This window comes from Schistocerca nitens, chromosome 6, assembly GCF_023898315.1.
Source record: "Schistocerca nitens isolate TAMUIC-IGC-003100 chromosome 6, iqSchNite1.1, whole genome shotgun sequence".
Taxonomy (NCBI): domain Eukaryota; kingdom Metazoa; phylum Arthropoda; class Insecta; order Orthoptera; family Acrididae; genus Schistocerca; species Schistocerca nitens.
In genome coordinates this window covers 42920883-43065061 of record NC_064619.1, presented here as the reverse complement: position 1 = coordinate 43065061, position 144179 = coordinate 42920883, and the positions used below count along the sequence as shown (strand labels likewise).

The following is a 144179-nucleotide window of genomic DNA, read 5'->3' as shown; positions in this document are numbered from 1 at the left end:
TACTTTCAGAAACGACTTCCTGACATTTAAATCTATACTCAATGTTAACAAATTTTTCTTATTCAGAAACGCTTTCCTTGCCATTGCCAGTCTACATTTTATATCCTTTCTACTTCGACCATCATCAGTTATTTTGCTCCCCAAATAGCAAAACTCCTTTACTACTTTAAGTGTCTCATTTCCTAATCTAATTCCCTCAGCATCACCTGACTTAATTCGACTACATTCCATTATCCTTGTTTTGCTTTTGTTGATGTTCATCTTATACCCTCCTTTCAAGACACTGTACATTCCGCTCAAGTGCTCTCCCAAGTCCTTTGCTGTCTCTGACAGAATTACAATGTCATCAGCGAACTTCAAAGTTTTTATTTCTTCTCCATGGATTTTAATACCTACTCCAAACTTTTCTTTTGCTTCTTTTATTGCTTGTTCAATATACAGATTGATAGGCTACAACCCTGTCTCACTCCCTTCCCAACCACTGCTTCCCTTTCATACCCCTCGACTCTTATAACTACCATCTGCTTTCTCTACAAATTGTAAATAGCCTTTTGCTCCCTGTATTTTACCCCTGCCACCTTCAGAATTTGAAAGAGAGTATTCCAATCAACATTGTCAAAAGCTTTCTCTAAGTCTACAAATGCTAGAAACGTAGGTTTGCCTTTCCTTCATCTTTCTTCTAAGATAAGTCGTGGGGTCAGTATTGCCTCACATGTTCCAACATTTCTACGGAATCCAAACTGATCTTCCCCGAGGTTGGTGTCTATCAGTTTTTCCATTCGTCTGTAAAGAATTCGTGTTAGTATTTTGAAGCTGTGACTTATTAAACTGATAGTTCAGTAATTTTCACATCTGTCAACACCTGCTTTCTTTGGGATTGGAATTATTATATTCTTCTTGAAGTCAGTGGGTATTTCGCCTGTCTCATACATCTTGCTCACCAGATGGTAGAGTTTTGTCAGGACTGGCTCTCCCAAGGCTGTCAGTAGTTCTAATGGAATGTTGTCTGCTCCGGGGGCCTTGTTTCGACTCAGGTCTTTCAGTGCTCTACCAGACTCTTCACGCAGTATCATATCTCCCATTTCATCTTCATCTACATCCTCTTCCAATTCCATAATATTCTCCTCAAGTACATCGCCCTTGTATAGACCCTCTATATACTCCTTCCACCTTTCTGCTTTCCCTTCTTTGCTTAGAACTGGGTTTCCATCTGAGCTCTTGATATTCATGCAAGTGGTTCTCCTCTCTCCAAAGGTCTCTTTAATTTTCCTGTAGGCAGTATCTATCTTACCACTAGTGAGATAAGCCTCTACATACTTACATTTGTCCTCTAGCCATCCCTGCTTAGCCATTTTGCACTTCCTATCAATCTCATTTTTGAGACGTTTGTATTCCTTTTTGCCTGCTTCATTTACTGCATTTTTATATTTTCTGCCTTCATCAATTAAATTCAATATTTCTTCTGTTACCCAAGGGTTTCTACTAGCCCTCGTCTTTTTACCTATTTGATCCTCTGCTGCCTTCACTATTTCATCCCTCAAAGCTACCCATTATTCTTCTACTGTATTTCTTTCCCCCATTCCTGTCAATTGTTCCCTTATGCTCCCCCTGAAACTCTGTACAACCTCTGGTTCTTTCAGTTTATCCAGGTCCCATCTCCTTAAATTCCCACCTTTTTGCAGTTTCTTCAGTTTTAATCTACAGTTCATAACCAATAGATTGTGGTCAGAGTCCACATCTGCCCCTGGAAATGTCTTGCAATGTAAAACCTGGTTCCTAAATCTCTGTCTTACCATTATATAATTTATCTGATACCTTTTAGTATCTCCAGGGTTCTTCCATGTATACAACCTTCTTTTATGATTCTTGAACCAAGTGTTAGCTATGATTAAGTTATGCTCCGCGCAAAATTCTACCAGGCGGGTTCCTCCTTCATTTCTTAGCCCCAATCCATATTCACCCACTATGTTTCCTTCTCTCCCTTTTCCTACTCTCGAATTCCAGTCACCTATAGCTATTAAATTTTCGTCTCCCTTCACTACCTGAATAATTTCTTTTATCTCATCATACATTTCTTCAATTTCTTCGTCATCTGCAGAGCTAGTTGGCATATAAACTTATACTACTGTAGTTGGCGTGGGCTTCATGTCTATCTTGGCCACAATAATGCGTTCACTATGCTGTTTGTAGTAGCTTACCCGTACTCCTATTTTTTTATTCATTATTAAACCTACTCCAGCATTACCCCTATTTGATTTTGTATATTTAACCCTGTATTCACCTGACCAAAAGTCTTGTTCCTCCTGCCACCGAACTTCACTAATTCCCACTATATCTACCTTTAACCTATCCATTTCCCTTTTTAAATTTTCTAACCTACCTGCCCGATTAAGGGATCTGACATTTCACGCTCCGATCCGTAGAACGCCAGTTTTCTTTCTCCTGATAACGACGTCCTCCTGAGTAGTACCCGCCCGGAGATCCGAATGGGGGACTATTTTACCTCCGGAATATTTTACCCAAGAGGACGCCATCATCATTTAATCATACAGTAAAGCTGCGTGCCCTCGGGAAAAATTACGGCTGTTGTTTCCCCTTGCTTTCAGCCGTTTGCAGTACCAGAACAGCAAGGCCATTTTGGTTAACGTTACATGGCCAGATCAGTCAATCATCTAGACTGTTGCCCCTGCAACTACTGGAAAGGCTGCTGCTCCTCTTCAGGAACCACACGTTTGTCTGGCCTCTCAACAGATACCCCTCCGTTGTGGTTGCACCTACGGTACGGCTATCTGTATCGTTGAGGCACGCAAGCCTCCCCGCCAACGGCAAGGTCCATGGTTCATGAGGGGGAACGTGTTAATAAAAATGCAAAATAAGTACCGTTTTGTTATTTTCGTAATATATGTCTATCAGTTTCTATCAAATACGTGATACACACCACACAACATTTTAAACTTTAATTATTACTATTGAACTGGAAGCATCTGAATTTGTAAGGCATATTTGTGAGTCTAAATTTTCACTGATGGGATTTGTGGAATTACAGCATAAGTTAAATGTTTAAACTACATGGAAAAGGGGGAGTAAGAATTAATTATTGTGTGTGTTTTTTTTTCATTCCGAAAAAAAGTTATATACTCCGGTGAGACACACTCAGCAAAATATGAGTCAGCTTGGTGTGAAAGTGAGAACACCACTGACAGTCAGCACGAGTGCAAACTACAAGAAAGTGACATAAAATTGGAACAAAACCAATACGATTTAAATGTGAGGTGGCATCTGCATTATTATAAAAATATATAATTATTATTTGCTTTAGCTTTATAACGATACTGTTATAGATTTTCTGGAGTCTCTTGGTGTCAGAAGAGAGACATCTGTCAGCATGTGGACTCTGAAATGATTTTTTTGAGAAAAATTAAATGTTGTAAACAGAGTAAGATATTGTAATTTGTTACATACTTTAATACGGTACGTACTGGCCAAAGCACTTTTATTTTTTGTTATTCAGATTGCAGCCTGTTGTAACTTTAGTTATACCTTTGGAGGAAACAATTTCCAGTGTTTGGTGTTGCTGTAAATAATTAATTCTTTAATCAGACAACCTCACTGTACAAACATGAGTCTGAATACAACTTTATTTCCAGGGAGCATTGTAGTTCAATCCCTTATCCTCTGGTGAGAAAACATAAAAATAAATAAAAACAGTTTCAAGAGATTTCCAACACATATGTGACTTAAATTGTGGCTATGATGATACACCTATAGTAATTCTGGGCACTCTGCATGTAGTGTGGGAGATGCAAAAAGTTTACAGCATGGTTCATTGGGCTAACTTCTTGGTGGTGGATGCATATTTTTTTTCTGTAATTTGCAGCTTGTTAGACTCTAAAGCAGCAATAGTAACATTAATATGAAATAAAAACAAAAATGTATTTCTCTTGAAACACGGATAGCAAACACACTGATCATAACATTACTAACAGCAGACTCACTTCAGTTTTCAGATATGGTTTTTTCTGCCTGGTATCCTCTCAACCAAAGTTTTGCAAATATTTTACTGCTTAACGTGCTTTGTTCACTTCACAGATGATGATTCACTATTCTCTGATCACGCTATCTATTTCTTTAATATTATTTTCCAACAGCTGCTGTTTCCTGTCTTTGGTCTCTCTGCCTCCCGAGTTCCTCTCTGTTCTCAATCTTGCTCACACACCTCATCTGCCCTATTCTTTCTACTACCCCCCCCCCCCCCTCCCTCCACCCTGAAGATATGGCCAAAGTTACTGAGTGTTTGAGGTCTAATGTTCTTCTCCACTCTCACTCCTCTTGTCAAGTGGCCAAACACTTTTATGGAAAATAACAGTTCATTCTTTGCGACGGCAAAGAATGCTACGGTTGCAAATGCCAATGTGTGAAATCAGTCTGGTATAGGGCTCTCAGAAACTGAGGTGATGCAAAAAGAATTTTCTGTAGGGTATACTCTACATCTGATAATGGAAATAGTCCTCTGTACGCAGTCTAGTGCTAAACTCCTTACTAATTTTAGGTTTGTATTAAACTATGAAACGAGAGACAGATGACCTGGGTTGTTTGGGCATGATGAAACCTGTCTTGTGAGCCTGTTGTATATAGGCTTTCTCTTTGAGCATGGAACAGTGTTACTTTACTTACAGGATTTTGTTGGCTTCCACCTGGTTTGTATGTCTTAACAGACCTGGCACACAAGTGTTGAATGATGCTCATTAACTGTCCAGGTTTCTCATCCATTCATTCGCTCATCATGTTCTGTAAATCTCATAATGAAGGAGAGCTATCAGGGAAATTAACAGACAGAGGCAGCCACTGTAAAGTATATTATCGACAAATTATGACTATTGCTAACATACTCACAGTGATAAGCATGAGACTCACTCGGGGACTACGTATGTATTAAAAGAAAAGTAGCAACTTTTTCTATTTTTCTTTTCTTTTCTTTTCTTTTCTTTTAACACTCCTCTATCTCTTACACTACTGAGCTGCTGTTTTTATCTATTACTTCATATTGAGCATTTGTGTAGCTTTACATGGAACACTTATCAGCTGTTTAAATACTGAGCAAGCAAAAAAATGGTTCAAATGGCTCTGAGCACTATGGGACTCAACTTCTGAGATCATAAGTCCCCTAGAACTGAGAACTACTTAAACCTAACTAACCTAAGGACACCACACACATCCATGCCCGAGGCAGGATTCGAACCTGCGACCGTAGCGGTCGCGCGGTTCCAGACTGTAGCGCCTAGAACCGCTCGGTCACCGCGGCCGGCCAGCAAGCAAAAGATTGTTTAATATAACATTTGTGTTTAGTTAAATTTACATTCTTGAGTCCAAATAAACTCATAAATTGTGAGAGTAGTAGCTGATCAGGTATTTTTTTTTGCTGCTTGATGGGTGATGACTACCTATTAGACACATAGTCTATATGGAATGTATTTATAGTTCTAGCATTGTGGTAAATTTCACAGCTCATCCTGAATTTGCTATTAGTAGCCACAAATACAATTAGGGATTAAATGTGTTGACATGCAGTTGTAAGAATCCTCTAAGTCTTTATAGCTACAATATGTTCCTGTATCCAAAAAATGTTGGCAGTTGTTTCTGTATAGTTGTAAGGTAAATTACATACATTGTATTAGAGATCAAAATCATGTTTCCATTGACAGTAATTAACTTGAACAATAATTTATTTAACATGTTGACTGCCACAAGGCCATCAACAGCCACAACAGAGCCTCATGCTTAATGCCATGGCCTGGCCCGGCCTGGTGGTGAAACACCCATTACTAGGTTTGTGGCAGTCAGTGCACTAACTAAAGAGCTTTCGGCTCAACTATCTCAGATTCCGCCAAGAGGTCAGCCCAATTGCTATAAACTTTTTGTAAGTCTCCAAAAGTCCCACTTGGATATAATACAAACTGCTGTCCAAAAGGTGAGATTGCAAAATTATTTAAAACTGCATATTAATCTTCCTCAAAGAAGTAAAACATCAGATCCACCTGTAACTCTTGTCAAATCATACCCTCCAAGTGTAAAACTAAACTAACCTCTGCAGACTCATGAGTGAACTTAAATATACTGAGGCTGTCGCGACTGAGCTTCACTGCTCATACTGTCGAACAAAGTTAAATAGGAAAAGACTAATTACTATGCCTTAAATGTTACAATAAGTCTAAATATGCCATTGTCTCCTCTCGTCCTTGTCCCCCTCATCCTAAGGCTGAATGAATAAACGCTCTCATCCTTACACACTCTCAAACTTCCATTTGTTTCTAATAATGCAGGAGTGATCACTGTGAGAATCAAGCTACTGTAACACTAATAGTTCAGATGTTAAAAGGATGAAATAAATACACAGAATAGGGTAATTATAAATGGAAGTGGAACTATTTTATTAAACAGATAATAAAACAATAACAAAATAGGAGCAATTATCAGACATGTCATTTCCAAAGAGGTTAGAAAAGAGAGAGATGGCATTATCTATGCCGCAAACAGGCAATGGCTGAAGCCAGGGTGTAGGACAGTCTGCCATCTTGTGTGACCAAAACAAGGGGTTTCCCCTTAAAATCTTGGATAAAAGTTGCCATCTCTATGTAAAGTAACAGAATTTACAGACCCATCTGAGTATGTGCTTCGATACTTCTTAATTTCCTGGAGGAATCTCATAACCAGACAGCTGAGAACTTAATCTGATATGAAATTTCATTTTTTAAGCATTGACTACATCATGGCAAAACAGTTGATTGCTTTGATTCAAGTAGAGCTATTAGTTGTAATAGTTAAAAGTACAAATGGCACAAGGTCCTGTCAGTCATTTCACTGTCAAAATGTGCAATTTGCAGAATGTAAGCACTGCAATGATGGTTTTTAGTCAGAGGAAGATGACAATATTGTATGAAAATTATTTACTGAGCTTAGAGACATTACTGGATAGCAAATTATTGTGCTTATGTGCAATTAAGTATTACCACTAAAATTAATAGCTTACACTTAATATTGGGTAAAGTCTACATTGTCTCTCTTACAAAATTTTTCACTAAGAATGTTTAGGTCATTCTACTTGCTATCAGTTTATCAGTTTCATTTAACAATTTTGTACAACTGGAAATATATATTTCATTCCTGATTTTTGCTTACCATTACAATCACTTGTATTCATATATATGTTATGATGTCTGTAAACAGGAATTTTGACAACAAATGAGTGATACACTTCAATGATCATTTGGTAGGCAACAAAACAATACTCCAGCATTTTGTGAAATTAATTCTATATTTTATATCTAAAAACAAAGATGATGAGACTTACCAAACAAAAGCGCTGGCAGGTCGATAGACACACAAACATACACACAAAATTCAAGCTTTCGCAACAAACGGTTGCTTCATCAGGAAAGAGGGAAGGAGAGGGAAAGACGAAAGGATGTGGGTTTTAAGGGAGAGGGTAAGGAGTCATTCCAATCCCGGGAGCAGAAAGACTTACCTTAGGGGTAAAAAAGGACAGGTATACACTCGCACACACACACACACACACACACACACACACACACACACACACACACACACACACACACATATCCATCCGCAGAGACACAGACACAAGAAAGACATTTGTAAAGGCTGCTTGTATCTGTGTAAGTGCGGATGGATGTGTGTGTGTGTGTGTGTGTGTGTGTGTGTGTGTGTGTGTGTGTGTGTGTGTGCGAGTGTATACCTGTCCTTTTTTCCCCCTAAGGTAAGTCTTTCCGCTCCCAGGATTGGAATGACTCCTTACCCTCTTCCTTAAAACCTACATCCTTTCGTCTTTCCCTCTCCTTCCCTCTTTCCTGATGAAGCAACCGTTTGTTGCGAAAGCTTGAATTTTGTGTGTATGTTTGTGTTTGTTTGTGTGTCTATCGACCTGCCAGCGCTTTTGTTTGGTAAGTCTCATCATCTTTGTTTTTAGATATATTTTTCCCACATGGAATGTTTCCCTCTATTATATTCATATCATTAATTCTATATTTTCATTTTCACAAGCAAAACAAACTTGCAACTAATTAACGTGTGCACTTTATCACAAATCCTTCGAGGATTGGAAATATATATTTCATTCCTGATTTTTGCTTACCGTTACAATCACTTGTATTCATATATATGTTATGATGTCTGTAAACAGGAGTTTTGACAACAAATGAGTGATACACTTCAATGATCATTTGGTATGCAACAAAACAATACTCCAGTGTTTTGTGAAATTAATTCTATATTTCATTTTCACAAACAAAACAAACTTGCAACTAATTAACATGTGCACTTTATCATAAATCCTTTAAGGATTGGAAATATATATTTCATTCCTGATTTTTGCTTACCATTACAATCACTTGTATTCATATATATGTTATGATGTCTGTAAACAGGAACTTTGACAGCAAATGAGTGACACACTTCCATGATCATTTTATATGCAACAAAACAATACTCCAGTGTTTTGAGAAATTAATTCTATATTTCATTTTCACAAACAAAACTAACTTGCAACTAATTAAACTGAGCAGTTTATCACAAATCTAGTTCACTGTTCTTCAAGGATAATTAGTACTTTATTTGCATTCACTTTTGTTACTGTGAGAAAAAGATTTTCAGCAATCTTTTTGCATGAACCATACTAGACTGTAATACGAAGTGATTATCAAGCGTTTCATTTGAGCACTCAAAGTCAGAAACAAAGTCTTGTTTAAGCAAGTTGTGACCAGACAAAACTTCTGTCATCTGGCCATAAATGTGGGTTATTTGATTGCTCTGGGAGGAGGCTCATCAAATCAGAACATGTGAAATAATAGTTCAACTTTATTACATAAATGAATAAAAGATTTACTTAACTTTGCCACAGGATTGCCTGATAATTTACAACTGACACTGATTATGAAAGAATCACTTGATGCAAAGATTAACAAACTTTCCTCTTGCAGTAAGCAATGCAACATTAACTGTCAGTGTCCTACTGCTGTAGCTGAGGTCTCAAACTGGGTTGGAGCTCTTGCATTCTCAACATTATGCTGACCTCAGCATGAGGGTGCTGATATTCTAAGAGGGAGGGCATGTCTTCTGGAGTATCTTCCATTGGTTGTTGCAGACTGCAGCCAGCCCTCAGTAACATCTGTGGTATTGATGTGTTACTGACTTCAGTGGGGCACCGTGATCTCTGGACAATATCACAAAGCGCTTATAATTTCACTAACCATTAACTCAATGGAATTCCATGAACATACATTTTGCATCACATGTGGGATCAGATGCTACCATGTATTATTCCATGATGTGGTATGCAAGTAACAAATACAATCCTCACATAATCAGGTACTCTTATACAATTAAAGTTAAGCAATGATGCAAAGGACCTCACAGCTGAGTCACATTTTGTACAAACAACAGAACATGTTGTCTTGCAAACTGGCGTGACAATTTTTCATTTGCACTGGACACACCATTAAGCACCGACGTACACTTCCTCTATGTAGTTCCTCTTCTGCAAGGGCTTTATTGAATGATTCAAATGACTATTTCACAGGTAGCAGAAGGAACAGGCCTAGAACTAAGTTTGACAGTTTTGTGGTGAATGTCAAAAATAAGTTTGACCTGTTGCTTCAGTTAGAAACTGATGAGCCTCAAGCAGAGGTAGGTGTAGACAGGACACAACAAACTTTCAATAGGAAATTGAAAAAGAATGTAGGAAAGTCATCGAAAAGGAAGAAAGTTTTGTTGTTAGGCAGTTCTCATGCCAGAGGTGTAGGCCAACTTCTGCAGGAGGAATCAGGACCAGAATACCAGTGCTAGTCTGGATCAGGTGACAGAGGATTTAGGTTCACTCTGTAAAGGATTTACCAGGGAAGACACCGTGGTTATTGTGGGAGGGCCAGGGAACAGCATCGACAGAGATCCTGGGTACAGTATAGTGTGTGCCTTGTAAAGATTGCATCGGCATCGAGACACACCAGTGTTGAATTTGTATCTGTCCTGAGACGCCATGACCGGCCTCATTTGAACTCTTCTGTTGGGAGAGTTAATTTGGAGTTGGAACGGCTGCTTGGGTCGGGTGCGGGGGCTCATATTGGTGTGGTTCCTGTTGATTCTCTCAGTAGGTGGGACTATACCAGGCATGGCCTACATCTCAACAAGAAAGGGAAGGGGAAACTGGCTGGGGTAATAGCAGGAAATTTAAGGGGGGGAGGCACTGCCATGAATGGTAAAATACCAGTGGTTACAGGTGTTGGAGCAGCACCTTTTTTTAGGATAGGTAAGACAGAAAGATGTCAAGTTCGACGAGAGGTCAGGATTGAAACAAATCTTCAGTTTAGGAAAGAAATTAAACAGCACAATTCTAGCACATTTGATCACCAATCACAGCTGTCAATTATAAATTTTCACCAATCACCAGAAATTTTATCTCCACCAAGTTGTATCTCAGTCCTAGGTAATTGCATTGATGAATTAAAGTCACCCAACCCAGTTGACATAATCTGCCTCTCTGAGCACCATGTGACCACTGGTATAGGAACTAGGCCTAAGCTCAATGAGAAACTCAGACAGGAGAATACTGCAAATGTTAGAATAAGGAAAGGTTCTCATAAAAGTATAATTAAAAATAATGTAAGTATATTTCATCAAAATATTGGGAGTTTAAAGAATAAAATAGATGAGCTTCTGGTTTGTTTAGAAGATTTAGAAGCTGAGGATGAAATAGATATACTATGCCTGTCTGAGCATCACATTGTTACTGATATGGAAAACGTAAATGTAAGTGGATATAAGCTCTCTGCACATGTAATGAGAGAAAATATGGAGAAAGGAGGAGTTGCCATATATGTCAAAAGTTATCATTGTGCAAAAAGTATAGAAACATAAAAGTTTTGTGTAGAGAAACATATAGAAGCATGTGCCTGTGAGCTTAAATTAAAGAAAGGCACATTTATAATTGTAACTGTATATAGGTCCCCATCAGGAAATTTCCATCTATTTCTGAAAAGTTTGGACTCCTTGTTGTGCTATCTGTCAGACAGGGGGAAGCATATTATTATTTGTGGGGACTTCAATGTATATTCTCTGAAAGAGGGTAATAGGAAAAATGACCTTGAAGTATTACTCGGTTCTTTCAATTTGACACCCGTTAAGTTTAACCAGATAAATGCTCAGCCTGTTGATAATGGTCTTTCTGATCATGGTGCACAGCTAGTTACAATATATGACATAGCTCCATTCAGCAATACTAAACAGTCCTCCAAAGTAGTACGTTCAGTCAACGATTTAACAATTGCAAATTAAAGGGAAAGCCTACAGCAGTTAGACTGGGATGAGGTGTACCGTGAACCTGATGCCAATTTAAAATATAATTTATTTCATGACATTTTTGTAAATGCATTTGAAAACTGCTTCCCCAAGAAAATAGTTAAATATACTCGTAAGAAACCTTGTAACAAACCATGGCTTACTAAGGATATAAAAATATCTTGTAACCGGAAAAGGGAAATGTATCTGACAGCAAGAAAGAGTAGTGACCCAGAAACTATCAAACATTATAAAAAATACTGTGTTATATTAAGAAAAGTTATTAAAAAATCCAGGAGTTTGTGTATCATGTCTGAAATCAGCAACTCTGATAATAAAATTAAAACAATTTGGAATATTATTAAAATAGAAACAGGTCAAACAAGAGCACAGGAAGACAGTGTTACCATCAAATTGAATGAAAACTTTACGAACAAAGAGTCAGACGTTGAAAATATTTTTAATAATCATTTTCTAAATGTTGTGGATGTAGTAGGATCTAGGTGTTCATTAGAAGATGCTAGGCTGTTAATGGAAGAGGCCATACCTATGCAATTTGATACAATTGAAATCTCACCCACTTCTCCCTCTGAAATTAGGAAAAATAATAAACTTGCTTAAAAGCAAAAACTCACATGGAATTGATGGCATTTCCAGCAAAATACTAAAAGCTTGTTCTCAACAGATAAGTAAGATTCTCAGCCACCTGTGTAATAGCTCTCTGGAACAGGGCATTTTCCCTGATAGACTGAAATATGCTATTGTTATACCTTTGCATAAAAAGGGGGATAGATCTGATGTCAACAATTACCGTCCAATCTCCCTTCTAACAGCTTTATCCAAAATTTTTGAGAAAGTAATGTATTCAAGAGTAGCTTCACATATCTGTAAAAATGAAGTACTAACAAAATGTCAGTTTAGTTTCCAGAAAGGTTTTTCAACAGAAAATGCCATATATGCTTTCACCAATCAAATTTTGAATGATCTGAATAACCGAACACCACCCATTGGGATTTTTTGTGATCTCTCAAAGGCTTTTGATTGTGTAAATCATGAAATTATGCTAGACAAGCTCAAGTATTGTGGCATGAGTGGGATAGTGCACAAATGGTTTAATTCGTACCTAACTGGAAGAGTGCAGAAAGTTGAAATATGTAGTTCTCATAACATGCAAAGATCAGCACATTCCTCAAACTGGGGAACTATCAAGAATGGGGTTCCACAAGGGTCAGTCTTGGGCCCTTTGTTGTTCTTAATATATACACTCCTGGAAATTGAAATAAGAACACCGTGAATTCATTGTCCCAGGAAGGGGAAACTTTATTGACACATTCCTGGGGTCAGATACATCACATGATCACACTGACAGAACCACAGGCACATAGACACAGGCAACAGAGCATGCACAATGTCGGCACTAGTACAGTGTATATCCACCTTTCGCAGCAATGCAGGCTGCTATTCTCCCATGGAGACGATTGTAGAGATGCTGGATGTAGTCCTGTGGAACGGCTTGCCATGCCATTTCCACCTGGCGCCTCAGTTGGACCAACGTTCGTGCTGGACGTGCAGACCGCGTGAGACGACGCTTCATCCAGTCCCAAACATGCTCAATGGGGGACAGATCCAGAGATCTTGCTGGCCAGGGTAGTTGACTTACACCTTCTAGAGCACGTTGGGTGGCACGGGATACATGCGGACGTGCATTGTCCTGTTGGAACAGCAAGTTCCCTTGCCGGTCTAGGAATGGTAGAACGATGGGTTCGATGACGGTTTGGATGTACCGTGCACTATTCAGTGTCCCCTCGACGATCACCAGTGGTGTACGGCCAGTGTAGGAAATCGCTCCCCACACCATGATGCCGGGTGTTGGCCCTGTGTGCCTCGGTCGTATGCAGTCCTGATTGTGGCGCTCACCTGCACGGCGCCAAACACGCATACGACCATCATTGGCACCAAGGCAGAAGCGACTCTCATCGCTGAAGACGACACGTCTCCATTCGTCCCTCCATTCACGCCTGTTGCGACACCACTGGAGGCGGGCTGCACGATGTTGGGGCGTGAGCGGAAGACGGCCTAACGGTGTGCGGGAGTGTAGCCCAGCTTCATGGAGATGGCTGCGAATGGTCCTCGCCGATACCCCAGGAGCAACAGTGTCCCTAATTTGCTGGGAAGTGGCAGTGCCGTCCCCTACGGCACTGCGTAGGATCCTACGGTCTTGGCGTGCATCCGTGCGTCGCTGCGGTCCGGTCCCAGGTCGACGGGCACGTGCACCTTCCGCCGACCACTGGCGACAACATCGATGTACTGTGGAGACCTCACGCCCCACGTGTTGAGCAATTCGGCGGTACGTCCACCCGGCCTCCCGCATGCCCACTATATGCCCTCGCTCAAAGTCCGTCAACTGCACATACGGTTCACGTCCACGCTGTCGCGGCATGCTACCAGTGTTAAAGACTGCGATGGAGCTCCGTATGCCACGGCAAACTGGCTGACACTGACGGCGGCGGTGCACAAATGCTGCGCAGCTAGCGCCATTCGACGGCCAACACCGCGGTTCCTGGTGTGTCCGCTGTGCCGTGCGTGTGATCATTGCTTGTACAGCCCTCTCGCAGTGTCCGGAGCAAGTATGGTGGGTCTGACACACCGGTGTCAATGTGTTCTTTTTTCCATTTCCAGGAGTGTATTAATGACTTGTCATTCTATATTCATGAAGAGGCAAAGTTAGTTCTCTTTGCTGATGATACAAGTATAGTAATCACACCTGACAAACAAGAATTAACTGATGAAATTGTCAATATTGTCTTTCAGAAAATTACTAAGTGGTTCCTTGTAAATGGACTCTCACCGAATTTTGATAAGACACAGTACATACCCGCCCCATGAACCATGGACCTTGCCGTTGGTGGGGAGGCTTGCGTGCCTCAGCGATACAGATAGCCGTACCGTAGGTACAACCACAACGGAGGGGTATCTTTTGAGAGGCCAGACAAACGTGTGGTTCCTGAAGAGGGGCAGCAGCCTTTTCAGTAGTTGCAAGGGCAACAGTCTGGATGATTGACTGATCTGGCCTTGTAACAATAACCAAAACGGCCTTGCTGCACTGGTACTGCGAACGGCTGAAAGCAAGGGGAAACTACGGCCGTCATTTTTCCCGAGGGCATGCAGCTTTACTGTATGATTAAATGATGATGGCGTCCTCTTGAGTAAAATATTCCAGAGGTAAAATAGTCCCCCATTCGGATCTCCGGGCGGGGACTACTCAAGGGGATGTCGTTATCAGGAGAAAGAAAACTGGCGTTCTACGGATCGGAGCGTGGAATGTCAGGTCCCTTAATTGGGCAGGTAGGTTAGAAAATTTGAAAAGGGAAATGGATAGGTTAAAGTTAGATATAGTGGGAATTAGTGAAGTTCGGTGGCGGGAGGAACAAGACTTCTGGTCAGGTGAATACAGGGTTATAAACACAAAGTCAAATAGGGGTAATGCAGGAGTAGGTTTAATAATGAATAGGAAAATAGGAACGCGGGTAAGCTACTACAAACAGCTTAGTGAACGCATTATTGTGGCCAAGATAGATACGAAGCCCACACCTACGACAGTAGTACAAGTTTATATGCCAACTAGCTCTGCAGATGACGAAGAAATTGAAGAAATGTATGATGAAATAAAAGAAATTATTCAGATAGTGAAGGGAGATGAAAATTTAATAGTCATGGGTGACTGGAATTCGAGTGTAGGAAAAGGGAGAGAAGGAAACGTAGTAGGTGAATATGGGTTGGGGCTAAGAAATGAAAGAGGAAGCCGCCTGGTAGAATTTTGCACAGAGTACAACTTAATCATAGCTAACACTTGGTTTAAGAATCATGATAGAAGGTTGTATACCTGGAAGAACCCTGGAGATACTAAAAGGTATCAGATAGATTATATAATAGTAAGACAGAGATTTAGTAACCAGGTTTTAAATTGTAAGACATTTCCAGGGGCAGATGTGGACTCTGACCACAATCTATTGGTTATGAACTGCAGATTAAAACTGAAGAAACTGCAGAAAGGTGGGAGTTTAAGGAGATGGGACCTGGATAAACTGAAAGAACCAGAGGTTGTACAGAGTTTCAGGGAGAGCATAAGGGAACAATTGACAGGAATGGGGGAAAGAAATACAGTAGAAGAAGAATGGGTAGCTTTGAGGGATGAAGTAGGGAAGGTAGCAGAGGATCAAGTAGGTAAAAAGACGAGGTCTAGTAGAAATCCTTGGGTAACAGAAGAAATATTGAATTTAATTGATGAAAGGAGAAAATATAAAAATGCAGTAAATGAAGCAGGCAAAAAGGAATACAAACGTCTCAAAAATGAGATCGACAGGAAGTGCAAAATGGCTAAGCAGGGATGGCTAGAGGACAAATGTAAGGATGTAGAGGCTTATCTCACTAGGGGTAAGATAGATACTGCCTACAGGAAAATTAAAGAGACATTTGGAGATAAGAGAACCACTTTTATGAACATCAAGAGCTCAGATGGAAACCCAGTTCTAAGCAAAGAAGGGAAAGCAGAAAGGTGGAAGGAGTATATAGAGGGTCTATACAAGGGTGATGTACTTGAGGACAATATTATGGAAATGGAAGAGGATGGAGATGAAGATGAAATGGGAGATACGATACTGCGTGAAGAGTTTGACAGAACACTGAAAGACCTGAGTCGAAACAAGGCCCCCGGAGTAGACAACATTCCATTGGAAGTACTGACGGCCTTGGGAGAGCCAGTCCTGACAAAACTCTACCATCTGGTGAGCAAGATGTATGAAACAGGCGAAATACCCTCAGACTTCAAGAAGAATATAATAATTCCAATCCCAAAGAAAGCAGGTGTTGACAGATGTGAAAATTACCGAACAATCAGTTTAATAAGCCACAGCTGCAAAATACTAACACGAAATCTTTACAGACGAATGGAAAAACTAGTAGAAGCGGACCTCGGGGAAGATCAGTTTGGATTCCATAGAAATACTGGAACATGTGAGGCAATACTGACCTTACGACTTATCTTAGAAGAAAGATTAAGGAAAGGCAAACCTACGTTTCTAGCATTTGTAGACTTAGAGAAAGCTTTTGACAATGTTGACTGGAACACTCTCTTTCAAATTCTAAAGGTGGCAGGGGTAAAATACAGGGAGTGAAAGGCTATTTACAATTTGTACAGAAACCAGATGGCAGTTATAAGAGTCGAGGGACATGAAAGGGGAGCAGTGGTTGGGAAGGGAGTGAGACAGGGTTGTAGTCTCTCCCCGATGTTATTCAATCTGTATATTGAGCAAGCAGTAAAGGAAACAAAAGAAAAATTCGGAGTAGGTATTAAAATCCATGGAGAAGAAATAAAAACTTTGAGGTTCGCCGATGACATTGTAATTCTGTCAGAGACAGCAAAGGACTTGGAAGAGCAGTTGAACGGAATGGATGGTGTCTTGAAGGGAGGATATAAGATGAACATCAACAAAAGCAAAACGAGGATAATGGAATGTAGTCGAATTAAGTCGGGTGATGTTGAGGGTATTAGATTAGGAAATGAGACACTTAAAGTAGTAAAGGAGTTTTGCTATTTGGGGAGCAAAATAACTGATGATGGTCGAAGTAGAGAGGATATAAAATGTAGACTGGCAATGGCAAGGAAAGCGTTTCTGAAGAAGAGAAATTTGTTAACATCGAGTATAGATTTAAGTGTCAGGAAGTCATTTCTGAAAGTATTTGTATGGAGTGTAGCCATGTATGGAAGTGAAACATGGACGTAAATAGTTTGGACAAGAAGAGAATAGAAGCTTTCGAAATGTGGTGCTACAGAAGAATGCTGAAGATTACATGGGTAGATCACATAACTAATGAGGAGGTACTGAATAGGATTGGGGAGAAGAGGAGTTTGTGGCACAACTTGACCAGAAGAAGGGATCGGTTGGTAGGACATGTTCTGAGGCATCAAGGGATCACCAATTTAGTATTGGAGGGCAACGTGGAGGGTAAAAATCGTAGGGGGAGACCAAGAGATGAATAAACTATGCAGATTCAGAAGGATGTAGGTTGCAGTAGGTACTGGGAGATGAAGAAGCTTGCACAGGGTAGAGTAGCATGGAGAGCTGCATCAAACCAGTCTCAGGACTGAAGACCACAACAACAACAACAGTACATACAGTTCCGTACAGTGAATGGTATGATGTCATTAATAAATATAGACCTTAATCAGAAGCATATAGCCAAGGTAGAATATTCGAAATTTTTAGGCGTGTCCATTGATGAGAGATCAAATTGGAAGAAACACATTGATGATCTGCTGAAACGTTTGAGTTCAGCTACTTATGCAATAAGGGTCATTGAAAGTTTGGTGATAAACATCTTAGTAAATTAGCTTACTACGCCTATTTTCACTCATTGCTTTCATATCGCATCATATTTTGGGGTAATTCATCACTGAGGAATAAAGTATTTATTGCACAAAAGCGTGTAATCAGAATAATAGCTGGAGTCCACCCAAGATCATCCTGCAGACATTTATTTAAGGATCTAGGGATATTCACAGTGCTTCTCAGTATATATACTCTCTTATGAAATTTGTTATTAACAACCAAACCCAATTCAAAAGTAATAGCAGTGTGCATAACTACAATACTAGGAGAAAGGATGATCTTCACTATTCAAGATTAAATCTAACTTTGGCACAGAAAGGGGTGAAGAGACCTCCAAGAGTAGAAGCAGTATCAAGTGTAGCGGGCAAACGGAAAACTGTACCTCCATTACGTCTAAATGATTTTTTAGTAGAAGGCAGCAAGGGGAAGAAGCCCATAAGATAAATAGTGCCAGAGATTTAATAGCCTCTCAGCAAAATAGTGCATCTGTAAAGAAAGACAGGTTTGATTTTATAATCTGTTATTTTAACATTGAAGGAGTAAGGGATAAAGAATTTATTGTCAATGACTTTGGATTAGAAAATAAGTTTGATATCTTTTGTTTAAGTGAACACTGGGCTAGTGAGAGTGAACTTACATTTATTAAATTTGATAATTATAATCTAGCCAGTAGCTACTGCAGAAAATTGCATTTAAGAGGTGGTGTGGCAATATATGTTAACAAGTCACTTAGCGGTACATTCAATAGATTAGATCTAGATTTTCTGTGTGATGAACATAACTTTTAAGCTGCTGGTATAGTAATAGACAGTTTTAAGTTAGTTGTAATTTCCCTGTACAGATCACCTAAGGGTATAACCAATGTAGTTTTAGAAAAACTGGACCTGCTGTTACATGTACTTACAGATACTAGATGGATACATTATGGTATTGTGATAGGTGGAGATGTGAATGCTGAATTTGATGTCACAACATAAAAACGTACTGTCACTGAACTCCAAAACCTACTAAGACAGTGCAACTTACATTCAGTCAATAACAATCCTACAAGAGAACATGCATGTCTTGACAATATTTTTGTAAATTTTAAAACAACAGAAGAATCATGTTTTGTGACAGTATTTCCATATTCTGATCATGATTCAGTATCTTTAAATTATACAAGTAGGTTCCCTCTTGATAAGAGTAATGTAAATAAGCTTGTCCCAGAAGTTGTGGTCACTAGACCAGTCACAGTTGAGAAAATTGACAGGTTTCGTGCGTCCCTTTGTAACAGAGATTGGTTTGGTCTGTGTTATGATGAGACACATTATACTCTAAGCAATTATCTGCCAGCAAAGGTACTATTTGATAGGTTTCTCAAAGCATTTTTGGGACACTTTAATGACTGCATACCAATAAAGAAATGCAAAGTAACAGACAGAGTCCTAAAAGCAAAAGTTCCAAATAGACAAAATACATGGTATGCAAAACAGCTGTCTACTATGAAAAATCAAGTTATGTTGTTGTACAATATTTATAAAAATCTGAAAACCAACCATGCTAAATTAGCCTATGTTAGATCTAGGAATGAGTACAAAAAAGCAACTGTGGAAGCCAAACAAGCACACAATCTCAGAAGTATTGAGAAATCCACCAATAAGTGCAAAGCAGCATGGACTCTAATAAATAGTGTCGCCAAAGATAAAAGAAGTGACAAAATTAGTATCTCTCCCAAGGAATTTAATGACTTTTTTATTAAATCAGTTGAGGAAGTAGGAAGTGCTATAATTAAACCTGAAATCAGCTCATCACAATTACTGCCAAAAAATATTGCTAGGTCATCAACAAACACAAGTACCTTCAATTTTTCTGAGGTCTCACCTGGTTTTGTGTTAAGAATAGTGAAGCAGTTAAAATCATCAGACAGTGTAGACATATATGACCTGTCTTGTAACATGCTGAAGAAAGTAATAGACTGTATAGTGTACCCCCTAACATATTGTATAAACAAGTGTATACTGGAGGGTTTTTTCCCTGATGAGCTTAAACTGTCTAGGGTAGTTCCAGTACACAAAAAAGGAGATAAAAATTCTGTCTCAAGTTACAGGCCAATATCCATAGTCCCAGTTTTCTCAAAAGTTCTAGAATGCATAATTTACCAATAATTATCTGTTAACTTTGATAACATAGGATTAATAAGTGGATCACAGTATGGCTTTAGGAAAAACCTATCAACCATTGATGCCATAGACAATTTTGTTAAATACATCCATCACGTATTTGAAGATAAATGCTTTGCCCAAGTGACTTTTTGTGACCTAAGCAAAGCTTTTGACTGTGTAGAACATACACTACTACTCGAAAAAATGGACTTTTATGGTGTTAAAGGTAACAGCCCTAAGCTATTAACATCATATTTACAAAACCGTAAGCAAGCCGTCTGTGTTGGGAAAGAAATGTCCAGTATAGAACAAGTTAAGGTAGGTGTTCCGCAGGGATCCATGCTGGGCCCTTTCCTTTTCCTAATAATGATAAACGACCTGCCATCATTTATTAAATCCAGAACAGTACTCTATGCTGATGATACAACGTTTCTGAACAGAAGTAATGATCTTAATAGCCTTAAAACATGTGTTACAGAGACAATTGAGCAAGCTTCACTCTGGTTTAAAGCAAATGGGTTCTTGCTTAATGAAAGCAAAACCCAACATATGGTATTTAGTTTAAAAGTCAAGTTTCCATCAGATGATCCTAGTTGTGTTAAATTTTTGGGGGTATATTTGGATGATAAATTTTCTTGGAATCCACATATTAAGTATATTAGCGGAAAATTGTCTAGGGTAATCTATTTGTTAAGGTGATTAATGCACTGTGTACCTAAAAATTATGTTAGAGTATCTTACTACTCATTTTTCCAAAGCATCATATCCTATGGCATTATTTTATGGGGAAACTCCACTTGTGTGCATGATATACTATTGCTGCAAAAGAAAGCTGTTAGGATAATTACAGGCTCACCATACAAGGCTCATTGTAAACCTTTGATTACTCAACAAAAAATCATGACAGTAATAAACCTATATATTTATTATGTTTTAATCTACACAAAAAAGAACTTACCTAAAGTTAAACGCAGGGCAAATATACATCATTACAGCACTAGGACAAACAGCTCTATCTATACGCCCTACCACAGACTGTCAAAATCAGTTAACAGTTATGAACTTATGGGCCACAAATTATTTAACAAACTTCCACAAGCTATACAAAATTTACCAGAGCAACAATACAAACAAACACTTTATGACTGGTTAGTTGTAAACCCATTCTACAATATAAAGAATTTCATGACCTGTGATATTAAACTGTAAAGTTCTTAACAATTCTGTCCTTCTATAGCATGTACTGTACTGTATTGTATTATATGTATGACTTTGTCTATTGCTGTAATGGCTTAAAGACAATAAAATTATTATTATTATTATTATTATTATTATTACTAAAGTCTTTGGTCACTTACCAAATAGTATCAAAAGTCTGACAGATAACCAACAAGTATTTAAGAAGAAATTAAAAGAATTTCTGAATGACAACTCCTTCTACTCCATAGAGGAATTTTTAGATATAAATTAAGAAAAAAAAGAAAAAAACAAAAAATATTTAAAAAATAAAAAATTAAATAAAAAACACAAAAAATAAAAAAAAGTTGTTATATTAACTTAAGTACGTTGTTAAATTAACTTAATTATGTCATGTATTGGAAAATTTGACTCGTTCCACATCATTACGAAATATCGTATTCATGATCCAGGGAACTAGTATTAATCTAATCTAATCTAATCTGTTTGAGGCAACAGTCTGAGTGCCAAAGAAGCTTGATTTTCTTCCCATTTTGCATGTTTACTTCACAAACATAGTACAGCTTTCTCCTAATATGAACAACAGCTTCATAAGATAGTGCATCTGGATTGGGGGGGAAAACCTTTTGGGAACACTAGAAAATAAACAGGTGCATGAAAATAGCATTATATGTCAATGTTTTTGACACATATAAAACTATTATTACCTTCTGGAGCAGCAGTTTCCAAAATTAAAAAATAACTCCACCAAAATAACAATTAGCACAGAGCAGAATAATCATATCTGCTCAAAAAGTGATTAACATATTGAAAATTTTAAATTAATAATTTGTTGTCTGGTCAAAAAATTCACTCACTGGACTACCTCAAACATAAAAATTCAAGCAAAATACACAATGTTTAGAGAACTGCTGTGACATCAGCTGCCAACAGCAAATGAAAACAAATTTAACATCATGTTCCGTTAAGTATTAGATACCATACACATTACCATCATTTATGAAAAATCAAGTGCAACTTACTTTCTTAATATATGAAGAAACAATGAAAATATCCAAGACCTTTATGTGAACACATGACGTTAAGGTTTGCTCAAACTGAGCTTCATGGAAATGCTCTGAACATAGTATGCTGCATTAGAGTGGTATGCTATACTTTGTTTCATCGCAGTCCCTTCATCTACAATCTGTCTTTTGTGAACCTACATATTGAAAACATAAAATTCAGTCAGTGAACAATGAAATGAATATTCCATATTTGAACAAAAAGTAGTCCTTTAGCTACAGCATTTACCTCTAGAAAGTTAACAGTCAACTTTCCTCTACTGGTTGTGAACCTGTAGGTAACACGAGTAACATTTTAACACAAATTTAAGTCTGTATTTTGGTGAATAACACTACATTACACACACACTACTCACTATGATTTAGTCTCAAATGTATGGTGGAGAGCAATGAGTCACTGGCTTTATGTTTTTATAGCTGAATGGGATATTGCAGCAAATGTATGAGCTTCAAAAAATTTCTCTAATCACTCTTTCAATAAAATACAAATAATCTAAAACATTTACCTGAAAGAGAAATCTCAGTCCAACTAGGAGTAGATATGTGGGACATTACAAAACAATTATGTGACAAATCTCGTGTATTAGTTTTTAATCTAATGATCTTAGTGGGCTATTCAAAGCCACTTTTTTGAGTAGGTATTATTGCAAGCAGATGGTGTTGAGAATATTTTTAGGTGAGGATTTGGAAACTAGGGTTCCGAGGATTTGGAAACTAGGGTTCCCATGAGAAGCTAAGGAAATAAAGAGTTAGCCACACAGTAACCCCGTTACCTGGGCCAGCCTAACACAAAATTGTATGCAGCAGGTGCCTCATAGACCGCCCATTAACCATTGTTTTATGTTGGCAGCCATCCATCCAAGCGGCCTACAATACACATGAGCTTTATGTGGCTTTATAGACATTTATATCACACTCACAATCTGGATGATTAAATTGATACCGTCATTCCTGGTGACACAATGTTTAACCACCTTACCATTTGGTGGTCACTGAAATGAGTGTACCAACTTTCTTCAGAGAAGTAAAATAAGATTCACATGAATGTAAGACCTTCGGAGTAATATAACAGATGTGGAAAGAAAGTATCAGCAAACAAAAAGGTTGCAAGGAAATATATGATTCACATCAGCAAAACTGAGTAGTGAATGTCCTTTGACATACAATTTTACCCATTCAGACATTCAGAGTGTAATTCTTACTTACTGCTCTGAGGAAAGCACATCATCAGCAAGTATACGAGACAAACTATTGGTGACGTTACAAGCAACTGCTTTGACTGCCGCAGGACAGACTGAATCTGACAGTTTGGCTGTGGGCTGGTGTGAATGTTTGTTGGGGCAACCAGCTGTCAGACAACTATGACATGCCAGCTGAGAAGAAGTAAAGGCAGCTAGCAATCCGCGAGGCCCAGGACTCATCGGCATTTTTCCATGTAGGAGGAGAGGTATGCTCCGGTGACATCGTCGCGGGATGAGCTGTTATGGAGGGACCTGTGACTTGAAATGTTGTCACTAAAATGATTTTAATGAAAATACATTAAATCTTGAAACAAGCATACTAGAGAAAAACCAGTGACAGTCTTGGAACTGCGGCAGTGGGATGAGCTCACTGAACGTAAATCCAGGTCTGAAGCATTAATAGTTAAAGAGACATTATTACCATTATTGTTAATAGTAAATTATAACAGCTGAACCCATTACAAAAGTCACACTCCAGATGAAAGAGGATAAGGCCTGGAATATAATGGACAGATTATTTTCCTAATGAAATAACTATAAAAATATTATAAACAGTTTAGTTTATTTGTGTAAATAGTGCCGTAACTATAACTCCTCCACAGAGACACAAATGATCTTATCAGCATGAGTTTCCTTCCTTAATATTCCAATAACTTTCGATGTGTATTGAACTGTAGTTGTGATTTATAAGATAGGTCAAGTTAGTTTTTTGACTAGAGTGCCGAATGTTGTGATTTATGTGTTTGAAATTTATTTTAAATTGCTCAAATAATGTATGAATGAGTTGGTTACAAGATCGGAAAAATACTGGAAAGTTTTTCATATGGTTTATCATGAATAATTATATTAAATTATTATGAAAATTACAGTGATGGTCAGGATGAAAGTATCTGCACTGAACTGATGAGTGGTCATGTGACCGCACCTTTAAATATGCATGCAGGGGAGAGCTAATGGTCTTTTACCTGTCATCTTGCATCTGGAGTGTTGATGAGGCATTTCATCTGGAGCTGATATATATTCTGCAAATGCTATTTTTGTGTGTTGGGACTTGTACATTGTGATTTAGCGCATGGTGCCGGATATAATGCTACATCTACACAAAGTAATACTAAAATTTGCACTGTTTATAGACACAGTTCAGTTATTCAATGAGTTATTTGTTTGTAGGCAGCATTCACATATATTGCGCTTCTTTAAAAAAATAATTAAAAGAGATTTATATAAAACTTAAAATAAATCTGTTTTGAGCAATGTTATCATCCTTCAGGGTTTCAACCAACATACCCAGCCTTATTGATGTTAGCTAGCCACACTCAGTGTTAATGCCCATACATTGCCTACACCCTGGGGAACGAGTGAAAATGTCACATAGTTCTTTAGCAAAAGATTGACTGGTCATCAGCATCCTCAACAACAATATCATCAGCCATTACACATCCATTGCTGAACACAGCTGCCTCAAGAACTTTCCATGCACAATGGTCTTTAGCTACACACATCTGTAATGATCCTGCATGTTTTCTAATATCATACACCCACCTTCTACAGACATGTTGTCTATGACTCTTTCTCTCTTCAAATTTAGCAAAAAACTGTTCTGGTCTATCTACAAACTACTCTCGAGGCTGAATATCCTGTCCACCTCTATTTCATTTTCAGTGCAATCATAATTATATCTTCCACTTCAGTAATATGTTCTTTGATCCACTTGCTTGTTTTTCTGTACCTAGTGGTAATTCGAAACCTGCACGTCTCCAATGCTCACTGAGCAACCCTCAGCTTTTCACAGGTTTCTGCATTTTTATGTCATCACAATGAGTCAAGATAGTACATAAAATTGTTTCTATTCCCTCCTTTTCTGACACGCTGGAAGCTAAATTTTTAAAACTAATTATTGAAAGCATACCAGGCCAATTTAACTCTTACAATAACTTTTTTCCTCTGTCCATCCAGTAACTGTCTTCAAATGGCCTAAGTAAATAAACTCATAAACTAATTCTTTGGCTTCATTTTTCATTTGTACCATGTTCTACACTATATGAACCATGGACCTTGCCATGGTGAAATGGCTTGTGGCTCAAGACTACAGATAACCATACCGTAGAAACAATCGCATTGGTGAGGTAACTGTGGTGCAGGTTCATAAAGAGCGGCAGTAGCCTTTTCAGTAGTTGCAGGGTCAACACTCTGAGTGACTGACTGATTGTAACATTAGCCAACTGTGCTATGTACGCACTGTTGACACCTGAATGCAAGAGAACATAGAGCCGTTACATTTCCTGTTAGTATACAGCTCTATTGTGTGGCTTAATGATGACACTGTCTTGGGTAAAATATTCCGGAGATAAAATAGTCCCTCATTCGAATATCTGGTAGGGAGATGAGGGGAGACTAGCCATTAGGATGTGGTCATCAGGAAAGACAAAACTGGTGCTCTTCCAGTCAGAGTATGGCCTATTACATACTCAAATTGGCTAGGTAGGTTAGGCTGGTTTTACACTATCAAATTTCTTTGTCAAAGATTTGATCAAAGATGTGATCAAATATTCATCAAATATACTTGACAAAGATCTTTGACATGGTGCTAAAAAGGGGTATTACACTGTCATCATATTTTTCATCAAAGTTCAAGATGGCTGACAACAACAACTTGTTATTAACCGCAGTAGTTGCATGTAACACAATTGCACTGTGTGCACATGCGGAAGAGAAGCGGGGGAAAAACAGGAAACATACCTGGGTGAAGCTGTGGGTTTTACGATGACATGATAAAAGCATTCAACAAAACTTGTTAGGTGAGCTTATAGTGGAGGACGTCAAGTCGTACATCAATTACTTAAGAATGGATGAGCATACATTTCTGTATGTGCTCAGTGAAGTGTATCGTCATTCATAAACCACAATACTCACTTAAGAACTGCTATATCTGCAGAAGACAGACTCACTGTAACACTCCGATTCCTTGCTACAGGACAGAGATAGGTTAGGTTAGGTTAGGTCAGGTCTCCAATCTTCTTAATCTATTTTCGTATTCAGGGTGCCTCAGGTTGTAAAGTGCCTCATCAGCTTCATACATCTCTATTAATTTTGTAGTTGTTGGTACACACCAATTGTATTTACCGGCAATGTTTATAAAAACACTACAGATGACAGAGTGCTGCAGCAATGCTAGTGCTCCACGTGGTAACATGTCACATTGCAGTGAACAGAAGACAAGCGACTTCTTTGATCAAATCTACAGCGAGGCCCTAGATTTGATCAAATATTTGATGACATTTGACAAAGTTCCCTATTACACCACCAAATTTCTTTGACAAAGATATTGGACAGAGAAATTTGATAGTGTAATACCAGCCTTAGAGAATTTAAAATGGGAAACGGATAATTTTAAGTTAGGTGTAGTGGGAATTAGTGAAGTGTGACGGCAGGAAGAACAGGAAATTCGGCCAGTCAAGTACAGGTTATAAACACTAAAACAAATAAGGCAGATGTGTTGAGGAAGGGGAGGGAGAGGGGGAGGGGAGGGGGGGGGTGAATAAGAGAATATGTATTGGGGGCAAAAATGTGAAAGAGGAAACTGCCATGTAGAATTTTGCACAGGGCGCAATTTAATCATTCCTAACACTTGGTTTATGAAGCATGAAAGAATGTTGTGCACATGGGGAGACCCAAAGAAACTGCAAGATATGAGATAGATTTTTTAATGGTAAGGCAAAGATTTCCAGGGGAGATGTAGATCCTGACCCTAATTTACTGGTTATGGTTAGGAAATTGAGGAAATGGGACCTGGATAAACTGTAAGAATCAGATGTTGGGAGTTTCAAAGGGAGCATTAGGCAACAATTAACTAAAACTGTGGACAGGAATACAATTTAAGAAGAATGGTTAAGTATCAATTATGAAACAGTGAAGACATCAGAGGCAAAAATACGATGCCTAGCAGAAATCCTTTGATAACACAAGATATTGAATTTAATTGATGAAAGGAGGAAATAAAAAATACAAGTGTATCAGATAAAAGGTAAAACCAATATCTAAAAAATGAGATTGAACAAAAATGCAAAATGCCTAGAGGAGAAATGCAAAGCTGCAGAAGCATGCATGACTATGGGAAAAATAGACACCACCTACAGGAAATTAAAAAAAAAAAAAAAATCTTTTAAGACAAGAATATTTTAAGAATTTGGATGCCAAACTAGTACTAAGATAAGAAAAAAGGGTTGGAAGGAGTATACAGAAGGGCTTCACAAAGGAAAACACTGCAAAAATTTGACTGAACACTAAAAGACAGTCTGAAAGAAGGCCTCTAGAGTAGACAACAATACCTCAGAATAATTGAGATCTTTGGGAGAGCCTGTCATTACAAAACTTTTCCACTTTGTATGCAATTTATATGAGACTTCAAGAAGAATGTATTAATTTGAAGTTCCTAAGAAGGTAGGTGCTGACATTTGTGAATATTTCCGAACTCTTATAAAATAAGTCACGATTGAAAATTACCGCACAAACTGTTTGCAGAATAATGGAGAAACTGGTAGAAGCTGACCTCTGTTGTCAGCAGTTGGATTTTTGTCCCCTGAAAATAAGTATGGCTACCCATTCTGTCTCCTTGTAATTTCACAACTGTTTGACTCCATAATAAACTGGCGTGCAAAACTTAAGGATGAAAGTAACTTTCATATGATGTGTCACTGTCAAGTAACATAGCTTGATAAAACCTGGACCGTACATAGAAATAACTGCTAAAATATAGTACAGAAGCTAACTGAAGGAAATATGTAATAGAGACAAACATAAATGACACTTTTACTCAAAGACAGTAATTAGACTGAAGTCACTGAGGTTTATGTTGGTTCCCTGGATGTTACAAAAGGTGGGACATGGTTCTTAAAAGGGTGTGTGATCATGACAGACAGCAGTGCATGCTCTGCAATGTGCTCCCATGCTGGCAAGTTCTTGTGGTAGGGTGTTCCATTCCTCCACCATCATAGCTGACAACTTGTGGATAGTCATTGGTGCACGTGTGGGCTGCAATATGTCTCCCCGTTGCATCTCACACCTGCTTGATGAGATTTAAAACGGGGAATGGCTGGGACAGTCCCTTAGAGGAATACCCTTCTGTTCCAAGAACTCCTCCATCTGCACTGTTTGATGTGATCGAGCTTTGTTTATCCATAAAAATTGAGTGCACCCACGAATTGATGGACAGGGGTTAGTGCGTATAAGTGTTCAAAGATTTGGAGATCAGTACACCCATGCAACATTATACCTCACCACTCCATAACACCAGCTCTACCAAAAGTATTGTTTGACAGTGTTCCTGGGTGTATTAAATGTTCCCATTTCTCGCCATTTGATGGTACACCCAGAACTGCTACTCAGACTGAATGCTCTCTTCTGAGAAGAATATGCAACCCCACTTCTCACTAGTCCAGTTTCTATGCTCTTGACACCATCATAAATGGTGCCATAGATATTACAATGGAACACAACATACCGTTTGTCACGCAAAGAGACCACCCCATGCAGTCGCCATACCACTGTGGAGCATGAGATTGTGTGACTTGCTTTCCTGTGAAATACGGTTGCAAATGCACCTGCTGTTTGAGAGCGGTCCCTTCTTGCCTGTTGTACAATGCAGTGCTTATCTGCTGGAGCAGATGACCACGGTCGACTGCCTCCTCTCCTTCGCGCAGCAGTGCCTGTGGCTTGGAATGCTCCCCATGCACGTGACACAGTGCTGTGGGTAATATAAAAATCCTGGGCTACACTTGTCACACTTCATCCTAGTCAAGTTTACCAATGATTCTTTTCCATGTGAAGTCATCCAAATGTCGTCCCTGGACCATGTTGTAATGAAGAACACCACAGAGCATTGTGACTGCTTACTGGTTGGCACACATTATCTTTTTTCTATACCTTCAAGTGCTTCATGCTGCAGGTGCTACAGTCACACTGACCTTGCACAGGTGACGTCCAACTTTTATGTGGATGACTGGTAGATCTATGACAACACACTCCCAAACCTACATTTATTTCATCTTCATCTTCTCTTCAGGTATTAGGCAGGAATTGCCTGTTACTGTACCAATCTCTGTTGCAATCTCCCATGGCACTTATAATTTCTTGCCTTTAAGGGAAGTCTCTCACTCTCCATTCTTTGTAGATGTTCATTCCATTTTCTTCTGTAATCTTGAATTTTATCATTGAGGCTAAAGATTTGCAGTTCTTCTCTAATATCTCGATTTCTTAGCCTGTCTCCTCTTGTGCAACCTTTAACACCTCTAAGGAATTTCATTTCTTGTGCCTGAATCTGGCTTTCTTGCTTCTTGGTAATCACCCATGGCTCACTTCTATAGAGCAGTGTGGGAACTGCAACAGTTTTGTAAAATTTAATTTGAGTGTCTTTCCTGGTTTTGTTTTTTTAGGTTCCTGTTGATTGTTCCACATACCCAACTGATTTACTAAGCTTAATTTCAATATCTCTGCTGTAGCCATATGTTATTTCACATCCAAGATAACTGAGATGGTTTACTTGCTCTAAAATCTTCTAATCTATCACTATTTTGGTTCTTTCCTCATGAAGGCCATTGTCTTAGTTTTTTCTTTTGAAATTTCCATGTTAAATTTTGCACTTATTTGTTTTAGCAAGTAGATTCCTTTCTGAAGGTCATTTTCCTTATCTACTAGGATCACTGCATCATCAGCATATAGTAAATTATTGAAAAGAAAGTTCCTGTCTAGGCAGATGCCTCTCTGAAATTCTGATTTCCATATATGTATTATTTCATTAATGTAGATGATGAACAAAGTTGGAGAGCCGGCCACTATGGCTGAGCGGTTCTAGGCGCTTTAGTCCGGAACCGCGCTGCTGCTACGGTTGCAGGTTCGAATCCTGCCTCGGGCATGGATGTGTGTGGTGTCCTAAGGTTAGTTAGGTTTAAGTAGTTCTAAGTCTAGGAGACTGATGACCTCAGATGTTCAGTCCCATAGTGCTTAGAGCCATTTGCACGATTTTGAACAAAGTTGGAGAGATTCAGCAGCCTTGTCATGCCCCTTTGTTAGTTGGTACCTCATTAATTGTTTTACCATTGAGATCTAGAGTGATATTTGTGTCTTGATATAAACTTTTTATTGCATTTACTAGATGCTTTGGATATCCATGATTTGTCATTATTTCCCAAAGTTTCTGTCTATCAACATTGTCAAAAGCTTTTTTAAAGCCAATAAAAGCAATGTGTGTTTTTTTATTATACTCTCTCTGTTTTTCTATTATTTGTTGTAGAATAAAAACTGCATCTATTATGGAGCATGCTTTTCTAAAACCCATTTGTTCCTCATGCAGTACTGCTTCTGCTATGGTTTTAAGTCTTGTATTTAAAATCTTAGCATACACCTTGTACGTTGGGTCCAGTAAACGTATTCCTCTATAATTACTGCATAGGCTTTTATCTCCTTTTTAAAAATTGATATCACTCTAGCTGTTTTCCAGTCTTTGGGAATACTCTTCTTCTTCCAACATTCGTTGAAGAGATGTAGCAGTCGTTGGTGTAGCATCATTCCTCCACATTTTAATAATTCAGCATTAATGCCATCATTTCCTGTCGCTTTTCTGTTCTTAAGTGACATTAGTGTATATGTTAATTTGTCAGACTGTATTTCATCTAATCCTTTCTCGTCTAGTTGTTCAATTTCAGTTTATTGTGCTGTATGATCATACCATAATTCGCTGTAATGATTTATCCACTGTTCTTCTTCAATACTATTTATTTGTATCTTCTCTCTTTCTGTTGTACCATGTAATTAATATATTATGTCACATTACCTATCTCATCCTAAAGTCTTGCAGAATAGTTTATCATTAGTTGCTGTCTTTCATGTTATTCTTTGTTACAGAGTTGTGATATGTTACAGAGACAGAAACGAGATTTAGAAGAAATTTGTAGAAACTGTGAATAATTGGCACCCTGCTCTATAAGATGAAATGGAGGACAGGTCAGTTGTGGTGCATAATGTACTCACTATTTTTCTTGGTTCTTTTTAGAAAGAAGTTTGGGGCATGTGAATGCCCTTTCCCATACAGATTGTTTCTTTTTTGTGAAGATGATGTTAACAGCCTCCAAGATGAATCAGGAACTACTTCTCCACTCATTCTAGTACGAAATGCCTGAACAGTTGTGCAAAATAAAATAAAAAAAATCAGCAATGCTACTGCTCACAGTAACATTTTATTACCAAGAGTAGTAAATACCAAACATAATGTGAACTATGCAAAAAGGCAAAGCCAACTACCATTACACACAGAACACCATTACATCCGACCACTAAAACACTTACAGTCTAGGCTTAGGAGTTCTGTCAGTTCAGAAAATGATGGATGGAGACTCCAAAAATTAATGTGTACATTGTATATGTTATTTGTCGTCATTTTTGGCAGTGGTTTTACAGTTTTCTCAAACAAATTTTCCTTCTGATACAGTTAATAGAGGTATTAACACTGCAGTGCAACTACAGTTTGAGGAGCAAACTCATCAACTCAGACACTGTAGGTACCCAATTTTCTGTTTTGTTTATCAAATTTATAGCTCATAGGATCATCTGTAAAGTGATTAGGTATACTAGTTTCTAAATCGTAAATACAAAATTATTATTCATCTTGTGGAACTTTTATTGCTAATTACATGTAGCAAAGTTTTCAGATATAATGCATACAGAAAATTATACGACAACAGATCTTTGCTGCTGTGCTAAGTGAACAAACCAACAAATACTGACAGATAATTATAAATAATTATTTCTTGGAAAGTCAAGCAGGAAATTTATTCAACATCTTGATTTTCTATCAAGCAAATAGCAAGAAAAATCAAAATCATAATCACATCATAGATAACAACAGCACAACAAAAACTACAATGGATTTGTATCACAGAGTTCACAACACAAAAAGCTTATGGAATGTCACTTTAAGCACTAATTGGTTATCAGGCACAGTGTGTTACAGTCTTACCATTTCATTACAAAGCAGTTCTGATAATGCAGGTGATCTCTCCCCACCCACCCTAGAGACACATTGAGCACTATTGGAATATACAGGAAATCAACTCTAAATTTAAAGTTTCATCTGATAACAGTTACTCTTACCTTGTCACAAACAATGAAATACATGAGATCATTAAAATCAACACTAATAATTCAGAGCAGAAACAAAACACTAAGTAAAAATGATTTCAATTTTTGGGCATTAAATTCAAAATTAAACAGCGTTTCTGCTAGAAGCTATTATACAGGTACATCAGATCTGTAGCAAACGTAATCAGTTGAACAACTGTCAAAAATTACATATGCAGCAAAAAGAATAAAAATTAGCTTAACACATCTCTAGACAAAAATCAACTGAATTATGAAAGCACTGCAGTAGCCTCACCTCTTTAAGGACAATATAATAAATAGACTTCATTCTATTACCACTTTGGTTCATTTCATGTCTTGTTATATATTAGGATACTGACATGCCAATGAATTAAAAAAGAATAGAATTTTTTTCAAGAATAATAAGAAAACTGATATTATTAAAAATTCAACATTAAAATGAAGCCTGCAAGGAATTATGTTGGAAAAATGGTGGGGACTAAATGAACTATGTTGAAAAACTGGTGGCAACTAAATTTCATATTTCAGAATAAGGCATTCCAGTTTTTAATTTCTTTATTTGATTGTTTTAGGAAATTGTGTTTGTTTCACAATAACTAAGCATCTTTAGTCTGTATAATGGTAACTGCCCTGAACTGATTTTAAAGCTCCTGCCCCAATATTCATAAACCAGCTCTGTGCCTTGGAAACCATAGTGCTTATACCTTTCCATTTAGAATTTTTTGACTAATGGAAATGGCTTTGTTGCTTCCAATACATTTGGAAACCTTTTTAATTCTCAGTTTTTTATGTACTTATGTTCACTATGATGGAGTTAAGGAAGGAGAAAAAAAGAGGAAAAAAATCACACACACTCTTCCAGGTGACAAAACACACCATCACTGACTCACTTAAGTTTGACACTAAAAATCTTGAAAAACATTTCTTGACAAAGGAGCCTGTATACAGTCTTTGGAAGGAAATGTCATGCGCGCAATCTAAAAAATTATATTTGGAGCTTTATAATCACACTTTGTTTTGCTGTCAAATACAAATTAAGTATATGTACACGCAGTATATATTACTATTTTTCAATGTAAACACAGTTTAGCAGTACATAAAAACTGATGAATGTCACACTGACGAAAATAAAAATTCACGATTACTATTCACAGTCGTACATGGCACTTGCCCATTTCGATAGTTCACTTCTCGTCTATTTTACAAACAATATACAAATATTTACAGTTGCTCATATTTTACACACGACATTGCACTTCACTACGAATTGGGAGGGGGCGGTCTCCGATCGTAATCTCTCTCATAATCTCTTCGGTAATCCCTTTCCTTTCCCCCCCTCCAGTCGGGGGGAAAACCACAGCCAGGGCCAGCAACACCCATTGGTCCAAACCTTTCCCTGGCATAATGTGATGGAGGAATTTCACCGGGAGGATAGCCAGGGCCTCCAGAAAATGATGAAGGAGGGGGAATATAGTGATTTCCATAGTTTGATGGTCCTGCTGCATGGAATCTGTAATGCAGTTATTTACTTCAGTTACATTTGCAGAAAAACAGTCTTGGATTTTATATCAAGGAAAGCACAACATTTCAATTTACTTTATTGAACTAAAAGAAAACAAAGCAGGCACCTTCTTTTATCCATTCGATGATTTCGATCCCTTTCTCTGTGGTACGAGCCCCCAGATCCGGGTGGACGCTGGTAACTGTCATACCTATCACGCTTGTGTTCACCAAATCTATAACATTAGAATAAAATTAATTAATAACAATAATGGAAAAAGGAGTCGCAAAATATGTAGGAAATTTTCTTAAGCTAATGGCTGAGAAACTATTTCAACAAAGACACTTGTGTGTGTGTGTGTGTGTGTGTGTGTGTGTGTGTGTGTGTTTGTGTGTGTCAGAGAGAGAGAGAGAGAGAGAGAGAGATATATACTGATTTCGCAAACGAGGTACTGAGCAGTTGAGGAAGGGGTTGGCATTGCCATCCCCAAATTAAGGAAAAATGGTGGAGAGCATAGTGAGGGAGCTGGTGGTATTCTATAAGTTGACGAACATACTCCATTCATTTTGGTGAAAAAAGCACTGAGTATCAATGGAAAGTCCTGGCTGGAATATCAAGAATATTATGAAAAGAATAGACTGCTAGTCACCATAAAGCCTTCTTCTGGAAAGAGAAACGCAAACACATTCACACAAGCAAGCACACCTCATATATTCGCATTACTGCTATCTCTGGCCAGACTCTGGTACTCTGCCTCTAAAGCCTACTTGCATTCAGGCCTGGCTCTGGCCAGAATTAGCACTAATGTGTGTGTGTGTGTGTGTGTGTGTGTGTGTGTGTGTGTGCGCGCGTGCGCGGGCGTGCATGTGTGAAGTGTGAGGCTTTGGCCAAAGGCCTATATGTAACAGTCTTTTCATCGTGCCTGTCTGCAACTCAACTTGTCATCTTTAAGGTGAGTATCAATCTATCCCTTTCATGATATTGGTGAAGTAAGACACAAGGCATGGAAAAATTCTTGCAAGTTTCACACAGGCCTAAAGGACTGGACAGTGATATTTTCTCAGGAATGAAAAGGTACATAAATTACCTTTCTGCAATTCTTTTATTGACAGAACGGGAAATCAGCACTTTCTCACTCCCATGCCCATACATGAATGTTGTTGCTATAGGAGTTTTTTCAAAATGCCTCTCGTGTCAACCTGCACTGAATTTCATATTTGATTTGTACTGGGTGAAACTCCTTAATCATTATATAATACTGTTACTACTTAAATTGGCAACAGAATTCTGCATCTTCTGGGGTCAAGCAAAGAAACATTACGGCATATTTTGGCTGTACCGATTCCTTCCCTTACTCGCTTACACGTGCAGACAAATTCATTAAGCAAAGAGAGGACTAATACAGTTTTCAGATGTTGCTACAAGAAATGGATACTTACAGAAACTTTCAGCTGTATTGTATATATCAACAACATAGCTAAATTTGACAGTCTGCATTCACCCATAATTGACCTTAAGTAGGTTTCTATTAGCTTCAATGTGCTGAAACCTCATTCACTATGTGCTGTAGTCACTGGCATTGTCATAAATATCCTCAAAGCTATTTTGATGATCATCTCATAAACCATACCTTAAAAAAAAAACTTCAAACTATCCGAATGGGTAGCTGTGTCAAAGACCTTAATCAGCTCTTTCACCTGGATCTTGACAGCAGCTATTTCATTAACTATTAACATTAAGAAGATGTGTATGTATATGCATACGCTGACGACATAGCTGTAGGTTCAACAGATATACAGAAGCTGCAGAGAATCATTGAGAAAATAGACAGATGGTGCAGTGAACACAAACTACACATAAACATAACAAAGACAGAAATGGTAATTTTCAGAAAAGGAGGCAAAACACCCAAGAATGCGGAAATCAGTATCAGAGGACAAAAAATAAAAATCTCATCAGACTTTAAATACCTAGGAGTGACATTGCAACCAACAGCCAAATGCTTCACAAAACATACAACAGAACGTGCAGCCCAAGCAATAATAGCAATACAGGACATCAAAAACATCCGCCTACTCAGTCTAGAAACAGCCATGAAATTATTCAACACAAAAATCTTGCCAATCCTGGCCTATGGGATGGAGGTTATATGGGACCACCTGACAGAAAAAAATCTAGAAACACTAGAAAAGGTAAAATCGACCTATCTAAAAAGAGCACTAGGTCTCTCAAAGACAACAAGATCTAGACTAGTGTACCTGCTAACGAGAGAGACATTCCTAATTGAAGACATCAGACTTCGATATATGATGCCACACACCAGGGCTTCCAGAAAGCAACTGAAGATCATGGAGGACAAACGAGAAAAAATATGGCCAGAGTTTTATGGCACCAAAGCAATGACGAACTGCTCATGGACAGCACCAAACTTCGAACAGCGACATGTCGTAACTAGACTTCCTATTCACGGCTTTCATCATCTAATCTGCAAGAACAAAACTTATCATGACCCAACCGCAACATGTGTATGTGAACTGTGTAACGAAGCCTGTGAACGATATCACATAGAACTGTGCAGTAAAAGAGTGAAATCGATAAATGAATATGCAAAAATGTAAAATGTAAATGTAAAATATTAAGCAAAGTAACTGTATATGGCTATTTGGCTGCAATTTTATTAAATAATAAAAAAATTAACTAGCTACATGGTGCCAATACCTTTGCTACATTTGGCACCAAAATCAGCTGCATCTTTTTCAAGATAAGATACAGAGCTTCCATTTAGAGCACTTTCACACAAGGAAATTCTATTGAATAATACGTTTGTTCGCGTGACCATCTTTTGCAGCAGCTGTTAACATCTGCTATTATAGGTTATCTTTTTCAGTAGATTGCAGTCAGCTCAAGACAGATAACCTATAATAACAAATTCTACTGAATACTTTGAAACAGTGCATCACAAACAGTTTCTCAGGACAGATCAAGTGTTCCGTTTCTCCAACCACCCTCTCCACCTTTCTCAAAATGTTAACAGTAAAACCACACTGGATGGGTATACAATTACGTATTTCCACCCACCTTCTTGCCACAGATGTTTAAATTTTTTTGCCAAACCAGGTGGCAAATTCAATGCTATATCAGGGTAGCACTCCTTCTTTGCAGTGAATTATCAGCACAGTCCAGCTGCTTCATTTTTTGCTACAAACTCAGAAATTCATATGAGCAGATCCTCTGGATATTACACCAATGAAGTGCAATACTTATCATGTATCTCTCTAGCCCATTTGCATTTCCAATCTGTCATTTAGTGTTTGTTACAAAAGATAACTCTCACTCATAATCTGTGAATATATTGTTCTTGGTGAACCTCCTAAAAATATTATTACCTTCAGTGTGACTCTGCATGTAGTGTAGTTTTACAGGCAGGTTAAAGTGTAAAATGTAGAGTGCAGATTGCAACTGTGCATACATTCATGTGATAAGCCTTGTTTTAACATCTCATGATTACGGTTTGCATATGAGTTACCCATAACATCCAAAGCTTGAACTGACACTGTGTAATAATCTTTACAGCATAGCAACTTAACAGTGAAAATAATAAGTTTAAAATTTGAGAACACAGCCATGTCAATTGGCAAAGTAATACATGGTGTAGATATCTACCAATGAAAGCATTATATTCATATGTGCACATGCAGTCGTGCTCAATTTTTCCTGTGAGCTTATACTGTTCTGATACATTCTTTAGTACACCGAAACACAATACCAGTAACGGGATGTACTCTCTTGGGGTAACAGTAGCATGCACAGTGATTAATATTACTTGCCAAAGCAAACTTTAGATTGATCGGTTTTAAGCAACGTTGCCTGTAACTCCAAGAAACAGAAACAGAGATCCTAACACTCCAACTCGAGTATTCATACAAGTGAATGTGGGCAGGAAACTTGCACTGTATAGTTACCACTTCAAGAATAAATGAGACATGCTCAAACACGGCAGGTAGCCAGTTGTACATGGGCTGGTGTTGCACAAGCCGTGCTTTGTCTACCAAGGAATGGCCACTTGTTAAATTTATCGCAACACTGACCACTAGTGAAGCCACACACCTGAATGTGATGACAGTAAAGATTTGTGTCTCTTTATGATACTGACAATTTTGTGATAAAATAAAGCTTCTGTAAGAATTTTCCTCACTCTGAATTTCAACAGCTTCCATGCTTGAAACCATGATTGCACCTATGTTCTAAATAATACACCTGTGTGTGATATTTGTTTCTGCAACAAAGAGAAGTAAAACAACTTACTTGACTTCAAACTTTTGTATGCACTTTTCATCACCTTTTCCACTGGCATGTGTCCTTCCATCTACTTCTGATCTTCTGTAAATGCAATGGCATCAACAGCAAGTTGCTGCAACTGTATGTGAAGAATTTCCTGTTTGCATAGCGAGGTGACAATGCACACTGTTTTCTCAATAGGAACGTGGCTGCACCTAGTACAGTGACCAGGTCAGTTCCCACTATGGCCACGTCAACGTATCACTTGTCCACTAATACTAACGTCAATAAGATAGCAGTGTGAGAGACATGTTTCAGAACAGCTACTCCCTCTATCAATGTTCTGATGATGACATAACAATAACTTCGTCACAGGCAATGTTGGAAGAGGTATATAAGTGGAAACAGGATTACAGCTTGGCCAAATGAAGCGTGTGCTTGAGGGCAGAATTGTGCCATCTTGTACTGCAGCAAAAGAGAGAAAGAGCTGGTCGAGAACTCAGTGTAAACAGAAAATTAAACAATCAGAATGCTTCTCCTCTGCAGAGAAATAATACAAATTTGTAACAAACAAAGGCATCTTGGGATTACCGAAAACAATTTAATGATGAGGAAATGTCAGAGAATGTACACAGTAATATCAAAGTTAACATTTATGTCCTGTTGCTTCACAGTAATGTAACTAAAAGAAATCAAATATGATGCCCAAACTAGCTTTGCAAAGACATATCATGCTCAAAGTGCTTATTTGCTATGGCACTGCTAATAGAAAACACAGAGAATACAATTTACCAATGTACATTGCTTCTATTGAACATAAAAATAAACGAGAAAACAAATACTAGAATTCTAGATGACACCACACAAACCAAGATAAGCTGTGGTCTTAGACAAGGGTGTCCACTGTCATCAACACAATTTCATTTTTATGTTGATGTCATTAATGAATGGTAGAAGAAAATACCCATATATTTCAAAATGAATGACATCACTCTAAATAAAATGCTCTCTGCGATTGATCAAGTGATTTCAGCAGACTCAGAGGACGATCTCCAATGACGACAACATATACTTGTGAAACTAGCACAGGAATATAATTTGAATATCCCTACAATGAAGACTAAAGTGATGGTATTCCAAAGAAATGAGCTAATCTTGACCAATATAGTTATCACCAACAGAACATCTGAGTGGGCCAACAAGTTTTATATCTAACAATGAGTTGCGATGTTACCTGTTCGTCACATCACTACATCACTTCAAATAGCTACAAAAGTTTCAGATTTAGTGTAGAACAATAAAGTGGGACTTTCGGAATAGCACACAGGAGACACTTGCAATATTTTAAAAAGTAATGGCCTTGGCAAAACTGCTTTGTGGAAATGAATGCTGGATGGACTCTAATGCAACAAGAGACCAGAGCTACAGAAAGTGCAGAAATAAAATTCCTTAGAAGCATGATGGGCTGCACCTCTTTGGGTAAGAAATGAAGTGAAGACATTAGAAGAGAACTTAAGACATTTAACTTCAATGAGGGAATAATAAAATACAGAATGAAATGGAGGGAACATGTGGCAAGAATGTTTGGGGTGAGAATAGTACAGATGTTGCTCAACTACAAGCTGAAACATATAAGCAGCAATGTTGAATGGCCATAGAAGAGGTGGCTAGATCAATACTTCTGAGGGCAGAACAAAGCAATAATACTTTAATCCTTGATTATAAAGATGCTTCACACCTGTGGTGTTGCATGTACAGACTTTGAGTATGTTGTTACACAATTGAAAGAAACTTACAGAGTAGTGATGCTGAAATGTGAGTAAGTGTTTCATTCTTACTAGGGTAACAACAACATACCTAATGCATAAGTAAGGGCTACTTCCAGTGCTCTTACGACAATCGAACAATGCCAGGGCCTATTGCAGAGAATAGGTTTGGTTACTTGAGCATTCTACTTAGATGAACAGAATCAGCAAAATGACTAACAACTCCTTTAATATTATAAAACTGCCACAGGAGGTCCCTCTCCTCCCACCTACCTGCCCAACAGCAGACGTACCAACCAAAACTTGGGAGCAATGAAAGTACTCTCTGGAGGGGCATGTAAATTACTTATCCCCACCTTTTATGGCAGCTTCCTCCAATGTCACATTTCCCTCCAGTACTGAGTCAGCAGAAATTGGCAAAAGTCTGATGCCTTCAGTCAAAGAATATATTTGTTTCAGCATGCGCCAACCTTTGAATCTTACAAAACCCACCAGTTACGGACAATACCAGGATAAAGTAGCTGCAAGAACATTGTTGGATATGAGTGAGCTGTTCGGCGGCAGCTATGTGAACCAAACACAATGTTGCTAAATAAATAATGTTAGCAACAGATTGCTCTTGGATAGTAGTCATGTGTTTATGAGCACTAACTTTCAGAGTCTTTAAGCAGTTGAAGTCCCTTCAAATGCTCAATTACTTTATAAATGAGTCCATAAAATAGCTTCAGATATGTGATTACTTTATAAATGAGTTAATACGTTAGAGTTAGATATTTGATGTTAAGCATGTAAGCTAGAAAAAGTTCAGAAAATATCTGAAATTATGCTTAAAGTTTGTTGGAACTTGTTAAATGTTCTCATTATGGAGTACTAGATGAATAGAGAGCTGGTAACTTGAGCTTCATTTTAAGTAAAAGCAAGTTTTTCATGCATCTCAGTGTTTATGACATCATGTCTCCTGAACTTTGTCATACAATGTTATAACTTTGCAGGTATATTCGGTGGTATAAGTTGATCTGCAAAGTGTGTTGCAAATAGAGTTTGTAGTAAAGAAGCCTAATGCTGGAGTTTCACTGCAAGAACAGTGAAGATGTAGTAAGTGCTGAACTTTTGTCCTTACATCTTTAATGGGAGCAGTTGGGATGGGGAGGAGAGTTTAGGTTTGTCTGTGAGAAAAAATTTCATAAAGAATTGAAATTTTGTTTAAAGTTTAATATTTTGAACAAGGCTGTGCTTCAGTAACTGTCAGATATCAGTAAATGAATCCAAAGCAACCAACCAGTTGCAACAAAAGGTGGTTTTATTCAACCTTTTACCATGGTTTTGACGGATGTAAACCTGTCTTCTTCAGAAAAAACTTGTAACAAAATTTCACATTGGAAATCAAAATAATGAAGCGATCTGACATTTATCCAATGAAAATATGCTGTCAGTGCACATCATTATGGGCATTATAACATATGCTCGCCCCTACAATCTGGATTTGCAAGTAAAATTAGTTTAAATCCAGAAATAGAACCCATCAAATGGATTTTAACTACTTTTACTTCATCAGCCCTGATCATATCTTATGTTAAAAGTTTAACACAATAAGAGAAGTATTACATTTAGAAACTGTGTGTCTGTCTTGAAGCAGCATAACTGACAGTATAGAAATAAACAGACTTTATTCATCCAGTATTTAAGAATGAGAGTGCTTAGTGACTTCCAACAAACTTTACACATAATTTCAAACATTTACAAAACTTGCTGTAAAGAAGGTTAATCCAGTTGCAGACAGGCACAATTAAAAGACACGTACATATATTTTTTGGTCACACCTCACACACACACACACACACACACACACACACACACACACACACACACACACAACCGCCAATTCCACCATCTTGCACTGAGATGCAGGAACTGGCGATCGTGTGTACGTGAGGTGTGCTTGCTTGTGTGTACGAATGATGTGTGTCTCTCTTTTATTGATGAAGGCCATGGGCAAAAGCTTTATGTAAGTGTCTTTTAATTGTGCCTGTTTGCAACCTGACGTGTCTTCTTTACAGTAAGTAGCAATCTGTCTTTTCCTACATTGTTGATATTCCCATACAGTTTCCATTGTTTGATTTACAAAACTTATTCTCACTGACACCCACCAAGGTAATAGCCTGCAATAAAATGTTAAGCAAACACAGTGGAATGTGGGCCACTGACCACTAGTAAAGCAGCAGGGTACATTCGGTCATTATGAACAGAGCCTCACGTCATTGCCTCTTGCCCATCCCCATAACTATTGCAATTCTCCAGCTCTGAATTCAGTTGGTCATTAGGTTTGGTGGTGTTCGTACCAAAACACTTGATTCAATGATTATTATGGTGTAGTGACATCCATATATTAGATGTTCCAGCACGTCTCATGAATATGCTGCTTGTCGTTCCTGAGGTGGCAACAGCCAAATAACCATGACATGCCACTCGTATGACTCACATTACCCACCTGCCACATCACTGATGGTGAGGTTGAGAGTCCTCCAATAGCAGTACATCTTGCGGTGTTTATTGAACTAATTTCATTGGCACTGCTGGGTGAGAGGGCCATCCGAAGCCTCAGTATCTGATTGGTGCTTCAGGCATTTCTCTTTCGGTGCTGCAGGCACTTCCGGGTACCAGGACCTACCTGTCTGCTGAGGCCAGGGTCAGCTGACTACATGGCTTACAACGAGGAGGTACATCCCAGTGAGTCACAGCAGGTTACCATCATCTTCCAGAATGGAATCGAGGAACAATGACACAGTGTGGGGGAATAATATCACACTACAGCTTCATCTGCCAGACAGCAGCTTGCAAGACTTTGGCCAAACGGCTGGTTTAGAAGCCTTTGCTACCACAAAAGCCGAGCGAACAACAGAAGTTAGCGAAATTCCCCTGTGGCACTGACAGAAGGTGTCAGCTGGGGCTGATGTGATGACGTAGAACTGCAAATCTGAAAGACTAAATATTAACTTGCTTATCATGGTTTACTAGTGCCAAAAGACATTCAACAGGTTCCACAACACCATTCTGACTATGAGATGAATCCACTCGACACCCCTACACTTCTTTACTACAAACTCTATTCACAACATAGTTTTCAAACAATATCCACACATACTACTGAATGTACCTGCAAAATTATATTATTATACAACATGTAGTTCAGAGGTATTACATCATAAACATTGAGATGTGTGAAAAATTTCCTTTTGCTCAAATTAAATACCAGATCATATTCATCTAGTGTTTCATAATAAGAGCACTTTGCAACTTCCAACAAACTTTAACCACAATTTAAAACATTTTCTAAATTTTCTCTCACTTGCATGTCAAATATTTAAAACATTAAGTCATTTCTTAAGTAATCACATGTTTGAAGCTGTTTTATATGTGAAAGTTCGATTCTTTAAAAAATCAGGGGTTTACTGGTAATTGCTACTTGGAGGAAGATGCACATCAGAAATGACACCTTGACAATAGTGTGCATTGACAGTCACAGGAAGAGGAAATATGCTTCTTCTCATATGCAGAAGATAGTAAAATGAGGGATAGGAGCACTCACGCACCACTCTCTGCTAATTTTTAAACTGCTTTTCTTGTTGTTGTTTTCACAGTTCATTTTTGTGTCCATCACCACTCTATGCTTACACCTTTGACTAGGGTCTTATGTTGCTGCACTTTCAGTGTGGTCCTGCCTATAACGATTCTAAGAAAGAATGTGAATACTAATCACTATGTTCATACTTAGTGGTTAATTACAAAACAGTGTATCTGTATTTTCCTTTTTGCCTTTTCCCATCACTAAAAGAGATGTGTGGTAGCATTAGAAGAGATTTATTTCACAAAGCGAGAGCTGTACGTAAAAGACAGCCATGGTCAAAGACCCAGAACATGACAAAATATAGAAATTTCTCAGGGCATGTTCGACAACACAGTCAGAGATATGTAGGTTTGCCTTACCTAAGATTCAGTACATCACATTACATTAGTCTTATTCCAATGATCCTGTTGAAAGGGGTCTCTGGGATGTGGTGAATAGTCAAAGATATACATTTTATTCAAGTACAGTGAACAAAACGACTTAGTGTTACGAAATTTTACTGTATTAAAGTGATAATGGTACTAATAAAATGACCTAAAACATTAATTTCTTTGGAGATACTTTTGAATAGAGTAAGACATGCCCTACAAAAGGCCTTTAATTCAGTCTTAAAGTTCACTGCATTACCTTCAAGACATTTAATATGCTTTTGCAGTTTTTGAATACACGTGTTGTCATGTACCTGACTCATTTCTGAACTAATGTCAAGTCCATAAAGTCTTTGTAGAGGGTGTTTCAGTCCTCATGTTATACTATGGTTCACACTATTTTTGAAAGAAGGGAAATCCTTATGCTGATGTGGGACACCAATGAACATATATATTGTGAGACAGCTGTTAAAATACCATGATATAATTCTTATAATATGCTTTTGTATTATGAGAATACTATCCTCTTGAAGAGAATATGCCTCACAATATAGTTCTGTAACTCATTAGTGAATGGAAATATGCATAAGAAACTAGTTTCTTGCCGGCTGTGGTGGTCGAGCGGTTCTAGGCGCTTCGCGCGACTGCTACGGTCACAGGTTCGAATCCTGCCTCAGGCATGGATGTGTGTGATGTCCTCAGGTTAGTTAGGTTTAAGTAGTTCTAGGGGACTGATGACCTCAGATGTTAAGTCCCATAGTGCTCAGAGCCATTTGAACCAAACTAGTTTCTTCATTTTTAAAGCACTTATTGCAGTAATCATGGGTACTGCAAATGCAGCTGAACAAAATGTGCTTCAATAATTTTAGGGTGTGGGTTTTTCAATTAAAGTTGTATTCTGTTTGTAGTCCCAAAAACTTAACTCTTTCAACTTCCTAAATTTTGTTGTTTGTGAAGTTTTATGATAAGTACTGAACTGTATGTACTGAGCCTTGTCAAAATTTACAGATAATCCATTTGCCTCAAGCCAGCTGTTGATGTTTTGAATATTCTATTGGCTCCATTTTCAGCAAGAATACTTCCACTACTTTTTCTTCCTATACATGTATCATGTGCGTAATGAGCAAGAATTTTAATATTCGCAAAATGCAACTGGCAGATCATTTATATTTTTGTGAAATAACGGAGGACTCAAAAAATAGAACTGCAGTACACTACATCTAACTGCTTCAAATTCATACTGGAAAATAAAAGACATGGAATTAATACACTTCGCTTTCTGTCAGGCACATAAGATAAAGGAAAGATCAAACTAATGTATGTACCACTTCATAATATTTTAACAGCTTAAAAATAAAGGGAAGTTGTTCTCAGCATCGGGATTGGTTTGGACAGTACAGTGTTTGTCACTGCACACAATACTGCAGTTGGTAGGCCTTCAGCTTTCTTTCACCCGAGAAGTGGCTCATCTATCTAATCACAGGAGTAACCACTGTTTATGCTAATGTAACTTTACATAAGACTACTTTCTACAAAAATCTGTAAGGACACTGAATGTCCTCAAGATTACTGTTTTGGAATCAGCTACACAGAGAAATATCAAATTCATTTTCACTACACTTATTTTGTTATTTCTCACTTTTGCACTTTATTACGATTACTGGTTTTGGCTTTAGCCATCTTCATATAAGTTACAGCAAATTATTTTTCATTTATTTTTATTATGGTTATAGCTGTAAAACCTAAATAAATATTCAGGTCAATCTTTAATGTTAGCTCATGTGTTTTTTAAATGACTGTTTATTTTAAAAGAATATTATTCAGTACGTGAAACATTATGAAGCACACTATCTGTCTTGTCTACATATGATTACATAAAGGCACCAATACAGTCCGTCTGTAGCACTTTAAATTGTGATGTTTACTTACTGTAGAGAAAAATTTATGACAGACAGTGGCAAAAATTGCTACGTTTGTACGTAGTACCTACGTTACTCACAGAGGCTACACAAATGTGAACTGCAGATTACAATGTTGGTTGTGATGCAGTTGCAAATAGTTGTTGTTCTTTTACATTTGCCGTAACAGATCTGAAAATGGCTAATGCAGAAACTGGTAATCATAATGACGTCCATATGTGATCAATGATTGAAAAGAATTGCACTAAACATGGCCCCATAATCACTGGCTCACAATGTGACATTATGTTTGTCTTTGGGAAAAACCAAATTCAAGAACAGAGCTAGGATCTGCAGAAGTTCCTCTACAACTGCCCACCTGTCTCTTGGTTGCTGTGAGCCAGCCCAGCGGTCTCCGCTACCATCCATTGGTATGTGCCCCCTGCCATGGGGGCTGGATACTGGACGGCCATCTCCACCTCCAGCAAACTCATGCCTGCTACCGTAAGGAGCAGCTTGTCCACTGGTACTGTTGCTGACTGTACGTTGGGGCGACCGCCCATTGGGGTCTCTCTGACGTGCATATGGTGTTGAGCTAGAACCAGGGGGAAGGCTGCCCCCACTGTCTTTGCGCACGCGGGCTTCTTTATTCCGGTCTCTGTCGTGTTCACGCGACTGTGTCCTATTTCGATCGTCACGCTGTTCTCCACTTTTCTTACTCCGTTCCTTTTCCCGACCACGTTCTTCTTTGTCAAGACCACGTGCTGAGCTGCAATATTATTGAAGTCATATATAAAATCTGCTTAATCTTGACAATGTTTGACATTACAAAGGCAAAAAACACACTGTTACCTAGATTCACTAGGAGCATATGGTCTCTTAGCAGGACTACCAGAATGCATTCCATCTTTCTCTTGTTCTTTTTCATCATCCATTCGCCGCTTGTTGTTTCCACGGACTTGTGAGTTGTCTTTCTCTGGTGTAGTACGTGTCTTTGAGGAAAGAAAATAAGGATGTGTTTTAAATTATATGAAGTGTGAGGAAATGCATACAAAGAACAGGTTTATGCAGTGTATCAGTATCTCAAAATAATCCTATCAGTCATTGATGATATGTAAGCATAAAAATCTATTAGCAGACCCAGAAAATGATGTAAGTTCAAAATCAATTTCAAATAAAAATAATAAATAGATTGGTTACCTCTTCTTTTTCTCCTTTTTCAGTTTTAATTTTCTTGTCTGCCCCCTTCTTATCTTCACTCTTTTTAACTGCATGTTTATATAGCTTGAATAGTTTCTTTGCATCAAATTCAGTGAATTTTGAAACAAAGTACCACAAATTGCTAAACAGAAAAAAAGAAAAAATAATGATGAAGAGGCCTCATTTCACCTTTAGATACGATGGTCAAAACATAAATGGACTGTTTACCTTCTCCATTCCTTAATTTTATCTGGCTCTTTATACTCTGATAGGCAACGATTTATTTGATCACCTATTTGTAAAAGGCACTGTCTTGTATGATTCAACTGCTCTTGTTCTGGTAATGAAGTGTCAGGATTATCTAAAGCTTTGAGTGCTTTCTTTACAGGCCTCATTTTTTCCTTACACTAGAACAAAAAAGAATGCATTAAAATTGCGTGAACTCAAAGTGTCACTGTAAATATTAGCATGTTCATAATTAATTCACTATGAATATAATCAAAAAATTGAACTGTAAAACCTCATTAAATATTGCAGGGTCTAAATCGCCTATCACGTCCAGAGCTCTGGGCTCACTGTTTGCAGTAAAATGCATTGGACCAGTTTCCTTCTTGTTCTTCTTGACCTGCTTTTTCTCTCTCTTCTTTTTTACATCCTTTTTCTCCTCTTTTGGAGTTTCTTCTTTCTCTTTTTCTTCTTCCTCACTCCTTACTTCGTGGTTCTCCGATTTTGGTTTGACAACTTTATCTGGAGTTTTCTTCGAAACTTTCTTGGGAACGACAGAGAGATTATTTGCTGACAGGTTCGTATTTTCATCATTTGAGCTCGGGTCATCCTCAATTATTTCCTTTGTCAGAGCAGGTTTAGTTTCACGAGGTTTCTTCTGTCTTCTGGGTTTTGTCTGTAATTAGGATAAGAATATCACTGGCATTAAACCAAAAGAAATGCAAAAACCAAACAAATAAAATTACATTTTAAAAAGAGAGCAGAGTAAAACGTTAAAACCAAATAATTTCCTATGTGAAGTTACATGCTAACTACATACAAATTAGGAAGCTGCTCATCGAGGTAAAAAATCCTGGTCAAGGATTAAATCAAGTTAGGCTGCCCAGAAGCAAATCACACCATGCAGAAAACTGAAACTGTGGCAGCAGAAAGGAGGTACAATTCCCCCCAACAGGTACATTTTTGAGTTTTAAAGTATTAACCTTGTCCTCTTCATTTAAAAGACAGAAACACTTTCCTCCAAGTCAAAGGTCACTAAAGGAATGTAAAGTGAGATGGTTGGTTCAAATCTCTGAGAGGAAAGAAAATCCAAAAGTCAAGAGCTACCAATAAATTATAAAAATAAAATAAAATTATGAGACAGAATTCGTGAAGGCAAAATTCTTAATACTGCTGAAAAACACAAATTGAAATTACTTACCTTCAAGGGGGCAAAATTCTTAATGCTGCTGACAAACACAAATTGAAATACAATTACCCTAACTTTTGGAACTCAGTTCCTTTCTTGGGAAAGGTTAAAAAGGAAGGGCAGATCACTCAGACCCCAGGAAGTGAGTGACAAACTTGTAGTGAGGACAAAGAGAAACAAAGTTTTATCAGGTGATTTTTCTTTTTGATAAAATAATAACTGCAACAATTGAAACATTTAAAAGTCAAAGGCAAACCATAAACTGCCACTGCACACTGGATTATCAAAAGATCAATGACGTGCACTGTAGGCAGTTTTGGCTACAACTTTTCTATCAGCATGTATTGTTAAACATGGTAATAACCACTTCTTGTGATCAAAATATTTATTTTTATTTCAATTTTGATCATTTATCATTTTCAAGAACACATTTGCAAAAAATAAAAATTATCAAAATTTGAATAACAATAAAAAAATTGATAATCACAAGTTGTACTTAAGATGTTTAAAATTACTTGGAGGTTGCGGGCTTGTCCATTCTCAAGCTACTATGTTCATTATTGAAATATTTTACTCAAAAGTATATCGGTATTGCTTAGTTGGCACCTCTCTTTCAAATAGCAGAACCATGACTTTCAACTCTTCTTAAAATGAAATTTTCATAGAATTTACATGTATTCACTGCATGTACAACTACATGACTGCTCTACAATTCACAGTTAAGTGCCTGGTAGAGGGTTCATCAAACTACTACTGTTTCACTCTCAAACAGCACATGGGGGGGAAAATGAACACTTAAGTCTTTCCATACGAGCTTCAGTTTCTCTTATTTTGTTACATTTCTCTCTATGTACGTAGGCGTCAACTGAATATTTTTTGATTTCGGATGAGAAAGCTCCGTCAATTCTGTCTGCTAAAGATCCCATAACGCACAGCAATACTCTAGAAGCAAACAATGGACAAGTGTAGTGTAGGCAGTCTCTTTAGTGGATTTGTTGCATCTTCTAAGTGTTTTGCCAATAACACACAATCCGTGGTGCACCTTCCCCACAATGTTATCCACGTGATCATTCAAATTTAAGTTGTTCATAATTGTAATTTCTGGTTGAACTGAAAGCCTTAAGATTTGTGTGATTTATTGTGTGGCCAAAATGTAATCTATTTCTTTTAGTACTCATGTGGATGACCTCCTAAATAATTGCCACTTTTCACCCACCTAGCTCATTTTGCAAACTTATTTAGTAGATACTAAATCAAGGCATCACAGTGAACAGTTTATGAAGGCTGCTCAGATTATCTCTTAAATCATTTACATAAATTACGAACACAAGAGGGCCTATAACATTTCCCTGTAGAAAGCTAGAAACCACTTCTGATTTATTTGATGCCTTCCATCAATTGCTATGAACTGTGACTATTCTGAGACAAAATAATGAAACCAATCATACAACTGAGATAATACTCCATACCCACACAATATTATTAGAGACCGCTTATGAGGAACAGTATAAAAAACCTTCTGGGAGTCTAGAAATATGGAATCAACTTGAGATCCTCTGTCAATAGCACTAATTTCTTCATGAGCGATATTTTCTGAATCCATGCAGACTATGTGTCAATAAATTGTTTTCTGTGAGGTAATTCATAATGTTCAAACACAGCATATGTTCCAAAATCCTATTGTAAATCAATGTCAGTGGTATGGGTCAATAATTCAGCAGATTACTCATACTTTCTTTCTTGAGTATTGGCGTGACCTGTGAAACTCCCCAGTCATAAGATACAGATATTTCACTGAGCGAATCATTGCATATGACAACTAGGTTGGAACTATTATATCAGCATAAACTGAAAGAAACCTAACTGGTATGCAGTCTGGACTGGAAGACTTGTCTTTATTAAGTGATTTGAGTTGCTTCGATATACCGATGTTATCTACTTGTAAGTTTCTCATGTTGATTCAAATTCTGGAATATTTATTTCATCTGCTTTGGTGAATGAGTTTCAGAAAATCGTATTTAGTATCTCCGCTTTGGTGGTATTGTTATTACAGCCACACAGTGAAATATTGATTGTCTTGCTTCTGGTGTACCTTACATAGACCAGAATCTCTTTGGATTTTCTACCAGATTTCAAGAGTTTTGTTAAGGACGCTGTTAAAAGCGTCTTGCACTGAAGTCCATGCTGAATTTCGACCTTCTGTAAAACTTTGCCAATTTTGGGGATTCTGTGTTCTTTTAAATTTGGCATGCTTTTTTCATTGCTTCTGCAACAATGTTCTGACCTAGTTCATACACCATGAGGGGTCAATTCCATCTCTTATTAATTTATTTGGTATAAATTTCTCAAATGCTGTCGATACTATTTCTTTGAATTAAGCCACATCTGGTCTATGCTTACATAGTTAGTTCGGAAGAAATGCAGAGTGTTTCCCAGGAAGGCATCATGCAAATTTTTATTTGCTTTTTCAAATAGATATATTTTATGTTTATTTTTTATGGATTTGGATGCTAACAGTAGTCAGTTTTGCTACAATGACCTTGTGGTCACTAATACCTGTATCCATCATGATGCTCCCTGCTTGCTCAGGATTATTTTTTGCTAAGAGGAAGTATGTTGCCACAACCATTTACACTTCAAGTGGGCTCCTGAACTAAGTGCTCAAAACAATTTTTGGACAAAGCATCTAGTACAATTTTGGACAATGTTTTATGGCTACCACCAGCTTTCAACACATATATTTTTACCAACATATCAAGGGTAGACTCAAATCACTACCAACTATAATTGTACAAGTGAGGTACCTATTTGAGATGACACTCAAGTTTTCTTTGACAATGTAGGAAAAGATAGATTGCTACTCACTGTGAAGATAACATGCTAAGTTGCAGACAGACACAATTAAAATACACTTACACATAAGCTTTCGGCCACAGCCTTCATTGGAAAATGAGAAAAAAAAACACACACACACACACACACACACACACACACACACACCATTCATTCGGACAAGCAAGCACACCTCATATACACATGACCACCAACTCCCGCAGTTCAGGCCAGAATGCCAATGACAGTCATGTGTGCGTGCGGTGTGCTTGCTTGTGTGAATAAATGGTGTGTGTTTCTCTTTTTCCGGTGAAGGCTGTGCCTGAAAGCTAGTGTTTTATCTTTGCAGTTAGTAGCAATCTATCTTTTCCTATATTGTTGATATTCCTACCTGGAGTTCCCATTGTTCAAGTTTTCTTTGGGTTTTCGGTAACTGCATCATCTGAGTCAAAAAAGAACCAATTACTAATTTTTCTTGATTCAAAAAACTTTAATAATGGACTGATGGAGACTGAATTACTAATTTATTCCAGTTGTCAAGTATAACCTCTCCATACATATTTACAGGAATGACAACTAACAAAGAGGTTGAAGGCATGAGTGGACATGGAAAAACTGTCTGTTTTGGGGCAGCCAGTACCCAGTAGCTGGGCATGCTCAGCAAAACGACCTCACTGACTATTTAGATCCTCATACCAAATATAAGTTTCCCAGAACTCAGGCAATGGAACTTGCTCTCTATCATATCCCCGCAACCTGCGACTCTCCCGAACTTAAACCCCATTAACATTCTATTCACCCACTCCTTTCTTTTATCGTTACTACACGGGTTGCCCAGAAAGTAATGCACCGCTTTTTCAGCCGAAAACACTGATACGAAAGTGAAACGTTATGTATGTATTATTTGAAGTCTCCTGAGTGAGTGAGCCAAGTTTGCGTTCCAACAGATAACGTAGCTGCAGGACAGTTTCAAAATTGTGTTTGTAGGTGATGTGTGTTACAAGCAACGTGCTGTCACTGAATTTCTCACTGCAGAGAAAGAAACTGTGGGAAATATTCACAGACGCCTGTGCAAAGTCTATGGAGCATCTGCTGTCGACCGAAGAATATTGCTGGGCACAGAGGGTGAGGTCATCAGAAGGCAGTTCGGCGGAGCTTCATGATCAGAAGTGGTCGGAGAGACCATTCACGGTTGTCAGCAAGCTGATGTTGTCATTCATGAGGACAGATGCATTACGACTTAGCAGTTGGTGCTGCATCTGTCAATCAGCAAAGGAAGTGTGATATAATTATCCACACTCTTGGATATTCAAACATGTGTGCAAGATGGATCCTGCAGTGTCTAACAGTGGATCACAAATCGCACAGAAAAAACATTTGTCTTGATTTGTTGTGAAATTTTGAAGCTGAGGGGGAGGTCTTCTTGTCCGGATTGTGACAGGTGATGAAACTACGTTCACCATTTTCAGCCTAAAACAAAATGACAGTTGATGGAATGGCGCCATTTCCACACCCCACAGAAGAAAAAATTCGAAGGAACTGCTTCCACCAGTAAGTTCATGATCAATGATTCTCATTGATGTGATGCCAAGAGGTGGTACCATTAATTCAGAAGCATATGTCAACACATTAACAAAACTTAACGCATGCTTCTGGTGACTTCAGCGCCAGAGCAGCCCAGGAGATGTTTTGCTGCAACACGATAACACTCAGCCCCACACAAGTCTGAGGACTGCTGAACACATCGCAAAACAGTGTTGAACGGTGCTATGCCATCCACCCTACAGCCCTGACCTAGCCCCCTCGGTCTTCCTCTTGATTGGGCCATTGAAGGATGCTATTCATGGAAGACATTTTGAGGACAATGAAGAGGTGATTCACACAGTGAAGCACTGGCTCCACCACCAGTACAAGGATTGGTACTGACAGGGCATAGATGCCCTTGTTTTGCCCTGGAAAAAGGCCGCAGAATGGGATGGAGATTATGTGGAAAAATAGGATGTGTAAATAAAACACCATTCTTTCGTGTGTGTGATCTCATCATGTTCATTAAAGAATTGTCGAAGAAAAAAAAAAGTGGTGTATTACTTTCTAGGCAACCCAAGTATTATAGAATTTATTGATTTATTGTCTAGTCTTTACAACAGGTGGGTCCTTTCCAACCAGGTCCCGAGTGATTCACCATTCCTTTCCAACCTTTCCCAATCTACCAGTTTTCCTTCCTGAGGAAGGAACTAATAGTTACAAAAGTTTGGCTTAAAGTTTTCACTTTTAAATGTGCCCATTGGCAGCACTGTAACTGTCTCCTTCTGAAGATATGCACTGGCCAGCCATGTTGTCTCTCTGCTTTTTCTACACTTTATATTATCACAACTGCCACTTATGTTCTAGTAGTTTTGGTGAAATGATTACAACATTGACAGTCTAATGATTAAAGGCTTGAATGCCAAAATCCATTGCTGTGCTGTGTGAACATTACTATAAATGCTACACAGCTATAGCCAGTGAATTAACATCTTCTAACTCAAATTAATAGAAATATTAAATATGAAATTAGCAAGAAAATATTAGGAAGCAAACTACACAGAACTATTAGAATTCACAGCCTGTGAACCTTTTCCACACAATCCTGAGATATGGCAATATGATGTTTGTTACTTACAACACATGAATTATCCAGCTGCTTCTGCAAGATGCGAAGCAAGTAATCAGCTCTTTGCTGTAAATGTTTGGCTTGAGGCTTCTTGTCTTCATTTGCAAGGATTTTATCCCCAATGCCCAATGAAGGATCCATTTTTATTGCTTCCCATGATCCCATACCATACTGATAGACACCTTGCAACAATTTTGAATCATCCTCTATGTCCCAAGGTACGTCATAATTAGCTGGTTTCACTCTGTTGACAGAAAGTTTTGTTTGTTGGTGACAGATGAAGTAGGCTAATTAGGTTGCAGTGTGCACTGGACTAGCAGCACTCTAACCAACAAATAAGCACATTTATAAAACACTTCTCCTAGCAAGCCTTTCGGGTCTGTGAAGAAAGACAAGATTCATAATCTCTGAATCACTGCAGCCAAAAACTGGTACATTTATTTTCTGACACAACACAAAATAATCAGTTTCATGTAACACTAACCATCTACAAATCATGATCTAAAGATTGTCAATATCGGTTGAAACCAGTATCATTCTGATTTTTACTAAACAGAAAGATACTATGGTAATATATACTATCAAAGTTCTTAGAATAATCACTTCAGGACGGGTCAACTGTCATAGCTATCTGCACACACGTGATATGTGGGGTGATACTTCTTGAAATGATCATTCTAAGAATTTTGACAATATATATTATCACGCGTGTGTGTGTGTGTGTGTTTTTGATAGTAAACTTGTGATGCACAGCTATTCTGTTTTAACATCTATCGCTAATGTTTGATGAGCATCTGTGTAACATTCTTGAATTTACTGAATAAACCAATGACAAAATGTGGCACTCTACTTTGGATTTCTCAATCTTGGCTATCACTGGTCCAGTTTTATCATACACCACAAATCGTACAGTTGATACTGGAGAGGTCAAAGAAAAGCTACAATAATACATAGTATTAGTAAATAGTAGGCAAATTAAGATTAGGTACTTATTCTTATGATTTAATTCTTAAATAACTTTTTTGTTACACATTCAGAAATTATTTTACAGAACAGGAACTGCACTTTATTAGAAATGCCTTCAGCTTAATTTTAAATACTGGATAAGTAGCAAATTTATTTCCTCTAGTCTCTTAATGTGTAGTATTACACCAATGATAATTATGCACCTCTGACAGGCTTCTGTTCCGTGATATTTTTGGTGTATATTTGATTTCTCTCTGGTACAATAGTTGTGTACGTTTTCCTTCTGTAGTAGTTTGCCCATTTTCAAGAGAGAGTCTCTAGTGAACAAGATAGTTTCACACATGAATGAAAGTGGAACATTCAGAACACAAAGCTCAGTAAAATGAGATTTACAGGACTCTTTCCTTTTAAGGCCATAAATTATTCTTAGAGCTCTTTTTTGCATTCTAAGCCTTTGGCAGTGAGCTGAGTGTCTCCAAAAAATGATCTTATATCAAAGCAGCGAGTAGAACTGTGCATAGTATGTCTGCAGCGCTGCTGTTTTGCTTGTAGCTGACTTCAGTATTTTTAGATCATAGCACACAGACGAATGTTTCCTAGCTAAGTTATTTATATGTGTGTCCCACTTTAAATCTTGCTGAACCCACAGACCCAAAAATTTTGAGACACTGACATTTCATGAGGGATCATTTATTAATCTGCTTGAATAGACACTTGATCAGAGCAAGGAAATAAATGAAAGCTGATCAACACAGTTTTTTTTTCAGTATTTACAAGTGTGTATTTTGGTGAAACACTCAGAAAGTCTTTTCACAGAACTTTTTTGTGCTGTCAACTGTAAGGTTTCTGGGCAGGATCCAAAAAGCAAAATGCTGGCATCATCAACATATAGGATAGTTTTTTGGAGACTCATGTATTCAACATCGTCCACATAAATCAAGAAGAGTATTAGACCTAAGATTTAAGCCCTGCGGTATGCCTTATTTGATTGGTAACTCGCCAGAAAGGAAGGAGCTGTTTCTTGTTTTATTCTTAGTGTTGAATACATACTGATGTAATACCTTCTTCTCGTGGTCTTTTAGGTACAAACACAACCAGCTATGTGCTACACTTCTTACTCCTTGTCTTTGTAGCTTTTCCAGCAGAATGTGAAAAAGTCCAGGATGTTGCAGGCTTTTGACAGGTCTAGAAAAATACCTGCAGCTAATTTATGTCGATCAAGGGATTTTAAAGCACAGTCTAAGAATTCTAAAATTGCTGTCTATGTACATTTAAGCTTTCTAAAACCATGTTGTTGTTATGGTAAGAGGAGATAGCTGTGACACAGGTCGGTAGTTTGATATTTTCTCATAAGAATCTTTTTTAGCAATGGTGAAACATTTATTATTTTGAGACATCTGGAAAGACACCGGTTTCTAGAGGGAGGTTGAAAATTTTTACCACTGGTTTTATTATGTGGTAAGCACATGCTTTTAATATCAAATCAATTATTTCATCAAGGTCACTTGACATATTGCTTAATGATTTAATTTTACTTATAATTTCATCGGGATTTGTTTCATAAATATATGCAGAGGCATCCAAGCTCACTGATTAGCTGGAGGAACTTCGGACTGGTCCTTTACAGTTTGATGGAATGGGGTCTTCAGCTAGGGCAGTGACGTATTCATTGAATTTTGTCACAACTTATTTTGGGTGACTTTCAAGCACTCTATAGTGTTCTTACTTCTATTTGTTAAGAGTACCACAATGATGAGCAAAATTTGAGAATTTTTTACACGAGAGTATTGTGAGCCACCGTTTTTGTGAGTGAATTATATTTCTGTAGGAATCTCTCAATGAATCTCAGTTTGCCATTTGCTTTTTGTACAACTAGTGTTACGTGGTCAGACCCGCACCCAGTCAGGACTGGCTGAATTCCTGAAGATGCTCACCATTTAGAATGGTTTGAGGAAGATGTGTGCCTATTTTAAATGATAAGGATGCGGAAAACGTTAGCCTGTCTTTGCGTGGAAAAACAGAAAGAAAAAAAAATCCAACAGCTCACTGACCCATTTCTTGCCACTAGCAACATAATGTTATAACAGTTTGCATTGACTGAAAGTCATAGCTTCACAATAAATGACAAACAGGAGACTTCTTTATGCAAATTTGGATATAATATCCTTGTTCAGTTATGTGGAATTACCTGTATAACATTATAAACATTCTCAGAGTTCCACCTTTTGTAATACATTTTATGCTTCCAATATGTGATGATATAACATACCTTGCAGCCAATACCCATTTCTTCCTTTCCGAAGGATCTGCAGGCAACACTTCATCCAATGGTTCAAGCTCTTTCTCACAAGACATAACACTTTTTGCATTAACAGATACACCTCCAAGTTTAAATGAAGGACCTCTCCCTCTTCGTTTCTGGATAGGACCTAATAAAATGGAAGATCAAATGCGGAAATAATTTCTAAGCACAGAAAAAAAAGTAAATTATAACTGTATTGCTTACGATAAAGAGGTTTCACATTTCTACAAGTAATATAGAACTATATGATTATTAATTAACAACTCGACTTGTGGGACAGCACATCAGTCACCTAGAAAGCTCAATGTGCAAGGCTCTGAAAAGGACGAGTTTCCTTTCGACCTACTACTTATATCATCAATTTGCACTTTTTTTATTTTATTTTTATCCCAGTGGCTTCTTTTACTGCTTATTATAACACAATTTTGTAGCACAGCTAAATATATCCGTGCTGAAAAAAAGGCCAATTCCCGCGATTTAACACACTGAAGAGTATATTACACACTGAAGAGTATATTACACACATTTATCCAATTGGTGTGCAAATACCACAATGAATTCACCAGATGAACATGAAAACAAATTATTATTTGTGGCTAAGATAAGAACTGGGAATACATTTATTCCATGTCTTGCAATCTAGCATAGCAGTAAAAGAGACTGATAACTGAAGTTACAATACAAATATCCTGCCCAAAACATCTCTGTATAACTTTTAGCTCCTGTTACACGAGCCACATGAGTTTTCCTAAAGATACAGTATTCTGAGTACCTTACATTCCCTGTGCAACCCATCACTCAAAATTTGAAATGAACAATATTTCACAGTTGAATGTTGGCATTTGTTTTATGTAAAGTCCGCACATTTTCAATTGCCACAAAACAAATACTTTCTTTGTTAGTTAATGCTGTTTGTAGCACAGCATTAAGAGACGGGAAATGATTTATAATTGTTTTGGTATCTTTTTAGAGTATCTTTATGAGCAAGACTATTTCCCAGAAATAAAAGACAAAAACACTCATATACACCTGAAGGAGAAAATGTCAAGTTGTGATCAACTAATTTAACTGTTTATTTGCATGTAAAAATCTCTATTTTTGCTATCTCTGCTGCATACTTAGTTGGTTGAGGAGAAATAGTTTGGAGGAGGAGGAGGAGGAGGAGAGAGAGAGAGAGAGAGAGGGGGGGGGGGGGAGGGAGGAGAGGGATGGGGAGTGGGAGAGACCGGGAGGAGGGAGGGGAGCCTTACAGTAAAATGACAGTGACATAAGATACACATTATTTTATTACAGCTGCTGTATGGTTAACAGTGCACAACAATGACAGCATGATCTTACCCGAGAGATTACTATCTTCATTGTTCACATCATTTTCTTTAGATGCTGTCTGTTCTTTCAGGGCTGCCACACAACGCTCTTTAAGCAGCTCACCCAACTTTCGAAGTTCAGCAAGAGGTTTTTCTTGAAGTTCTGCATCACAAGCCACAGCTTCCAAGCGTTTCAGGGGTGCTGCAAATCTCTTGTAACTCTTGACAAAGCGCCTTATCTAGAAGATCAAAGATAATAACCTTACTGTTTTGAAATTTTCACTCACTATTGCAGTGCTCCATACAGTTGACATGTCTATGCGGAACCGGGGTCCAAACGCCAACTTTTACTTTTCAATCACAGTTCACAAAAATGAGTCCTGGTATGCCCACAATTTTAGTCTATCAGGTGTGTCAACAAGAGTAGCAATATTACTTTTTGGTATAAATTTTTTTATGAAACTTTAGTGACTACAAGTAATAACAAATTATTAAGAGATATAATGAATTATGAAATCTGTATAACAAATTGCTGCCGAAAATTAGATGTTACAAACTCCTTGCTTCTGAAAATCATGTAAGAATGCAATGGAGGTGAATCACTTTGTTAGGAACACAACACAAATACAATGAGTGTAAGCTAAAAATATGCCTATTGTCACTGGCACAAGCACACAATCACGTCACTGGCATCAGACGGGGAGGGGAGTGGGGAGAAGGAGACAGAGAGAGAGACAGAGAGACAGAGAGAGAGAGAGAGAGAGAGAGAGAGAGAGAGAGAGAGAGAGGGTGTATTCATAGTATCACATGCCTTGACAAATTCAAGTTCAAAAGATGAGTTACAGTAGCCCACAATTTTTTTGGGTATATCAGCTACACAATATTTTCTTTACACAGTTTGTCTAGAAGTGATGATCTACGACAAAATTTTGAAAAATCTATGTCACAGACCCACTAGCCACAGTTAGAAATGAAACCTTTCACATACATGAAGGACATTAAGGAACAAGAAGTTAAGAAATGTTAGTTAACAGCCCACATATAACATTTGCCTCTGAAGATAAACAATCAGAAAATCTTGCTTATTCACCATATTGCCATCGATTTTGCTTGGCACAGGCTGGGAACAAGGCCCAGCAGCTTCAAAGGAACAACTGGAGAAGTGCATGAGATCCAACACACGGCGTAGTGCCGAGAAGTTTACTTTAACTTTTAGTTCACGTATTAATATAGTGTACAGAGACTGGAAATGTGAAGCAGAGGGATACCTCTGCATCTGTGAAGCCCTTGATGCTCTCCCGAGGAAAGAGAGGAGGCCTGCCTCTCTTTCTTGGTCTTTCGTCATCACTACCTCCTTCTGATGAGTCAGATTCTTCTCCTTTCTTACGTCTTTTCCTCCCACGTCCACTGCCTTCACCTGTAGTATTGACAATTCACAGTAAATATCTAACAAATATATAAATATGAATATAATATTCCCAATGCAAGTAGCAACATACCCTCACTTTCTGACTGGTTTATCTGTTGCAGCGTCTTCCGGCTCCTCGGAGGTAAATACAGGTCATCCATTTCTTTCTGACGTTCTTCTTCTTCCACCTTCTTTCGAATAGTTTCAGGTATGATTTCATCCTGTTAAGGATATTTTTCAGTTATAATGACAAAGAATATTCCAATGGATGGTAATTTTTTTTAATTTCTAGCAGAACTAACAATCTTGTTTTATAAAGCATCTTCTCAGGGGTTCCAAATAATGATCACGCGTGTCCACTAGCAAAGTAACTTGTGCAAGCTCTTGCTGAATTGTTAACATTACAACAAAAACTTCCACAAGTTTATGTCTACAAGTCACTTGCACAAGTTAATTTCAGCAACTTGCTGCAAGTATATAATAAGTGTTGACACTAGAGATGCATCCTGAGATCGGCAAGTGGATGTTTACAGTGTTGTGATAAAAACCAGGGCAGCTGCCATTGTTGTTGCATTACTATTACTGAAGAAAAATCAGAAAATCAAACAGTTAATAAAAAAAAGTTTGGGTGAAGAAATGGATACAGAGGTGTACCATACTTATTTATCAAGAACCACCATTGAAAAAATTAAAATCACAGGAGTTAATTCAGATTAAAACTTTATGAGAATGTCACATAGAATTATCAAAAAACTCTTGTCAATTGTACAATAAAATATTCAAGACCAGGATAAAAATACGAATAATCAAAACAACTCTTGTCTATTGTACAATAAAATATTCAAAACCAGGATAAAAATATGCTGCAAGCTATACCAGCAACAGATCAACTTTTCATTATTCTTTGACTTTTGCAAAAAGTATCTGTTTATTTTTATTACACATGTAATGAAATTGAAAATATGGTGCAAAAATTCTGCACGCCAGAACACAAGATATTGCCTTTTAGTTACTCTTCAGTTTTTGCAAACATTATTTATTACAAATGTAATGCACTTATATCTACATTAAGATATAAAATCAGCTAAGATTTAATGATATCTCTACACCCATTCTACTCTCCCATCTGGTGAAACAAAGTAATTGGTTAATTTTTTCAGTCTTCCTTGGTTGATGGTGGCCAAGTATATTTGAGTTCCTATGGTACACTTGTTTCAGTTCACCTGTCTTTGTGGCATTTTCATTTTCCTCAGTGAGACTCATGCCAGTATTGAACACACAAAACTTTTGCAAATTTGAGAAAAACTTTCAGCAACTGTCAAGTACTTGCTGCAATATGAAAGAAACTTGCGGAAATTACCTCTGCAAGTAGATGGACAATGCACAAAATATGCTTAATGGGAAAAAAGACACAAAAAAATCAACAAAATAATTTATGTATCTAATCCAATGAAGATGATTTTCTTCAATGATTTCAATATGAAAATGAAAAATATCACATCATCTTCATTTGAGACAGGAAAAAAAAAAAGAGACCACCAGTTCCAACTAAATAGATTATGATTAGGCAGACAGCAACATGATCTGATTTCAGTCTGGAACTTGTAATTAAATGGTAGAAGAATTGGAAACTTCCTGACACAAATAAAAAAAGAACAGGAAGGGGGAGAAGAGGCTTAAAACTGAGAAAAAGTGGCTATTGCGAGAAAAGTTTCGTGTGAGAAGTCCCAGCTTGCTTATGCCACACAGGTCCTATTAATATTGCTGGTCCTTGTACAGAAATGGACTCCCACATCACTTCCACGTCTTCTCCATGAGAAATACGCTAAAATCATCAGCAGCAATACTACCTGCAAATTTACTATACATCAAATTTTGATGGGCAGTGTTCCACATAACTACAAGTGCCTGGGCTACAAGAACTCTTTAGAAATGTAACTACATTGACAGACTCGTTGTAGTACCAGTAGATATCTTCTTATGCTATGAAGGCAATGGGGTATCTCGCCCTCATTATCATCTTCACAGCTTCATGAATGATCTCCGATACATGTTAGGCTTAACTCTGCTATATTAGAACCTGCCCCCCCCCCCCTCCAACCCCCTGCTGGCATGTCAGTCCTCCTATCTGAGCCACACTTTCCATTCTCTGTTTCTGATACTAATATATTTTCATTCCTGTTGTCATATGTTTGCTGTATTCTAGTCCTCTCCTCACTACTTCTATTTTACTGCTGCTACAGTTTCTTAATACTTCATTACTGAGCACCTTACTGCTGCGAAACTTAGGAAGACAGTTTTCTACAATATTTCAGTTTTGCTTCCTTCCTAGATCCCATGAGTTCAAGAAAATCTGTCTTCTTCATCACCTTCACACCCTGCAAAAGCCCCCACTTCCTTCATACATGCTTTTAAAGCTAAACAGAAATGCTTTGTTTTCGAGAAGCTCAACATTATATCAGATGTATATTTCTCACCATGAACATGATAATTATATATTTTGAAACACATTTCCTCTATCTTAACTCAGTGTGTATATTAACAACATACAACACAAAGTATATACATTAACATAAAAATGGACTTTGAAAAATGCTAACCCAATCTTTGCTTTCATCATCAGGTTCATGTTCTGTTACAGCTATGTCCTTGTCTTCCTCAAATGCTGCGAAGCTTGCAACTTTGAAAGCAGATAAAAGCTCATCTCCTACAGTAGCTGGAGCATCGTCACGTGTTTCTGCCCTTCTCAATATTTCATCTATATCACACTGCAATTAAAGAAAAGAAATGTACAAGAAAAACAAGATTAAAAACTATCACTCTAAAAGCGTGAATACAAATTAACAGTCGGAAACACTTAAACCAAACTTTTAGATAATATTTTCAAAATATAAAAATATGTAATGAGAATTATATATGCTGTTAGTTCTAGAAGATCCTGCAGATATGTCATGAAGGAACTCTGTTACACACACACACAAACTTGTCTGTTAACATGACCAGTATGTTCTTCTCTAAAATAATACAATCCAAGGATATCAGAACCAAAAACAGCTCTACATAGACTTTACGAATTGAACATTAGTTCAGAAAGGAGTACATGTGTACATAGTTATTGAACAACTTCCCATTGCATGTAAATGTGTCGAGGGTAATGTAGTGGAATTAAAGAACTGGATGTTGGATGACTTTTCCTATTTCGTAGATGTATTAGGTTCAAATATAATTAATATTAGCACTCTAGTACTGTGTTCCTTAAAGGTAGGTCATTTAATGTGTGCCATTTAAATAAGATGACTTCTTTTCACATCCCAGAGTTGACTTCTTTTCACATCCCAGAATCTTCTCTCCCTAGAATCAATTTAATGTAATATAACCGAAAGTGTTAACAAACTATCAATAACTTCCACTGCAGTTCTCTTGTTTAGGCCGAGTGAACAGTTATAATTGTGTGAATCTTTTTGTTGTGCCTATCGCGACTCAGCATCTAAGCTATATGGTGAGTGGCAACTTTCCTTCTCTGCTATTGAACAGTTATAAGTATTTCAAGGAGACAGTAGATACTTACAGTAGGCTCTTCATCGCCATCTTCTTCATCTTTGAATAATTCCTCAGCTCCAAACTTGAGTATTGCTGTAAGCTCTTCTTTATTGAATGGAGTCGTAGATGAGGAACTTTTTTTATCCAAAACGGTTCGCCCAGTTGTATCCATCCGCTGAATTACGAGGTGGTCCAAAACCATTTTTTGCTTTGCACGTTCAACAATTTCCTCCTCCACTGAGCTTCGTGTTACTAATCGATATATATTAACCTGTAAACAATTTTTAGATATGTAAATTTTGGACAGATGTGAAGTGAGCTACAGGTCATATCTTTTGGTTTGTAATCTTTATAAATGACAGTTGAAATGCACAGATGTCATGAAGCTAGTATCTGCTCCTCAATAACAATTACAGTGGAATAAGAACAGAAAAATTTTCATCTAGACAGCAGGAGTTATGAACAGAAGTGAAAGACAAAACAAACATTAGCTTCAATAAACACTAGTTACTTCAGCGAGGGTGTCCATCACTTTGAGGTGTGTTTAGGAGAAGTTCCAGCTTAATATCTAAGCAATGGGAGGGAATAAAGATGAAACGCAAAGTGAACAAAACTACACACACAGAGAGAGAGAGAGAGAGAGAGAGAGAGAGAGAGAGAGAGAGAGAGAGAGAGAGAGAGGGGGGGGGGGGGGGTGGGAGAGGGGGAGGGGGAAGGAGAGGGGGAGGGGGAAGGGGAGGGGGAGAGGGAGGGGGAGAGAGAGAGAGAGAGAGAGAGAGAGAGAGAGAGAGAGAGAGAGAGAGGAGAGAGAGAGAGAGAGAGAGAACTTACACTAGGTTACACACTTTTTCAGCTCTACAACAAACATCTATACACATTGAGTAAAAAAAATGAAGAAGAGGAACTATGGTCATATTTCTTACCTGATAATGGATATCCCATAATGGATCAGACAATCAATGATAAGCATTTAAAACCCATGTAAAATCATACAATTAAAGTAGCTTTTCAACTTTTGCTAGTTTTTGAGTTTTACAACATACAACTATACTAACACAGACATCACACACATCTGACCTTTCATCTCCATAACTCTGTGGTGTATGTTCTTGTTTTTAGTTAAGCTGGAGGTGAAAAAGGTGGGAAATTAGTTGAACACTAATGGAATAATCTGACCTTTAAGTGCACCTATTCTTCACCTGTTATTCATCTGTGAGAAGCTGACTGTCCTAAAGGCTGTGAATAATATAACAAATAGCCAGACTGAATTTTTCACTCTGCAGTGGAGCACTTTAACACAACAAATATATTGCTGTATCATGAGGAAACATTTGTTAAATGCTTTACAACAGATCTGATATGAGAAAAAAGGTGGTAGAAAAACCATGCCTTTCCCAGCTAGTGATGAAATCTGTAACCATCTACGAAACAATTTGCTTATTATGATGACACAAGCTGAGGCTAGTTGCTGGAATTAAATCTGGGTTATTTCATTTTGAACTCCATACATGATATTCTTAATAGATCGCAGTCCTTTTCAGATACATGATTTGCTGCATTTACAATTTGAATCATAATACTGACTTTTTCTGGTATGCACAACAGCCTGGATAAATTCAACAAATGACATGTTCTTAATGAAGTACTCATTTAAACTAACAGTCTTATGGAAAGAAGAACAAGAAGTGATTTTTCAGATGTGTCACTTAGTGACTGAATACTATTCTCCACAATTTTGGCGTATTTTTCACAGTGTTCCATTACTTTTAATGCAAATTTTACCTTCGAGATGTGGAAATAACTGATATCAAAATACAAAAACAGATCATAGCACCTTTTGCTCTCAGAAAGTAGGAGGAATCCAATCTCCTCCAAGAAATTCTCCTTGTTTCTCTTGAGAATGAATCTGTGATATGAAAGCTTTGAGTGCTATAATCAATTTTTTTGAGTTTCTATCACCTGTCCTGAAATCAAGTACTTGTTGGACCATCTCTCTCTCTCTCTCTCTCTCTCTCTCTGCATATATGATTTCACTTGCATGCCTACCTGATTTTTCTGTCCAATTCTATGAGCACGTGCTTGTGCCTGCAGATCATTCTGAGGATTCCAGTCAGAATCAAAAATAATTACAGTATCAGCAGTTGCCAAATTAATACCCAGACCACCTGCTCTGGTTGACAGCAAGAAACAGAAATCCTAGAGAAAGGAAATAAAACATGAAATTAAAAACAGAAGTTCTCACTGAGCTGAGGTACAAAACAGGCACATTATGTGTGAGTTGTTAAGAATAAAACAAATTACAAACACATTACATTCACTATCATAATCAAAGATTTGATTGCTGTAATTAGAATATGATCTTTCTATCGATAGGCAGAAAATATCAAGAGTCAAAGTGCGAAGAAGGAATTGGTTGCAACAGGAAAATATCTCTTCGATTTGAAATTTTGTCTACCTAATTCTTATCTTTCTCTTACCAGCAGATTCCTTGCTTAAAACATCTGGCAGCTTATTGCTCATACTTGAGTATCACTGTTAAATTAGTTATTACAGCAACTCCAGAGATAGTTTTAAAGTCGAAAGCACGTGATGAGTGGTGAAGCCATCTAAGCGCTCTACGTAAGGAGGACCTCCAGTGCCTAGCAGCCAGTCGCCGACTGACCTCGGAAGATGTTGCCCGCAGTAGGCAACGAAACTTCAGGAAGGAGAAGTAGTTTTATATATGGAGCACGGCAATTCAGCCCGGAAGTTTTAATTAATGAAGACACCGGCCGTGAAATCTTACATGTTATGATTAGACGCCTCTACGGGGAGGATATGTTGATTATGGTACGACGACTGGAGAGCCTATGTAAGAAAAAAGCCCAACAACTCTGTTCACTCACTTTTTTGCTATGTTGTCGTGGGACAGTTCCAAAGTTCTTCAAGGCGAGAAGAATGTTCCATTCAGTGCAAGCGAACTGTATTTATTTATGCGTGGAATTGGTGATGCTGTGGGAGCGGATCCAATAAACACGCCGAGGACTTGCGGTAACTAGTAGTCAACTGTTAAATCTTCATTTACATATTAGCAATACTATGTGTTTGGGTGATTGGGATAAGGTGGATAGATTAACATTTAGATCTATGGAACTTAGGGCAGAAGTATCTTCTAATAGGTAGAAGATGTTTGAGCATTTACAAAAACAGGAAACATTGATTACAGACAATTCCCATACAGTTGTCAACTTGTCCGGGAAAGAACTATCCAAGGAGGAAGTCTGTGTTCTCTCGAAAGGAGGAAATTTTGCTACCACTCCATCACAGATTCCCACGGAAGATATTGTTGCCAATATAGAAGCAGGGATTCGTCTGTTATCACCGCATTCTGCAGATGAAATCAGGATGGAAACAGACAGGATATTACGTAAAGCCTAGTCACCCAGCAGTAATTTATCCCTAGGAGAAAGGAAGACGTTATGGGAGATTAATGCGGACTGGAATATTACTGTACTTACTGCTGATAAGGGTAATGCTACTGTTGTGCTAAAGAGTGAGGATTATCATAGGAAGATCAGTGACCTCTTGGATCCTACCACCTATAAAAAACTGAAAAAGGACTCTACAATGAAAGTGTTAAGTGCTACCCAGCGATTAATAAAAAGATCTTCCATTCCTACTGAAGATAAAAAAAACCTTTGCAAAACAGAAGTTTACCCTCCTAGACTGTATGGGTTACCTAAGATACACAAGCCCAATGTCCCATTGAGACCGACAGTAAGTGCCATTGGGGCTCCTACTCAAGAACTGGCTAGATATCTTTGCTTCTTTGTTGCAATTGTATATAGGTAAAACTGACACTCATATTAAAAATTCCATGCATTTTATCGAAAAACTGAGAGAGATTGCAGTTAGTCCTAGTGACATCCTTGTCAGTTTCGATGTAGTATCCCTGTTCACCGTGGTCCCTGTTGACGAAGCTCTTTCTTACATAGCTGATATGTTTCCTACTGATGTAATAGCTTTGTTTCGACACTGTCTATCCTTGACTTATTTTCAATATAACAACAAGTTTTTTGAACAAATTGATGGGGTGGCCATGGGTAGCCCTCTGAGCCCAGCTATTGCTAATCTATTTATGGAATTTTTTGAACAACAAGTGCTGCAGTCGGCCAATAAAAGCCCTTTGAAATGTTACCAATATGTGGATGACACCTTTGTGATACGGAATCATGCTGAAGAGGAACTGAGTGACTTTTTGGCGCACATAAACAGTTTCAATCCAAAGACTGAGAAGGAGAGTAATGGACAACTAAAATTTTTTGGTTATTAAACAGGCAGATGGGACTTCAGGGCATAAGGTATATAGGAAACACACACACACACACACACACACACACACACACACACACACACACACACCGATCGTTGCCTACATAAGGATTCGAATCATCATCCTACGCTGAAGAGAGGAGTCATAAAAACTTTAGTGGACAGGGCTAATAATATCTGTGAGCCAATTTATTTGCAAGATGAATTAAGCCATTTGCGAACGGCTTTCAAGAGAAATGGGTACACTGACAACGAGATAGATCGAGCACTCCACCCTAGAAGAAAAGTGTCCGAAAATACACGACAGCAACAACCATTGGCTGGAAAAGTTTTTCTTCCATTTATTCATAACATCACGGACCGTATTGGGAAAGTTTTGGCCAAGTTTCAAGTGGAGACAATCTTTCGACCTACCAAGAAAATTAGTGAAAGTTTAAGATTGGTGAAAGACGCATGAGACCCCTTAGCTACCCCAGGTGTGTATAAAATTCCGCATAGCTGTGGCATGGTTTATATTGGAACAACTAAAAGGAGTGTTAATACCCGTCTAATGGAACACAAAAGGAACTGTAGATTGGGACAAATTGACAAATCAGCTGTAGCAGAACACGTTTTCAAAGACGGTGATCACAAAATAAAATTTAGTGAGACAAACGTGATAGCTAAGATCTCACATTATTATACCCGCATGTATAGAGAAGCTATAGAGATCTACAACACGAAAATAATTTTAATAAAATAGAAGAAGGGTTAGAACTAGACAAGATATGGCGGTCGACTTTACACCAATGAAGTGACAATCGATTGCCTGTAATCGAGAGAGCTGGCACTAGCCAGAGATAGTTTTAAAGTCGAAAGCATGTGACGAGTAGTGGCGCCATCTAAGGGCTCTATATAAGTGGGACCTCCAGCACCTAGCAGCCAGTCGCCGAATTACCTCGAAAGGTGTTGCCCACAGTAGGCAACGAAACGTCAGAAAGGACAAAAAGTTTTCAATGTGGACCACGGCAATTCAGCCCGGAAGTTCTAATTAATGAAGATGCCGGCCGTGAAAGCTTACATGTGATGATTATTACAGCAACTGTTGGCCAAAATTTTTTATTAAGAGAACAAACTCTTTGGGTGTTACTATCCTCGTTACATTACTCATAAGTACACTGCAGCCTGACTGGTCAGTCAAGACGCACCACCAGGAAAACAGAATCTTACTATAATTAATGATAAACCAAAGTAAATAAGTAACAACAATATGCTATTTTGATACCACAAACAGAAAATAAAACAAAGAACATACTGATTTAAATGCTAAGTGACTATTATGTTCCACAGTATATTTTGGGTAGTATAATTTTTAATCCCCTTTGTCACTTATGTGTTGTGTTGACATGTTTTCTTCTTCCATTACTGAGATGAGTTAGCTTTCATGTTATATTCCCTATTTTTTCTTCGAGGGAAAGAATTTGTGGCACCTTAAATTTAAGTTGATATGTCAGTACAGCATAATCAAACAGTGTCAATGTGTGGCTTGGAGCTGTGCAAGCACTCATGTGCAAGTAAGGTCAATTGTGTATTTTGGAACTACTTAAGCAGCAGTACGCACTGTGTTCCTCTATTCCTTATTCTAATGTATTCTGCCTATAAAAAAATCACTGACATTTGTCTCTTTCTGTGTCAGTTTTAGATGTCTGTGATGCCTACGTTACAAAGGTCCATCGAGATCAATTCTTGGTGCCTCTATGAGATCAATTCTGGGTGTGTCTACAGCATTTCGGTTCTCTTTATATGGGGAAATCATTTTCACTTGCATTCTCTTGGTATGTAGAAAGTAAACAGCAGGCAGCTCAAAATGTACCTGAGGGGTGAGGCAGGGTGTGAGGGAAACAATCCTTTTCCTCACTCCCTTCCACCTCATGGCTGCCTATCATCAGTGGTATTGGCTGAAACGAAAATACTGCCCTACTAGCAAATGTCATTGTTTGCTTGCTTTGCTGTGTCTTGTTTGGTTGTTTGTATACAATCAGTACATGCATTAAAGGGCAGTGCATAATGCACAGTGATTAATTTGAGTACACTATTAATAGTAATAACTGTATGTAACTACTAAAATGTATTTTTTTGCCACACACATCAAATCTAATTTACTTAAAACTTGTTAGTGGAGGTGATCTATCTTCTGATTTTCACTTAGGAAGGGATGTCTGATTGCCTGCTTATAGATTAAGTTTTACCTTAGACACAGCATAAGTGCCAATGGTGAAAAATTTTGTGTAACAAGAATCCAGATAATAAATCTCACTGTAAGCAAGAAACAGACAATAAATCATTTCCCTGGTATGATGTTTTAACTGAATAAGAAGAGATATGTGTTGGGTGAGGGTGGGGGTTGGGGTGGGGGGACTGAAATGACATGGAGAATGGTAGAATTCATTAACTATTTATTCAGATGCTACCTCTTCCATTGAATTGAAGAACTGGACGATTATTATCCTGGAAGTATCGGTTCATTGATTAGGTATGATGATTTAACATATTCACATCCCTTGGATGTAAACAACTCAGCCACAAAATGTTGACACAACTGCACTAACAATAACATGTTTGGAACAGAGCATACTATTCTGTAGTAGATACATCCAAATGCCCACCTGACTTCCTACTGTGGGCACTATTCTCAATAATGGAAACTATATGAATCTAGTTTAGTTTGCTCAATCCAGTAGCCTTATCATTTTGAGCTCATCTTTCTTTTCCTTCTTCTCATTTCAGGTGGAAAGATGGAGGACATGCTGGGCAAGGACACAGAGTAGTACTGGAAGGGAAAACAGGTGGCTATTGGCAGCAGCACCAAAATGTGAATGAATTCTGGCAACACCATCAACTACCAACAATTCTGACACCTGTCCCTTATACTCTGACATCTGAGTGCACAGCATTTACAGTGTGCTGCAGGAGTTATCTGAGTATGCTGATAATGTCATTGGAGCCTTTACAGACCTCACATTGTAATAAAAAGAAAAGCTTGGTTTCTTGGCAAACAATGCCATCCATAAAGGGCATTGTTAACTGGAACAAATAACACTGTTATTTCAAAACAGAAACGAGAGGATGAATATCAGCAGGGAAGGTAACTGCTGCTGACTGAAAGACACTCTCTCTTCATAGAATGAAACTGATGAGCATGTGTAGAGATACAGGTGACGGGAGCCATCCACAATCGGCTAAGGTGTTTAACTACTGGCATGTACCAATAATGTGATGATAACTGGCACTGAGGTATTCTTAATAATTACTACAGTCCAACTGACATTTCATTAATAATTTTTCCTTTCTCTTTTAAATTTAGCATCACATCATTGCATGGCAATATCATCACATTAACATTTGTGCACTGCAATATTTTTCTTGAATAGTTATGTAGGTGTGTGTAGTTTGTGTGATTTAATATAAAAAATGAAATTCAGAATGTCAAACTCTCTCCTGGATGTGTGTGGAATTCTGTTACCTGTGACCCATCAGCATTAAAGTGGTCCAGAGCTTGTTTTCTCAATTCTCCTTTAATACTCCCATCAAGTCTTTGGAAGGGGAAGTGCCTCAGCTGGAGATACTCTCCCAAAATGTCCAGCATCCGCACCATTTGAGAGAATATCAGAACACGATGACCTGTCTCTTTCAGGCGAATCAACAGTTTATCCAGTAGCACTAGCTTCCCTGAACCACGGATTAAGTCCTAAATGTGACAAAAGAAATACACAAATGACAGTAAATTGGAAAGGAAGCACTGTTAATTAATATACACCTGAATGGCAGTTTTACTGGAAAGGAGGCACAGTAAATTAAAGTTACAAAATTAAACACAGGTTACCTGTAAATAGTCAGTGGGAGGGGGTTTCTGCTCATAATCCAATGGCTTTATGAGAAATGCATGATTACAACATTTCTTTAGTTCTATAACTATATTAAGAAATGTTGATGAGGAACCCTTTACACCTTTCCTGAGTGCATTGTAGTTCTTTGTTAAAATCCACTTATAATACTGTTTCTGGAGTGAAGTCATCTCCACTCGTAAAATTTGCTCAACCTGAGAGAAAGAAAAAACTACAATATAAAACCAAAGTATATCAATAATTAATAATAAAAAGAAAATACATAAACATTAGCATCTATGTAAGTAATTAACCAGAAGTGGTCTAAAATAGAATCAGGTTTACTCATAACTGCAGTACACTTGCAACCCACACACGTAATAGAGAAAATATAGAACAACACAACAAGTATAATACTATAGCTTGAAATTAATTGTAAAATAGTACTATTTAATTGGCAGTTAAACACATGAAAGGAACCTCTAAAAGCTAGTTATTTATGGCCATAGAGCAGCTACTCAGCAATGTGCAAAAGGAATTTTTCACTAACCTTTGCTGGGAGAGACTTCTCAACATCTTTCTTCACTCTGCGTATTATGAAAGGTTCTAATTGTTTGTGTAGTTTCGAGTAACCTTTCTGTGCGGCATTGTCATGCTCCTTCTCAAAGTCTTCCCAACAATCAAACCTTTGACCAAAAAATATTTTTATTAATGCACAAAACTGGAGTAATAGCACCACAGCTAACTATATTGCAGCCCAAGAATACTTCCATAAGTTTTTTTATCATATTGCATACATGACAGAAAGGCACTACATGCTTGAAAGTTTAAATTAAATGTATGTATTTGATACAAACTTGTTAGGCATGATGAAATGCAGAAGACTCCACAGCTCTTTCAAGCTATTCTGAAGAGGTGTCCCCGTTATAAGCAGACGATGATTTGTATCAAACTCCATAAGGGCTTTATAAAGCAGTGAATCATCATTCTTCAGTCTATGGGCCTCATCTACAAGTAAAGCAGCCCAACTTACGCTTCCCAGAAATACTTTGTCTTTCAAAACTATTTCATACGTGGTTAGGATTGCATTAAACTTGAGACGCTTAGAACTGGCATAGCACCATTCGTATTGTCGTATCTGGAAGTAAAATTTATTGTTCAGACTTGCATTTTGGCTGATACTAAGGTATGAAAGGATGGATAGGAGGGCAAAAAATTACCAAGACAATCTCAGACAGATCCAAAAATTAGTTTCCATTTGCACACATTTATATACATCAACCTAAAATAACTTGGGGAACAGACTCAAATGTGAAATATACCATGAAGCCTCCTGTTTACTATCTGTTCAACTATGCATATAATGTTTATCTTTAAACAATTATAATTTATTTATACTTCTTATTGTGTTGCACAATTAAAATAAATGCTTCAAGTTTACGAATCAAGTCAGTACATTAATAAGTATTAACAAAAAGCGTAAAATGAGTTGTGTCGCCTTGACAGCAACGAACGGTCACTCTACTGAATTTTTGACGCACTGTGTGCATTTCACATAGATCTACAGTGCATTTCACATAGATCTACATTATGGCACTGACAAAAAATATAAATTCCAGTATCTCTTAGTATACAGGATCTCTCTGTCAGCAAAAAATTCCTAGAAAGTGTATTATATCTTTGGTTTCATCGTAAAATATCATCAAAGTTAATATTGAAAAGATGCAATCATTGTGAGGTTACAGAAAGCACAGCATTTCCATAATTGGCTTTTTTAATGATACAAATGAATGTGATAGTTTAGTGAATGACTGTGGTAGTTTAGTGACAGCTTAATCTAAAGTGAGAAAAAATATACTGTTAACAACAATTTCTTTTTCTTTCTCCTCTGATTTTCATTCTATTTTGAATACTATTGCACAAATAACATGTAGTATGTGCATATTACTTCAAAAAGTTATTAAAGTGGAGTTACATTCAAATTTATTATCCAGATAATTAATTTGAATATGCTAATACCATTAAGATGCATAATTAGAACATCATTAATTAAAAGATGACTAATTGAAATTGTGATAACAGCATCTGGTGGAAAAACATTTTGGGGTAATCAGCAGACTCTGGAGAATTATTACCATTCATTCGAAAGCAATAGTTGGTTGGTTGTTTCGGGGAAGGAGGCCAGACAGCGAGGTCATCGGTCTCATCGGATTAGGGAAGGACGGGGAAGGAAGTCGGCCGTGCCCTTTGAAAGGAACCATCCCGGCATTTGCCTGGAGCGATTTAGGGGAATCACGGAAAACCTAAATCAGGATGGTCGGACGCGGGATTGAACCGTGTCCTCCCGAATGCGAGTCCAGTGTCTAACCACTGCGCCACCTCGCTCGGTGCGAAAGCAATAATTCAACTCTTTCTGAGAAAATCCTTTGAATTACCTGAAACTAATTATCTTATGAATATAATATATTAATCATATAAAGCTCATGTTCCTGATACATATGGAGTCTCATCTTTATCTACAATAATGATGTAGGAGTCCGGGGTTCGAGTTCCAGTGCTGGTACAAATTTTAATTCATTACTTCAACCAACATCAATATTGAATATAAATGTAATTGAACAGATAAAAATCTACTCACAAAGCAGCAGCAGCAGAAGAAAACACACACAAAAATTATGGAAATGAGCAAGCTTTTGGAGCCTGAGGCTTGTTCTTCTGGCACAAAGTTTGAAGGGAAAGCAGGCACATTTTCATAATTTTTATGTGAGTTTTCTCCTCCCAATGGTTGGCGAATATTTTTTCAATCTACCCTATTATATTATAATTCCAAAAATTGATTATTTTTATTCATACAACTAACTTACGAGATAGTTAACATCTTAATTTCTATTTCCCATTTTGCCCCTACGCTCGTTAGTTTCTGAACTTTGACATTGTGCTTTTGTTGCTCTATTTTTTCCGATCTATTTTTTCCGATCTGATGATACCCCTCACTGATTAACTAAATCACTAATTAAGATTTTGCATAAATTACCATTGTATCAGATAGTTTTCAATATGGCACTTGTAATCACACGTAAGGTATTCCCAACGGGGACGTACAAAATGATTCCATAAACTCTTCCAGATCCTTAGATTACCAAATTTTTTTGTAAACCAAAACCTAACCGATACTTTTAGCCCACTCTGAGTTGCAGAATCTAAGCCAATTGTTTTTCAAACCAAACAATGTCTGTTCATATATCAAATATCAGTCTTTAAAAACTCGGACGTGAACTACTGCAGTGTACTTTTATCCAGTAGATTATTACGAGACATGTGCAAAGTGTGATGTTTAGAGTAAAAATGAACTGTGTTCTATTTCACACTTGATTGTCTTGTTGAGTGACTTGTTAGAATTAGCACTGATTCTTTGACAGTGTTTCATTAATTTGTGCTTCAATAACCCTACAATTTATACGAGTAACTCTGTCACTGGACTCTTGGTTGTCTGTGATCGCCAACCTGACTGTAAATTTAATAATCTCATGAAGTAGAAAAAACTGGTCATTATCTCAATGATACAATTTTGAGGCATATAATAAGTGTGTAAAAAAAGTGTAACCTAAATTGTGGTTTTGGGGACATTTTTTGAGCAAACACCATCAAATACAGAATCAGATTTTCAGTCTGAAGACAACAGACTGATGTGCTACCGAGGAGGCGACGGAGACTACAGAAAAAAGTTTGATGTCTTTACAATTTGGTGCCCCCATTTTCAGGCCACTTTGCAGTAGAAGCATTGCATTACAGAAATCACAGGGTTAAAGACAGAGAAGTGTGGCAAAAGTTACAAATGGATAGACAATGAACTTAGGATCAAAAGTGAACAGTGAAAAACATTTTGTGTGGCACAAATGAAACAAAACTGTGAACAGAACAGTATATTCAATGCGAATAACGCGAATAAAATACATTATGGTATTATGTAGCGGACATACAAATAATGGGGTTATACGGAGAGGACTTCACCCAATCTGGAAGGACGACATCGACTTCATTTTGGACAGCAGCCAATAAGCAGGATGGGAGTACAGAATATAAATAATGCCATATGCTGACACCGGAGTTACGAAGAGGAGCAGTAACCATAATTATGGAAGACAGCAGCAACAACTTGTGCCAAGACAGTTAAAGGCAAAAGTGTTTGTGTTATTAAGTGTTCAATAGGTGTGATAAAGGGCAGAATAACGTGTCTGAGTGTAGAATAAATCAAAGTTCTATTGTTGGGAACATAAATTATTATAGAAAATAATGACAAAAAATGAGTAAAAAATAATAGTTTGAAGGAAAATATTGATAGTGACATTAGAAGTGGTTTTCAGGATTTAAATAGTGCACTAGATTCAATGCAAGTTTGTAAAGAAGAGAAAATAGGCAAGTTTGAAGAAAATGTGGGATCAGCATTAGATGCTTGGGGTCAGAATTTTCAGGATAGTGGAGATGAGATGGGAAAATTATGTTATAAGCAGATGGAAGTTGAATTTTGTCAGTATGATGTAACAGAAGCAGTGCAAATTTGTTCTCTTGGTGATAATAATATGAAATCAATGAAATGTGAACTGATACTGTTGATACCGAGAAGGTGGAGGTATCCAAAGAGAATGTGGATGTAAATACAGATGCATTTGAGGGTGTTGAAACACGGTGTGTGCAGTTGGAGAATGAACTTCTTGATAAAGGAGATAACAGTATGGGTGAGTGTCAGTTTGAAAGAGAATATAAGCCATTAGTAATTAACAGTAATGCTGATGAGATGCAATTAGTAATAGTTAATGTATGTTATTCAATAAAGGCAAAGAAAGTGCAGGCTGCCAATGCAAAGAAGCCTACAGTGAAATCATCAGCAGTTGCTATATACAAATTACTAGAAGCTGATAACAAGGTAAACAGTGTGATGAAATAGGCAAGTTCCAAAAAATGATTTTCAGTGTAAATAAGCAAAAAAGTAGTATTCAGTGTAGATGTACACACCATAGTTTTTAATGTGTTTGTAATGTTCAAGAGAATTTTTTATGAGACATGGTACTTCCAAAGATTTTGCTGTGTTATGCAGAGGAATGGCTAATGATATGAAAAGTAAATGTAGATCTTCACTCAATGTTGCAAAACTATATGGAAGGGCAGGTAATCAATGTAACTTGAAATTTACCTTTAGGCAGGGGCCCACTGCTCTTAAAAGAACACATTACATGATGGGTAGTGCCTTCCCAAGCTGTGTGATCCTATTTTTCCCTCATAGATCACTCTAATCATCCTATCAATAGATTATAAGGAAATGTAACCATCTCCTCCGCGAAGTACTTGTGTACGTGAAAGGTTTACTATTTCAAGGATTCAGTGTGTGTGTGTGTGTGTGTATGCAAGTAGTATGTAAGACAATAGAAGCATAGCCAATCAAAATTTTGTGAAAAATGCCCTTAGTTAATAATACTGAGAGATTTGTGTGACTAATTTAATTTTTTTGGCTTGAAGTATGAATTTAAGAATGCATAATCTGATAATACAGGAGCAGTACGAGTAGGTTTCCATAGCATTGCTCAGTTCATATCACAAACAATATCGGTGTGTCATCATAATGTGCCAATGTTCATATGAGTATGTCAACAACTTGCCCATCAGGCTGTAGTATATGAGTTTGAGATAAAACAAACAGTGTTGCCCATGGTATTGACTATGAAAACAGAGTATTTGTCATGAATAAGTCCTTGAGGCAGGTTAAGTATTCTTAATGTAAAGTGACATCTTCACATAATGAACTAAAAAAGTAAAGAACAAGTTTTTGTCTTCTATGCAATAAAGAGTAAAGTTTTTTTTTTTTTTAATAGAATTGGTTTGTTGCTGTAAAGTGTCATTTTTAAGTCAATTTTGTGAAAGGGGATGAAGCAGGGAATTAAGGTTTAATGATATTGTATTTAAGAAGCATTTCATGAAGTAATGAAGCAATGGAGTATTAATGAAGTGATATAGATTAATATGAGGAGTTTGTGTATGGTAGCAATGGATAGAAACCCTGTCTTTGGGTTATTTTGTTTTTGCAGATGCACTGTCAAAGATAGCTAGGTTCATTAAAAGAAGTATTTAATGAAAGGACGGCAAAAGAAAATAATGAAATGTAGCCACATGAAGGCAGATATAATTTTGTTATAGTGAAATGTCTATCTGGTTTGAGGCAACATTTAGTACTATGCTTATAATTTATGGCACTTTAAACAAGAGTTGAATGGAATATTAATATTTTAACACTACATGAAGCTTTATAGTGTTGCGTAATTTATTTCCATGATGGTAGAAGTTGCTATTTTCATCTTTGGTTCCAGTAGTTTTGGGTGAATATGCATTAAAAGAAAAGATGCCTTGATAATTAGCTAGCTACAATACACAAAGTAAACAAGAAAATTCTGTCACAGAGAAATAATGGTAATGCAATATTGAACACACATTAAATGCATTACGAAAAATTTGAATTATTTTGCTCTAGGTTTCGAAAGAAAGAATGTATATTTTCCTAATATAACTTATTTTGTATACACTTTTCATGCAATACATTCCTGCACACTTTTACTCAAATGTGTGCGATCAAAATCAGAAGTTGGTAATGTTCTCTGAAAGAAAGTAATTTATCCTAGACGAGGGATCACGATATGGATCAAAAACCTTGTGACATAGCATGTAGGAACTAACCCATTCTTATGTCTTCAACATCTGTTGCTAACTACATTTTTTTATTTCATCTCTAATTTTCATTCTACTATCAATACTATTGCACACGTAATGTGTAGTATGTACATTATTATTTCAAATTGTTATTAGGTAGAAGTTCCATTTAAATTTATTATCCACATGATTAATTTGAATATTGTGGTTCCATTAAAATACATATTTTCATTAGCACATCATTAATTAAAAGGTATGGTTAACTGAAGTCACGATAACAACATCTAGAGGAAAAATGTTTTGAGCTAATTGGCAGAATCAAAAGTGTTGTGAATTGGCAGGAGCCAATTCACGGGGTTTGGAGGAAGCCGAAAGGCACGCGTTTAAGCTCATGCAGGCTGGCGTGAGGTCTGGAACAGGTAAAGTAATTATACTATCAAGAAAAGTACGTAGCTGCTGGAATACTTAACTTTAATCCATAATTGGTGAACATCGGTCTGACTGTACATGCATCCCAAGATAAATAACAAATGATAATGGCGCCTTGCTAGGTCGTAGCAAATGATGTAGCTGAAGGCTATGCTAACTATCGTCTCGGCAAATGAGAGCATAATTTGTCAGTGAACCATCGCTAGCAAAGTCGGCTGTACAACTGGGGCGAGTGCTAGGAAGTGTCTCTAGACCTGCCGTGTGGCGGCGCTCGGTCTGCAATCACTGACAGTGGCGACACGCGGGTCCGACGTATACTAACGGACCGCGGCCGATTTAAAGGCTACCGCCTAGCAAATGTGGTGTCTGGCGGTGACACCACAAAAAGTACTGTTACCACTCACTCGAAAGCAGCCATTCCACTCTTTCTGAGAACATAATTTAAATTCCTGAACCTAATTAAATTAAATTCCAAGATAATTAATGCACTGTCTCAATTTCTATTGCCAATTTTGCTTATTAGGCTCTGAACTTTGACACACTGCTTTCGTTTCTCTATTTTTTCTGAATTAGATGACGCCCTCATTACTTAATTAAGCCATTAACTAAGATTCTGCAAAAACTACCATGACATAAAATAATTTTTCAATATGGCACTTGTACTCATAAGTAAGGTATTCCCAATGTGGATGCATAAAGTGATTCCATAAACTTTATTACCTCATTTTTCGTAAATCAAAATTTTATCAATACTCACAACCCATTCTGAGTAGAAAAATCTAACCAAGTCACTTTTAGATGACTGTGGAGTTTCTGAAATAACAATTCATTCATATACCAGTCTTTAAAAAGTGGGACATCACCCAAAATTGGCAGTCTGAATCCAGTACTCATTGAGAACGCCTTTCCTGTGCTATCTTTCACTGGAGTTGATTGAACATCTCTGTGGCCGTTAAGTGCTTACTGAATGAACCTGTAGTGAAACACGTGCTCTTCTTTGGATCTTGACTATTTCCTCTATTAGTATCATGTGGTACGAGTCCTGGACTGACAAGCAATATTCAAAGCATTTGTCGAACAAGTGTTTTGTTAGGTACTTTCTTTGATGATGGGCTACATTTTAACGATTCTTCCAACGAATCTTAGTCTGATATCAGCCTTACCCAGTTGCTTTCAGTTATAATTACAAAAATTAAGAAGGTGTCGTAAAATGCAAGGTGTTTCAACCAAGAGTTATCAGATGCCTTTTGTTTGGTTTTTAGAATTTCATTTTTGTATTGTGTAGGTGTACTTATCCCAAACAAAGGCTGCTGATGAGGTGTTTCGTGCAACACCTATTTTCAAAGGAAGATATTGTTCATGGTTCTCATTTACAACCAAGTATTGTTTAAAGTGTGCTGGAAATACTCACTATTTTTGCTGCCCACTTATACAGAATAAATGCTTTTTTATTTCAGTTGCAATAGCCAAGAAAGCAGTTCCATAAAACAACAGGAAATAGAACTATGCAAAATGAAAATTAGCATCTCTGTCTTAAAGTCAACAAATTGTGACATACTTGCTGAAGAAATCACCTTTGCATACAGCAAAGCACCTGTCAGGACTTCATCATTTACTTAGTATATGTAAGTAAATAAACTTAACCGTAGCGAGTCGGTTGAAATTTCTTTGGATATTTGTGAAAAATTGTAAATTTTGTAAAAAAAAAGAGAATTTTCAAAATTGCAGAGACGAATTTAAAAGAAAGCCTAATGTTGTATAGAGTGAACATACTCAGAGTTGAATAGAAAGTATCATTTATGACACATTTCTATTCCTCTGTTAGGTCATTTCTTTCTCCATAATATGTTTCCAGTATTTCATGTATAGCATTCTTAAGCTCATTTTGCATAATGTAGCAGTGAATGACTCACCAGATACAGTAATTGCATGCTGTATTTGACGTGCCTTACTGACTAACACGGATGCCTGCTTACTTACTGCTAGCACACGGCCATTAACACTGGTCTTGGTCATTCTTTTAGACATTATACAAAATAGACTCTGAACAAATAAATGCCTAATGACCAGTTAGCTTTAGGCCATTGTAAATCTTTCCAAAGCAAAGCAGCACAAACAATTTGTAAAAAATCCCCAGAAACTCAAATATGTTTTCCCTCCATGTTTTCTGCAGATAGTGGTTTGACTTGAGCACAGTGAAAAACTTACTGGACTCCAGACGTTGCCATCATTTACAGGTCACAGAAGTACACTTTTAACTGTAAACTCATCAAAAGCTGTAGCTTTTTCAAAACTGGACAGTGGTGACCAGTGTGCAAGTTTGTCTCTTCACAAAACTTCAATTGTGCAATAAAAAAACTGAATGTGTGAAAATTGGAAAAGTAAGATTATCAGGCTAAAAGAAAGCAAATCTCGTCTAAACTACAAAGAGACAGAGAGGATGAACATACCAATATTGAGAAGATACAACTGCTAGTACTGCCAATAGAAGCACACAGGTTATTCATTACACAAGCATGTCAATTAGTGTTTTGTCTTTTTATACTCTATCATTTGTCTTCTTGGATCATCAGTTGCAATTTGGAACATTGCTCTAACCTGGGGTACATAGAGCACTTGTACAACTCCACATGAATTGTTTGCATTGGAAATGGAGTTATAATGCTCTGAAACTGGTGTGCAAAATAAGTTCTTATGTACAATATTTGTGTGAGGTTCTTTATATTCCTCAGCTTGTGAAGACACCAACCTGTTTTTCTGTAATTTATGTTACCTCCTTGGCAGCACATCAGTCTGTTGTCTTCAAGTTGAAAATCTTATTCAGTATTTGGAAGTGTTTGCTCAAGAAATGTACTCAACACCACAATTTAGGTTGCCCTTTTTTACACATTTATTAGCCTCAAAGTTGTATCATTGGGATGGTGATCAGTTTTTTTTTTTTTTGTATCATGAGATTATTACCATTTACAATCAGGATGGCTGTCAAAAACAACCAAGAGTCCAGTGACAGACTTACTCAGATAAATTATAAAGTCACTGAATCAAAAATTAATGAAACACTGAGGAACAATCAGTGGTAGTTCTAACAAGTCACTAAACAAGATAATTAAGTGTGCCACAGACCACAGTTCATTTTTACATGAAACATCCACCGGATACACTGTAATAGTTCGCTTACTTCAGTCATTAATGAAAGTCACAACACTCAACAATAACTCATTCAAATGACAATGGCAGTATAAGCCTCCTACCAACAACAACAAATTTCATACAAAATATCCATTAATTTGAGTTACAGAAATCACTTGGAAGTTGTTAGACATCAATATTACGAAGTTTTCGTCTGCTGCTTAAATTTTGAGGCTGTCCATTCCTTGAGGAGTCAACCAATATATTGCTTCCTCCTACATATATCACATGAAAAGACAATGAACATAAAATCAGAGAGAAGTACTCAAGTTCACATGGAGGCTTACAAGCAACTGTTCTCCCGTGAACCAAATGCAACTGGAACAGGAAAAGGGGTGAAGTGACAGTGGCACACAAAGTACCCCCTGCCACACACTACAGTGGCTTGTGGAGTATAGATGTAGATGTAGAAAGTAAATGGTGAAAGTCAATGTTCTGATGGAAGGGTGTTATTACAAAGACATTACCTGCATGTCATACATGGCACGAAAAATGTAGCATCTATTTTGGGCAAAATTTGCATCTATTTTTTGCAAAATTTGTGTCTACTTTTTTTGTTAATGATTAAATGCTCAAATATCAAATGTTGTCATGCTACATGAGTGAAGATAAACAAAGCCGTATTTCAAACTGCCTATTGGCTTCTGTCTCGGGTACTTCGGCCGACGTTCATCTAATGATTTTTCTGACGTTTCGCCAGCACGAGTGGCTGGCATTGCCAAAGCTTCACCCTCCATTGCCGGTGGTGAACTGGAGCCGAGCTCGCGGGCGCAGACTATATGTACCTGGCGCGCCAACGTCCGAGGGCTTCTCCGCAGTCATTTCCGGTGCGGTTCTCCTCTTGCTACCTGCGACGGTCGTTCGCTGCAGTACGGGAAGCCAGGATCCGTTGACCTTAAGGCTTTCTCTTTCTTGTTCAAACTGTTCGCGTGTTTTGTATTTCTACAGCTTCTCTGAACAAGCGCGTGTGATAGTGCTTCTCTACAGCCAGAACTTCGGTGTCGGCGAATTTTATTACGTGATCGGTCTCATTCAGTGCGTGCTCTGCCACGGCCAATTTCTCCACCTGCCCCAACCTGCAATGTCGCTTATGCTCTTTGATCCTGGTGTTGATGGATCGTCCAGTCATTCCGACATAAACTTTTCCGCATGTGCATGGTATACGGTATATTCCCGACATTGCAAGTGGGTCTCTTTTCTCCTTTGCCGATCTAAGACACTCTTTGATCTTCCTTGTCGGTTTGAAAATCGTCTTTACCCCATGTTTGCGCAATATACGGCCGATTCTGTCCGTCACTCTGGGAATGTATGGCAGAAAGGCCGTACCCGACATTTCTTTTCCTGGTTCCTTACTTCGCCAAGTGTTTGGCTCTGTTACACTTCTAATATAATTTTTGGAGTACCCATTGCTCCTCAGGACAGTTTCCAGGTGTTGCATTTCTCTTTTGAGGTGTTGCGGCTCACATATTCGTCCTGCTCTCGTTACGAGCGTACTAATCATGCCTCTTTTCTGGCTCGGGTGGTGGTTTGACAGTTTGTGCAGGTATCGGTCCTGCGCAACACAGAAGTCCTACCACCTCGGCTGTATGGATTACCCAAGATCCATAAGAACAACGTTCCACTGAGACCGATCGTTAGCGCTCCTGGCTTACCAACGTATAAACTGGCAAAACACTTGGCCTCTCTGCTCCAGCCACATGTGGGGAAGACCGACACATACATTAAGGACTCAGGACATTTCATTGAGGAGCTGAAGAAACTGAAACTTGCACCAAACGACATCTTGGTCAGCTTTGATGTTGTTTCGTTATTTACGAAAGTGCCACTCAGTGACGCTCTGGAGCACATCGGTTCCATTTTCCCGCAGGACATCAGAAAGCTCTTCCATGCATGTCTCACCACGAGCTATTTCACGTGGAATGGAGATTTCTACGAACAGCTGGAAGGCGTCGCCATGGGTAGTCCTCTCAGTCCAGTGGTGGCCAACTTCTTCATGGAACAATTCGAAGCACAGGCACTGGACTCGGCGACTTGCAAACTTAAGGTGTGGTACAGGTACGTCGATGATACTTTCGTGGTGTGGAGCCATGGTGAAGAACAGCTCGGTGATTTCTTAAGACACTTGAACAGCCTCCATGCCAACATAACATTTACCATGGAAGTAGAAAAGGACAAGAAACTGCCATTTCTAGATGTGCTGGTCACAAGGGACGGCGAAAACCTAGGACACAGCGTGTATCGAAAACCGACACACACGGACCGATACCTGCACAAACTGTCAAACCACCACCCGAGCCAGAAAAGAGGCATGATTAGTACGCTCGTAACGAGAGCAGGACGAATATGTGAGCCGCAACACCTCAAAAGAGAAATGCAACACCTGGAAACTGTCCTGAGGAGCAATGGGTACTCCAAAAATTATATTAGAAGTGTAACAGAGCCAAACACTTGGCGAAGTAAGGAACCAGGAAAAGAAATGTCGGGTACGGCCTTTCTGCCATACATTCCCAGAGTGACGGACAGAATCGGCCGTATATTGCGCAAACATGGGGTAAAGACGATTTTCAAACCGACAAGGAAGATCAAAGAGTGTCTTAGATCGGCAAAGGAGAAAAGAGACCCACTTGCAATGTCGGGAATATACCGTATACCATGCACATGCGGAAAAGTTTATGTCGGAATGACTGGACGATCCATCAACACCAGGATCAAAGAGCATAAGCGACATTGCAGGTTGGGGCAGGTGGAGAAATTGGCCGTGGCAGAGCACGCACTGAATGAGACCGACCACGTAATAAAATTCGCCGACACCGAAGTTCTGGCTGTAGAGAAGCACTATCACACGCGCTTGTTCAGAGAAGCTGTAGAAATACAAAAACACGCGAACAGTTTGAACAAGAAAGAGGAAAGCCTTAAGGTCAACGGATCCTGGCTTCCCGTACTGCAGCGAACGACCGTCGCAGGTAGCAAGAGGAGAACCGCACCGGAAATGACTGCGGAGAAGCCCTCGGACGTTGGCGCGCCAGGTACATATAGTCTGCGCCCGCGAGCTTGGCTCAAGTTCACCACGGCAATGGAGGGTGAAGCTTTGACAATGCCAGCCACTCGTGCTGGCGAAACGTCAGAAAAATCATTAGATGAATGTCAGCCGAAGAACCCGAGACAGAAGCCAATAGGCAGTTTGTCAACAAGTGGCCACGAAAGCCTTAACAATTTTGTAAAGCCGTATTTCGTTGGAACTGACTGTTAAAAAAAGTGTTGATTGGGAAATTTTTATAGGAATGTTTGCTTTCTCAAAAACTTTTAACACCTTTTTCTTCCAAAGTGGTCTTTGTTTTCTTCTTTTGGCTGTATTTAAGCTTTCAAAAATTATTGTTCTGTTGAAAAGCAGCAGCGTTTTCCCCATCATTAGCTGAATGTTTCTACAATTTAATAGTCCCTCTATTAATTTCTACAATTTAAGTTGTTTCTGGACATTATTTGTCATTTCATGCCCAATTTGATGGTTTCAAAATCTGCAGATGATTAATTTCGAACTTTCATCAGCATTCAGTGTAGAAGTAGAATGGAATTATGGTAACTCTATTTTAACGGTAGGGGAAAAATGGAGTGCGGGCACTATAGGCTATAATGGCAAACGACCCCGTGTGTAAACATACTAGAATTCTGACTGCCAGAGGGGAGCCCCACCTCCATACCGCAGGGCAGCAGCCCACAGCAGAACTGATATATTGTCTCAGGGATTGCTGGTATCTTCTGGTGTTGTACGAGTTGTAATCAAATTCTGTGATGGATGACTTGTTGCTTCACATATTTCAAAATAAGAAAAGAAAACAATTAACAACACACATCACAAAGCAATTGGAAACTGCTACCACACAATTGCTTGTTGAGGTTAGCCGAGTATTGTTAATGACATAGTTCAGGCTCAAACTCTAGTGGTATTCCACGCATCCACAGTTCAAAACATCCAATACCTAGTTTGCAATGTTAAAAGTATCAAATTTATACCATCTTTTCAGCTTTCGTTAACAAACAAATGTATGTGTTTCTTTAATATAAAATGCTACGTTTCACGGCTGAGTATTACATAGCATTAAGCGGCATGTATCTTAAATAGACCACTGAACTGCTCACAAGTGGCATGGCATCAGATCATTGAGTGCATTGATACATGGTTGCATTTGTGCACTTTTCATTTTGCAAACAGGTTCTCACGCACATTATCTTTCCAAACTGGGATTCACCATATGATGTACAATACAAGTAACTGAAAATTGATTACATTTTCGATATTTATGTGCAGAAAATAAAGCTATTTCAAACAACCTCTGATAAAATAGTTCATTTAGATACAATTCGCTATGAAATAGCATATATTAAGTAATTTCACGTTTTCATATATTGAGGCAGGATTCACTTCTATTTCATATTTATCGCAAAATGTGAATTTTTCCAGTCCCTAGTCATACAACGTGTATTCTAGAACCTTCAATATGCTGCTTATATTATTGATTATATATACTGTGAAAATATAAATAAGAACTTGTTATCTAAAAAGCATGAAAATACTTACTATATCACGTGAGGATATATCTCCTAAGTATGTTACTACATTCATTTCTGGAGCCCACTGAAAAAATTCTCGTTGCCATGATGTCATGGTTGACAGAGGGACTACCAGCAAAAAAGGTCCATAAAGTTGGTGAGTATGGAAGAGGTAGTATAGAAGGCAAATTGTCTGTAAAACATATAAGGTAAATTAATGAATATACTATTCACTGAAATACATATGAATGAGTAATACTGAAACTACAAAGGAATTATCAGTTGCTTATTTCTTCATACCAAAGCTTTCTCCAGCAATAAAAAAAAATAGAAGTCCTCTCAGTAATTCTTCTGCGGCTGTATTACTTTCATAAAATAATGAACAACTGCCTTCAGTCACAATCGTGATTTCATTTCAATGCACTATGTAATTCGAGTCCTGGGGTCTCATCTTCAGGTGCTTTGACAATCTACATCCATTTTTCCGGATTTAGGTTAATTCTGGTCCTGGTAAAGCTATAATGGTACATTACAAAGTGGGCACATTGTGAATATAAGTTTATGAAGCTAATACAAATTGAAAAATGTCTTACTGTTTCTAGTGGTGGATACATGGTCGTATCCTCACAATGGGCCTGTTTTGTAATACCACTGTAATCTAACCAGGACCAGAACTAACTTAAATCTGGAAAAATTGTTGAAGTAGACTGCCAAAGCACCTGAAGATGAGCCCCCAGAACTCTAAATACCTCATGCATTGAAATAAAATCATGATTGTGACTGAATGCTGTTATTTTCTATTTTACGGAAATTTCTATTTCTGACTTATCAACTGCTCGCAGTATGACTTAAATCTTCCCCCACGCCTTCCTCTGTTTAACATGTGCATGGACTCCAGTTCACATACTTCTAAGTCTGTAAATTCATTTACATATTTTTTAAAAACTTTGTAAGGATGGGTTCTGTTCAAGATCAGGATACTTACTGCTACTGACAACTGTTAATCAGATCTTCAGTACACTGAACCAGTTCCATTTCAAACACATAAATATTTGAACGGTAGAACTGAAAATAACATTTGTAACTTGTGGATTCAGAGTATTTTATTAGTAAAAGTATGAGAAGTGTCAAAACCACAAAAGTATTTGTCTGGGACTTTACTGTCAGGCTAGAATAAACTGAAGAAAAGGTTGAAAATTCAGACTTTTGTTCTTGCAGAAATAAAGTACCTGTATTGTTTTTCCCAGGCCCATTTCATCAGCCAATATCACAGAGTTCTCTTTGCACCAGGAATGTATCAACCAGTTGAGACCATCCAGTTGGTAATCTCTCAAAACCAACAGCTGAAACAAGCACAGTAAAATAGTAGATGGACACATTCCATGCAACTGTACAACATTAAATCATATGTGGATGTTTTAAATATGGACAACGGAAGTAATAAAGTAAACACATCTTAGATTTGCAATGTGTGAAAAACACATTCACAAATAAACACTATAGCTGAACTTTTTTCCATTACACATAGATTATTTTGAAGCTGGAGAGTGAAATATTTAAAGGAAGAGATAAGTGGGAAACAGTAACCATAAAGAGAAAATTAAGTTGCTGTAATCATTAATAATTAAAATAATGATGTTTTGATAACATGCCGGATGAGATGTACAGAGCCATTCCAAGTGTGAAGAAAAGAAAGATGTCTGAAGATGATGGTTCTTTAAAAGAAATGGTTAAGGCTAGAAGCAAAGCAATACAAAAGGAACTTGTTGCACTATTTGCAGAAGATAATTTTCCAAAATTGTAACAGAGCTGTAGTACACTCCTGGAAATGGAAAAAAGAACACATTGACACCGGTGTGTCAGACCCACCATACTTGCTCCGGACACTGCGAGAGGGCTGTACAAGCAATGATCACACGCACGGCACAGCGGACACACCAGGACCCGCGGTGTTGGCCGTCGAATGGCGCTAGCTGCGCAGCATCTGTGCACCGCCGCCGTCAGTGTCAGCCAGTTTGCCGTGGCATACGGAGCTCCATCGCAGTCTTTAACACTGGTAGCATGCCGCGACAGCGTGGACGTGAACCGTATGTGCAGTTGACGGACTTTGAGCGAGGGCGTATAGTGGGCATGCGAGCGGCCGGGTGGACGTACCGCCGAATTGCTCAACACGTGGGGCGTGAGGTCTCCACAGTACATCGATGTTGTCGCCAGTGGTCGGCGGAAGGTGCACGTGCCCGTCGACCTGGGACCGGACCGCAGCGACGCACGGATGCACGCCAAGACCGTAGGATCCTACGCAGTGCCGTAGGGGACCGCACCGCCACTTCCCAGCAAATTAGGGACACTGTTGCTCCTGGGGTATCGGCGAGGACCATTCGCAACCGTCTCCATGAAGCTGGGCTACGGTCCCACACACCGTTAGGCCGTCTTCCGCTCACGACCCAACATCGTGCAGCCCGCCTCCAGTGGTGTCGCGACAGGCGTGAATGGAGGGACGAATGGAGACGTGTCGTCTTCAGCTATGAGAGTCGCTTCTGCCTTGGTGCCAATGATGGTCGTATGCGTGTTTGGCGCCGTGCAGGTGAGCGCCACAATCAGGACTGCATACGACCGAGGCACACAGGGCCAACACCCGGCCGTACACCACTGGTGATCGTCGAGGGGACACTGAATAGTGCACGGGACATCCAAACCGTCATCGAACCCATCGTTCTACCATTCCTAGACCGGCAAGGGAACTTGCTGTTCCAACAGGACAATGCACGTCCGCATGTATCCCGTGCCACCCAACGTGCTCTAGAAGGTGTAAGTCAACTACCCTGGCCAGCAAGATCTCCGGATCTGTCCCCCATTGAGCATGTTTGGGACTGGATGAAGCGTCGTCTCACGCGGTCTGCACGTCCAGCACGAACGCTGGTCCAACTGAGGCGCCAGGTGGAAATGGCATGGCAAGCCGTTCCACAGGACTACATCCAGCATCTCTACGATCGTCTCCATGGGAGAATAGCAGCCTGCATTGCTGCGAAAGGTGGATATACACTGTACTAGTGCCGACATTGTGCATGCTCTGTTGCCTGTGTCTATGTGCCTGTGGTTCTGTCAGTGTGATCATGTGATGTATCTGACCCCAGGAATGTGTCAATAAAGTTTCCCCTTCCTGGGACAATGAATTCACGGTGTTCTTATTTCAATTTCCAGGAGTGTAGTTTTACTTTGGTGGTCTTGTTGTAATTTGGTATAATTCTCGCAAAACAGTGGGGGAGAGTGGGCAACACAATGAACTTACAGACTCCTCATCAAGACAAACAAAATATTTGCTAAAGGTATCACAAAAAATACACAGAAAGCACAGGACTTGAATCAGCTAAAGTAACAAGCTGGGGTTAGAAGTGGGTATACTAAAACTAACCATTTACAAGCTGTGAACAATTGTACAACAGTGCAATGCATATGAAATACCACTTTTCCTGGGATTCACAGATACTGAGAAGTCTTCTAACTCTATTTCAACAATATGTGCATTAACAGCCCTTCACAAGACAAGCATGAATTCAACCTATATTAGCATAATGAAGTGTATATACATCAAGTCTATGACTTCCATTAGACTTCATCAGGATAGGAGGAAAACCAGAATTGGAAGCAGAGTCTGCCAAGGATGATTCATATCACCAAACTGTTGATAGTAGGGGCAAAATGACATTTTCACATCTCTAGTTCAGGTAGACGACATTAACAAAACCATGCTGGCGCAACAGAGATGTGTGTTGTAGATATTAGTGCATGGACACATCTAGGAGGAAGCCTTTACTTAATGTCAAATGGCTGCTGCTGCTGCTGTTGTTGTTGTTGAGGATGAAGTAAGATAGTAGCTAACTATAGGATGTCAAATGGCTGCTGTTGTCGAGATGATGAAAGATAGTTGCTATCTACAAGCTGTTCAATGTACAACAATGGTCCTTTTTAAAATACCTATTCCTCTATAATATATACTCATACAGTCGTAAAAATGATTGTTATTGTCTGTTCTTTGGAGCTGAACAAATATTTTTGTACTGATACCTTTAATGAAGAAGTACACAGAACAGGACACTGCACATTGTTGTCTAGATATGATGAGCATTGTCTGGTCTGTTTATTTGTGATTTAAATAATAAATCTTGTTACTTCACTTTGACACTATTTTGAAACTTGACTATGGTGAATACTGTTCATGATATATAGGAAGTTATAAATGAAGGACAGAAAACAGAGTAAAGAATTAGGAATTATCAGTTAAGACAGTTTGCTCTTAAAAACAGCAGAAACAAGGGGCATCTTGTTGACAATGAGGTCATTAGAAATGGAGCACAAGCTCTGGTTAGAGAAGGATTGGGAAGAAAATTGACAGTGTCCATTGAAATGAACCATCCTGGCATTTGCCTTAGATAGTTTGGGGAAATCACAAAATACCTAAATCTGAATGGGGATTCAAACTGTTGTCCTACAAAATATGGGTACAGTATGCTAACCAGTGAGTCACGTCGCTCTGTAGAAGATTAGCTTCTAATATCTTCTCAGCAACAAATGTTGAAGAACTGTCATTTGGGTTCTGTTACATAATAAATGATGCTATATGTACAATTAACACTGTGATAAACTGTATACAGAGGGTGTGGCATGGAGAGAAAGAATTAAGTGAAAGATGTCACACTGAAGACATGTTACAGAAACAAAGAAGTATGATCAACAGAAATGTGAAATGGATGAAACACAGATAAAAAGAAAGCCAGTGAATAAGAGTGGGAAGGAAGTAAGGTAGGCAGCTATGGGGAACAAAGAAAAGCATGATAACAAATGAATGTTAACAATATGGATAAATATATCAAGTAAAGATATATTTATTACTTTTTAAATGTTATTATTACAAATGAGGAAGCAGCAATTAATTCAGCTGTTACAAAATTAAATACAATCTTACCAGATTTTTCAATTTTTCATTCATTGTAAGTACTGATTTACTCCAGCTCTCTCACAATTCTAATACAAGTAACAGACAATCTACTTTTAAAATCAAGTCAATATATAGTAAAGACTCTAAATAAGATTAAGAACCTCATTACTGGTGAGAAGCTCCTCTTATCATGGGTTATTATGTGTGAGAGATCACCCCCCCCCCCCTCCGACAGAATTCATTTGCATATTATTTCCCATTATCTCCTTTACAAATTAATATTTTTTATATTTTCAGCTCCATAAAAAATGTGTTAACCCTTTCGCAGCTACTGGTGTACATGTCTGCTTCGAATGTAGAAAGGCCAGACGGCTATAGGCATAGATGTAAACCCAGTGGATGGGAAGTCCAGATGACTACAGGCATTCATGTACGCCCGGCTGGTGGGAAAGTCCAGATGGCTAATGGCATTAATATATGTCAGAGCTCGGGAGCAGGTAAACATACACAATAGAACAGCTACTCGCTGTTGTCTGTATTTCTGACAAAAGTGTCATTATTTGGTCATGCTTTGGTTTTCACCTCCCCTGGGCCCTTTCTGCTTACAAGTCTAACATTCGGTCAGTCCTCTTTTTGCTTCTGGTGAGACGACAGCATTCATTTGTGTGGCCTTTGCCATGTGGGGGGAAAGCAAAGCCAATGCCGACACCAGTCAGAGGTGGTGACATAGCTATGCAGCCGAAAGAAAGAATCAACACGTTAAGTTGGTTGTGGACATGAACACATGTTGCTACATAGGTACCAATTTCCAGCACAAGTTACGCATTCAACATAATGTCCATTGAGAGAGTGAGATAGAGATATATTCATTAGCTCTTATTACATTGAGCAATAACAGTAACACCTATTGCACACTTGGCAATGCAATTAAGAGTCTGTAACAAGTTGTTAAGCGAACACAGCAGAACGAGAACTACTGACCAATAGCAAAGAAGCACGCCACATTTGGTCATAACGAACAGAACCTCACGTCATTGCTTCTCCAAAGCACTCAACTGAATGATTACTACTGTTTAGTGACATCCATGTATTAGATGTTCAAGACTTCTTGTAAACTCGCTGTTTGTCATTTCTGAAATGGCAACACCCAACTAACCATGACCTGCCACTTGTGAAGCTTCATATTGGCTGCCTACCGCATCAATGACAGAGAGACTGAGGGTCTTCCAACTCCCGTACACCTTGCGGTGCTTATCGCACTAGCATCATTGGCACTTCTGGGTGAGAAGGTCATCTGGCACCTCTGTTCCTGATCATCGCTGCACGCATTTTCAGATGTCAGGTCCTAGCTGTCTTGTGGGGCCAGGATCCGCTGACTACACAACTTCTGTACACAGCAGTACATCCCGATTGGTCTACACAGTCACCATCATCTTCTGGAGGGGGAGGGGATGGAGAATGCTCTAACACAGTGTTAGGGCATAATCTCATGCTACTGCTTCACCTGCAGGCTGCAGACATCAGTACAACTTCTAAAGCAGCAGCCTTGCCAGTCAAGCTGACAACAGATGTCAGCGGAATTTCACTGTCATCAGTACGAGGCGTCAGCCAAGGTTGACGAGAAGACACAGAACTATAAATTCAAATAAATTAATATTGACTTGCTAAGCATGTTTTAATAGTGCTGAAAGACGCTCTACAGATTACATAACACCATCCTGACAACATAGGTGTGTCCCTGCTCAGCACCCCTACACTGCTTACAAGTGAGCACCACTGGGCTTAGTATCTTACTGAACTGGAGAGCACACGCAGGAGTGGCCTCCTACCTCAATGTAAAGGGTGCGGGGGAGGGGGGGGAGGGGGGGGGGAGACGGCAGGGAAGCAGCAGAAAATTGTGAAGCCATACTTTGTCTCAAATTTGTAACACATGTAATGATAGTTCAGACAAAATGATGTGATGTTATTATGACCCAGCTGCTGAAAATGCTACGACTCCATGAGGTGTTGGCAATATGTCCACTTTAAGTGAATAGTAGAAGTGTGACCAACTGCACTATGTGATCAAAAGAAGGTTTCTTGGGGAATGGCAGCCCATTCTTCATGTTGTGCTATCAATGTCGGTTGGTGAGGCCTGGCACGAAGTCGGCATTCCAAAACATCCCAAAGGTGTTCTATAGGATTCAGGTCAGGACTCTGAGTCGGCTGTGCATTGTGAACAGGTGCTCGATAAGGTGGAAAGATGCAATCACCATTCCCGAATTGCTCTTCAACAGTGGGAAGCAAGAAGGTGTTTAATACATCAATGTAGGCCTGTGCTGTGATAGTGCCACACAAAACAACAAGGGGTGCACGTACCCTCCATAAGAAACATGACCACAGCATAACACCACCATCTCCGAATTTTACTGTCGGCACTACACACGCTTGCAGATGATGTTCACCGGGCATTTGCCGAACCTACATCCTGCCATCAGATCGCCACATTGTGTACCGTGATTCATCACTCCACACAACTTTTTCCACTGTTCAGTCATCCAATGTTTACACTCTTTACGTCAAGCGATGCATTTTTGGCATTCACTGGCGTGACGTGTGGCTTATGAGCAGCTGCTCGACCATGACATCCAAGTTTTCTCACCTCCCGCCTAACTGTCATAGTACTTGCAGTGGACCCTGACACAGTTTGGAATTCCTGTGTGATAGTCTGGATAGATGTCTGCCTATTACACATTATGACCCTCTTCAACTGTTGGTGGTCTCTGTCAGTCAACAGACAAGGTCGGTCTGTATGCTTTTGTGCTGTATGTGTCCCTTCACGTTTCCACTTTACTATCACATGGGAAACAGTAGATCTTGGGATGTTTAGGAGTGTGGAAATCTCGCATGCAGACGTACAACACAAGTGACACATAATCACCTGACCATGTTTGAAGTTCGTCAGTTATGCGGAGCGCCCCATTTTGCTCTCTCACGATGTCTAATGACTACTGATATCACTGATATGGAGTACCTGGCAGTTGGTGGCAGCACAGTGCACCTAATATGAAAAATGTATGTTCTTGGGGGTGTCCAGATACTTTTGATCACATAGTGTATATTTTTAAAATGTGGTTTGTCACTGTAATGTGATGCTTTCACAGTTCATATTTAAGAGTCTTTAGACAAGAGGAAGGAAGGTTATGGCTTAACGTACTGCTGGGTTTAAGGTCCAGCATAAGTATAGGAAATTGGTTGTAGCCTTTTCAAAGAAGTTGTCCCTTGAATTTGTTTTAAGGGGACCACACCCTGCCTATCTAACCCATGATAATTTAGGCAAGAATTTGACCCATTTCTGAAAAAAACTATCTGATGCAGGACCTTAATATTTTTACTGTATGTTACATGATGATAACAGAGTCAACTGCACTAAAATCTACTTTATCCATTTTATAGTTTTTAAGAAATACTTTTTTAAATTTATTAACAAAAAATATTAAGTTTTTCCTGCAGGAAATATTTTTTTGTGTACTTCCTAATGGGGGAATATTAATGAATGTAGTACCAGAGGTGGCTTTTTATGTTATTCAGATTCTCTGAAAATTTCATTCATTTATCTATGATAGTTTCTGATATAACGGGGCATATGTACTGGAAATTTTAGTTTGCGGGAAATTGACTTTAAAGAAAAAACTTTTGAAATTCGTTACTTACAGTTAATTAAAACTGTTCTGCTGCATATGATGGCCCTTCTTTGGCATCTAGCAGGTCTCCCAGTTTCTTTTTCACCCTCTTGGATGTTTGTCTTGCTTTCTTGGCCATATTAGATGCAGACCTGTCTGCATTGCCTATCCTCATTTTATCACAATGTTGCACCCCAGTGATCATATTCCCAGATTTTTCAGTACCTAACATTTTCCAATATTACCACACTTGAATGTAATAACAGCATCATGAACTCCTAGTTTCATTGTATGCATGCCTACAAATACAGTTTTACGAAGGTGGTTCCAAATTATGCTGTTGAAACATTCATTTGGGTTCTGTGTCTGCCTATGCAGACATTTCCTTAGAAGGTCAGGATGAGTCAAGTCTCTGGAAATAGGTTTAATTGCTGTAATAACAGCAGCAGGAAGAGAATGCTGGTGAGAATAAGATTCTCCAGTTGTCTGAGCCCTATCATATTTGCACCACGAATTTTCTCCTGATGCACACAATCCATGACATGGCTTATCATCAGTAGAGGACTTGGGGAAGAATATGGGCCAAACATCTCTCTTCATTGCCTCCAGATTTTCTTTATTTCTCCTAACTGCCTGCCCATAGTATACCTGCAAGTTTTCTATTTCAGTTTTAGTTAACCGACCCTGTCCGATCAACAATTTTCCATATTATAATTTTCTTCCTCTCATATCAACAGTTTTCTCAGCCTTGTTCCCAAACGTTTTTGAACATGGCCGACAAATTCTGTTTTGCTAATAATGGCATCTCTATATTGCTTGGAGTTCACCACATTGTTATATGCCTTACTGTCACCATCGCCCAAATATTTGGTGTACCGTACACCTCTTGTTTCTACGGAGCAATGAAATATTTGTTGTACTCCATGAACTTCCATATCACCATTTGTTCCTCTAAAATTAGCCACACAGTTGTATTCTTTATGTTCATTGACTTAACAACATTTGCAATATTTAGATATTATCTCCATATCTAACACCTTACCGGTGTCTACACTCGTGGCACTCACTATTCCATTCAGAGAAGTATATCCTCTTTTTTGCCAACTTCCATCAAGTGCAACAGCAATATCTGAACATACATCATTTTCTTCCACTGCTTCCCTAGCAGTCAGTTTCATGCTTTCCTCGCTGACCTCACATACAGTTTTCTCTAATATTGCAGTCAGTTTTTCAAATTTATTTGGTGGTCAACGTAAGTTCATCACTGAACAAAATGTTCTCCCTTCAGCCATGCCCTTGCCAATGGATCGTAAGGCATAAACTAATCTAGTATTGATTTCATAAGGGCCACTTGCATCTGGTTTTGAAGAACTCATAAATGAAATCACAGCTGAGCATTTAGTGCAAATTAAATCCAAGGCACTCTCACAAATTTTCACACTCTGTGACTCACCACTGTCTACATTGTACAAATTTAGAAATTACATCTGATAATATTCTCAAATTTATAATTATGTTACTGCACCCCTTGCCACTTACAGTAAATTCGTTGTAACTCTCTTCAAATGGTGAGAGCTTCTTTGATGATGCACTTGTTGAAGAATTACAATTAGAAACATTGTTGCTAGGTGACATAGCCTCTTGTACAGAAAGCTTTCTAAACTTTGTTTCCTCTAAATTGTCGTTTCTTGAAAATGCCTTGATGTTTCATCATCTTCAATAAACACAACAAAACACACATAAAGAAGCACTGCAAAAGTAAGTATAACAACTACTCGCAATCACACTTGAACAAAACAAACCGTGTGTTTGAAAGCATGTTGTTTGCAAACAGCAGAAACAAAAGAATATCAACCGTTGCATTATAAGGATATCCAATGCACTCGGGAGTAAAAAAAAAAGATATCCCTAATGTGCAATGTAGGGGATATAAAGATCTAAAATATATGCAGAAAAGTGGGCGAAAGAAAAGTGGGTGTGGCACATAAACACATGTGGTAGGAAAATGCTCTATAAATGCTCGAAAAAAAATTTTTTTTTCAGCAAAATCCTGTTCAGAGTGCTTAAATAAAACCTTAATCTATCGAAATATGATGAAAACTGAAAATCGATTTTTCTAACCTGAACCACAGTGCAGTCCTCTTAAGTGATTTGGGGGAATAATGGGAAACCTTAATATTGTTGCGACCAGACGTTAAGAAATGGTTTAAAGCTAATTCACTGTCATTAAGCTTTGAAAATACCCACCATACGCAGTTCAGAAGCTGTGAGATATTTCCTTTCAGCATGTGTATAATATATGAAGACAGGCAGATTGAAGAGATTGACAGTCAAATTTCTGGGATTACAAAAAAATGGTTCAAATGGCTCTGAGAACTATGGGACTTAACTTCTCAGGTCATCAGTCCCCTAGAACTTAGAACTACTTAAATCTAACTAAGATTCGAACCTGCGACCGTAGCAGTCGCAGACTGAAGCGCTTAGAACCGCTAGGCCACACCGGCCGGCTCTGGGATTACAACTCAATAATAAATTCAGTTGGGAAGGGCATTCCATGGAATTGCTGTAGCACCTAAATAGGTCTTTGTTCGCGATGAGAATGATGTCAGATGCAGGAGATATAAATATAAAAAGACTGGCATACTTTGCTTATTTTCATTCTATTAAGTCATATGTCATCGTATTCTGGGGTAACTCATCAAACCTAGAACAAGTTTTTATCAGGCAAAAGCATATAGTAAGGCTCATTTGTGGTGTAAATTCAAGAATATTATGTAGAAAATAGTTCTGGGAACTTTGTAATCCAACCACTGCTTCTCAGTATATTTACTACTTAATGAAATTTGTTGCAAGTAATATGTCTCTATTTCCAACCAATGGCTCACTGCATACTATCAATACTAGGAATAAGAAAAAATCTACACAAAGATCTAAAATCACTTACCTTGGTTGAAAAAGGGGTCCGATATTCAGGACCACACATTTTCAATAAATTGCCAGCAATCTTTAAAAACAATTTAAACAAAGTTTGAAAGAATTTTTGATAGAAACACCTTCTACTCTATAGATAGATAACTTAACATGGGCTGTTTGGACCAGCTTAAGTAAAAATGTCTGTTAGCTTTCAGTTTTGACAGCATTTGGTCACAACAGTCAAGATTAAGTATTTTGTTGTTAAAGTGCATAACTATGTTTTTTTTTTTCTGAGAATGTATTAATGCTGTAAATATTAGCAATTCCAATTTACTGTAATGTATTCACATATTTTGACAATATCCTGACAAATGATCAGGGTAGTGAGTATTATATTCAAAGATTTTATGTTATACTTTACGACTTGTTCCACACCCATGAGATCATCTAATTTTTACGTCTATGGAATAAAAACTTAATATAATCTAATCCCGGTGATATAGAAAGAGACGATTTGCAGATGCTGCATGTAGAGAAAGCTGTGTTAGAATTCAAAAAAAATTCCAAAGCTCCTGGAGTAGATGACATCACAGTGGAAATGATCAAAGCCAGTGGACTTTTCGGAATTCAGTGGCTGTATAGAATAATGAGGACAGGTGGACCTATGGAGAGATTCCTGATGATTAGACAAAGCCAATTATTGTACAAATTTTTAAGATGGGTAATGAAGTGCTCTGTAAAAGTTATAGAGGAGTAGCAGTACTGCGCCATTGCACGAAGACTTATGAACAGATAATTTTACAGAAAATCAAGACAAAATAGAACCACAATTATGAGAACAACAACAAGGATTTCGGACAGGAATATCTATTACAGATGTCATTTTTACTGCAAAATAGGTAGCAAAAAAAAAAAAAAAAAAAAAAAAAAAAAAAAAAAAAAAAAATATGGGAATTTAGTAGATATCATAGTTGCATTCCTAGAGATACAAATGGCTTCAGACACTGTTAAAAGGGAAGAGATATGACTAAGTCTGTATAGACTAGAACTGTCCAAAAGACTGCAACTCTGGATTGGAAATATGTATAACAAATGCCTGAATTGTGTTATAACAGATGGCAAAAAAACAGAATGGTTTAGAACAACAGAAGAATTCTACAAGGAAGTGTTCTCTGCACTCTCATCAGCACTTTTTGAATACAGTCATGGACAACATCATAAGGAAAGTTTGTCTAGGGTCACAGCATATGCAGATAATGAGATGGTATGGGAAGAAAATGATCAGAAATTGGAAGCACAACTAAATACCTGCCAGATGGTATCTGAAGAAGCAGGCATGGAAATAAGCTTAATAAATGTGAGGTAATGAAAATCAGCACGAAAAATGAAAAAAGACTCACGTAAGTTGTAACTGCAAAATTATTAAAGAAGAGAGACTTTAAAATTTCTAAGAAATAAGTTAACCAGAAAAGGAAAAACCAAGGAAGAAATTTCTGACAGGATAGAAAATTGTTCAAAGTTTTATTATTGTGTATCAGACATAAACAGTAAAAAGAAAATGGCTGCCAACATAAAGTTTATGATAGACAAATCATATTATCTATCAGTATAATAGAGGGAAACATTCCACACAGGAAAAATATATCTAAAAACAAAGATGATGTGACTTACCATACGAAAGCGCTGGCAGGTCGATAGACACACAAACAAACACAATCGTACACACAAAATTCTAGCTTTTGCAACAAACTGTTGCTTCATCAGGAAAGAGGGAAGGAGAGGGAAAGACGAAAGGATGTGGGTTTTAAGGGAGAGGGTAAGGAGTCATTCCAATCCCGGGAGCGGAAAGACTTATCTTATGGGGGGAAAAAAGGACAGGTACACACACACACACACACACACACACACACACACACACACACATCCATCCTCACATATACAGACACAAGCAGACATATTTAAAGACAAGCGTCTGCTTGTGTCTATGTATGTGTGGTTGGATATGGGTGTGTGTGCGCGAGTGTATACCTGTCCTTTTTTCCCCCAAGATAAGTCTTTCTGCTCCCGGGATTGGAATGACTCCTTACCCTCTCCCTTAAAACCCCCTCCTTTCGTTTTTCCCTCTCCTTCCCTCTTTCCTGATGAAGCAACAGTTTGTTGCGAAAGCTAGAATTTTGTGTGTATGATTGTGTTTGTCTGTGTGTCTATCGACCTGCCAGCGCTTTCGTATGGTAAGTCACATCATCTTTGTTTTTAGATATATTATCTATCAGTTTTGACATATGGATCAGAATGTTGGGCATGGACAAAGAAAGATCTGGGTAGAATACTATTGACAAAGATGCACTTTATATAAGGGATCCTGGGTAAGATGAGAAGGGAAAGGATAAGAAATGAAAAAATAGAACACACACTTCAGATGAGCCCCCTGAAAGAAATTAAGGAAATTGGTTGGTTGGTTGATCTGAAGGAGGGGACCAAACAGCGAGGGCATCAGTCCCCTCGGGATTAGGGACTGTTGGGGCAGGAAGCCGGCCGAGCCCTTTCAAAGGAACCACCCTGGCATTTGCCTGAAGCGATTTAGGGAAATCGTGGAAAATCTAAATCAGGATAGGCTGTGTCAAGAATAAGATACAAAGAGAATAGTATGTCAGCAATCATGTTGTAGAGCTTCATGGCCTATAATTTGGATAATGTATGTGATATTTTATTCCTTGATGTCTGCTGCCTTAGAAAAAATGTTGATCACAAATTTTAGTAGGTTTGGGGTAGGGGTAGGGGTGGTGGTGTACTTTTGTTTCTCCACTACTTTGTAGACTTGTATTTAGTATTATAAAAACTTGCTTTTTTTTAAAGCTAACAATTCAATATCAATCATTATATGATACTGTCAACTCCATTTATGGTGTTTTCAAATGCGTGATATTTACTAGTTTTATTTTATTAAAAAACAGCATTTTCACTCAAATTTTCTTACCTGATCACCACCCATGTATTCAGGCTGAGTTTTGACTTGAACAAACTTGGGCCGATGTTTCAGCACTCGACAATGTTTTGATGGCGTTCTTTTAGATTCCTCACGTTCTCTGAATTCTTTGATTTTCTTGGGCCACTTTTTTGAAATAAGAGCCCCATCTTCCCAAGTAGCCTCTGAATATGGCAAACTCTCCCATTTTATGAAATAATCTGGGTGTGTTCCTTCTGGCTTCTGAAACTCAGCTAAAGTATAAAACAACATAGGCGTTAAATAAGAAGTTTGTAGGTAAAAAAATTACATTTTGGAAGCTACAATATTCAATAATTTTGCATGCTTAGAGACCACAGTTGTGTTCACTTGTCAATGATCCACAGAATTCTATCTCATTATATGTTTCTCCTGTCTCTTTCCATCTGAAACAATTATATACTGCCAATAACGGTTGTATCATTCTTGGCAAGAGCTTACGTTTTATAGTCTCAGTTAACACTTGCATGTGTCCTAAAGACTCAGTTATCACCACTGTCATTTAATACTAATGGTGCACGTACCGGTAGCAACAAAATCAACTAACCATTCAAATTTTAAATCTTAACAACAAGGTATTAATGCAATGTCTTCTACCATTCAATAACACTAATGTAATGAATTAATTTCACTGAAATGAAGTGAATGAGATTGATAGGAATGAAATCAGTGAAATATATAATGAGACTTTCTGGCAGATTTAAACTGTATGTGGGACTGGGACTCGAACCTGGAAACTTTGCCATTTGCAGGCAAGTGCTCTACACACTGCTCTATCCCAGCACTATTCACGACAGTTCCTAACAGCTTTCACTTCCGCCAGTGCCTCCTCTCTTACCTCCCAAACTTCACAAAAGTTCTACTGCATATTTTGTAAGACTAGCACTCCTGGAAGAAAGGATTTTGTGGAGACATGGCTTAGCCAGAGCCTGGGGGATTGTTTCCATAATGAATTTACACTCTCCAGCGAAGTGTGCACTGAGTACTGGCAGAAGTAAAGTTGTGATGGCGGGCCGGGAGTCGTGCTTGGCTCGCTCAGTCAGGAGAACACTTGCACACTGAAACCAAAAGTCCCCCAGGTTCCAGTCTCGGTTCAGCAGACGGTATTACTCTGCCACGAAGTTTCAAATCGGAGCACACTCCACTGCAGAGTGAAAATCCATTCCGCATATAAAGAGACATTAGGGATAGTAATGTCATATCTCAAGAAGGAACTATATTATATTTAGCTCTAGGCAGGAGCGTGTAGAAGAACTGTGCCTCAAATTTAGTTAACCAAGCACGAGATAGATACGTAGCTAATACAACAGTTCATCATGGAAGGGATCCTTCATGGTATACAGTCTCTGTTAAGAAACAGTAAATACTGTACAATATGAATGAAAGTATGTTGTTGTTGTTGTGGTCTTCAGTCCTGAGACTGGTTTGATGCAGCTCTCCATGCTACTCTATCCTGTGCAAGTTTCTTCATCTCCCAGTACCTACTGCAACCTACGTCCTTCTGAATCTGCTTAGTGTATTCATCTCTTGGTCTCCCTCTACGATTTTTACCCTCCACGCTGCCCTCCAATGCTAAATTTGTGATCCCTTGATGCCTCAAAACATGTCCTACCAACCGATCCCTTCTTCTAGTCAAGTTGTGCCACAAACTTCTCTTCTCCCCAATCCTATTCAATACCTCCTCATTAGTTACGTGATCTACCCACCTTATCTTCAGCATTCTTCTGTAGCACCACATTTCGAAAGCTTCTATTCTCTTCTTGTCCAAACTGGTTATCGTCCATGTTTCACTTCCATACATGGCTACACTCCATACAAATACTTTCAGAAACGACTTCCTGACACTTAAATCTATACTCGATGTTAACAAATTTCTCTTCTTCAGAAACGCTTTCCTTGCCATTGCCAGTCTACATTTTATATCCTCTCTACTTCGACCATCATCAGTTATTTTACTCCCTAAATAGCAAAACTCCTTTACTACTTTAAGTGTCTCATTTCCTAATCTAATCCCCTCAGCATCACCCGATTTAATTTGACTACATTCCATTATCCTCGTTTTGTTTTTGTTGATGTTCATCTTATATCCTCCTTTCAAGACACTGTCCATTCCGTTCAACTGCTCTTCCAAGTCCTTTGCTGTCTCTGACAGAATTACAATGTCATCGGCGAACCTCAAAGTTTTTACTTCTTCTCCATGAATTTTAATACCTACTCCGAATTTTTCTTTTGTTTCCTTTACTGCTTGCTCAATATACAGATCGAATAACATCGGGGAGAGGCTACAACCCTGTCTCACTCCTTTCCCAACCACTGCTTCCCTTTCATGCCCCTCGACTCTTATAACTGACATCTGGTTTCTGTTCAAATTGTAAATAGCCTTTCGCTCCCTGTATTTTACCCCTCCCACCTTCAGAATTTGAAAGAGAGTATTCCAGTTAACGTTGTCAAAAGCTTTCTCTAAGTCTACAAATGCTAGAAACGTAGGTTTGCCTTTTCTTAATCTTTCTTCTAAGATAAGTTGTACGGTTAGTATGGCCTCACGTGTTCCAACATTTCTACGGAATCCAAACTGATCTTCCCCGAGGTCCGCTTCTACCAGTTTTTCCATTCGTCTGTAAAGAATTCGCGTTAGTATTTTGCAGCTGTGACTTATTAAACTGATAGTTCGGTAATTTTCACATCTGTCAACACCTGCTTTCTTTGGTATTGGAATTATTATATTCTTCTTGAAGTCTGAGGGTATTTCGCCTGTCTCATACATCTTGCTCACCAGATGGTAGAGTTTTGTCAGGACTGGCACTCCCAAGGCCATAAGTAGTTCTAATGGAATGTTGTCTACTCCCGGGGCCTTGATTCGACTCAGGTCTTTCAGTGCTCTGTCAAACTCTTCACGCAGTATCTTATCTCCCATTTCATCTTCATCTACATCCTCTTCCATTTCCATAATACTGTCCTCAAGTACATCGCCCTTGTGTAAACCCTCTATATACTCCTTCCACCTTTCTGCCTTCCCTTCTTTGCTTAGAACTGGGTTGCCATCTGAGCTCTTGATATTCATACAAGTGGTTCTCTTTTCTCCAAAGGTCTCTTTAATTTTCCTGTAGGCAGTATCTATCTTACCCCTAGTGAGACAAGCCTCTACATCCTTACATTTGTCCTCTAGCCATCCCTGCTTAGCCATTTTGCACTTTCTGTCGATCTCATTTTTGAGACGTTTGTATTCCCTTTTGCCTGCTAAATTTTCTGCATTTTTGTATTTTCTCCTTTCATCAATTAAATTCAATATTTCTTCTGTTACCCAAGGATTTCTATTAGCCCTCGTCTTTTTACCTACTTGATCCTTTGCTGCCTTCACTACTTCATCCCTCAGAGCTACCCATTCTTCTTCTACTGTATTTCTTTCCCCCATTCCTGTCAATTGTTCCCTTATGCTCTCCCTGAAACTCTCTACAACCTCTGGTTCTTTCAGTTTATCCAGGTCCCATCTCCTTAAATTCCCACCTTTTTGCAGTTTCTTCAGTTTCAATCTGCAGTTCATAACCAATAGATTGTGGTCAGAATCCACATCTGCCCCTGGAAATGTCTTACAATTTAAAACCTGGTTCCTAAATCTCTGTCTTACCATTATATAATCTACCTGATACCTATTAGTATCTCCAGGATTCTTCCAGGTATGCAACCTTCTTTTATGATTCTTGAACCAAGTGTTAGCTATGATTAAGTTATGCTCTGTGCAAAATTCTACAAGGCGGCTTCCTCTTTCATTTCTTCCCCCCAATCCATATTCACCTACTATGTTTCCTTCTCTCCCTTTTCCTACAGACGAATTCCAGTCACCCATGACTATTAAATTTTCGTCTCCCTTCACTACCTGAATAATTTCTTTTATCTCGTCATACATTTCATCAATTTCTTCATCATCTGCAGAGCTAGTTGGCATATAAACTTGTACTACTGTAGTAGGCATGGGCTTTGTGTCTATCTTGGCCACAATAATGCGTTCACTATGCTGTTTGTAGTAGCTAACCCGCACTCCTATTTTTTTATTCATTATTAAACCTACTCCTGCATTACCCCTATTTGATTTTGTATTTATAACCCTGTAATCACCTGACCAAAAGTCTTGTTCCTCCTGCCACCGAACTTCACTAATTCCCACTATATCTAACTTTAACCTATCCATTTCCCTTTTTAAATTTTCTAACCTACCTGCCCGATTAAGGGATCTGACATTCCACGCTCCGATCCGTAGAATGCCAGTTTTCTTTCTCCTGATCACGACGTCCTCTTGAGTAGTCCCCGCCCGGAGATATGAATGGGGGACTATTTTACCTCCGGAATATTTTACCCAAGAGGATGCCATCATCATTTAATCATACAGTAAAGCTGCATTTCCTCGGGAAAAATTACGGCTGTAGTTTCCCCTTGCTTTCAGCTGTTCGCAGTACCAGCACAGCAAGGCCGTTTTGGTTAATGTTACAAGGCCAGATCAGTCAATCATCCAGACTGTTGCCCCTGCAACTACTGAAAAGGCTGCTGCCCCTCTTCAGGAACCACATGTTTGTCTGGCCTCTCAACAGATACCCCTCCATTGTGGTTGCACCTACGGTACGGCCATATGCATCGCTGAGGCACGCAAGCCTCCCCACCAACGGCAAGGTCCATGGTTCATGGGGGAAGAATGAAAGTATATAGATACAGGTAGAGAGATACTAAAGAAAACACATTTGCCTGTCAAAAGGGTAATGTGAGAAGCCTTTATCAACTACCATAAGAAAAGGCAGTCAGTGACCAAGATAATGTCCCAACACTTATGGATGACACAGGAACTGAAATTAAAGAAAACAAAGCAAAAGCAGAAGCACTGGTGTTTTCAAATGATCCATGAAAACTGCAAACCGCAGAAGGATTATAAATTTAACAAAGGATCAGGATCAGGTGGATCTCTACCAGATTCTTTACCAAATTTGGAGCTGAGTTAGACCTTGTCTTAAGCACAATATACTCTAGATTTCTCAAACAAAAAGCTATGGCAGTGATTAAAAAAAGCAAAGGTCGTACCCGTCAACAAGAAGTGTAGCAGAACTGCCCTACAAAACTACTGTACAATATGTTTGATATACATTAATTGTACAATGTTAAAACATATTCTGAATGCAAACACTACCACATATATGAAATATCTTGTTTTTAGTTTTAGAACTTCAGTTTTGTTTAACCTGTTTGGGATTACTTTTACATCTGTAATACTGTTTTCAAATTTCTTGTTTTCTATGAACTCCACACATGAATTTCCTTTCTGCTCTGTTCCTGGTTTTAGTTATATTTGCACTTCTATACCCAACTTTATTTTACGTAACTCTTCTTTCAACATCACTTATCTCTTTTGGCCCATAGTTCTGCAAGTTCTTGCTTCTACATAAAATTAGTAGAAGTAGAATTCCATTTTATTTTATTTTAAGAAATGCTACAGCATAGAAATAGTCCCATTATTCCTTTATCCTACTACTTCCAACATTCTTTCAATGGGGTCAGAATTCCACTGTCCTAACTACTCATATATGGCAGAAGGGCCTCCAACACTCCTGCCAACGTGCACTACCGTGTCAGGGTCCTGAAGTTTAGTACGACATGCATACACAGTTAAGCAGAGTTATGCTCAAGGAAGTCTCTGCTTATGGCTGAGGGCTTCTAAATGTCACTGCCTAAGATTTATTATATTTATTTTTGTTATGTGACTTGGTGGCACAGTGGTTAAGTGTCAGACTATGGATCCAAAAGTCTTGGGTTTGATCCATGATCAGTCCTAGGACTTCGTCTCTCACTTATCATTTCTTTCACATGTGCCAATGTCTATTACTGTGAAAATCATTGCAGTGTTCAAATCAGCTTTCGGGCTGTCAACAGCTTTACCTTTTTCATGTACCACCATTTGAGTCATAACATTTATTTAAACGAACTGTTCTGGATACAACATTCGAGATTTATTTCTTTAAATATTCTGAATTAACTACACTACACCATCTTAAGCCTGTTGCTACTTTCATGTATTTTTTTAAAAAGTATTCACAGCCTGAGAACATTTTATCCTTCAGTATGTTTAATTCTTGCCTATGCCTTTACATCTCAGTTGTTTGAAACTTAACAAGTGTGGAGCTATGCTATCACTAGAAGTAACATTCAAAACATAATATTGACTTTTCAAAAATAGTTTTATATCTTTGGGGGATAAAGGTGAGAAAAAGAAGAAAAAATGGCTCAAACAAGAGCAGGTGGAGATGTTTCTGTAGATCAACTGTAATTAAACACGAAGCAGGACATATCACACGAACAGAATTTAATACAAGCAGAATACATCAGATACAATTTAAAATCTGGACAACTGATAACTTCCTTGTCACAAGAAGGCACTCCAGAGCACACTGGTCAGAAAGTGAATTCAGTGTGGTATTTACATCTGCGTGTAGACATTCCTTACACTTCAACTTCCAATAACACCTGAATTAATATTGTTACTTTCTATGAAACATTTATAAGGATCGACTACTAGATATCAAGTAAAAGAAGTGCTAAGCAGTAGACAGGCATGTAGAAAAGGCATACAATTTCTTAGCTTTCAGACAATCAGACAAATTCCTTCTTCAGAGCTGCCCCAAACACACACACACACACACACACACACACACACACACACACACACACACACAAAGTGTCTCAAGTTCTCTTTAGAAATACATTCTTCTATTATTCAATGGTATTACAATAAATCATTGCAGTCAACATTTCAAGTCCCCCTGAAGTGCTGATGATGAACCTGCCCCCCATTCAGTCAATGTGTATATAGTCAGCAGGGATGTTGGGCGAGGAATCATGTATCGACAAACTGCCTTTTGGCTTCTGTCCCGGGTTCTTCGGCCGACGTTCATCTAATGATTTTTCTGACGTTTCGCCAGCATGAGTAGTTGGCATTGTCAAAGCTTCACCCTCCATTGCCGGTGGTGAACTGGAGCCGAGCTCGCGGCCGCAGACTATATGTACCTGGCGCGCCAACGTCCGAGGGCTTCTCCACGGTAATTTCCGGTGCGGTTCTCCTCTTGCTACCTGCGACGGTCGTTCGCCGCAGTACGGGAGGCCAGGATCCGTTTACCTTAAGGCTTTCCTCTTTCTTGTTCGAACTGTTCGCGCGTTTTTGTATTTCTACAGCTTCTCTAAACAAGCGCGTGTGATAGTGCTTCTCTACAGCCAGAACTTCCGTGTAGGCGAATTTTATTACGTGGTCGGTCTCATTCAGTGCGTGCTCTGCCACGGCCAATTTCTCCACCTGTCCCAACCTGCAATGTCACTTATGCTCTTTGATCCTGGTGTTGATGGATCGTCCAGTCATTCCGACATAAACTTTTCCGCATGTGCATGGTATACGGTATATTCCCGACATTGAAGTGGGTCTCTTTTCTCATTCGCCGATCTAAGACACTCTTTGATCTTCCTTGTCGGTTTGAAAATCGTCTTTACGCCATGTTTGCGCAATATACGGCCGATTCTGTCCGTCACTCTGGGAATGTATGGCAGAAAGGCCGTACCCGACATTTCTTTTTCTGGTTCCTTACTTCGCCGAGTGTTTGGCTCTGTTACACTTCTAATGTAATTTGTGGAGTACCCATTGCTCCTCAGAACAGTTTCCAGGTGTTGCATTTCTCGTTTGAGGTGTTGCGGCTCACATATTCGTCCTGCTCTCATTACGAGCGTACTAATCATGCCTCTTTTCTGGCTCGGGTGGTGGTTTGACAGTTTGTGCAGGTATCGGTCCGTGTGTGTCGGTTTTCGATACACGCTGTGTCCTAGGTTTTCACCGTCCCTTGTGACCAGCACATCTAGAAATGGCAGTTTCTTGTCTTTTTCTACTTCCATGGTAAATGTTGTGTTGGCATGGAGGCTGTTCAAGTGCCTTAGGAAGTCACCGAGCTGTTCTTCACCATGGCTCCACACCACGAAAGTATCATCGACGTACCTGTACCACACCTTAGGTTTGCAAGTCGCCGATCCAGTGCCTGTGCTTCGAATTGTTCCATGAAGAAGTTGGCCACCACTGGACTGAGAGGGCTACCCATGGCGACGCCTTCCAGCTGTTCGTAGAAATCTCCATTCCACGTGAAATAGCTCGTGGTGAGACATGCATGGAAGAGCTTTTTGATGTCTTGCGGGAACATGGAACCGATGTGCTCCGGAGTGTCACTGAGTGGCACTTTCGTAAATAACAAAACAACATCAAAGCTGACCAGTATGCCGTTTGGTGCAAGTTTCAGTTTCTTCAGCTTCTCAATGAAATGTCCTGAGTCCTTAATGTATGTGTCGGTCTTCCCCACATGTGGCTGGAGCAGAGAGGCCAAGTGTTTTGCCAGTTTATACGTTGGTAAGCCAGGAGCGCTAACGATCGGTCTCAGTGGAATGTTGTTCTTATGGATCTCGGGTAATCCATACAGCCGAGGTGGTAGGGTTTCTATGTTGCGCAGGTTTCTCTGTATGTCCGCCGGCAGAGAAGACGCCTTGATTAATCGATTCGTATTCCGAGTGATACGCTGCGTCGGATCTGCACTTAGTTTTCGGTACGTCGTCGGACCTAATAGGTCTCGGATCTTTTGCTCATAATCTTCGGTCTTCATTAAGACGGTCGCATTCCCCTTATCGGCAGGCAGTACCAATATACTCTTTTTGGCGTTGAGATTCTTAATGGCTTGTACCTCTACTTTCTTCAGGTTGCAAGCTGGAGGTTTTGCTCGGCGCAGTATCCTGGCTGTTTCCGTGCGTATTTCCTCTGCCCTTTCACAAGGAAGGTTCCGAATGGCTGCTTTGGTGTTGGCAATGATGTCCTCCATAGGTATAGTTCTCGGGACGATAGCGAAATTCCCTCCTTTTTGAAGAACAGACACTTCCTCTTCAGTCAATTGTCGTTCAGTGAGGTTGACCACTGTGTGTGACATGTCGGGAATCGCCTTGTAGGTCTGGTTCCGGCATCTTTCAAACTTTTTCTTCTGCCGCTCGGTGCAGCGCTCGAGTTCGTTCTGCATGCTCCTGTGAGTGATGCTGTCGATCTTGTCCCAGTCGTCTCGATGCATTCTGCTACTTAGTTGATAAAAAATGTCCAGAAGTTCCTGATCCGTTCTTGCCAAGTCTCTCCGTGTTGTATGTATTCGCTCACGAAGAAAAGCTCGTTCCATTCTGTCGTAGATACGATGTGCTTGGGCGGTGGTGAATAGGCGCTTACATCTCAAGAACTTCGGTGTAGCACATTCATCTCGGCATCGTGACAGAAAGGCGAGAGAGGACATCAGTCGCGCATTCTTCTTCCGTCGTTGGTCAAGGCGTCGGTACAATCTGCTAATCTCCTCCCCGTAGAGGCGTAATACAAAATTGTTAAGGCTTTCGTGGCCACTTGTTGACAAACTGCCTTATGGCTTCTGTCTCCGGTTCTTCGGCCGATGTTCATCTAATGATTTTTCTGACGTTTTATTATTGCGCAAACATGGCGTAAAGACGATTTTCAAACCGACAAGGAAGATCAAAGAGTGTCTTAGATCGGCGAAGGAGAAAAGAGACCCACTTGCAATGTCGGGAATATACCGTATACCATGCACATGCGGAAAAGTTTATGTCGGAATGACTGGACGATCAATTAACACCAGGATCAAAGAGCATAAGCGACATTGCAGGTTGGGGCAGGTGGAGAAATCGGCCGTGGCAGAGCATGCACTGAATGAGACCGACCACGTAATAAAATTCGCTGACACCGAAGTTCTGGCTGTAGAGAAGCACTATCACACGCGCTTGTTTAGAGAAGCTGTAGAAATACAAAAACACGCGAACAGTTTCAACAAGAAAGAGGAAAGCCTTAAGGTAAACGGCTCCTGGCTTCCCGTACTGCAGCGAACGACCGTCGCAGGTAGCAAGAGGAGAACTGCACCGGAAATTACCGCGGAGAAGCCCTCGGACGTTGGCGCGCCAGGTACATATAGTTTGCGGCCGTGAGCTCGGCTCCAGTTCACCACCGCCAATGGAGGGTGAAGCTTTGACAATGCCAGCTACTCGTGCTGGCAAAACGTCAGAAAAATCATTAGATGAACGTCGGCCGAAGAACCCGAGACAGAAGCCAAAAGGCAGTTTGTCAACAAGTGGCCACGAAAGCCTTAACAATTTTGAATCATGTATCCTTCCTGATATCTATGTGAACTGTTGTGGCCTTCACTCCAAAGACTGATTTGATGCAGCTCTCCACACTAATCTATTCTCTGCAAACTTCTTAATCTTTGGATACATACTGCAACCTACACTCATTCAAACTTGCAGTCAACCAATACTTTATTTTAGTCAAGTTGTGCCATAAACTATCCCCCCCCCCTCCCTACAAATTCAATTCAGTATCTACAACTACATACATACTTAGCAAGCCACCGTATAGTACATGGAAGTTGGTACACTGTACCACTAACTAGTCATTTCTGTTCCTGTTCCACTTGCAAATAGAGCAAGGGACAAATGACAGTCTATATTCCTCTGTACAAGTCCTATATTTCTTCATGTCTAATTCCACTGGGAATTGTGTGCACCACAACCGTATTATTGTCAATATATTTTGGATAATTGGCAGCAACAGCTGTAAAGATTGAAATCCTTTATTTTACAAATCGATCTCGGTCACTGTTTGACCATCTTCAGTGCAGACTATTCGAACCTTGTAGGCTCAAATCATGACAACACAACATTTTCTATGAGGTGTAACATGTACTGGGATACTGTTATAATTACTTCCAACAGATATCTTCACTTTTGAAATTGCAGAAAAACCTTTCTTGTGACCCTAGCAGTTGCCGATCCAACACACAGTGAGCTCACTGTATGCTGGATACCGAGATATTTAATTGACATGTCTGTGTCAAGCAGCACACTACTAATGCTGTATTCGAACATTATGAGTTTGTTTTTCCTACTCATCTGCTTGTAACTTACATTTTTCTACATTTAGAGCTAGCTGTCATTCATCACGTCAACTAGCAATTTTGTCTACGTCATCTTGTATCCTTTTACAGTCACTCAACGACGACACCCTCCCATACAGCACAGCATCATCAGAAAATGGCTGCAGATTGTTGCTCACCCTGTCTTCCAGATCATTTATGTTCAAAAACAAAGATGATGTAACTTACCAAACGAAAATGTTGGTATGTTGATAGACACACAAACAAACACAAACACATACACAAAATTCAAGCTTTCGCAACCAACGGTTGCTTCATCAGGGAAGGAGAGGGAAAGACGAAAGGATGGTGTCTATCAACATACCAACGCTTTTGTTTGGTAAGTTACATCATCTTTGTTTTTAGATATATTTCTACCAAGTGCATTTGTCTCCCTCTATTATATTCATATCATTAATTTGAACCCAACAATTACGTTTGTTATTGTCACTGTTGCATTTCAAAATCTTTTCTGTCATCTTACTTTCTCTTTCTGTTTGTGCCAGTAGTTTCACTTTGTATTCACCTTCTCCTTTTTACCGTAATCCACCATACAATTTTATCTTGCCTATATATACTCAATAATACGTAACCCACTTCCAAACCATAACCAAAAATTTTTTTCCGCTTTCAACACTACCGCTGCTATAAAATCCACCGTTCCCAGTTCACAAACAGTTCCTTTCACCTATTAAACAACCATTTCGGCTAGTTCTAACAACTTTCGCTTTATTTCCATTTCCGTTTTTCCCACATCACTGATAATTTTTAGCCGCTTCCCACAAGTTTTAACGTCATTATTTCTTCGTCAGACAATTGTTAGCCTCATTTTCATAATCTGCCACCACTCCTTTTAATACATTTACACGCAGTTTTTTCGAAATTTTCCCAAATTTCTCCGCCCTTTAACATGTTTTGGCGGCAACACTACCACCTAACCTTTGTGCACATCGTTGTTTACCAACCCAATTTCACCATAGGATCAACATAGCTCAGCTTTTACCAACACTTTTTCGACTTTTTTCACAGCAGATCTCCAGTTGCTTTCTAGTTCACCTTTATCTCTCCCCATATATTTTTATTTTCATTTTCATTTTCATTTCAGCCTCAAGTTACACTTTCCACCTTCTAATACCATGTCACCCTCACAACATCCACTCTCCCTTAAAACCCACATCCTTTCGTCTTTCCCTCTTTCCTGATGAAGCAACCGTTGGTTGCGAAAGCTTGAATTTTGTGTGTGTGTCTATCAACATACCAACACTTTTGTTTGGTAAGTTACATCATCTTTGTTTTTAGATATATTTTTCCCACGTGGAATGTTTCCCTCTATTATATTCAGATCATTTATGTTTATAGAAAATAACAGTTGTCCTATTACATATTACTGGGAACCTATTCCATATGCTCGTACCTTCATTAAAAGCCTGCATTGGGCACTTCGTTAAATGCTTTTTGGAAATCTAGGAATATGGAACCTGCCTGTTGCCCTTCATCCATAGTCTGCAGGATATCATGTAAGAAAAAGGCGAGCTGAGTTTAGCATGTGTGATGCTTTCTAAAACCGTGCTGATTCATGCGCATTACCTTCTTGGTCTCAAGAAAATTTATCATATTCAAACTCAGAATATGTTCAAATTCTTTAGCAAACCATTGTCAAAGATACTGGTCTCTAATTTTGCAGGTATGTTCTTTTACTCTTCTTATATTCAGCAGTCACCTATACTTTTTTCCAATCACTTGACACTTTGCACTAAATGAGATATTCCTGACAAATGCAACCTAACTACTGGGCCAGTGCTGCAGAGTACTCTTTGTAGAACCACAGTGGCATTCCATCCAGATACGGTGACTTATTTGCTATTAACTCTTTCAGTTGTTCCTCTATGCCATGCTCCTGTGTGAATGAGTTACTAAATGCGAAATGTAAAACTTTGTCTTTTGTTTTGCTATCTTCTAGTGCCACACAAGACTAAATAATGACTGACTGGGCAGAAGCTTTACACCTGCTTAGCAGTTTTCTCTGTAAGATCTTTTACTAAGGTCTGATGGTGGTAGTAGTTCCATGTCTCAACACTGTTTTTTTTTTTTTTTTTCTTTTTTTTCTGCAGATGCATGAATTTCTACCTTCTTTTGCCTGGTCATCATTGGGGCGTTCCCTTTTGAACAGAGTACGTCACTGCCTTTACTTCCTCAGCATTTCCCGAATTTAATAAATCAAAGTGGGTCTTTTCTGTCCTTCATCCATTTACTTGGCATATACTTCTCCACAGCACAGTTTACAATCCATTTACACTTTACCCATAATTCCTCTCCATCATATTGGAGCTAAATGATGTTCACTCACTGTCCAAGTGGGATGCCAAAAACTGCTTGTCTGTTCTTTCTGGCAGAAATACTTTCCTTGCCTTCTTGATTGATTTATTAATTTTAGTAACAGTAGTCACTATGATGACATCATGGTTGCTAATCCCTGTCTCTATATTGAAGCAGTCGGTAAGGTCAGGCCTCTTTGCAGTGACAAGGTCTAACGTATTTGCATTGTATGTGTGGGCTTTTGAACTACCTGCTCAAGACAGTTTTTGTAAAACTGTGTTCAAAGGTACTTCACAAGACTGGCTATCTGTACACCTTGCAATGTATCCACACATGCCCCAGTCTGCACTTGGGAGGTTATAGTCGCCTCAAACTAATATTGCATGGTCTAGGTATTTCTGTGTTACTGATCACAGACCTGAATGACTCTAAAATTGTCACAGTGGGATCCCGTGTCCTGTAAAAACATCTATCAATTAATTTGAATTCACCTGGACCTGTTATATGTGACCAGATAACTTCGCACTCACAATCAAATTCAATATTTTTGTCAACTGCAATAAACCCTCCCCCTCCATGGTGTCTTATCTGTCTTTGCAACATACATCCATGAATAGTTAAACACCTTCTACTTGGGGTTTCAGGGAGCTCTTGGTCCTGAAAATAATTTCAGCAAAGAGAAATTTGTGGAAGGCAGTAAACTTGGGAATTTCGTTATTAATACTTCGATAATTTACTGATAAAATTTTGACAGTTGAAGTGTCAGTACTCTTAATGTGGTTCTATTTCTCTATCTGTGTGTTGTCTGACAAGTGATCTACTACGATCTTGCCTAAAAATCCCTCATGTGCACTCCACAAGTACTATGCTACCCAAGTAGCTGTTTTCTTTGTGTAGTGCAGCCATAATCTATCAAGGGGAGACCAATAGCCCACCCGATAATGCAGGTCCAGAAATCTGCAGCCAATGTATTAGTTATCCAATATATGATAATCTCCAGCAGCCTTCTGTAGCACTACATATCAAAAGTTTCTATTTTCTTCTTTTCCGCTTGTTTACTGTCTACATTTCATTTCTGTACAAAGCTTCACTCCAGACAAATATCTTCAGAAAAGACTTCCTAAATCTTAAATTTATATTAGACATTAACAAATTTCTCTTTTTCAGAAATGCTTTTCTTGTTGTTGGGCGTCTGCTTATTATACCTTCTTGACTTTGGTCATTGTCAATTATTTAGCAGCCCAAATAGCAAAACTCCTCTGCTACTTTTAGCATGTAACTTTGTAATGTAATATCCTCCATCTGCCCAATTCAATTCGACTACATTCTGTTACCTTCATTTTACTTTGGTTTTGATTGATCTTACAACCTCTTTTCAAGAGCCCTCCATTTCATTTGTACAACATCATTGGCAGACATAAAAGTTCTTATTTATTTCCCTATGAACTTCAGTTTCCTTCCAAAATTTCTCCTTCATATCCTTTACTGCTTGTTAAAGATGCTCACAACTCGACTAACCTGATTGCTCACTATGCAGCTTCATATCTTTTGTTCTATGCCACTTCTATTTCGCGAGTCCCAATCAATCATAAAATACATACATCCAGGCTTTTTCACCAACACTCAAAATATGTGTTTGATATCTGTGAAATGTATGAGGAAATTTGGTGTGCTACGATGCAAAGTTGATCACATGACTTCTCTTACATAATTCACAGTACATGAATATGTGATAAATGGCGAGGTGAAGTAAATCCAATGTGGAGGGAGGGAGGGAGAGAGAGAGAGAGAATGTGTGTGTGTGTGTGCGTGTGTGTGTGTGTGTGGTGTGTCAGATGTATGGAAGAATGATTATTAATGACTAAAGTATAACTAAGGCAATGCTCAGGAAGACCTACCTATAATCCTCTCCACATTATTATAACTTTTCAGAAGTTCACTCATAAGTTCCATTTGGCAATCAAAGTATTCAATATCCTCAGGGGTTGCATGCTCTTTCCATATTGACAATTCTTCTTCACGCTTAATATAGTTCTCTAGCTTCTTTATTCCTTTCACCTATAAAAAGAAGGTAGCAAATATAACCCTGTTGGAAAAACAAATATGGCACATACAGTGCAGCAAATTTAGGCAGCGACAATATTGTCAGATTTACATGAATGATTTCAAATTATCAATATTATAATAAAGATAGATTGCTGCTCACCATAAAGATGACACATTGAGTTGGAGACAGGCACAATGGAAAAGACTATTAAACACTGAGATTTCAGCTGCAGCCTTCTTCAGAAGCAAGCGCGTGCACGCCCACCCACCCACCCACCCACCCACCCACACACAAACACACACACACACACACACACACACACACACACACACACACACAAGCGAGCACACCTTACACATGTAGCGAGAGTGGTCAGAGAAAGCGGTTATGTGTGCATGACGTAGGCTTGCTTGTGTGAATGTGTGTGGATTTTCTATTCTGAAGAAGGCTTGAAACGAAAGCTCAATATGTAACAGTCTTTTCGTTGTGTCCGTCTGCAACTCAATGTGTCATCTTTATGGTGATTAGCGGTCTATCCTTTTCATAATATTTTTGATATTCCAATCTGGACTTTCCATTGTTTGATTTCAAATTGTGCCAGAAAACCAACATACCTTTTGACTTTTTAATGATTCTTCTGATTCCCATGTGTTATGAATATGCGACCAACCTTTCCATTTTATCAAGTACTGTAATTCACTATTCTCCAAATCAGTAGGATCAAAGTCTTTGTTGGGGTCACCATTCTCTTCCACAGCATATACAGTCGTCATATTGCCAGTAACTAGGTATGGAAAAAATTGCCATTATATTGATTACTACATCTGAATTTTAAGGCTGGATACTGATCTTTTTTACGGAAAAGAGAAACTCAAGATATGCAATGCAAATTTTGTGGTTAGAGAAGGCAATGTTATGAATTTAAATGATGACATACCTCCCTTTTTACCTCTCCTCCACGCCAACACTTTTTCAATAGTTTCAGCGTTGTCAGGTTCTGCTGGAACAACAGGCTCTGTCCAGTCAACTTCAACCAGATCTTCTGAATCTGTTTTCTCATCTTCAGTTTCTTCTTTGTAGCTTACACCAGTCGCTGCTCTTCTGTTGGTATGCCTGTACATATTACAACTTCAACTTAGAATACGGCAGGATACGAGGATTACAGACATGTGTTTTAATTTGGTGACACTTAATTTATCATTGCAAACACAAATGACTCTTGTGGTAAATTACTGTTTGTGCAGGTACACTGAATTATGAAATTTCTATAGTTCTAACTCTTCTTGTAGTTCACTTTGTGCTGACTCTACTCATTCCTGTTATCCAGATCCTGCATAGAATGTAAGAGCTAACACAGTGAAACAGCACTTTATCATGATAAATAGACAAATAAGTACTAATGTAAAGCAAGGAAGATTAAGTTAATTATTTCTTCTCCTACTAATTTTGTGGTCATGGGCCCAATCCCTGAAAGGGATGGGGAATTTTCCTTGTTCTAGACCATCCGTGACAGCCCCAAATCCACTCACTCTGCTGTCAAAGTGAGTAAGAGGAATCTTTCCTGAGAATAAAAGGCAACCAGGGTGTGGGGCCCACCACACCATGCCCTCCTAGCACAGCAGCAAATAGAAAAGGTTGCACTGTACCTGCAGTAAGGTCAATAGTCTGGTCACAGGCTTGTGACACAGAATTTATCTTTACCCACTCATTTTGAAGCTAATCAAACACACTTTCAGTGTTTTGACAGCAATTCAAAATTATTTTGATATGGATATTTTATGCTTTCCCCAAATTAAATTGTAAGCTTTGCTCCTCTTAGGATTAGTAGTAAAGATTGCTTAAATAATTTTAATCAAATTTGCTTAAGATGCCTTTCGTTATTGAAGACTGAAGTAATTTTTGAACTTGCCTTTGGTTCTCAGCATCTTCATCTGTATTAAAACTTGATTCATCCGAAGTCTCACTGTATTTCCTACGTGAAGACTTCTTTCCTTCAGGTTTATGACGCACGGGTCTTGTCTTTCCCTTCCTTGAAGGTGGTTTGCTCCTAGGAGGTGGCACACCTTCATCTTCAGACTCTGAGGTATCAGAATTCCACGTATTGGAGCTGCAAAGAAAATCATTATGTTCAGAGGAACATTTAGTACTCCAACAATAAGAACAGTGAAGACTACACATGCTATTCATAAATGTGGAGATGATATTCTAAAAAAAGCTAAATAAGTACAAAAACTGAGAATACCAGCAATTATTTGTCAGGTCAGTTTTCATTTCTGGGTTTACTGTTCTCTTAATATTTCACTATGATGATTGGTATGATTCAGGAAAGTCTACTTAAAGATAGCTGGCTTAAGATACGAAATACTTTCTCTCACTTATGACTCCAGGATTATAACCGAATGCATAGCCAGGCAATGAATACTTCAAATTCTCCAAATCAAGGCATTTGATTTTGCAAGGAACAAAAAAGTTTTTCCCAAATTAGACAACAAAACTATCAACAGTTACCACCAGTAATGCTGGACAATTAACGACTTATACAACTGCTCATTTTCAACTTAATGCATATCACTATAAATAGGAAATGAAATACAGCAAGCCTTCAAATTATTACAGCTTAAATTGTTCCTAACACTGCAAAGGTTGTTGTTGTTGTGGTCTTCAGTCCTGAGACTGGTTTGATGCAGCTCTCCATGCTACTCTATCCTGTGCAAGCTTCTTCATCTCCCAGTACCTACTGCAACCTACATCCTTCTGAATCTGCTTAGTGTATTCATCTCTTGGTCTCCCTCTACGATTTTTACCCTCCACGCTGCCCTCCAATGCTAAATTTGTGATCCCTTGATGCCTCAAAACGTGTCCTACCAACTGATCCCTTCTTCTAGTCAAGTTGTGCCACAAACTTCTCTTCTCCCCAATCCTATTCAATACCTCCTCATTAGTTACGTGATCTACCCACCTTATCTTCAGCATTCTTCTGTAGCACCACATTTCGAAAGCTTCTATTCTCTTCTTGTCCAAACTGGTTATCGTCCATGTTTCACTTCCATATATTGCTACACTCCATACAAATACTTTCAGAAACGACTTCCTGACACTTAAATCTATACTCGATGTTAACAAATTTCTCTTCTTCAGAAAAGCTTTCCTTGCCATTGCCAGTCTACATTTTATATCTTCTCTACTTTGACCATCATCAGTTATTTTACTCCCTAAAGAGCAAAACTCCTTTACTACTTTAAGTGTCTCATTTCCTAATCTAATCCCCTCAGCATCACCCGATTTAATTTGACTACATTCAATTATCCTCGTTTTGCTTTTGTTGATGTTCATCTTATATCCTCCTTTCAAGACACTGTCCATTCCGTTCAACTGCTCTTTCAAGTCCTTTGCTGTCTCTGACAGAATTACAATGTCATCGGCGAACCTCAAAGTTTTTACTTCTTCTCCATGAATTTTAATACCTACTCCGAATTTTTCTATTGTTTCCTTTACTGCTTGCTCAATATACAGATTGAATAACATCGGGGAGAGGCTACAACCCTGTCTCACTCCTTTCCCAACCACTGCTTCCCTTTCATGCCCCTCGACTCTTATAACTGCCATCTGGTTTCTGTACAAATAGTAAATAGCCTTTCGCTCCTTGTATTTTACCCCTGCCACCTTCAGAATTTGAAAGAGAGTATTCCAGTTAACGTTGTCAAAAGCTTTCTCTAAGTCTACAAATGCTAGAAACGTAGGTTTGCCTTTTCTTAATCTTTCTTCTAAGATAAGTCGTAAGGTTAGTATTGCCTCACGTGTTCCAACATTTCTACGGAATCCAAACTGATCTTCCCCGAGGTCTGCTTCTACTAGTTTTTCCATTCGTCTGTAAAGAATTCGCGTTAGTATTTTGCAGCTGTGACTTATTAAACTGATAGTTCGGTAATTTTCACATCTGTCAACACCTGCTTTCTTTGGTATTGGAATTATTATATTCTTCTTGAAGTCTGAGGGTATTTCGCCTGTCTCATACATCTTGCTCACCAGATGGTAGAGTTTTGTCAGGACTGGCACTCCCAAGGCCATAAGTAGTTCTAATGGAATGTTGTCTACTCCCGGGGCCTTGATTCGACTCAGGTCTTTCAGTGCTCTGTCAAACTCTTCACGCAGTATCTTATCTCCCATTTCATCTTCATCTACATCCTCTTCCATTTCCATAATATTGTCCTCAAGTACATCGCCCTTGTGTAAACCCTCTATATACTCCTTCCACCTTTCTGCCTTCCCTTCTTTGCTTAGAACTGGGTTGCCATCTGAGCTCTTGATATTCATACAAGTGGTTCTCTTCTCTCCAAAGGTCTCTTTAATTTTCCTGTAGGCAGTATCTATCTTACCCCTAGTGAGACAAGCCTCTACATCCTTACATTTGTCCTCTAGCCATCCCTGCTTAGCCATTTTGCACTTCCTGTCGATCTCATTTTTGAGACGTTTGTATTCCTTTTTGCCTGCTTCATTTACTGCATTTTTATATTTTCTCCTTTCATCAATTAAATTCAATATTTCTTCTGTTACCCAAGGATTTCTATTAGCCCTCGTCTTTTTACCTACTTGATCCTCTGCTGCCTTCACTACTTCATCCCTCAGAGCTACCCATTCTTCTTCTACTGTATTTCTTTCCCCCATTCCTGTCAATTGTTCCCTTATGCTCTCCCTGAAACTCTCTACAACCTCTGGTTCTTTCAGTTTATCCAGGTCCCATCTCCTTAAATTCCCACCTTTTTGCAGTTTCTTCAGTTTCAATCTGCAGTTCATAACCAATAGATTGTGGTCAGAATCCACATCTGCCCCTGGAAATGTCTTACAATTTAAAACCTGGCTCCTAAATCTCTGTCTTACCATTATATAATCTATCTGATACCTATTAGTATCTCCAGGATTCTTCCAGGTATACAACCTTCTTTTACGATTCTTGAACCAAGTGTTAGCTATGATTAAGTTATGCTCTGTGCAAAATTCTACAAGGCGGCTTCCTCTTTCATTTCTTCCCCCCAATCCATATTCACCTACTATGTTTCCTTCTCTCCCTTTTCCTACTGACGAATTACAGTCACCCATGACTATTAAATTTTCGTCTCCCTTCACTACCTGAATAATTTCTTTTATCTCGTCATACATTTCATCAATTTCTTCATCATCTGCAGAGCTAGTTGGCATATAAACTTGTACTACTGTAGTAGGCATGGGCTTTGTGTCTATCTTGGCCAAAATAATGCGTTCACTATGCTGTTTGTAGTAGCTAACCCGCACTCCTATTTTTTTATTCATTATTAAACCTACTCCTGCATTACCCCTATTTGATTTTGTATTTATAACCCTGTAATCACCTGACCAAAAGTCTTGTTCCTCCTGCCACCGAACTTCACTAATTCCCACTATATCTAACTTTAACCTATCCATTTCCCTTTTTAAATTTTCTAACCTACCTGCCCGATTAAGGGATCTGACATTCCACGCTCCGATCTGTAGAACGCCAGTTTTCTTTCTCCTGATCACGACGTCCTCTTGAGTAGTTCCAGCCCGGAGATCCGAATGGGGGACTATTTTACCTCCGGAATATTTTACCCAAGAGGATGCCATCATCATTTAATCATACAGTAAAGCTAAATGTCCTCGGGAAAAATTACGGCTGTAGTTTCCCCTTGCTTTCAGCCGTTCGCAGTACCAGCACAGCAAGGCCGTTTTGGTTAATGTTACAAGGCCAGATCAGTCAATCATCCAGACTGTTGCCCCTGCAACTACTGAAAAGGCTGCTGCCCCTCTTCAGGAACCACATGTTTGTCTGGCCTCTCAACAGATACCCCTCCGTTGTGGTTGCACCTACGGTACGGCCATATGTATCGCTGAGGCACGCAAGCCTCCCCACCAACGGCAAGGTCCATGGTTCATGGGAGGGACTGCAAAGGTGTGCCCTTTGTATTCTTGATGCACACAATGGCATCTTGATAAACTCTTACGGAGTGTTTGTGTGTAACACATGTGTGAGAGAGAGAGAGAGAGAGAGAGAGAGAGAGAGAGAGAGAGAGAGAGATGCCAGGCATGGGTAAGAAAATTTGTCACACACTAACATTCATTGTTCTAACAATATTCTGCACAAAGGAAGAGAGTAACTTCGTAGGAAAATGTAAAAAAAGTGCCATACTTTATTTTAATCTTTCACACTTACATGACTACTTTGCAATTCATACTGAAATGCATGGCAGGCGGTTCATCAAACCTCCTTCAGACTATTTCTCTACCATTCCAGTTCCACATCTAAGTCACAAAGACTGAAGATTTCACTGAAAGCTTGTCATCTGAGCTCTCAAGTTAACTGTGCACAATCTCAACATGCCTGTTTCAGAGTTGCCAAGCAAATGATGAGCAGCTGCATCAAAAAGATGACTAAGCATTACAAATACTCAGAATTAACATACCGTAGCGCAATGGTTATACAAGCACCACTTGACATGTGAAAGACAGGAAAGATAGATCTTGCAAAAATCAGGAATATGTGGAACAGCAATGGGCAGCTAGAACTGTTGAAACCAGAAGCCAACAGATGTGCAGTGAGATACTTTATTCAGCTTGTCTAACTTAATACTTCTGGTCCTACCAGAACGATGAATAGTCCCCAGTGTGCGTACTTTGAAATACATATGAAAAAAATAAAATAAATAAAATTACTGTCTTTCCTTAAATGCAGATGAATTTTGGGGCACATGTATGACCTGCTGTTGCTTACATCCTTTTCAGTGCACTACTGCTATAGACAGTATTAGCAAACAGCTGTCATTATCCCCAGTGGTACACATTCTACTCGCACTGATTAGTTCCTGTGAACATATATTGCACACGGCATGAAAGAATTCCTCAACAAAATGTCTGTGACTTGGAACAGTAGTTTTAAGGAATAATAGATTTTCATGCCATTTGAGACTCCCCTGAGTATACAAAACATCTTCAATGAAAGAAATAGTCTTAAGCTCTTGTTTTCTGTGAGACTGGTTCTCCACAGCCTCCAGCTGGCTAGCAGCTGAGGTACAGAAGTTGTCCTGCAGTATTCGTGTGGGATGCCCCACTCCTTAATTGTCAAATCACAGGCACTCCACTACATGTATGCAATAATACCTGTGCAAATACTGCAGACATATATTTCTAAGTGGCAATTTTTCATATCAGGTGTTTCTTTTTTCCAATTCTGCACTCAGAAATATGGTGGTGATGCCCAAGATGGAAACAGATAGTGAAACCAGGAATACCATCATGGAGTAGATATAAATCAGAAGTTATTTAGCAAGGAAATGTACAAGCAAGCGAGTGAAGCAGGACACACTGACTAGATTTTTATGGTTTATGATACTGTAACAGAATACCAGAGGGAAGAAGTCTACAACTCCGAACATCTTAGCTTGAAGTACGTCTGGAGGAAAATATTTTATTTTTGTGGTTTCTATGGTACTGGAAATTGGGTTTGTCAACTGTCAAGTATTTTGTTATGGAGAACAAGGACTATCCTCACTCAACTGTAGTTACTGTTTTGATGTATTTGCCATTGATTACAAAGCAACTACACCTTCATTTTTGGCTCCTAAAGCATTGTTATTGATGTCATGCATTACCACAAGTATATCCTGTTAATGTACTCCAGCATCCTCTAGTATGGAAACTACAAGACTGTCAAGTTCAAATGAATTTGCAGTGCATGAGAGCTGAAGTGTAAACACTACAAAAGGTGCCATGAAACTTCAAATGTTGGCATTATGCAGAGACCAACTATGAAACCCTGAGTGGTAAGTTCAGCCACTTGATGAACAGATTTTCTTTCTTCACACACCATGTCATCTTTCCCTCACAAACTGAGAGAGTTATGTCCTAGATTATTCTGTTAAGTTTTGGTAACTGTGAGTAGTGTGTGTGGAGTATGTGTTGTTTCTGTGCAGCTGAAATGAGAGAGAGAGAGAAAGGATAAGGTGGAACTCTGCACCAAATGGTCACCAACTGTAATGTCCCCATCCCATGGATGAATCACCATACACAATATCACATGGCCCCCATCATGACACAGTGGGAGCATTTGGAATTTAACCCTGAATAGTGAAGCAAATTCTGGTGATCAGGAACTTTTCTCCACCACTCTCCTGCCCTTACTGGTCCAACCCTGATGGTGAAAATTTCTTTCACCACCTCTACGTTGAGTGTTAGTGTGCTTGACTATAACGGTAGTATGCCTTTAATGAATATAAAGAAATTTATTTAAGGGCAATTCTTTTCGACAAGTTTCATGGAAATTAAAGTTTTTTTTATGAATGATTATTTTTAGAATGGAACAATCTAATTTTATAAATGAGTATGTACAATGCAGCATGGTAGAGACAAAACTACAGTAGACATGTTCCTACAACATACTTCTTCGAAGACCGTTTAACTGTAGACTTTTTCTTCCCCCTGTCACTGGAATCACTTTCAGCTGCATTTAATCTCTCAGGTTCCTTTCGGAAACGCCCTGATCTTCTTATTCCATATACATCTGGATTGTCTTCCCAGCACTGAAAAAGTAACAGATACATACACGTATACATATAAACACTCAACAGTCTCTAAATAAAACTTTTTGTATGCATATTGCAAAAAGTAAATGAAAGTATTACATGATGTAAGAAAAAGCCCAAGGAAAAAGTATAAAAATATTGTTACCAGTCACACATATTATTGTGCTGAAACTTGTTCTTTTGTGATGGATTTCAGGCTCTGACTAACGTAAGTGGTACATTGTCATTAATACAGAATGGCTAGTGCTTTGGAGTGACAATTTACATTTACCGTGGAAATTATGCCATTCCACTGCAAATGTGGCAATAGAAAGTGCCAGTAGAATGTAAATAATTTTGTTGAGATGTTACTTTTGCTTCTAAATTACTGTCATTTCAACACTGATTTGCAAATTTTATCACAAATCTTTCGGGACTGTAGGTTTTCAAATTCTGACTGGATTCATTTCTTCAAATGCTCAACAACATGAATTCTGTTGAATAAAACTCATGTTTTAGTATTCCCCAGACTGAAAAATCCATGGGTGTGAAATTTAGGGATCATGGTATTCATTCAATACCACAGTACCCCAACAGCAATCCATTCATCACAATTTTCATTGAGAAAGTCTCACAATTACTCCATAAGGCAGGGGTGCTTGATCTTTTTGCCTCATAAAATTTTCCTTAAATGGCTGTAGATGCTCAATAAGCAGACAACTTTCTAGTTCTAACAACCTGAAGCATATCTACGTAATTTACAGGACTGAAAATACTGTTAAAAAATAATGCCTGATCACCCCACTGCCGACAATCCCCACCCATACACTCTCTCCAGGAGAGTTTAACTCTGTCTCCATCGCTACATAATGATTTGTAGAATCCCAGTGGACACAGTTGTGACTGTTCATTCTGCCATTTGCCCTAAAATTCACTTTGGCTCTCCAAAGAATACTTCTGTAATAAGTGGGATTGGCTTCTTGTTGGACTGTGTACAACTCGCAGAATTCCATACACCTTTACAGATCATCTACATTTAGGCACTGAAGAGTGCAGTATGCGTAAATTTCAGCCTTTTCTTAGTTCTTTGTAGACTTGTTTTTGCTATTCCGTACTCTTTGGACACTTTTGTTTGGGATTTAGTCGTCAGCAAAAAGCATTGCATGTTAAGATTCTCTTCTGTAGTAACAAACTTAAGTCTACCTGAACACGGAAGCTCCACTATCGACCCAGTCTCTTCAAATCTTCGTTGAGACGGAGGTTGGATGTTTGGAAAATGTTCCACGAACTAATCAGAAACATTACTCTAATTGCCATGTTTCCACCTTATTTGTAAAACAAATACACACTGTTCTGTGGTTGTCTTTCTATTCATTGTTTCTCAGGTAACAATAGACAACATAACTTCAAACTGCTAGTGTCAACTGACTTATGGGTACTATGCACTAGTCAACTTCTCAACAGACTTCCACTACACTAGGAGAAACAAAGTACAAGAATGGCTAGCGACAACTGACTTATGGCCTATTACATAGGTACGGTAACTGGACAAACATTATCTGCACTGAGAGTGCCAATTTTGCTCTAAATCAGCAGCATTTCTACATTAACAACAAGATTTTGTAAAAGTTAGTCATTACTGAATTATATTGAACTCTGAGTGTATGCAGCGTGTGATGAGTTTGCAGACCTTGATATGGATCACAGATAAATAAATTAAATGGATCAAAATTTGTGATAGATAGCTGTTCCATTAATAAAAAATTTATGTATATTAGAACGAAGTGGAGATAAGAGAGAAGATAGGGAAGAAATGAGAAATGGATAGCAGGATGAGGTATTGCAATCAGAAGTGCATAAACCTAATTTTCCACAAATTTACGAGAGACAAAAAGTTCAAATGACAGCTTACTAAATTGTAATGGAAGAGTTTTCATTTTGTTTGCGCTGTGGTATAGATTTATAAATTCCATTTGCACAGTTAAGTATATCATTCGTCTCCTAAAACAGAAACTTTTTGAAGAATATGGTTTGAATGCCTTCAGTAGTGACTTGTACCTTTGCACCAAATCTATGGGGACTTATACCATTTTCAGAAATAATGCAAGTCTTTAAAATAAGAAAGTGACTGTACCTTGCTGACACTATACTACATTAAAGGGAAGACGAACATTTTCAATTATTTTTATACTACTCACATCTGGAAGAAGCCTAATAACATTATGAAAAGTAGTCCAAAAACCACAAGCCAATAATGCTTTGAAATCCTCTGGTATGTACCTTTTTATGTAGGTTAAATTCATAATAGTGCTTATAAAGGCACATTTGCATGCCGAGCGTGAGTTTCCGCGGAAACGCGAAATATTAATTAAATAAATAATCAGTGACTAATAAATAAAGCCTATGGCACACAACTGCAGCGCTGTGTCGTTGATAAAGACAAAAGAATAATTACGTTACTCTTATGTTTAATTAAGAGAGAGAGAGAGCTCTGGTAGAAGTGGTGCGAGAAGCACGTATTTTATTTTATTGTCTGGCACACCGCCATATTTTCATGTTATAGAAGAATACTGCGAGTTGCAACCACACTAGGCACTCGATTCTGTAATGAATTTATATTTATAAAAGTAAGTAGGATTATAAACTGTAGGCTATTTCATTGAATATATCTGATTTAACTAACTGTGTAACTTTTTTATGTTTAGTAGACAATCACCTCTGTACGACGTATTGGCATGGCTGGCAAATCATTGTAATATTGAGATTAGATCATGAGTCCGTACCTACCGCAGCAGTCTTTGGAAACGATTTAATTACGAAGTCCGATTATTTCAGTTTTATTTCACGGTCAACTACGAGTTACATTGCCTTTTCCAAATAGCCATTGTCAAGCGTCTGATACCGAATAATTAAACGTCCACGTTCCAGATAAGCAAATACCAATTACAACCAATCATCATACATACAGAATAATTAATCATTAATATTTTATTCCATTTTATTTTTTATTTATTTTATATGCTCTCGATACTTTGTTCAAACTTTCATTTTGGTAGATGCTAGCCTGATGGTGTTTTCTGGTGTGTCACCTGGGAGAGCATTCCTGATGACACCAGTTAATATTATGTTAAGATAATGCAAATGGAATACACCAGGAATTAGCGATTGCATAACAATAACATTTTTTTTCTTCTAACTAGTGAGGAGGATCCCTAACTCAAAAAAGGCTTCAGTGTATTGTAATCAGTTTCTTTCATGACATGTCAATCCTTTTAAAGTCACATAGAATTTCCAAACTTTCCTTGCAAAGAAGATCCGCCACATTTTCTTCAGTAACTCTATACACTTCATTTTTTTTTTTTCTATAAGGTGCTTTCACCATGATCATTACATCATGGGTGTGCCCTGCACATATTTCAGACAGGATCTAGTGACGTGGAAAGTACCTGTTTGTCAACGTTTTTCCTGTATACTGGCTTTTATACTATAATATCAAGAAAATGAGCTGTCTGGTATATCTGATTTTTGAATCAGCATGTTTGTTTTTGTGCAGGTGTCTCTCTCTGTTGTTGTCATCAATAATACTAGAGAATGAACAAAGCAGTTTTAACAATAGTGATTACAAACTTCTTACTAATACCAAAACTGTTCATAAAATATGCTTTACAAACAAGAAGCATTTTGTCCACAGATTAATGGGTGATACTTGTGGGTTAAGAATCTCATTTTCTGCTTGTTTGTATCTCCTGCTGTCTTTCTTTCTGCCTGCTTTGCCAGAGCTATGATAATGTTGGAGACATAAGTTCAGTGGAGACTCGATTACCCAGACCTCAGTTGTATAAGTTTGTGATAATCTGAATTGTCAACTGTGAGCAAATATCTTTGCAGTCTAGTCCATGTGTGCATGGACATGGTGATGGCATTACCTGCCCGCACCACCTCTGCCATCCCAATGGATCAAGGTATTATTGAAACATTAAAATGACTTTTTAGAAAACAACTATTACGCTGACTGATATCTGTTAATGGAGATAACATAGAAGTCATTTTTTTAATTTTCAAGCATGAAAAAACTGTTTACATCAAATGACAATTACCAAATATTTTAAACAAAATTAAACTATTGTCACTGTCTTATTAAACTTTTGTTAGGTATTTCACAATTAAGGTTGCAGTATTTTAGTAATTTTACGAAAATATGTATGTATGAAGATGTCTCTCTAATCTCTTAATAAATATTGATTTTTGTTGATTTTAATAAGTTTAATTTGTTTTTGTTATTCTGAACATACATCTAGTGTTATCTATTATTCCTAAAAAGATAACTATATGACAACATATGCAAGTGACAGAGGTTATCTTTCTAGATTTAATACTATAAAAACTGCTCTTCTGCATACATTCGGTCGTCCGGATTTTTGATAAGCCAAATGACTCACGTCTACAATAATCATCCATATTCCAAAATTCTCAAAGAATACTCTCCCTTTCATTGTCTGTGAAACATTCTTTACACCTAGATTTATGTTCATTCAATTCTTTGTATTGTTCGACTTGAACCTGAGTTCCACCAGCTTCAGTTTTTTACTGCTTTCTGTTCAGTTTTATCTCTCACAGTTTCCCACTCAAATCTGGTTTTTTCTTTCTTTGTTTTACTGTTGCGATTATTTGTCTAATTTTCATCATTCTGTAGTGAAAACTGGGATATTCTCTGAACATCAGAAGACATGAACCTAGTGAAGTACAGTAAAATAAATGTTTCTAGGCACACAAGTACAATCAAAATGAATGAGTTAGGAATATTGCTGTATGACATACTGATCCCCACAAAGGCAAAAGAAAGATGTCCTGTTAAAAATTACTTCCTGAAATTGAATTTTCTTGTTAGCTTGTTGACAGCTGTCACTATACTACTCTTTGAGACCATTCACTACTCATAGGCACTTCCAATGAACTTCTTATATTGAAGAATAAGGCCCTGTATTTACTCAAATAAAACACCAATAAAGCACATGCTCACAACTTAACTAACAACAGTCTGGAATCAGACAACCTAATAATAATTGAGGGTCAGTAAAGACATACATCCCATAGCTCCATGGAATTTGGCAAGTGCAAAAACAACAGTAAAGGTAACAATGGCTACAAGTTCATGTGAAACACTGTACCATATTTCTACCCATATCAGAAAACTGATGGATGGATGGGAGGTTTCAAGTCACTTACACTGATTAGCCAAAACATTACGACATTGCCACTGTGAGGATGGATGCCATCTGGTGGCACTGCAAGCATGTGACTCAGTAATGAAAGTGACTCAGTAATGAAAGTGTAAGAGGAGCAGAGATGAATGGACACTCATTTTAGTGACAATACAGACCACAAATTGGGAAATCCACCGACATAAGTAACTTTGACAGTGGGCTGATTGTTATGGACCAGCACTAATGAAGCTGGTCAGCTGTTCAGATGCCACTGTCGTAAGCATCTGTGGAAGGTGGTTAAAGAGTGATGAAAACAGTACACGAGTGAAATTGTTAGTTCATCGTTTTATTAACTATGCATGGCTGGGGCACAGGCAAATTAAAATGGACTTCTTAGTTTCTGGATATAAAGAATTTCTTTGAATAGGATTATATAATATGTTCTCAAATTAAAAATTAGCATTAAGGATGGACAAGTGAAATGAGCTTTTCTTTTGCATAAAAAAATAATAAAAATCTGAGATGCTAAACTTGGACTTGAAATACATATTAAACTTGGATAATGAACAGGAATGTAGACAGAAACATTCTTGTTTAGTAATGTGTCCTTGTCGTTTAATCTGCTATCTGATTTTGAAACAAACTGTAAGTCGATACAAAAATGGAGTTTTTTTTTAACACTATAATTTCACAGAGGAAGGCCACACAAAACCTTTCGACTGTATCGCCTACCTCTGAGCTGTTTCTCGATCTTGAGCTTCTCTTCGTTACCTGCTTAATGTCACTGGCTTCTTCCTTCTTGATGGTAACTTTCTCGCAACTAAAATCTTTTTCAGAGCCAGATTTCTCCGATTCTGACCCACTGCCACTACCTGAACCGGATTTTGATGACTGTGAACAACTAAAAGAGAAAAGTAATTTTTATTACCATTTTGTTGACATAAACAGATAATGTATTGCATAAATGAAGTTATTTGACAGTTTAAAGCTTTACCTGTCCGATCTCGATCCAGACCCAGATTTAGACGAACCGGCACTACTTTTTGATTCATTTTCAGATGCTGACCCAGAATTCCTTTCAGACTCAGAAGCAGAGTCTTGTGGACTATCATTACCAGAGTCCTGCAGAGGAAACAAACATTACTTTTCTATGGCTTCCAACAAAATGTAGCTATGTTTTAAACTTCCACTATGCTCTATACACAACGAACAAATAAAATTTTGAACACTGCATGTTTCACAACTATAAACAGGATGAATTAAAATGGATTATAGGCAACAATGTGTACCACTATATGACATTCACAAAAGATGCTCTTTTACAAGAAATGAAGCACTTGTGTCTAGTTCACAAGTTAATACAGGTAATTTATTTGTGAAGTGTTTCAGAGGTTCTGAACATTGATGTCAAGCCACAGAAATGCCATGCAAATAAAGCTCATAAGACATATGAATTGAGTACACTTCTGCTAACCTGAAGCATCAAAGAAGCATTAGGTAAATTACAAATACAAACTTTAGCATAAAAAACACCATACACTGGTGCACACCACTTTACATCTGGTAACCACAGTGTTATTTACACATGGAAATTGGCAAGCCAGAAGAAATGCCAAAAATTGTACTGCAGTCTAGTTTTCAAGAAGAACTAACATGCTATATCAAATATATAAGTCTGAAAAAGGTTGAGGAGTCACTGATTCCATTCATCACCTGTCTCTAAGTGAAATACAGATTTTCACACAACAGACTTTATGGAGAAAGGCCAAATTAGTTACTTGAGACTCAGAATATTCTCTCTCAATGTCCTTATTGTGGCTAGAGATTCAGCAGACAATGCTGAAAGACTGCCAAAGCAATGACATACATCTGAGTAATGACAAAAGTTTGTTGTCGAAATCCATGGCAATATGGCCAAAATTTAGAATTACGGCCTGGAAAACTTGAATTTCCATAGCAGTATAAAAAAAAAAAGAGGTGGTACTTATTTTACACAATCAGCGAAGAAAATTCAAAGACATAAGTTTTAAAAAGAAACCTCTTTTAATCAAAATACATGGGAGATAAACATAAAATTTGCAGAATTAAAACATACAGAACTCCTATACGGCATTGAAAGTAGTATCCGCATCTGTACTCTGCAATCCACTGTAAAGTGCACTACAGAGGGTACTTTCCACTGTACTGCGTATTAGGGCTTTTTCCCACACCATTCAAGCACTGAGCACTGGTGGAATGACTGTTTAAATGCTGTGATTCCTCTAATCTTGCATTTGTGGTTCCCATGGCAGTGATACATAGCGGGTTGTATAGTAAAATTGTTAGCAGGGTTTTACTGATTTTCAGAGGATCGAATTAATGACATTTCCGTTGCTTCTTAGTTAAACTCGTGACATCTTGAAAATGTGCTACAACAAAAACCTTATTTTTTTAATGAACCTACATGAAAATACGAGGTGCGGCTAGAAAAAAACCGGACTGATGCTGGAAAAAACATTTATTTACAATTATTTACAATTTCATGTTATCTCCTTCAATGTACTCTCCTCCTCGGTCTCTACACCGCTCCATACGAATTTTCCACTGTTCATAGCAATGCTGCAGATCATTTTCGGTAAGTCCATACATTACTTCCGCCGCTTTTTCTTTTACTGCTTCAACAGTCTCAAATCTAGTTCCTTTCAAAGCTGACTTGACTTTAGGGAAAAGAAAAAAGTCAAAGGGGGCCAAATCAGGTGAGTAGGGTGGATGATCTAAGATGGGAATGTTGTGTTTTGCCAAAAACGTCTTCACTGACAACGCACTGTGAGCTGGGGCATTGTCTTGGTGAAGAATCCATGACTTTTTTCTCCACAAATTGTTCCGTTTTCTCCGTACTCGCTCACGTAGGGTAGCCAGGACGCTAATGTAGTAATGCTGATTCACTGTTTGTCCCTCTGGTACCCAATCAATGTGCACAATCCCTTTGATGTCAAAAAAAAACAATCATCATTGCCTTGAATTTCGATTTTGACATTCGTGCTTTTTTTTTGTCGTGGAGAACCAGGAGTTTTCCAATGCGTCGATTGGCGTTTAGTTTCGGGATCGTAAGTAAAAAACCACGATTCATCGCAAGTAATAACATTTTGTAAGAAGGTGGGATCACTTTCAATTTTTTCCAGGATGTCAGAACAAATCATTCTTCGGCGTTCCTTCTGTTCAATTGTGAGACACTTCGGAACCATTTTTGAACACACTTTGTTCATGTTGAAACTTTCATGAAGAATCTGCCTAACACATTCCTTGACAACTCCTGTTAACTCTTGTCAAACAAGTTTACCGATTTTTTCAATGTTTGCATCAGTTTTTGCTGACAATGGTCTGCCAGTGCGAGTGTCATCACTGGTGTCTTCGCGGCCATCTTTAAATCGTTTAAACCACCCAAACACTTGTGTTCGCGATAAACAATCATCGCCGTACACTTGTTGTAACATTACAAACGTTTCACTTGCAGATTTTCCTAGTTTGAAACAAAATTTGATGTTAACACGCTGTTCTTTCTGTACACTCAACATTTTCCGACGCACAGACAAAACGTCAACTACTTAAAACAGACGCCACGGGCAGACTGAGTGCAGGAGGCAGATGAAACTCGAGCAGTAGGCGGAGCGAGAGTCACGTGACAGGCCACGCGACTTTCAGCCTTATTGCATTCATTTTATTGTTTCAACAGTACTAGTCCGGTTTTTTCCTAGCCACACCTCGTACTTGCAGCATTTATTTCACTCACGGTAAATTAATATTATTATGCTATTTATATTAGCTATTATGTATTAATGTAACATGGGGAACTTTTTGGCTAAAAAGAAACCAATTTAATTGTCCTTACTGCATTTAAAATGAGATTAAAATTCTGATCGTTTTATATTAATTATTGAGAACCTTTGAAGAAATACCTTTCCAAAAAAGACGTCAATTAAAAAAAAGGAAGTGAACAGAATTAAAGGAATATGTGTTCTAACTGATACTTCTACAGCAACACATTAGATGGCAGAACTGTTGTAGGGTGGAGCTACAGTTTAGATGTCGTTTCCATGAGCTGTAACACCTCGTATAGCTCTGTGATAAAGAAGCCAAATTTCTCACTCTGAACCTGCCCCCCCCCCCCCCCCCCACCAAGGATCAAAAACCCAGTAGTAGAGGCTGTTCTATCATGGCTTTCACAGAAAGATATAAAATTTCCCAGCTTAATGGGTTCTGGTGAATCTTTATACATATTATTAAATGGACTCCTGGATACAACATTCTTGGGGGCAGAGTTACTTGCCACTCCCATCTAGAACTGCACCTGACCGACACACAAAACAAAATTCATGACCACACACTCAGTTTTATTACTTTCATGATGACCTGCTCATTTTCATTACTTTTTCACGACTTTCATGACCAGCACACACACACTGGTTCGGTTCCCAGTCTCTAGTTTGAACACACAGTACTCGTGTGTCAAGAAAGAAGTATTATGAAATACAAACAAACAATAAAACCTATACAAAAGGGCATAATCAACAAGAAGTTGCCTTGTAGCTATTTATTCACAACTAGTTTTGATAATACATTACCTTATGAATGATATAATCAAGCCATACTAGCTTACTATGATGAGCCATTGTCATCACATAAAATCAAGCATTATGCATTTTATGAGATTTTTGCAAATATCACAAGAGAACTGTTACACTAAAATAATACTATCAAGCCAGTCATCATCATATGAAATCAAGCATTAAGCATTTTATGAGATTTTTGCAAATGTCACAAGACAACTATTACACTAAAATAATACTATCAAGCCAGTGGACCTTACAGTAAGCATATGGATCATTACATATCAAGTGGTTTAGTGGTTCCCACCATACCATCCCAGATTTTGTTCTAATTTTGTAGGCTGTGTATGTTATACATAATTCTTAGATCTCAATATACAGTATTTGTCCTTTAGGACTGCCTAAATTTAGGTTGTTAAAATCTAGCAATGAGGGTAGAAAGTTTTCTTATTTTTAAGGCGACATCTTGCATTGGATTGTTAAGCTACGTCCTACAGAGTTGGTACATTAATACAATAGCTTGAGTAGCATTAGGGATACTATATTACTTGGCAGTAACATGTCATATGAAAGTTACTTTTGTCCTTAAGTTTTGTACACCACTATATAATAGCCACCAGAGCAGGGCACTCAAAGTTGTCAAGAATTTCAATTTAATGAAAAATCCTCAGAATCCATGTGAAGTTATTTCCTGAAGTAATTGCCACAGAAAGCTCTGTTTTGGACAGTTTTCTAAAGTTTCCTTGCAAGATCTGTAATATTTAGCATTTAAGAGTGGACAGTTATTGAGTTAACAGGGGACAAGTTTGTTCCGTCCTTCACATTTAGGTGACTTTACACTTCTGTGTCTCAAAAGGGCCACTGCTGATGCAGTCTGCTCAATGTTAATTAGAAATGATATGTTTTTCTTCATAAGGTACCTTAATATCGCTTTCATACTCTGTCAGATATACCCAAAATGAGTTAGTTTCATGTTCGTGTTCTGTGGATCATGTGGACAATAAACAATAATGGTGTGGAATGAGTCTTTTACATACACATGACAACTTAATGTACAAAATCGAAAAAGCTTTTTTTTCTTTTTACCAAAATATCTACAGATGTGAAATAGTAATTCCTACCTATCACCTTTAAACATTACAGTAACAGCAGTGCTTTTACAGAATAGGAGTTGTCAAGGAGACTGTTTGTTTTCAAATTTTGCTTTGCTGTCTATCAGACACTTTACAACATCCCTGGATAAGTTATCAAAAATTTTGATTGCAGCATTGTGTACCACTTTCTGTGCTAAAGACAATCTCAATGTGGAGAAAAAATTGAGTCATTTTTTCCTTCTGGTTTGTAATGATGTACATCATCCTTTTGACCTGCAGTGGATTATTTACAACATACTTCATTAGAGAATAAATATACTGTGAAGCAACAGTCAGACTGCCCAAGTCTTTAAACAGATATCTACAAGATGATTGTGAGTGTGCACCACATATTAATCTTACCGCATATATTTGAGCAAAGAAGACTGACTTTCTTTCTTTCTTTCTTAAAGACTAGTTAACCCGGAACGTTTCTCTTACTGAATGAAAATAAGTGGAATACTTCAACTTACTGGATTGTCTCTCCCCAAGATTTGCAATGATTCTAAATGCAAATGTGGCTGAATTAAATTGTTTTGGGAGTTCTGAAATGTGCTTTTTCCAGTTTAAATTCTCATAAATACAAACACTTAAGAACTTTGAAGTTTCCACCCAATTTAATATTTTCTCACCATGTGTACCACTTATCATTGGTGTAGTACCCCTAGATCTGCAGAACTGAATATTTTGTGTCCTTCAGAGAAGACAATACAGTCAAATGCCTTAGGTACATCACAGAAAATACCAACTGACACTATTTTATTATTTAATGCTTTGGCAAGTGAACACTTAAACGACATTCTCAGTAGAATAAATCTTCTGAAATCCAAACCATGATTTGCTGATGATACTATTGTTGAACAGGTGAGAAACTATTCTGTATTATGTCACTTCCTCACAAATTTTGGAAACTGATGTCAGCAGTGAAACAGGACTACTATAGTTATTGATATCTCTCCTATCGCTTTGCTTATGGAGGGGTTTGAGAATGATATATTTCAGTCTCTCTAGAAAAATACCTTGCATTAGTGATGCATTACATAAATCAGATAAGACACGGCTTAGCATATGGGAACACATCTTTAGTACTCTACTGGAAATACCAACAAAACCAGATGAGCTTTTATTTGTGAGAGAACATATAATTTTCTCACTCTCAGAAGGATAAATTCTCAAGGAAGAGTTACATCCAAGACTGTTCAAAGAAATTTTTGTAAACAACCCTGGAACTTTTTAATCATTTTCAAGAAAGACTGCACAATCTGCTTTTCTGTACTGTTAGCTATTTCATCAGTACGGCTTCTGCTGTTTGTGAGGAAAGACCATAATAGTAACAAAGTATTTCTCCAACAGCAGTGCATGAAAATGAATTTCAGTTTCAAATTTTTGGAGCTTGTCTGCTTAGTTCAAGTTTGCTGTAAAATTCCAGATTATTTTATTTTGCACTGAAATTAAGTTTAATTGTTCTTATCGGCATTATTTTATATTGTCAGAGAGGCTTACATGAATGTCTTATTGGCTTTGTAGTCACCTTTGACTTTAAGTCAGCCACAAAGTTGAAAGTATTATGTGAATTTTCTGCTGAAATTTTCTCAAGGTGCACTGAACTGCAGCTGAGTCACAAAGACTTACTGCTGTCAAAATGTGAGTTTCTACAGAGGCCATGTTGTAATCGTATTTATAGGAAGAGATTATCATGTTCACAAAAGTTTACACCCTATGAACTAGAGTGGAGCAAATAAAGTTAGAATGTTCGCAAACATGTTTTGCCTAAACAAAAACTATGCAAAGCATGTAGAATTGAGATGATAAATAGGCTCCTAAGTGCTTAGATTCACTTTTTTTTGATGAACATGATCATGTGGGTGCACGTGAAACATTAGTTTGACATCTTCGCTTGGCATTTCACCTCTTAAAAAAATTGATCAGAAAATATTATTTGGTCCTTAAGTTCAGTTAATCTACAGTGCGTAAACTGTACTGACTATAGGGAAATGTCCAAGCTTAAAGTCAGACCCTGCTTTTTAAGTCACCCTGAAAAAAAATGACATTTTAACATTGGGGCCGAACATACGGTCCGTGAGAAAGACAGCTGCAGGGTTTGGAGTTTTTAAAAGAAAAACACCCAAAAATAGAAAAATGAGGTAGGTATGCTGGCTGCTCCAAGGAGAAAAAGAAAGGCTAAGAAAGGTTCTCTCTCACACTGTCAATATTAGGGTACTTAGTTTTTTGTCAAATTCAGTAGATTCTGTCATGAGTGAAAGACCACGTCTCTCTTCGTACTGTTACTGCTGTTAAGCAATTTGAAAGAGATGTTTATTTCTTATTGGAATAAGTGTGGCCCCAAAATTGGCTTCTTTGAATTCTATGACTGCAGATCAGAGTGGTGATTTATTGTAGAGTCATTCGTAATGTAGTCCGTATGTGTCTAGCAATTCATTAAAATGTCAAGACACTGCTTTTTAGTAGCACATTCCAAAGAAATTACAAATTTTTAATGGCTCTGACAGTTATGTAGTACACAATCAAAAGATTGCATTTCATCAGTGTGACAGTTGTCAAGGACAAATGCAAGGGAGTTATAGGTTCCCAATCTGTGCAAAGATACTGCTCCAGATGTTGGTAATTACAAACAGTCGATGCAGACAGATCATGCATCACATGAAAATAAACTGACTGATAAAGACTTCAGACTGGGCTTGTCCACAAAAATTTCTGACTTGACAATTCACCATTTCATTTCAAGAAATCAATGACAGTAGCTTGAAACTTTGGAAGAAAATCTGAAGTGTGGTAAAGTAATAGCTTTGTTAGATTTTGCACAATATTATTGACTTCTTGTTCAGGATTTGTTGCAACATTTTAATTAAGTGATGCAAGGTTTTAATTGGGAAAAGTCAGAGTATTGTGGACGTCATAGATTTCTTTGGCTGAAATTAAAAAGCGTGTGCACTGTAAGTGATAGCCTCAGGCTTGCCACAGTAGCTGTTCATGCTTTTGTGACAGAACTGGTGAACTTCCAGAAACTGACAGTGACTGAACTACAGGAATGTTTGGTTTTTTTAGCGATGGATCTGCTGCCAAGAATTTGGAATAAAAGCAGAACAAAACTTCTTTGGTAAATTTGACTATGATAGGGTTGGGGAAACTGTAAAATGGTTGTCTGCAATGGCTTCCAGCACATGAAAGAAAACCAAATTCTAAAGCTATTTGACTTGTATAGATTTTGTCACCAAAACTTGCCAAACGTTAAATTAATTTTTGTTGACAAGGCTCACATAGAATCATCTAGGATAGGCCAAGAAGAGGATTTTCTTTCGCATCCACATTTGCTGTGACATGAGAGAAAATCACATTTGTTCCAACTGACATACAAAGGATACAAGTAAAAGAAGTTTCTGGCAACTTGCCATCATCAGTTGCCAAACTTTCAGCCTCAGTCCTGAATCAGCCAAAATTTGAAGTTTCCACTTTGTAGCTAAGTCAGTATGTTGTCTGCATTTACTGCAAAAGCTGGTAACATTTGTGAAATTTTACTGGATGAACATAACACTCTGGTTACTTTCATTGATCCTTGCGGTCTTTTCACTTTGTTCCACTGAGTACTTGGGAGGGATAGATGCTGCATACCTGATCAGCATATTTTTGAAAATCTGCCAGTTCCTGAAGCATGCTCTTTGGGGTAGCATTACACATTCCCCAATGTTCTTGTAAAAAAAATAAAACTATTATGACACTGATGAAAAAAATGATCACTTTGTTGACCAGATTCGAGGTTGGGATCCATTTGGAAACCCAGCTGAGCTGAGGTTTGTGAATGTTGACTAATCAGCCAACTGCGAGGCTTGGCAATGCCTTTTAACCAACCCACTGACAGGCTTGGGAGCCTCAAGAGTGCCCGACCTGTGGCTGCACTTGCCTGGATAGTGGACTTTGCCCCGTTGATGATGGGGATATCATTTCCTTTACAAAAGCCATCAAGAACTAACGAAAGTTAATACTGAAAGAGAGCTCCAGGATCATCTACAAACCTCTGCTTACAATGGAGTTGGCAGAATTTACATTTTAACTCAAAATGAACCAATCAGGTTTTCAGATAAATTGTGAAGAAATATACTTTGCCATGATGTTTAAAATTGCACTATTTCTCCGTAGCATTTAGGAGGATTGCTCTAGCCGCCATAAAACATTTTACAATTACGAAACACAGACTGTTTTGTGTTAACATACTTTTGATAATTTTGGGCATATCTGAAAGTGTATTAAATGAAACTAAAGTGTACTGTAGAGTAAAGCATGCCATTTCTAACAAATGCTGAAAAAACTGTATTACAGGTGGTCCTTTTGCAATAAAAAGACTTTAAAATTGCCTAAATTTCAATGAAAAATTTTCGGGAACAAACTTTGTGCCTACAATTATATAAAAAAAAGAATTGTAAAAATTAAGTTTTACAGATTGTACAGAAAAACTGACAAACATTCCAAAGCAGAGCTTTCTGTGACGATTACGAATGGCAGTAATAACATTTTAATTGTCACGTAACAATAAAGTAACTAATTATGCGGATACATGCTTGCAGTCCTGGTACACATTGAAATCACAACATCGTTTTACAGTGCTGTCATTTCAATGTGTACCAAGACTGCAGATATGTACCCGCAAACAAACTGAAAATTAATTACATAACTTTGTTTTACTGAGATGTCAATTTAAGACTTCATAGCTACCTTTGTACTTCAGGAAATAATTAAACTTGAACTTTGAACATGTTTGGTTACAACATTTTCATTGATAACTTTGTGAGCACTTGGTGTGGTGAATACAATATAAAAACTATTAGAACTTGTATTCTTTATACTACTCAAACTACTGAACTAGTGCATCAATTCACACAGCTATTGGTAAACTTAATCACTCAAAAATAACAAAAACTTTCAGATCTTCTTTGTAAAATTTCGACAGCCTTGACTTCAAGGGCACCTAAAGACAAGTACTGCACACTGAGAGGTAAGCATTTATGGAATTACCAGTAACAGGATGAGGCATGCTGAGATTGTTTCTGCAACAGAATCTGAGGTGGTAAGGTGGGGATGATTTCTAAAATTATATTTTTTGATATCATGAGGATAGATTTAAATGTTACAGCGTATACACTATTTGGCAGAACATAACAACTGTCATGATGCCCAAAATGTCTCCTCCCTCCGTTCCTACTTATGACACTCAGCACATTACGTCGTTCATTACATCGATAACTTTGTTTCAATTAAGTATTGCATAATATTGCATTTGTCTGTTTTAGTTTTTTGCTTTGGTACAGATAACCTGAAATGATCTGAGAGCTGACTTTAAATCAGTTTTTAAAATGAAGACTACATCCAGAGGTACAGTAATCAAAAATACTTACTTAAATATGGGAAGCTGTTAAGCCATCAAATGTAAACTGAGAAGCAAACACAGAATAGTTATAGGTCCTTTTGTGTAAGACTGGCAAATTAGTTAAATCTGAAGCGTGTTAGATAGCAGGATATTTTATTACTGGACACTGGAAAAAATACACAATAAAAAACTGGTACGGTTTGCAGAGAGAATTTAGAAGGAAAGATCATTTTGTGACACATATCAACATTTTGTGAAAACTTCACTCTTTTACCATGAGTCAAATAAATAATGGCAAACAGTCCTGCAATAATTAACACTACCCTATAAATAAAAGTTTCGAAATTGGCCTTGTGAATTAGGGAACAGAGCTTAGAAAATAACAGGCAAAAGTACCCAGGACAGAAGTATATTCAGAACACAAAGGACATTCACTGGTTTGCTGGTAAATTCAGTAGTAGTGTTAAAAAAGCCTGTAGAGAAGAAACTAAAGGATGAAATTTTTGGAAGGTGGTGATCACCAGTCAAGTTCGGATGCACTCTTCAGCTAATCACCACACTCAGCCCTGGTCTGCAAGCACTGTGTTTACATAAAGTCTGTAGTCAATACAACTGTTACCAAATTAACCCAATAACTATGATTTCAACACAATGATGTTCAATGTTGGAAGATTGTACGATGCCAGTCAGTGCCATGAATTTGATACTTCCAGTTGTTTTTGCTAGTTTTTCACCATAACTTCATACCGTTTTAAAAAGCAAAAAATAATATACATTCATTGTATTTTAAGAGAGCTCATACATATACAAACCTTAACAAGTCACCTATAATGTTTCACAAGTACTTCTGATTAAACATTGTGTGTGAAATAGTCAATTTACACCACTGTTTGAGACCTACACATCTTCTGTTTCCCATTATTGTTTACGAACCAACCAGCTCACTATTTATGAGAAAAATGTAATTACGGTTCACTTTTTAATAGTATGGGGTTGTTTAAATTTCTGATTCAATGCTGTCCTCCATCTTTTCCTATTTTGTGCTAATCTTTTCATCTATAGGGAAATACTACACACAACATTTTCTATGGCCAGTTCATCATAATGCACTCTTTGTCTAATCCTAATATCTTTTCCACACTAAATGCAAAGCTGACTATTCCTGTATGCTATAGTCTTTCTCTATACAAAGTAGCCTCTTTCTCTGAATTTATAAGGCCTGCAATGGGTATTAAATACCACCAGTACGGATAAAAACTGCTGTACTTCACTTGTTCAACACTGGCACCAGCCTTCTGTCTAGTAAGACTTCGTAGGCCTCTAACGCCTTCGTAAGTCTCTGGATGGGGCAACTGGTATTCAATGTTGTTTTTCCATCTACTTTTACTGTCCATAATCATAAAACACTCACACCTGTAAAACATAAAACCTTAACATTATCTGGTATGTGTAAACCATGCTACCACTACACAATATGGGTAAATACCCAGAACTTCTAGCTTCCTACAGAATACCTTTCTGAAGGAATACAACAGTAGATGCCCAAATTATTAGTGAGTGTGCTCATATTAAAGTAATTTACAGTCTGAACAAATGAAGTTGTTTTCAAAGTGATGTTTCATTTTGACATTGCTACAAGTATCATTATCATCATTTCTGACAAGTGGCAGTGTCATTTGTCAGTTATATGCTGGTTATTGTTTGCTAAAAAGTACAGTTTGCAGTGTTGTCTTTTAAATATTCCTATTTCCACTAGTTTTCATATCTAAAATAATCAAAAAGTAAGTAATGCCTCTTATTACGATACTTTTGCTAAGTTTTAAATATGGATTAAAATTTTTGTTAACTGCTCAGTATGATAAGCTCAAAGTTGCTCCTCCTTAGAATGAGCAAGGCTTCAGACGCTTCTCCAACAAAATATAGAGAAACAGAAACATTGTTCCTGCATTCTGTACATTCCCCGAGAGACACAGCAGCTATTGCAGTGGTTTCAAAGCCTATTGTAAACTGAATTAAAACTGACAATAAAAAAACCTCTTGAAGCAGATTGTGTAGGAGAATGAGGAAGGGAAAGGATCATCTCTCCTCATATCGATTGTAAAATCAGGGGCATCTGCCTCGAAAATAGTTAACTAAGTGATATGATGAGGGTATAAAAGTTTCCAAAAGGACAGTCCAGAGGCAGTTGGTCAAAGAGAACCAAAACACAATGCCTCACCAACATCATGCAAAAGAAATGACTCCGATGGGCTTGACAACACTGAAATATGAGTCTTGCAGAATGGAGTCAAGTAAGTATAACTTTACAAGTATGCTTCTCCAACGAATCAACATTCCGAACTTCGGTTGAAAACAGTTCTTTTATCGCATGACGCCCTGGAGAACAATTCTGTGCAGATTGCCTTTTGGAATGGGTTCAACACCCACTCAGTGTCATGGTGTGGTCTGTCATCTCAGCCAAAGACATACATCACATAACGGTCAATGAAACAATACTAGTACATGCAAGTACTAGAAACCTGGTTACTGACATGGCTCAATGAATAGTTCCTTGATGCCAACGACTATATTTTTATGCACAACTCGGCAATGTGCCACAATCCCAGAAGTGTTACTGCATTCTTGGCTGAAAAGAACGTTACTGCTTTGCATTGGCCAGGGAATTCACCAGACATGAACCCCAAAGAAAACGTGGGAGCTCACCAAACAGGTGACTGAAGGAAGTGATCACCATCAAGTGCTAACTGCTTTAAACTCTCGTCAGAGAATGGTATCAACTCCAATATCCAAGAAAGTGGAAAGCTATTTA

At 38.2% G+C, this 144179-nt stretch overlaps 1 protein-coding gene across 1 annotated transcript; it reads right to left on the bottom strand.

Annotated features, from left to right (window-relative positions):
* Positions 1–33568: 33568 nt before the first annotated feature.
* Positions 33569–131505, bottom strand: LOC126262779 (chromodomain-helicase-DNA-binding protein 1). Its single transcript, XM_049959595.1, has 30 exons — positions 131479–131505; positions 131266–131393; positions 131004–131172; positions 124946–125085; positions 118428–118625; positions 117456–117631; positions 117133–117302; positions 116370–116529; positions 101117–101358; positions 87858–87971; positions 86657–86821; positions 72624–72904; positions 72317–72452; positions 71766–71981; positions 71406–71630; positions 65639–65788; positions 63621–63863; positions 62653–62820; positions 60144–60273; positions 59913–60061; positions 58676–58883; positions 57305–57464; positions 54079–54313; positions 47691–48071; positions 47399–47577; positions 47171–47312; positions 46823–46962; positions 46350–46739; positions 34163–34270; positions 33569–34044 (listed from the first exon to the last, which is right to left on the bottom strand). Exons 1-30 carry the CDS (start codon positions 131503–131505, stop codon positions 33795–33797), a joined length of 5580 nt encoding a protein of 1859 aa, XP_049815552.1. The 3' UTR covers positions 33569–33794.
* Positions 131506–144179: the final 12674 nt, after the last annotated feature.

Coding starts and splice junctions, on each gene's coding strand:
- LOC126262779 (XM_049959595.1), bottom strand. CDS start 131,505: ATGCAGTGTTCAAAATTTTATTTGTTC. Junction 60,062..60,143: donor AAACCAGTCAGAAAGTGAGG/GTATGTTGCTAC, acceptor TCAATACTACAG/GTGAAGGCAGTGGACGTGGG. Junction 48,072..54,078: donor AGCTGGATAATTCATGTGTT/GTAAGTAACAAA, acceptor TCCTAATTACAG/ACAAAACCCAGAAGACAGAA.